Here is a 144,179-nt window from a genome sequence, read left to right as displayed (position 1 = left end):
TTTAAATTTAAAAAAAAGTTGACAAGACCAAGTGCCCATGAGGATACAGAGGAGCAACTAGAACTCACATACATACGAATACAAAATTACGCAGCCACTTCGGGAAAGGATTTGGTCGTTTCTTATAAGGTTAAACACATTCCTAACATATAGCCCAGAAATCACACTCCTAGGTCTTTACCCAAGAGAATGAAAACTGCCCACACAAAGCCTTTTATGCCCCAAACTGGAAACAACCCAAATGTCTATCAACTGGCAAGTGGATAAGCAACTGTGGTGCAATGGAATACTACATGGCAATAAAAAGGACAGGACCAGAGATGCAATGATTCTCAGGAGCATTACATTCAATGAAAGGAGCCAGACACAAAACATTACATACTGTATCATTCCATTTATATGACCTTCAGTTAAAGGCAAAATTATATGGGCAGAGAATCGATTGGTGCTTGTCAGGTACTGGGTTGTTGGCGGAGAAGACTGACTGCAAAGGAGCAGGAGGGAGTTTTTGGAAAGTACGGAAATGGTCTATGTCTGGATTGTGGTTGTGGAACCGTGAGTGTATGCTTCTGTCAAAACCCGTCATGCAGAACTCCTAAAAAGGGTGACTTCTACTGTATGTAATTTACACCTTAATTAAACTTGACTTAAAAAAAGACGAGTGGTGGCTCATGGGTGTGCTTTACGTACAGCATGACATTTCAAAACTCTGAATTCGTTGGTGACATTTGAAAACAAGATTTGAAGTAAAGATCTGGCTTTTCTTGAGAAGTCAGAACTTTGGCACCCTGAGCCTCACTGCAGCTGGGCAGAGACAGCCTCTTTGGACAAGGCAGGTAGGTACTTTCTGTCTTGCCATATCCTCCCTCCTGACCCAGAGGTACCTTACCAACCTGCCACTGAGTGAGGATTTCTTGTCCTGGGCTACAGGCTGCTTGAGGGCAGGGGCCAGGCCTGGCTTCGTCTCCACTATACCTCCAGTATTTAGGAAAGAGTTTGACCTGGCATATGGCAAGTGCTTGATAAATACCATCAAATCAGTGTGACTCACTTGCCACCATCCTATTGGCTACAATAACTGACATTTCCAATACCTGGATTGCCAGCTGCTCCTTTGGTCCTGGAGTCCCCACAGGGAGCCACCATCCAAGGCAGCCATCCCGTGACCTAGAATAATGTGTCCCTCTGTGTGTTTAGAAATCCCCTGTAACGTGTTGTCAAGCAACGAAAATGTTTTAGGGTCATTCCAGCTATTCATTTTTGTCTGGAGAAGAGTGGAGTTGTTGTTTGTTTTAAAAAAAAGAAAAAAGAAAGAAAGAAAACCACAAGAAAGCCTTCAATAAGGGCTTGAAGGTTAATGAAAATGAAAAAGGAAACATGCACATTCATTTTGAATATTCTCAGATCATATTCTAGTAATTCAAGACTTGAGATAAGTAGGCTTCTGAGAGATTCTCTCAGAAGAATTTCAGTATCTCAGTTTCCACAGTGATGTTCGGTTTTAGAGAAGGGTGAGGGGCAGGGAGGGGACATCTGATTTCTGTTTGATGTCTATATTAAAAGCACAGACTCATTAGTCCAAAAATCTTCTTCTTTACTTCGTGTGTGGGATGCGAAGGAAAGGGAGGCAAGTTTGGGACATCTTGCAAGTATCTTTGAAGCACTAATAATTAATATTGAGAGTAAAAAGTCTAAATATATTTTATTGGATTATCTATACCTGGAAAAAAAAAGCCCACCCAATCAAACACTCTTGCTATACATCTTTAATGTTAAAAAATGAGAAAGTACATGGCACAAAAACAGAAATATAGATCAATGGAACAAGATAGAAAGCCCAGAGACAAACCCACACACCTATGGTCAGCTAATCTATGACAAAGGAGGCAAGGATATACAATGGAGAAAAGACAGTCTCTTCAATAAGTGGTGCTGGGAAAACTGGACAGCTACATGTAAAAGAATGAAATTAGAGCACTCCCTAACACCATACACAAAAATAAACTCAAAATGGATTAGAGATCTAAATGTAAGACCGGACACTATAACACTCTTAGAGGAAAACATAGGAAGAACACTCTTTGACATAAATCACAGCAAGCTATTTTTGTATCCACCTCCTAGACTAATGGAAATAAAAACAAAAGTAAACAAATGGGACCTAATGAAACTTAAAAGCTTTTGCACCGCAAAGAAAACCATAAACAAGACAAAAAGACAACCCTCAGAATGGGAGAAAATATTTGCAAACAAATCAACGGACAAAGGATTAATCTCCAAAATATATAAACAGCTCATGCAGCTCAATATTAAAAAAACAAACAACCCAATCCAAAAATGGGCAGAAGACCTAAATAGACATTTCTCCAAAGAAGACACACAGATGGCCAAGAAGCACATGAAAAGCTGCTCAACATCACTAATTATTAGAGAAATGCAAATCAAAACTACAATGAGGTATCACCTCACACAGGTCAGGATGGGCATCATCAGAAAATCTACAAACAACAAACGCAGGAGAGGGTGTGGAGAAAAGGGAACCCTCTTGCACTGTTGGTGGGAATGTAAATTGATACAGCCACTATGGAGAACAGTATCGAGGTTCCTTAAAAAACTACAAATAGAACTACCATATGACCCAGCAATCCCACTACTGGGCATATACCCTGAGAAAACTATAATTCAAAAAGACACATGCACCCCAATGTTCATTGCAGCACTATTTACAATAGCCAGGTCATGGAAGCAACCTAAATGCCCATCGACAGACGAATGGATAAACAAGATGTGGTACATATATACAATGGAATATTAGCCATAAAAAGGAATGAAACTGGGTTATTTGTAGAGACGTGGATGGATCTAGAGACTGTCATATAGAGTGAAGTAAGTCAGAAAGAGAAAAATAAATATCGTATATTAATGCATGTATGTGGAACCTAGAAAAATGGTACAGATGAACTGGTTTGCAGGGCAAAAATTGAGACACAGACGTAGAGAACAAACATATGGACACCAAGGGGGGAAGCAGCGGGGGGTGGGGGTGGGGGTGGGGGGGGTGATGAATTGGGAGATTGGGATTGACATGTATACACTGATGTGGATAAAATGGATGAGTAATAAAAACCTGCTGTATAAAAAAATAAATAAAATAAAATTCAAAAAATAAATAAAATCCTTTTGAAAAAAATAATGAGAAAGTACAAATATAATGTAACTATAACCCATCTGAACCCTCTTTTGACCTATCTCCCCTATGTCTCTGCTTTCCTTTATAAAAAAGACTAAAAGAGTTGTCTTTTTCACTGTCTCCGATTTCTCTTCTTCCTTTCTTTCTTGAACCCATTGCAGCAAGACTTTTGTCCCCTCCACTCTTAGGGCCACCAAACATCTCCACATCTCTAAATACAACATCCATTGCTAGTCCCTATCTAGCCTTCTTCAGTCTCTTTTGCTGGTCCCCCGTCTCCTGAATCCCTAAATGCTGAAGTATCCCAGGTCTCATTGCTGAGATCTCCCCCTTCTCTATACTTTCTTGCTTAGTTGCGTGCTGATGGCTCCCAAATTTATACCTCTGGACCCAATATCAGTCTGGGATTCCACACTACTTTGTTCAGCTGGCTATCTGACACCTCCACTTGGATGTTTAATAAACATTTCAGCCTTAACAAACCCAAAACCAACTCTTTATTTCCTACCCAAATCCTGAGCCTCCTGCAACCTTCCCCATCTCCATGGCAACTTCAACCTCCAGTTGCTTGAGCCAAAAACCTTGGAGCCATATTGGTTCCTCTTTCTCTCCCACCCCACCTCTAATCCATGAGAAAATTCTATTAGCTCCATCTTCAAAAGATGTCCAAAATCTAACCACGTCTCCCCATTGTCTAAGCCATCCTACCTGGTCTCCCCATTTCCACCCTTGACCTTACAGTCTTTTTTTTTTTTTAATTTTTATTTATTTTTGGCTGCATTTGGGTCTTCATTGCTGCATGCGGACTTTTCTCTAGTTGCGGCAACGGGGGGCTACTCTTCGTTGCAGTGCGCAGGCTTCTCATTGTAGTGGCTTCTCTTGCTGTGGAGCACAGGCTCTAGGCGTGTGGGCTTCAGTAGTTGTGGCACATGGGCTCAGTAGTTGTGGCTCTTGGGCCGTAGGGTGCAGGCTCAGTAGTTGTGGCGCACGGGCTTAGTCGCTCCGTTGCATGTGGGTTCTTCCCAGACCAGGGCTCAAACCTGTGTCCCCTGCACTGGCAGGCAGATTCTTAATCACTGTGCCACCAGGGAAGTCCCGACCTTACGGTCTTTTGTCCCCATGATAGCCATGGGCATTTTTCTAAAACTGAAGTCAGATCACGTCACCTCTTGCTTAATCTCATTCAAAGTAAAATACCAAGTTTTCACTTTGTCAAAAAGTCCTATATGATCTGGGCCCAGCTCCCACTTCAACGTCATTTCTTACCACCTTCCCCCTATTCACTCAATTCCACATGGCCTCCCTGCTGTTCCGCAACCATCCCAAATACAGTCTCTCCTCAAGGCCTTTGCAGTCGCTTTCCCCTCTGCCTGAATACCTTTTCCCAGATAACCACTTTTAAGTATCTACTCAAATGTCACCTCGACATGGGGGACATCCCCCATCACTCTAGATAACCAGGCACAATGAGGGTACACATGCACATAGACATCAGCCTCTTGCTATCCTCTTACCCTGATTCATTTTTCTTACCACCATCCAACCTACATTTATTCGTTTATTTTCATTTGCTACTTAAAGTGGGGTCAGCGTCAGCATCACTCTGATGCTTGTTAGAAATGCAGAACCGCAGGCCTTATCCCAGACCTACTGAATCAGAGTCCGCAACGGGATCTTCAAGGCGTTCACATGCACAGTAAAGTCTGGAAAGCACTGGGCTAGCTCCTAACTGCCATGAGAATGGGAGCTTGTTTTCTTTCATTATTGTAACCTCAAAAAGCTGAGGTACTCAAGATACATTGAATGAATGGATGGATGGAGGGATGGATGGATGAATGAATGAATGAACAAATGAACTGTTGCACCTGTTTCGAATGGGACTCCAATCTGATGAGGTATAAAATGTTGGAGAGGGGTAAAAAATGACATCCTAGGTCAAAATTATCCCCCATATATTGTGCTCAATTAGAGATTCTTTCAAAATGCAAATACATTCCCTGAATAAAGCAGTCATTAACAACTTGCTGTGGGTTACTTAGATGAGATAATTATTCTAACATCTAACAGAATCATCCAAGCTAAGGGAACAGGAGTGAAAGAAGGCTGAAACTTTAATGAGGACCTACTCTGTGCTGGGCATTGTAACAGGCAAGAGGGAAACAAAGATAAATCAGGAACTTACAAGTTGGTGAGAGAAGCAGAGGAGGGCCGGGGGGTGGAGTGCCTGTGAGGAGGGCTTGAGAAAGCCCAAGGGCAGTGAGAGAGTCCAGGGTACTCCTCGCTATAGCATCCTGTGCTTCTGGCCACAGAAGTAAAGAACCTTTACTTCTCCTCTGCCTGAAATGCCACCATCAACCCTGCCAACACCTACTCATCCTCCAAAGCTCCCGGTCTTCCAGAATTAACTGTGCCTTCATTTTATTTGCTCTGACCACACAGTATCAGAGTTCAAGGACGTGTATCACCCTATTCATGAGGGGTTTCTATAAACTGCCTGACGCTTATGCATGTCTGTATCCCCTGCCCCAGCACAGCACCTGGACAGAGTAAATGTTCAGTCAATTTTATAAGAAAAGCTAGCATTCACTGAGCATTTACTATGTACCAAGCACTGTTTTAAACACTTCGGATACATTAACTTATTGAATCTTCACAACAGATTGGAGCTATTATTACCCCCATTTTACAGACAACAGAACTGAGGTCCAGAGAGGCCAGGTCACATAAAGGAATGAGCACTGCACCTGCACCTAAAAGACACACAGGACATGTTTACTGACATGAACTGAATGGAAGATCAGTAGTTAAGAAGATCGGGAAGTCAAATTTGAACTTTACCAAATCTGCCCAGAGCCTCAGAGGGCAAAACAGAATGGGGAGATGTCAGCGCTTGCTTCTGTAAAGAACCTTCTTTTCCACACCAGTCTCCCACATGCAAAATAAAAGTCAGGGAGCAAGGGTTTCCTGGAGATGGAAGTTAGGAGAGGAAGTCCAAGAGAGGACATTCAAGACAGCAGCCTTGAGAAGGAACTCCAATTCCTCAGGAATATTAAATAAAAAGAATTTGGGGTGGAGTGGGTGGAGGTGGGCTGGGAACACACTGCAGGGGCTCCAGGACACAAAGGTCCTATAGCACTGTCCAGAAGCCAACCTATTTTTACCTATTTGTCAGCCAAGGCAAATGTCTGCTTAGCCTTGCTTAGAAAACAAGATGCGGCAACCATGCAAATGACATGACTGTAGCAAGCTAGCACGTTCAGGGGGATCTTAGAATCAGCGTTTGGCTTCGCATGCAACCCGGCCTCAGACTCACTCTACAGCGAGTGGCAGCACCAAGCAGCAGCTGTGCCTCAGAAAAAGTTCAAAACCAGGGAGTCTGTTGAAAGTCAAAGGTCTCAGGAAAATGTCATCTGTTCTCCTGCCTCCCTCCTGACACTGCTTCCTCCACAAACCCCTTGGGACTCCCTGCATCAGGTCCAGGACGCACTGACCCCGCAGTAAAGCTGCCTCAGGTAGAAATCAGAGAACAAATGAAAGCAGGCAGGAGGCAAGATAGTGAACCCAACGTTTCACTCTTCCATTGAGAGAGAAACAAGTCATGAAGTTGAATCAGAGGCAAACACACGGGAAAGCGTGGAGCCCGGCAGTAGACTCTGGATCCACAGGTGAGCTGGACCACGGGAAACTGGTCATCAAGAGTGACAGCAGAAAGGACACCCAAAAAGCACAGAGGACGCAACGAGTCACTCCAACGAGAAGGAAGAAGACAGAGGACTACTGATTTTTACCATCATTTAAATCAAAGCATCTTTCCTAGCAATCCCCAGGATCCCCACACTAAGAGAATAAAGGAAAAGGACATCAGGGCTAAAAACAAAAGATACAGAAGTCCCCTAAGTCAGGCTCTGGCAGCCTGAAAGAAGAGCCAAGAAAAGTCACAGAGGTTCCAAAGGGGCAAAGTACAAAGGTCAGAAGAGAGATCAGAAATCAAAGCCGATCAGAGGAAATCATCTGACATATCAGGCCGAATAGGATAAATACATAAGATCTAAATTTCACATATTACAAACGGTTGAACAGATTTTGGTATCTGCACTCAAATGAAGACCTTCCGTAAGTTGGTATCTCATAAATTGTTTACAAAACTATTAAGGATCTGATTCATTTTAAATAAAAACTCCAAGTGTGTTTCTGATCCAGTGAATACGAAGGTAATTACATGTGTCTGACTCAGAACTTACCTTTTAACCATCAAATACACATCACTGAAAACTGCTAGAGGCATAAAAACTGGGGGCTAAAGTTCTTCGGAGGTTTTCTCGGGTCTCGGGCACACATCCAAAGATTACTGAACTTTCTCACCACTATGATCACAATAGACAATTCCTGGAGAGCAACTTGCACACACAGACACCTCATGTCAGTAACCTTTTGAGTGAATCAAAGGAAAATGGGCTTTGAATTAAGCTGTTGAAGACAGGAAATGTTTTTAACCTGAAACCCTCTTATCTAAAACAGTGTGAACTCCTTCATAATTAGGAGATTTAATCTAATTGGGGGGGCGAGGCACACTGGGAAAAAAACAGTCCTCTTTAATCCTTGCTAAAAACCACAGAAGTACAGAAGCATACTGGCTGAAGCAAGGGCTATATTCCTTGATAAATGAAATGTATCAAGAGCCCAGAATTTCACAAATAAAAGCCTGCCCTTTACAAGTGCCATAGTAATCATTCTATTTCAAAGGCAATTGCTGACCGCACAGGAAGTTTCGAAGAACATTAGCCGAATAATCCCCCCTAAATAGTTACAACAGATTTTTAAAAACCGTCCAAGAAATTAAAGAAATCTATTTCCTGAGGATTCTTGGGAGTCAAAAGAGCTAAGCGTGGTTATTTTTAACTAACCTCCTGCAAACAGTGGATTATACACTCGATCCCTTTGCAAGACGCAAGCAATTATTTTAGGTACCTCTATCCCAAAAGAAAAAGGAGTCTCCTGTCAAGACAGTGAGGAAAACGCCGACACGGCAATTGCCTAAAACTCTCTGGGCCACCTCGTGCAGTTAAAACAAAGTGGACAACCGTCAGGGAGCCCAAAACATAGTAGACGTCCCCACTTTGTGTGTCCTACTAAAACACATCCCTTTTCAGGTGTCCTAAACACAGCATATCTTTATCTAAATGAAGCGTGCCTTGGGGACCACCAGGAAGGACCTGCCACTTGCCCAGAAGGAAGATGCGAATGCACCTCTTTTTACTTCCCCGCCCAACGGTGCCTTCCCGGGAGACAGATTTCTGACAGTTCGCCTGCTGTTGCAGCAGCAAAGGGAGGGGAAACTCCTAGCGCCGGTGCCGCAAAGACCTCTCCATCCACCGCCACCCGGTCAGGTGCCGGCCCCGACGGGCAGCCCCGCTCCTCCAGAAACCTCCGCGGGCACAAAGCAGCCGCCAAGTGCTTACCCGGGTCCGCCAGGCAGTGCTCCGGAAGGGCCGCCAGCAGCAGAAGTCCCAGCAGCAGCAGTGGCGGCGGCGGCGGCGGCGGCGGCAGCGGCAGCGCATCCTGGGACCCGGCAGCCCAGGGGCCCCTCACGCCCGGGCAGCGCGCGGCTCCCCCGCCAGCCCGGCCAAGCCCGCACGCCCGGATCCGGCCCCTGCGCCCCCGCACCTCCGGCCCATCTTCCCTCGGGCCCTGGGGTTTCGCCTCCTGCCGAGCCATGGGGTCGCTTCACTCATCCAGGCCACTGCCTAGCTCCGCACCGCTCCGGGGAGCCCAGCCTTCGGCGCCCCGGTCCTCACCGGGCATCTCCGGCCACGGCCCGGACGCCGGAGGGCGGGGGCGCCGGGCGGCGCGACTCGCTGGCTCGTGCTGCCGCGCCAGGAGCGAGCTCCGCGGAGCCGCGGCTTCACTCGCGCAGTGGCCGGGGCCGCATGGAGCCGCGGCGGGAGCGGGCCGGGGTTCCCACGGTGCCCGTCGCCGCGCGCCGGCGCGCCCGGGGCAACAAGGGTGGGACGGGCGCCGCCCGGAGCCCCCACCCCCGGGCGGGCTCCCGCAGACTGAGGGGGCGAGGCTGCGAGCCGCGGGGGCAGGCAGCAGCTGGGCGCGCTCAGGGCCCTCCCTCCCGCCGCCGGCTGCAGCCTCTCCGCCGCGCTCTCCTCGCTCGCTTGCTCGGGCTCGGGTTCCAGCTCCGGCTTCGGCTCCCTGGCCGAGAGTGTTACTGCAGCTCAGAGCGGCGCCTCATTGACAAAGAAAGCACGTAGCCACCCGAGCGGACGAGGGAGGCGAGGCAGGCGCGCGCGCGCATCCTCGCGTGGAGCCGCCGCGCGCCCCCCGTACCCGCGCGCCCCGCCGGGCTCCGGGCTGGGGAGGGGGACCCCTCGCGGCTGTTCGCGCGCCGCGGACATCCGTACAGGGCGTTGGAGGGGTGGGCTTCCCTTCCTCGCGTTCCCCACCAGTCCCTCGGCTAGAGGAGGGGAGATGGACAGGAAAGGTCCTCCGGCCCGGAAAAGCGGGGTAAAGAGTCGTGGTCAACGTGCTGAAGAGGTCAGAAAGACCTTTGGCCTGGGTTTTGGAAAGCCCTTTAGATGGGGGAAGCGCTTTGTGCTGTTTGTTCACTACTTCTCTGAGGGGCCCTCGGACACCCGAATGCCAGTTTTACCCCTGAGGAACCGAAGCGCCTGTGGCCTAGTTGCAATAACATTCTGGGTTAAAACGCGTTATAAATATTTATTGCAGCCACACAATGTGCAAAGCCGTGCACATTGGAAAGACCAGGGGAAAGTCTCTTCATAAAAGTCCCTTCCTGAAAGTAGGACATTTAGTCGCTCTCTGGTGGGACACAAGGGCCCGATATCAGCAGAACTGGCCTCCTTGCTTTTCCCCTTGCGAAGCTGGATGTCCTGAAGCAAGTTACCTAGTTCATCGGAGTTTCACACATCCCCTATTTATTGACTAATATTTATTGAGGGCCCACTGCTTGCCAGCTACTATGCGAGGCATCAGGGATCTAAGTGATGAGCAAAAATGTAGTCCCTGATGTGATGAAGCTCCAGCTCTATTCGTTCAAGTGCCTGTTATGTGTCAGGCACTGTTCTAGACACTGAAGACAACAGCCACCAACAAAATCCCTGCCCTCTTAGAGCTGACATTCTAGTGGAAGTACACTGGCAATAAACAAATAAGTAAGAGATAAAATGTCAGCCGGTGATAAAAGCTATGGAGAAAAATCAGTGTAAAAGAAAAAATCGGGGACGGAGTGTTGCAATGTTAAATAGAGGGAAGGAAGGTGTCACCAAGAAGGTGACATTTAAGCAAAGACCTGAAGGAGATGAGGGAATAAGCCTGGCAGGAAGAGCATGCCAGGAAAAAGGGGCAGCAAGGGTGAAAACCCAGGAGCACAGCTGGCTGGGGCATTCAGGGCACAGCAAGCCAGCCAGTGGGCCTGGAAAAGTGTTAAATCTCACTTACTGTGCATCTGTAGGATAGAAATAACACCATATTTCATCTAAGACACACATTTTTTCACATATTAACTTCTCAGAAGTCAGATGTGTCTTATCATGCACCTAAAATTTGTTGACATATAGTAATACCTTCTTGGGGTTCTTATTATTTAAGTTTGCTGTTCAATTAAATCACTTCTGCTGTTTTTTTAAAAAATTGCAGTCTAACTGCGGCAATAAAACAGCTCAAAAAAATCATTTTGAGCCACTAATGAGAAAGCCATGATTCAGACAACACCATAAGATAGGAGGCATGGTGCTGGCCACAAGGGGTGATCCCAGGGACAGCGGGGTGGAGCGTGATGGTGCCAGCAGTCCAGGCAAAGTTGGACTGAAAGATGCCAAAGTTTGGAGCAGCGGAGGTGTTGAGGAGCAGGGAGCATGGAGGGGAAAGAGGGCAAAGAGAAAAGAGAGCAAAAGTGGGCAGGGAGGTAGAAAAAGGCATGTGTGGAGCCCTGGGGCCCCTTGTTTGAAGCTAAGAACTCTGTTAGGAAGAAGTGGGAGGTGGAGAGGGGAAGGAATATTGGGACCAACTTGTGGAAGTCTTTGGACACATTAGGGCTTTTTCCCAAAGGGAGGGAGAGGAAAAGGGGAAGAAAAGTCAGTCTCAGGAGCACCAGTGATGTGCGGGCTCTGAGTTAGCAGCTGAGGACACACAGGCAGGTGTGATGGAGAGAAATATAAACCCTTGACTAGTCATAGCCTCCCCCGCCCCACCCCACCAAACCCAGTCCTTTTCTGCACATTGCAGTGGGGAGAGAATAGAGAGGGAGGCTAGGACTGAGGAAGCCAGAGGGGCTGACTGAATTCACATGGAAAGGGACAGAACGTTGCTGGCCTAAGAGATAGAAAAGATCCAGAAGGGGAGAGGCTATGAGGCAAGAGAGGCAAAGCCCAACCAAAGCTGGGTTCTCTGTGAGCATGTAGAGAAAGTGGAGAGAGATTTGAGGGACAGAGATTTGGGGCTGAGAGATAGCAAAGTATATCCTCTGCATTGTAAATGGGATTTTCCCTTCAACATTAGTTGCCAGAGTTAGATAAGGTATAAATTACTTGTCAGTGTTTTTGGTGGTTAGACTGATGTTTCATTGAATCTTTCTCTCTGATGAGCTGGCCTCAAGAGCAGACACAATGCTTATCCTCAAGAAGCCCCAGTCTCAAATCTAGTTAGGGGGCAGACACATACGGCATTAGCCTCAGAGAGATGCAGGGAGTATGCGCTAGAGGCATATATGCACATCGCCCATCATCGCGAGAATGTGGGTGAGGACTGGCTATTTCTGCCTGGAGGGAGAGGAGAGGTGAAAGGAGGTAACATTTAAACTTGGAGTTTGCTGGCACCACAAAAGTTAAGGTAGAAAGGTGTGAGAGTTTGCAGCATTTTTCAAGGAAAAGTAAAGTTTCTGGTGAGGGCAGCACGGAGGGGACCTGAGGAGATCCTGCTTCAAGGCCGGAGACCTAAGCTGGAGGCAGATGTAGAGAGGCTGAGTTTGTACCTTATCCTCATCCAGTAGGAACAGCTCCGGAGAGGTTTTCTGCAGGCTCAGGAAGCTTGATGAGATCCTAGTCCTTGACTGATGGGTGAGGGTACAGACTCTGTTACTTGACTACTTAGATTTAAATTCTGCCTCTACCATTTACTAGCTGTATAACTTTGGGCAAATCCCATAATCTTTATAGATCTCATCTATAACATTGGAAATAGTAAAAGCACCTACCTCTTTGAGTTGTGTTAAGGATTGAATTGATACATTTCAAGTGTTTAGAAGTACTCTTGACACACGATAAGCAATCAATCTTATCTGTTATATATAATAAGACGATTGCAGCCCTCTTAAACCATAAACCCTCTTGTTAATTTTAGTCTATTTAAACAGGGCTTTTGGACTTAACCTATGTGTGAATTTTTTGCTAGGTAGCTTTATAAAGTCAGTGTCTTTTGTGCAAAGCATTTAGGAGGAGGGATTGGGGTCGGGGGGTGGAGAGATCAATCCCTGGACAGTGGTTTTAGGCCCTCAACTTGACATTTCCACCATTGCCGTGGAGGGGAATGCCTGGGCCTGTTTCATTCTTTTTGCAATAAGCAGATATTTCTCCTCTAGTTCTAATCTCTGTTACTCACACTCCCTGCTGGTACAAAGCCCAGGTCTACACTGTGAAGTCCTTCTTTCCTGTGCCCAAAACTGTGGTAGGTCCTGGAGGCCCTGCGGTGTGCAAGGCGCTGCCTCCATCCTGGAGTGAAGGAGACAAGTAAACACACAAGTCTGCCTCGCCTGGCAGGTGCTGTGGGCACACACAGAGGGGACCTGAGAGAGGAGCTACCCAGTAGAATGGACTAGAAGAGGCATGAGACTAGGGAGAAGGGGCCACCTGAAATGAGGCTATTGCAGAAGAGTGGATCATCTTGGTTTCCCTTTTCGCTCATCTCTCAACCTATGTTTTTAAGTTTCCAAAGCTCACTCTAAGGCCCAGCACAACAGGCCCAACAAGGTGATGCGAGCACCCACGAGGGCCAAGCCCGACTGCCCAGGTGGGTGATGCTGACCTCAGTCCTGGCCGTGGCCCCTACGGCAGCCTAGAGATTCAGTGTTTGTTGATTTGAACTGGTTTTCCATTCATGACATTTCAACTCCCCGGCTTCTGGCTAATTGCTCTCCAAATCCTCCAGTGGGAGGAGAAAATTGGTTTTTTAACCGTCAAGGGCTAATTTGTCTTGTTAATATTTGTTGCTTTTGGGGCTCGTCCAATCACAGAGCGGGGATATGGTCCAGGCGTTGGCACTCTGAGGCTAGCTCATTTCCACTGCACACTTTGCCTTCATGTTCCAGCTCAGCTACGTGAAGCCCTTTCCTCAGGCCCTGTGGGATGGCAACTAGCATTGGCCATTGAAAATCTCACTGATTCACGACCTGGGTTCCAGTCCTAACTCTATCACCTAATAACTGGTGACCTTGGGGAAATTTTGTAAACTCTCTGTGCCTCAGTATTCCTCTTTAAGAAAATTGGACATGTCAACCCAAGATATCAAGGTATCTGCCCAACATAAATAAAAACAAATGTGCACACAAGTACAAATACTTGTAGCAGCATATTATTGACAACAGCCAAGAAGTGGAAATAACCGAAACAGATAAAATGTGCTCCAGCAGCATACGATTCATCAATAAAAAGGACTGCAGTTCTGAAGCATGCTACAACGTGGATGAACCTTGAAGACGTTATGATAAATCAAAGAAGTCAGTCACAAAAGGCCACACATTACATGATTCCACGTATGTGATGTCCAGAAAAGGCAAAGTCAAAGAGACAGAAAGTAGCACGGTGGTGACCGGGGGCCGAGGAAAGAAAAATGGGGAGTGACTGACTGCAAAGGGCACAAGCTCTCTTTTTAGGGTGACAGAAATGTTCTGAAATTAGGTCGTGGTGATGACGATTAACTCTGTAAATATACCAAAATTCATTGAATTGTATACTTAAAACTAGTGAATTTTGTGTTACATAAGTCATAGCTCAATAAAGCTGTCCAAAAAAAACTAAGCGTGGCACAAAGTGCTCAATAAATCTTTGATGTTATTTTTATATAAAGCCTTTCTCAATGCACATAAAGGAGAGAATATTTACATTTAAAATCTCATTTTAAAGTTCTATCATTTTTTAAAGGTATATAAGAAGCGTAATACAAACAATACGTATCCTAACAAGGATATTAGCCCACTAGCGATAAATGCCAGCTCCTCCAACCAACCAATGCCCCTTTTTGTTTGCCAAAAACACTTCCATTTTATAGAAAATCTGATCAAGTGCATCTTCAGACCAGATGAAACCATCACCCCTTTAGAGGCAACTTGCGGGAATTCCCTGGCGGTCCAGTGGTTAGGACTCCCTGCTTCCACTGCAGGGGGCATGGGCTCAATCCCTGGTCAGGGAACTAAGATCCCGAAGGCCGCACAGCACGTCCAAATAATAAAAAAATAATAATAAAGGCAACATGCACAGTAATAATGTCTTCCATTCTTGAGTACCTGTTAAGTGCCTGAGAGTGGAGACTTTCTCTATGTTAACACAATCCTATCATTCTTCACAATGTCTGATTTAAACCATCGTTTTTTCTTCACGCCTCCATTCATTCAATAAACCTTTACTGATCTCTACTATTAATATGTGCCCAACACTGTGCTCCCTGGGACTATGAAGACGAGCAAGACAAAATCCACCGCCCTCAGGGGGCTCAGGATATAGCAATGGAGAAATTAAATCATAAAACAATTATTTATGCCATAGGTGAAAAATGACATAAGGAAGGAGATATGAAATCTCTTCCTGAGTCAAGGAAGGATGCCAGAGGAGGTGACACTTGAGCTGGGACATGTCAGGCAGACAAAATGGAGACAAGAAAGAGGGGCTCTGAGCCATGCCACAGTATGGAATTGTAAATCAACGGGTACCTTCACACAAGACCAGGATGCTGGTATGGCTGTTTAGTATGGGGAGGAAAGCAATGAGGGATTCTCTTTTTTTTTTTTGCGGTTCGCGGGCCTCTCACTGTTGTGGCCTCTCCCGTTGCGGAGCACAGGCTCCGGACGCGCAGGCCCAGCGGCCATGGCTCACCGGCCCAGGCCGCTCCGCGGCATGTGGGATCCTCCCTGACCGGGGCACGAACCCGTGTCCCCTGCATCGGCAGGCGGACTTTCAACCACTGCGCCACCAGGGAAGCCCGACGGATTCTCTCCGTGAGGCAGACCAAGGACATATCACAGAGAATCTCCCCCTAAGAGATTTGGACATTACCCTAAAAGTGATAGTCACAATTTTAAAGCAGGCTAGCATACAATGGCAACTCCAGGATTTCCGCATGAGGAGCTTGGGGGGAAAATAGTCAAGAACTTGCCTTGAAACTGAATTTGATAGGCAGAACTCTGCTCTCAGAACTTTGTTCCTTTTTATTGATGGATAGTATGCTGTTAGACTGGATATTTACTTGCACTGCCTCCCTTGCCTAAGCATTTTTTTGTCATCTCCACTGCTACTATCTTAATCAGAACTGAATTTTAATAAGACCGCACAGCAAGTAATAAGGAGGTTGGTTGGAGCTGGGAGAGGATGGTGGGCTGGAGGCAAGGAAGTCAGATAAGAGCATTAGCTTAGACAAGTTCCTAGGCCTGAGCCAAGGATGAAGTGGATCTGATAGGGGTAACTCATGATAGGAGGAGGACGGTGGGCTGGGAATTGAGGAAAACATTCAGCCTTTGGACTGGGGTGATTGAGGATGTCATTAACCAAGATCTGAGAATACAGGAAGGGGAGGTTTGGGGGGGAGGAAAACAAGAGCTAGAAAGGGCATCCAGGTAGAGACGTCCATTAGGCCCAAGTTTCATACATTTTAATGTGTACATAAATTTGTAGATCTTGTTAAAAAGAAGATTCTGATTAAGTAGATCTGAGGTCACCAAGAGTCTGCATTTCTAAAACATTCCGAGGTGACGCTAATCCTGATTGGTAGATCACACTTGGAGTAACAAGACATTAGGTCATTGAACACAGGGCTTAATCGCATCCCAACAAATGAATTTTTAGAAATCAAATTCTTGACCTTTGGTAATTTTTGAGAAACTATTCCTGTCTTCTCACGAGTTGAAATAAAAAAAAACAGATTTGCTTCTGTTCTTTACTTCCATGTAAGAAGATTATACTTCCTCACACATTACTGTGTGACTTGTAGTCTTGCTGTCCTGATTTTTCCCTCCCTATTGATATGAGGCTTGGCCATATGACTTTTTTGGATAATGGCATGTGACAGTAGTGAGCGCATGCCAGTTCCATTCATAAGCTTTAGGAACCATTGCAAGGTCCAATTCTGCGTCTTTTCCCTCTTCCATCAGGAGAGCATGTTCAATATTTATTACTCCTTTAGTCCAGATACAAACATGAAGAAAATCCATGGATATACATAGGCTGTAGCTAGGAGCAGAGCTGCCACCAACCTGGGACCTATATATAACAAGAGCAAGAGATAAGGCTGTGTTGCTTTTAGCTACTGAGATGTTGAGGGTCATTTGTTACTGCAGTATAACCTAGTGAAAGTTGAGTAATAATAGTCTCTCTGCTATTAATGAAAGAAACAAGGCTACGAATGAAATAGAAGAACTAAAATAAATGTTTCGTTTTTTAAAGTTATTAACTTTTCTTATATATCCTCTTTACGGATACCAAGAAGACACAGAATGAGGTTGGAGGCTTATAGTAAACCTTGAGATCATTTGAACCCAAGTTATCAGGAGAGTTTAAAGAACAGCAGCCTTGGATATGTCATTCTGCCTATAAACTTGAACAAATAACGGCCCCTCTGCTGTTCACACAAATGAGGAAAGTGGAAGCACTAAATGCTTTATGGGGTTACGTAGTGATGTGCTGGATCTGGCTTGTACCAAAGTCAGCTGAGAAATTTTCAGCTATTTTGTGAACCAGTTGTTAAACACACTCATTATTAAAAATTGAATTTCATAAACTTACAATTAAATGATATTAAAAACAAAAGTAATAAATATAAGCAGCTCTCACTTTATATGGTTCCGATATGCACAAATTTCAGTTACCACAGTTTAGTTAAATAACACCAGTCCATCAACAATGTGGTCCAAATTTTAGTTACCACAGTATATTTACTACGAGTGAAGGCATAAATTACAAACTTTGCTGTTGGCTCTTCAGTCCATAAATCACTAGGTTAATAATGAACGCACTTCATGATCAGTGACCAATCACATCGCCTCTTCCAAAGACTGTTGGTGATTGGTCACTGCGCATCTGTTCAACAGTTCATGCAGACAGCAGAGTATGTAGTTTTGTTACCTTCTTGTCTTCCCGTGATAAACCCACGTGACACTTTACAAAAATGGATAATGGAAAGAGGGAATTGGCCAAAAAAAGATGAACGTGCAGCAGAGAAATGGAAAATGATAATGCTGGAAGTCAAATTTGAATCAAATGTAAATGGAGCCAAAGAAGACAAAGCTGATTGTGAGAAGGCTGACACGCCGCTGTTTGGGAGACTGTACATATACAGCCAGAGGAACTTAGTGAAGGCAAACTCATCAACATAAACTAGCAAAGTGTTGTGACAAAGAGGATGACGATGTCCCAGAGAGGAAGTGATGCCAGCAACGGAATTCACATTAGAGGAGTTACCAGAGATATCTCATGACATTCAAAGCGCAAAGGATAAAATGTTGGAAGATGATCGAAAAGTACAATTCACCAAGATATAGAAAAGATGCATCATAAGTTATACAATGAGAATGCAAGCACTGTTGAAACTCTTGATAAGTATTTTACAAAGAAATAAAACTTTAAAACTCTAATTCTCAATGTTTCTAATGTCTTAAATTATATACTATTATATTAGCCGTACTATTTTTTCATTTTCCTACATACATTTATAACCAGCAGCAGAGAGCTTGTAATGCTTTAACAAAAAATATTCAAGGTGAGGGAACAATTGTAATTATTCCCATTGATTATTAAGATCACTTTGCATGGTTTCAGCTTGCATGGTCATTTTTATGGTCCCACACTACTGTTTTCAAAACGTACCTCTAATTATTTCACTACATTTTGCTATTATCTGTGCTCTTGATGTTATTTATGTCTATTGTAACTATTTAATGGAAGTACTATCTAATGGTGCACATCTCTTCCAAACTTTATGTTCAGTGACATCACGTAGGTAGCTTGAAATGCTATGGCGGGAATATTTATAGCATGGAAATTGGCAAACACTACAAACTCAACTACAAATTAGAGTTTAGTTTATTGTCTTGTTGATTTTCTAGACTTAAGTGATGAAGAAATTGTTAATGCAGTTAAAAGTATATCGTGTGTGTAGCTGTACATTATAAATAGCACCAAAAAATTGAGGGAAAGCAATATTCTCCCAGTGTTTGAAAACTATCATCAGACTGAGCAAGAAGTTCACTCACGTCATTGACCAACAGTGTATATATGATGATAGATGACCAAGGTGTATCTTTGTTGTTTCACTTTGGTCTTAAATGCAAAAGAAAATAACAGTGAACATTCAGGTCAGAACCGCCCTTGTTCACCAATAACGTAAGCAATGCTTTGCTAAATCAGATAGTAATAAAGCATTTATTCATAGCCTGATTTTGTCAAGTTGTGGCTGAATTATAACCATATAAGAGTTTGGCAAGACTCAGTGAAAGCCTTCTGTGAGAATCAATTGACTATATGACATCTATAATAAAAAGTGTTGTATATTTTATCATCATTTGTCAATTGTGTGCCATACATTATTTATATTAATAAAGGTTATAACACACTTATGTACATACATACGCATACAACCCCCAGGCAGTTATTAAATAGTTACCACGCTGGCTTTAGACAATGTAGTGAGGCAAAACATCCAAAAGCTTCAGAGTCAAACAGGGGCTTGTTTTCAGCATTGTTTGTTTCTGTGTTGTTTTATTAATAAATTACTGAGCCTCTCTAAGCCTTTTCCTTCTTCTGCAGAATAAAAAAATAAAGAGGGATTTTGGCACAGGAAAAGGGTTATCATGAGGAAGATAATGTACATAAAAGGCTCTGGTAAAAACTAGGTACTGAGTCACTTTTTCCTGTTACCATTTCCTTCCCCTTCCGGCTGCAAACCCTCTAAGGTTGATTTCCTTTGCTGGAGATGAAATAATCCACACATTTTTTGGACTACATGGCAGGTATACATGGCAGCAGAGGAATGGAGGGAGGAATGGATATCTCCCGTTGATTCCATGATAAACCAACTAGTCTATTAATTCAAGGATTCACTGAGGCTTGGAATCCTTTTTCACTTTTTCAAATTCTATTTACAAAAGTCAGAAATTTCTCACTCTGTATTATTCAGTGTTCATGGGACATAGCCTGCAATTCGCCCCATCTCTACTTTGTTATTTTCTTTAATGTTGTTATCCCACCAAACTGGAAAGAAAAATTATTAGAGTACTCTTTCTCCCCCTGCTGGCCATACTACGATATAGCAATAATGAAATGAACGGAATGATCCAATGTCAAACCTGAAAGGAAACTCAAAGAATAACTATTCCAGCAAACAGACTACCCACAAACCAACTCTGGCCTGCAGATGACTTGTGTCTGGCCTACGCCATATTTATAACAAACATAACTTTTTTTTCAGTTTCATTAGTTGCCAATATTTCACTGACATCCATATTTGTTTTCTCAGAAAACTAGAAGTTGGTAGACATTGAGTGTGCCATGCCACGTGCGTGTCCTGCTCCCTTTGGACTTACCGCCCTGCTTGGCCACAGTCCCCACTCAGTCTGCTTCACTTACTTGTGTAGTCTGCCCAGCCCTTGCTGCTTTTGAGTTTGAAATCCCAATCTCTCTCTCTCAATTTACCAGGGAAGCCCAAACTTGCTCAAAACCGGACCACCTAAATGAGTAGCCAAGCAGGTAACAAAACTGGGCCTCCTAAATTCCATTCAACAGATTTTTGTTGATTTCATTCATTTATTTAACAAATGTTTTAGTGCCTGCTATGGCCAGGTACATAGAGTCAAAGATATGGCACGTACAAGATAAAAACGGCCTTTGCATTCAGAGTTTTAGTTAGTGAAAAAAGCAGTCAAGATAATTATAAGAAATATGATGAAAGTGATGAAATAATATGGGAACTATGACGAAGCAGCAGCACAGCTCCTGTTCTCACTTCATCACCTCCTTCAAGTTAATCACCATCATCATGAATATAACACAACCATTTTCATGATTTACTAAATAAGGTCCTCAAATCCTAGGGTCCACATTTATTCAAAATCCATTGGGCACAAGCGCTAAACAATGGGGAAACAGCAGTAAACATGGCATTTATTAGATGAATTTTCCCATGCATGGGAACACTCATCTTTCTCCCTGATCAACTGCAATCAGTGTGTAAGCCCGAGAGTCACAAGATGGTTAGGGAAGGTAGGCTGTAGTTGCTGGACAAACAACATCTCTCTGCAAAAACGGAGTCAGATATGAGCTTGAGTAATGGGGATACAGGATTAAAGCTAAACTAAGAGAAAAGATCAGGCTTTTCTCTTGGTCAGCGATACCTATGACACCATAATTGGACAGTACTACAAAAGACAAACGAACTACCCCTGTATCATAAACATTACTCAACTGGGTCCTTTGAACCCTTGGCTCTTTGGAGAAATGGCTACTTCCAGATCCAAGGCAGGAAAAATACAAGGTGAGCATAAGGCACCTTATTAGGCCAGAAAATGAGGAAACATTCAGAGACTAATGCAATAATGTCAAAAGGATTCGACAGACCTGAAGATAATGAATAATTTTACCTTATTGAATAAAGCAAAATCCATGAATCCATAGTGGTGAGAGAGACAGAGAAAAACTGAAGGGAGCACAGGGAGAAAGGCAGAAAGCCTTTATTAGAAGAATGATGCCAGGTAAAGAATGTAGAAGGAACGATATAATTGAAAAATCACCATTTTGCAACCCCCAATGTAATAATTGATTCAGACAATACTCATCAATGGACGCTAAAGCCAAGGAGCAAAATGCTATTGATACTGCCACAGTACCAACCCCACAGACGACAATGGAGAGATTTGCTAGTAACCTCTTTATGTTAGTGTCATAGCCGATAACGGACAACCTGACATTATGCGCCCCTTAATGTGAAGCAATAAGGCACAACTACTCCTACAATTCTTGCAAATGAGCAAACACTAAATCTGATCAAACCACTAGACCCAACTTGTACTTCACAGAAATTCATGCTACAATTAGCATGAAGAAACACACACAGATTTTAGACTATTCTAACCTGAACTTTTCAAAAAAATGTCATTAAAAAAAAAAACTGTTCTGAATTTGGTCAGAGACATGTCATAACCAAAGGCAGTGGGTAAATCCTTTTTTTATATACATATATACACTAATATGTATAAAATGGATAACTAATAACCTGCTGTATAAAAAAATTAAATTCAAAAAAAAGGAAAACACTTATTCACATCTTTTTTTTCTCACATCTTTATTGGAGTATAATTGCTTAACACTGTTGTGTTAGTTTCTGCTGTACAACAAAGTGAATCAGCTATACGTATACATATATCCCCATATCTCCTCCCTCTTGCATCTCCCTCCCACCCTCCCTATCCCACCCCTCTAGGTGGTCGCAAAGCACCGAGCTGATCTCCCTGCGCTATGCAGTAGCTTCCCACTAGCCATCCATTTTGCATTTGGTAGTGTATATATGTCAGTGCTACTCTCTCACTTCGTCCCAGCTTACCCTTCCCCCGTGCCCTCAGGTCCGTTCTCTACATCTGCCATCTTTATTCCTGCCTTGCCACTAGGTTCATCAGTACCAGTTTTTTAGATTCCATGTACATGTGTTAGCATACGGTATTTGTTTTTCTGACTTACTTCACTCTGTATGACAGACTCTAGGTCCATCCACCTCACTACGAATAACTCAACCTCGTTTCTTTTTATGGCTAATATTCCATTGTATACAAGTGCCGCATCTTTATCCATTCATCTGTCGCTGGACATTTAGGTTGCTTCCATATCCTGGCTATTGTAAATAGTGCTACAATGAACGTTGCGGTACATGACTCTTTTTGAATTATGGTTTTCTCAGGGTATGTGCCCAGTAGTGGGATTGCTGGGTCATATGGTAGTTCTATTTTTAGTTTTTTAAGGAACCTCCATACTGTTCTCCATAGTGGCTGTATCAATTTACATTCCCACCAGCAGTGCAAGAGGGTTCCCTTTTCTCCACAGCCTCTCCAGCATTTATTGTTTCTAGATTTTTTGATGATGGCTATTTTGACCGGTGTGAGGTGATACCTCATTGTGGTTTTGATTTGCATTTCTCTAAAGGCAATGGGTGAATCTTGATTGGCTCCTAGACACGGGGAATGGGGAGATGGCCATAAAAGACACTCTTGAAACATCTGGGAAATTTTGAATATGGACTGGAAATTAGATGTTATAAAATTGTTCATTTTGCTAGGTGTTACACAGTTTTGTGATCAGCTGAAGAATGTTATTCTTACAAACAGATGCATGCTTGCTTAAGTACTTAGGGGCCAAGTATCATGATTATCCACAAAAGGTTCAACTTAAAAATTACATATAGAGAGATGAAAATGTGGCAAATGTTAACTGGTGAATCTAGGTGTAGGATGTGTGTGTTATACTATTCTTTTTGTTTTTCTAATGAAAAATTGGTTTATAGTAAGTATAAACATTCGATGTGATAAGAAAAAGTGAATTCTTTGGATTCTCCAAGGAAATAAGCAATGTAGAACCAAGCTGATCACCTCTCTAAATTACACATTTGGGCACTCAAAATATTTCTGAAGTTTGTAAAACATGCAAAATGCTCATGTTATAAATTGAAGTAGAAAATATCAGGATCTAAAATTGCTTACATTATTTTAACCACCTCAACACTTACATTTTTGAGTTTTAAAAAATCTGTTTTTCTGCATTTTCCAAGTACAATGTAATCAGGTATTATTTTTATGATTGAAAAATACTAATTATTAACATCTTATTTTCCCACTTCAAATAACCATACTTCCATTTAGGGAAAAGTACAGATTCTCGATAAGATAAAATAATGCCATTAGAACAAAAAGTTGACACAAAAATTAACATGAAATGGACCACAGAGCTAATAAAAGCCAACACCTAAAACTCCTGGCAGAAAACAAAGGAGAAGGCCTTTGCAACTTTGGGACTGGCAAAACCTTCTTAGGACACAAAAAGCATAAACTGTAAAAAAAAATAAAATAAAATAAATAATAAAAAAAGCATAAACTGTAAGAAAATAAATAACTTGGACTTAATCCAAATTCAAAACTTTTGCTCTTCCAAACACCCTGTAAAGAAAATGAGAAGAAAAGCCACAAACTGGGAGAAAGTATTTGTAATACAAACGTCTTGACAAAAGACTAGTATCCACCATCTCTTCTGGACTACTTCAACAACCTCCTCTCTGGTCTTCCAGCTGCTCCTGTGGCCCTGCCACCATTCTCCACGATAGCCAATTCATGGTGTTTACTTCCCATGAACATAACACAGTAAAATCTAGACTCCTTTCTTTGGCAAAAGGCCTGCATCCCCACCCCTCTGGTTCTGTCTTCTAGCTCCTGCTGCCCACTCACACACTTCCTCTCTGACCTCACAAGCCACTTTCCTGGTCTGTCCATATTAAATCTCATCCCTGACTTAGGGCCTTTGTACTTGCTGCTCCCTCTACCAGAAATACTCTTCCCCTGCATGGCTGACTAGCATTCTTCTTGTCACAACTCAAATGTCACCTTCTCATTGAGGCAGATCCTGACACGCTCCTTCTTGGTCACTTAATCGGGCCATTTTCTTCATTCTGCTTACCCTAACTGAACTTATTTACTTTCAATCTTTCCCTCCCACAAAAACATCTGTAGGAGCAGAAGAATATTCTGGCTTTGTCCACTGACATATGCCTAGCATGGAATGCCTGGAACATGGTAGATGCTTCATAAATATTACTGAATGACTCCTGACATACCTGCTGTGACAGGCACTCTGCTAGGTACTGGCTGAATGGTTTACGTGTGTTGGTCAATGACTTTTTAATCTCTTTAGAAAAAAATATTTTAAATTCCTAGATCCATTTAAATAGCTAAATACTTCCTAGTACTCTCAAGAAGCCAATTTACCTTCAAGTAAATTGCAAAATTTGGATTTCACCTATATGTGGCATCAGTACTTTGGGCTAGAATGTTCACATAATTTTGAACAACTCACACCCATGACTAAATGGAAAGAAACAAAAAATACATGTGAGGATGTAAAGTAACTAGAACTCTCATACATTGCGTTGAGTGTAAATTAATTTAACCACTTTGGAATCCTGTTTGCAGTACCTAATAATGTGAAACATCTGTATACCCTATGACCCAGGAATTCCATGCCTACATATATGCCCAAAGGAAATGCATACGTGTTCACCAAAAGATATGAACAAAAAATGTTTGTAGTAGCACGATTCCTAACAGCCAAAAAGTAAAAACAACTCAAATGTCTATCAACAGAACAGATAAACGATGACATATGCACACAGATGAATACTATACAGTAATGGGGTAAATGATCAACAACTACATACAACGTGGACATACCTTAGAAATAAAATGTTGAACAAAAAGAAGCCAGACACCAAGTGCATGTACATCGAGTAAAAGTATACTGAGAGAGACTGAGAATACGTATTCTCACTGGTATGTTCTGGCGGGGCGCTGAGAAACTTTCCTCCTGATATTTCTCTGAAGTTAAATCCTGGAAGTATAAGGCGGTGTCTGAAGGCACAGCCTAAACTGGCCTACTGGAAACCACATGCTTTTGAAGCCTTATGTTTTATATCTTAAAAATACATGTGAAGTCCCTATTCTTCATCCATGCACATTGAACAGAAATATTTACCTCAAAAGCTATTCAAGAAAACAATATTCAAGGGAAGCAGGCCCTGGTTATCCTGTGGTTACAGTACTGTGGCACACTACCTCAGACTTCAGTTTAAAAAAGAACTGCTGGAAAAAAAAAAAAAAAAAGAACTGCTGGAAAGTAGACTGGTTTGGTTAGACAGCCTGGTTCACGTCTCAGATTCACGACTCATTAGTGCTGGGAGTTTGGGCAACTTACCTAGATATTTTGAGCCCATTTCTTCATTTACATAATGAAGATAACATTATATCTCACAGGTGGTTTTGAGAGTTAAATGCGATGATGTTAAGTTAGGTAACTCAATGCTCCTCACCTTTTTCTTCCCTACCCTGTAAGTAGTACTGGGGTGGAAAAAAAAGTCAACAAGCAGTTTGCTGCAATATATATATTTTAATTCAAAGTGAATCGACAGTAATACACCATAAATTCTTATTTTGACACTCACCAAAATAGTCACCTGGAAAACCCGCTTTTTGTGACAAAGTACAGAAGGCTTGGTCACATTTAAATCACTGAGAACTAGAGAGAAATACTATCGCAAACCGTAAGAGACATTTTACATCCGTAAAAATTTTCCCAGTCCTTATTGTAATATTGCACAGTGCAATTGCTACATGGCAAACTAGTGTAGCATAGAAGTAAAAGCAAAAACAAACCGAAGAAAGAAAGCCACAAGTCTAAAACCGTTAAACAGTTAACAGTTCAAACTCAGTAATCAAATCTATATCATTGGGTTCTTTAAAACAAATCTTCCTACACCTTGCAGTGTATGATTTAACTTTTACTTAACACAAATCAACTTTAAAATTAGTAGTAGAGATTTTTAAAATGAAAAAGTTTTGCTACTACAGTAACATATTTAAACACCCTGAAGGAAAAGAAACGAAATATCAAGATATTTGATTAAAAAGTAATTTGTAAATTAAAGTAGTATGCAAATACGCAACTTGGAAGTCATGCAGTGTTTTATTTAAGAAAGCAGTAAAACCAAAGAAAACTGGTAAAAATGGTTTTAAAGAGCGTACAAATTCTTTTGTCGGTATGCTAAATTTAGATTTTAGCAGGATCTTGGATCTTTTTTTATCTTCTTAAACACATAAAAAGCACGTGATTAGAATCAGTTAAGAGCAGTGTACTTAACTTGGGTACGCCTTTATCAAACAGGACTATTATATTATGAAAACATTGAAGTTTATCATTCACCATCAATTTAACAAGACATCTCAGTCTTGGAACAGAAATACAGAAAATACGATGTTTCAGGGTAGTGAACATGGCCCTGAACAGGAAGAAAACTGCGCCAGTTTTGTACCTGGTACAAACATCAATCAATCCTTTGCACTTGGTGTTTCTGAAACATCCATTGCCAGCACTGATTCTTCTCCAACAAGTGAGCAGATACCAGTAAACTGCTGGACCAGATAAATTAAATTAGAAGGCTGTGGAGGGGAGCAAGTTTACTTAAATAGTGACTCCATAAATTTGCCATCTGTAAATAATCTTTTAAATTAATCTTAGGCTATTCCTTTTTATGTGTAATATATATATATATATTTCTATTTATATAAAATGCATAGAATTGATTACTAAAAACACTGAAACTTGTGGGGAAAATTAAGTCCTTCATTTTCAGTGTGACTAAAAATGTACTGCTGGTTTTTATCTTATGATCTAATACTGTAATTTTTAAAATTAATTTCAGGCACATTTATTTCATTGATGATTATTAAATAAAACACTGCTTGTATTCATGGAGTAAAGAAAAGTTTATCCATTATTAGCTTATTGTCAACGCTGTACTAGTGGTATGCAATTCATTTATCAAAGAAATGCTGTAAATCCAAAACAGTTGGAGTTTACACTCAAATGCTTTGTACTGTTTATTCCAGTAAATGCTGTAAGATTATATTCCAGATTTTTAAGGAAAAAAAGTTAAGTCAAGCCTGCAAGATACAGCTTTCTCAAGTGTCTACAATGTCAGTATGAAAATTAAAAATTAAGTTACATTGATACATCCCAGTTTTTTTTATATGCAGTGATGAGCACAAACATTAATAGAGATAAAATACTGATGCAAATAACACACCCCAAAATAACATATGCAATTTTTTTCCATCATTTACAATACAGTAGTTACAATGACACTCCAAACAGAAAAGCAAAGTAAAAAATCAAAACCCCAACTTCTATTTCATGTAATTAGACTTATACAGAAATTAGAAGGCTAAATAACAACTAGTTAATCACCTAATTTCACAGCTATCTGAAGTGGCAATCGTTATATAGCAGCTTATCTATGATACATTCAAGATAAATGATACAATTTATTATTTGCCCATAAGCTAAAACACAGCCTGCTTAATACCTTCCTTTAAATTCCACCTCTACACTACAATATACTTGAGGTCTATGCAAAAAGTAGCTACCTTTTATATAGGAAATGGATGATTAAGTCTTTGGTGCTGTAAAAGCAACTTCATTTAAACATCACCACCACCACCACCAAAAAAAAAAAAAAAAAAAAAAAAAGGAGGGAAAAACCCAAGACGCACTTCCTAGGAAAACAAGCATGTAATTTCTGTCCCTGACGGAATGTATTAAATAAGCAAACACCACCAACAAGCAAAACAAGTACTACAATGTAAAAATACTTAAAAACAAAACAAAACAAACCCTCTCACATGCATAAATGAAAAATTGCACACAAAGAACTCACATCTTTTCAAGCTTCAATGGTAAATATTCTGCTACTATTTATTAAATACTGCATGGTTTGCCCAAGCTAGGATGAAACCACATCATGAATCAATGAGCATTTTCTTTCATTATCTACTCAAAGTCATGCCTACTGTACTGCATCTCTAAACATTTTATTAAATCCAATTATACAGCAAACACTCCCAAAATAAACTTAGATTGTATTGCAGTTTCACTTAACAGTATATAAAATGCTGTGTTGTGACAGGTATCAACTATCCATTAGATACTGAATCACTTTTTCTTAAGCACTACTACCTGCTTGCTTTTCTTGAAGCTAGATCATTCTGAAAAATCAAGACAGCAGAATTCAGCTATAGCAAACATGCTGCCCTCTTAGTAAGGAAAAAACAGCTACAACCTGAAATCATACCACACAAAACCAAAAATGAACATTACTCCATCAAAGGAAACTAAAGAGTAAGTCTGAACTTTTAAGTGCTGCAGTCCTCAACATTTATATATAGTAATAACATTAACAACCTCAAATATTTAAGGCACTATGTGTGGGAACGGTTTACAATGCAGCTGAGATTATTAGAACAACATTTAAGAGCAAAGTCTAGGCAACATTTTGCCCATGCAAAAGACACATGCAAATGTAAAGAACAATAGCTCAATTTCTTAGGTAAGTGACCCAACATTTATACACTAAGACACAGATAATACAATTCACTTGTATGCTGTAATTCTGACATATGTGCATCTGTTGCTCTAAGTCTGTACACAGAATGGCTTCCCAAATATAGACGTGTCTTGCACTAGTTAGAAGGCAATTTTATAAAAAATAGTGGGAGCAAAACTGGACTTCTGCTCCCATAAGTCACCTGCCTAGAGTTACTACATAAGAAGATAACATGACCAAAGACAAGTTATACCAAATGTGCAAAACACATTAAAAGTGAGTTTTTTTTTTAAAGCTCAAAGTTGTTTAAATTGCACCCAAGTCTACATGATTCAAAAATAATTTTCTTGTGCCATGGCTAATATTTATTAAATACCATGTTTTATTTTTAATCAAATGTTTGTATCATTGAGCTTCCTCAATATACTCTTTTGAATTTTCACATATATGGATACTGGCTGAGTTTGGTTGGACTCAGTGGAAATCCAGTATATGCAGGTGATGCTGCAATGTAAGAATGTGGTGGGAAGATTGGTTTGTACTGAGTCTGATGAATGGTTGGGGATGGTAACAGACGGGGATTTATGCCCACTGGGACTTGGTGAACTATGCCACTGGGATGGGAGATATTATAAGTTGGATGCTGTAACATAGGTCTTGAGGTACATGGAGAGGCTAAGAGGTGGGCCACCGGTGCAGCACTGCTGAGGGTAGCTGATGATGGGTATGGAAGTAGAGTAGGCTGTCCTCCGAGGTGCGTATTTCCAGCCAGATGGGCGTGCACAGCTGTGTGATTAGGACTTCCATGAGAAAGAGTGAATGGATTACTAGTAACACTAGTAGGGATATAAGCTTGCTGTCTTCGATGTCCAAAGTTTCCATTCCACTCTTGATGCCCAGATCCAAAGTGCTGAACCTATCCAAAAACAAAACAAAAAGATTAATTACATATTTTATAAGTCAAAAAGAAAGGGAAATTACAAGATACTCTGTGACTGATAACCCACAGAGGATCTCTCAGATCTTAGTATATACACTAAGTATAAACAGAGTGGAGAAAAATAGCGATCAATTTTATATATATATTAGTATTAGCATTTTAATATGTATTACTGCATATTATTATAATATTAACATTGCCACTACCTCCGCTAGTAGTGTCACTATTCCTACCACTACTGATAGCTACCATTTGCAGAGCACCTATTATATGTAAGACTAACACTTTACGTACGAGACTGTATTTAATTCTAATTATAGTTATATAGCTATCATTCCCATTAACTGTGGTCCAGACTTGTTGAAGAGACCTGGCCAAGGTACTATACATAGCACTTGGCAAAACCAGGATGTGAACGCAGGTCTGACTCCAATACCTATGATCTTTTCTTTCCCCCAAGTGAAACACAAGTGCCAAGCACAGTGCTGACCAGATGGCAAGTACTCAATAAGGCATCTCTCACCATCACAACTAACACACAAGAAATGTAACCATCAATGCACTGGTGTGCATTCTGATTTAAAGGGCCTAAAACAACAAACAGACTAAAAAACTTTAAGAGAACCTAAGAACCTAATCTTTCTGAAAAATTCAAGTTCCATGGATAATCGGATAATTATCCTATTATTAAGCCAATTACTTTTTAAGTCACTTGGGATAATGAAAAGGGAAAAATTTATTAAGATTTTATATAGTGTGAGAATCTTTTTCCCCCCAGTTAGAAAACTGCTAAATTTGAATCCCAAAGACTCATAAATTCACAAACATACCTGACTGAAATTCAAATGCTGCTGCTGGAATGCTGATGTCAATTTCTGCTGACGATTACCTACTGCGGAAGGCTGGTTTAATCTTCCAGGAGCAGATCGTCCTTTTATTAATGGCTGGCATACAGAATCTGGCAACAACAAAATACCAGAAAGTAGCTACTTTTTCCTTCTTATGTAAAAATTAGAAAGGTCTTTAGATATTTTACACAATAGTGATTTGAGAACCTTAAAATTAAATACAAAGAAAAGATCTCATGGTTTCCAAGGACTGGGTGATATTAGAAGATATCTCCTTTGTACAATAGATTTCGCAGGGTCAGGCTGGAAATTCAGAGATGACTTTTGGCTCTAATGTTCCTAAATTAAGACCTTTTAAGGGACAATCAGGGAAATAGAGAGGACTCAGTTTACCTGTGTTTGCCATATGCTCATCGGCATTTAATCCATTTTCTAGTCCCATTGGTGGCACCACAACAGTACAAACAGCTGGTTTGGTTTCTGCGTCAGCAGAGGTTACCAGTTCTGTGTTTTGATGCGTATCCGCCACAAAACTGCTCTCTGCAAACGGGCTGTCATGTCCTGAAGAGTCTGATGTTGGAGAGCCATCCACAGTATCACAACTACTTTCCTGTTCTTCATCTGACATACTACAACAAGAAAGTATTTTTATGAACAATGTTTTTCAACATTAAATCTAAAGTTAAATAATTTCCAGACTCCCAGCAAAATGATAAGAATCTTATTCAATTATTTCATACCTAATTACAACTTCTTCCTTATCAAAAAAACATTTTTCATAGATTTTCTAGACTCCCACATTAATTCTTTTTTCAGACTGCTAACCCTAATTCTGTCTATCTAGGAACACACTCTTGGCACTTATTTTTCCCTCCTTTCCCTTCCCACTTGATCCTTAGTCGCAGTTCATAAAATCCCATTTATAAATTACAGAAGATTTCATCAAGACACTACAAAAGAAGTGCTGTTCTGGATAACTGAAACAAAATGTACAAACACATAAGCATGCAACTTGCATATTTCAGATTAAATTCTAATGTTATATATGTACCTTTAGTGATAATTTGGGTCCTTTTAACTAACCAGTTATCTGAAAGGTCTTTCCCACCTCTCTGAAGGTCTAGCCAGTGTCCCATTTCTCTTCTCGCCCTGACCCTTGGGCCCTGCCCACCACCCCCCAACTCCTTGGGATTTCTACAGCATTTATATTGTTTTACTACTCACTTCATACTTAACAATTTGAAGCATCTCTTTTTATATGTATATTTTAATTATATATTTTTATCTTTGTATTTTATTTATATATATACACATCTTACATGTATGTGTGTATTTACATATACATATGTATAATACCAACTTCCAAACCACATTATAAACAAGTTATAAGAAGAAGATGTGTTAATACTTCTTTATGCTTCCACAGAGCTTAGTTATAACCAAACTATTCAAAACCATATTTCCTGATTATGGAAAAAAGAGAAGACGAATAAAATTAAAGCTAAACTTTTTCAAATTTTGTTTCCACTAAAAAAAAGAATTTCTAAAAGCTAAAATCAAATGTATTTCACTGAAATTTTTATGGCTCATCTGTTAATGCGTTAGTACCTCATGCAGGTTAGGAGAAGCTCACTACTTTAGTGGCAAGGCATGTCCCTGGCCAAAAGGAAGGGTAGGAAGGAAATATGCATGAAACCGTGCAAATCAATCACTATGAGAGAAAAAAATCAGCAAATACTCTACTGACAGTGGGTCATTACTTTATTATGCAAAACACTCCTTTTTATTTTGCTGAAGTATATGTTCTTATTCCAAATTTAAATTACAATAGTAGTCTGTGGAGCTGGAGTTGAGAATGTGGCTTTTTCACTCTTTCAAAACAAATGATTCTTTAAAAATCATTTATTAGAACCTCAATTTTTCATTTAGATCTGTTCTGTAATAGTAAAGAAAATTACTACTTAAAACCTGAGTTTATAAAAAGGTGATCTAGTTCAAAAATTATGATCAAGAGAGAAGTCACTGTGGTAAACTGGCAGGTACTTACTAATTTAAACAACAACAAAAGAAATCATAGGCTTTTTAGTAGACTTAATATTTATAATGCACTGCTATTGAAATTCCTTTACCTGTTCGGTCTCTTGCAAGGGGATGGGCTGGACTGCCCTGAGGAGCTGGTGCTCAGAGTACTCTCAGGACTACTTAATGAACAAATCCGATCAATATTCAAGGTGCTCTGGCAAGCTTCACAATCCAGATTACCTTTACATCTAAGTAAAGAGGGAAGGGAAAACTGGGTCAAAAATGAGAACATACTTCCCAAGTAGCCAAAATTTACATTATTTAATTAAGGATATGAAACAGTTAAGAGTGACCTACATGGACAAAAATCTAAAGCTCATAATACAGGAAAAATGCTATAGTAATCATGCTAAATGCTATTCAGGAAGTTTACTCTGAAGGACATGAACAGACAAGTAATAAAGCACAAAGTTTTTTTTCCCCACTGCAGCAGAGGGTGCCATCATCATTATTTAAGGATGCAGGAAAATCGCGGGAAACTGCTTTTGGCACTTACTCTCTGAGCGAATGTCTCTGCGACGTCTCTTCTTCGTCAGTGTCACTGCTAATGGTGATCACACTCACCGCAGGACTCGGGGAGTCAGCGATGATGATGGTTTGCCGCTGTTTATCTGAAACTGATGAATCAGGGTCCTGCCTGATAGAAGTTTCACAACAATTTCTTGCCTCTCCTTCTGAGTTACGATTGTCCTGTGTTTCTATGCAACTTGCTTCCTCAACATCTTTCCCATTTACTATCTTTGGAGAAATAAATGCTGATTGTGGGATATTGGTATTCTGCAATGAATTACTCCTGCAATCAAAGGAACAATGTGTTATTTCTATAATCAAAATATATACATGACATTTTTCTAAGACAGCTTGTTATAATTAACAATGCAAACCTTCACTTGTTAAGATTATAACACACTAACATACAGATGAGTCTGTGATATATAAAATACCTCGAGAAATGTAAGTGTAGATTGCATTTACATATATTCAAATGGTCTTTTTTTTTCTTTGGTAAATGTGATATCTGAGTATCTAAAATGGTCTAAAATTATAGGTAGATAATAAATCAAAAGGGCAATAAAGGCAATCTTACCAACTGAAAGCATTTATTTCCTCTCTTCCTGGCTCCCATTCCATTAGTTTTACCAAAATACCTCTGAGAAATTGAGAAGGGAGCTGGCTTAGTGTTTGTAACAAAGCTATCAAAGAGGTCATTTTGAATACAACAGAGTGACCCTTTGGTGTACATGCAAAATTTATTTTAATGATTAATTTTAAAATGCAGAGGAAAGTTAAAATATCAATACCAACCTGTTCTGGCACAGTTTATTTTTCTTGGTGGTGGCAGGCTGAGGCCACACAACATGTGCGATGCCCACACTAATTGGCTGAGGGGCTGATAAGGTGATCTGATTGGTTAGAAGAGGTTGTGGCATCACTGAGCTGTAATGATTGCTGTGTGAAATCATTTTCCTAGGGAGAAAATTTAGAAAAATTGAATCCCTACTTTACCATATCTAGTTTGCAAACTATTCACAAAGAAGTACCCTTGTTTTTAACTTACCCCCAGTCTCCGAGCCTCTGTGAACCAGCCATACCCTCAGAAGCTAATGTAGTAGCAGGAGCCATGGGTGTTATCTGTTGCCAGGCAGGTACCAGCATCTGCTGTGTTCTACCAGACCATGTCTGTTGCAGCAAAAAACAAAACCAAAAACAAAAGAAAAACTAGTATGATACAAGTTAACTCAAAGTAACAATCTTCTAGACGGGAATAAAGACACAGACCTACTAGAGAATCGACTTGACGATCCGGGGAGGGGGAAGAGTAAACTGGGACAAAGTGAGAGAGTGGCATGGATATACATACACTACCAAACGTAAAATAGATAGCTAGTGGAAGCAGCCACATAGCACAGGGAGATCAGCTCCATGCTTTGTGACCACCTAGAGGGGTGGGATAGGGAGGATGGAAAAGAGGGAGGGAGACGCAAGAAGGAAGAAATATGGGGACATATGTATATGTACAACTGATTCACTTTGTTATAAAGCAGAAACTAACATACCATCGTAAAGCAATTATATTCCAATAAAGATGTAAAAAAATTTTTTTTATTTTTAAAAATAAAAAACTTCAATAATTAAAAAAAAGTAACAATCTTCTAATAATTATAAAAGTTAAAGTCAATAATCTACAAGGATCGAATTCCCATCTAGGTCATTTTCATTGTTTCCAACAGCACAAATGGATTAGTGCCTCTACCTGAGTAAAAGGAGGACAGCACATATGTAAGAATAATGAATTATTACCAACCTGAGAAAGAACTCCTGGTCGGATCTGTAGTGGCTGCATGGCTGGGGCCTGCGTTACAAGGGGTACTGTATTATCTACCCTTATTGAATAACTAGTGGGTTTACCATGTGTTGCAGGAATACCTGTGAAATAGAAAGGAACAGTTCTCAAATAAAAGAAAAAAATTTTCTCTGAGTTACCTTATAAAACTCTTAAATTTATGAATTGCTAAAATTCTTATTAGGATTATAAAAAAATTCCCTGCATAAAATTTTCATAATATTAGAAAGCAATCTATTTGGAAAGTGAGGTACTGTCTATCTACCTTGTGGTACCTCATTCCAAAAATTGTTATAAAGCTACTCTTTCAAAGTTGAATGATTTGTTTTTGAAACTTCCCATTCCTTTTAAAGTTTGCTATCATAGCTTTCCTTTCATTTTAGAAAGTTCTGCCACTGGTAAGACATGGAAAGGTGAATCTGGCTCAACATCCTTATTCTCTAGCAGGTAAACGTTCATCTTTTCATACAAACTTTTAGCTATGCTTGGTATTCTCTTCTTTAAAACTATGATAGGATCTTATACACGTCACCAAAGGAGGAATGTATCACAACTTCAACTTCAATGGCCATGATGGTTTACATGATTCAGTAAAATTCAGGATGGCACACTCATTTCAACCTCTAAAGGAAAAGCAAAAAACAAACTTTTCTGCCTTATATGATACAACTAAGCATTTATCGTTGTGGTTTAATCTACTAGTATTTCTAGTGGAGAGCTACTGGAACTCCAGGACAAACGTTCCATTTTGCTTACCCCCTAGGAAAATTAGAAAGCAGGATTACTACCCACATTAATCCTGTTAATATTAATATGTCTGTGTCATACACTGCAAGAGCACCTTGCAAATATTAAGTCTTATGGCACCAAACTTTAAGAGAGTAAAGTAGTATTACACCAACTAAGAACTTTGACTAACAAGATTTTAGGGATATCTCCTAAGATTAGAAAGCTGAGTTACTAGAATAAATTCACTACTTCATAATTCCAGTCTATTGTATTGTACTTACTTTCAATATGGGGTGGCAGATCATTTAAACATAATCAGTTTTTGGATAAAAGAGACCTTGTGTGATCAGCCATTTAAAAAAATTTTTTTAAAAACAATTCTTTTTTTTTCCTACTGAAAAATAACCTTACACTTTTTATTGCACAAATATTTATAAGTGATAATTCTAAGGAGAATTTTATTGTGTTTATCTTCTTCACAGAGGTGTTTATCCTACTGGCAGGGTGTTCTACCCTCTGAACTCCACCTAAAGAGCTACATGTGAGGGACTTCCCTGGCGGTCCAGTAGTTACGACTCTGTGTTTCCAATGCAGGGGGTGAGGGATCGATCCCTGGTCAGGGAACTAAGATCCCACTTGCTGCAGCACATGGCCAAAAAAAGTTTAAAAAAAGACAAAGAAAAAAAAGAGCTACATGTGAATTAGATCTACAAAGATCTATGAGTTATTTTTTTAAACTGACCTTCTTACCCTTTCCAAAAAGCATGTCTTGATCAGCAAATTCTCCAAGGAATGGAATATGAGCACACCCAGGCTGTGTAGATATATTGCAGCAATAGAGAATCTCATCAGAGAAAAAAGCATCCTGACTTTGATAAGGGTGAAATCACAGAGCAAATTCTTAAATCCCCCCAAAAAAAGATTGCCCTTAAATTCTCCTCGTAATCAATGCCTTAAGACAAGAAGAATTCTCCTATAATCTTTTTTTTAAAAATCAAATTCAAAAGTGGGTTCAGGGCTTCCCTGGTGGCGCAGTGGTTGAGAGTCCACCTGCCGATGCAGCGGACACAGGTTCGTGCCCCGGTCAGGGAGGATACCACATGCCGCGGAGCGGCTGGGCCCGTGAGCCATGGCCACTGAGCCTGCGCGTCTGGAGCCTGTGCTCCGCAATGGGAGAGGCCACAACAGTGAGAGGCCTGCGTACAGCAAAAAAAAAAAAGAAAAGAAAAAAAAAGTGGGTTCAGATCCTAATTTTCTATATGCTTATTAGGTTGGCTAAAATTTTTATCTTCGATTACATTTGCTTGATACCTGGAAAGCATGACACAAAAAGTTTAAAGACTGTTCTAGTACAACAGAGGAGAATTCTGCTGGAATGCATTTGATTCTAAAATAGCAGTTTTCATCCAGAGGGGATGAATAAGTAGCTTTTCAGATTGCCAAATAATGTTAAACGCTTGTTTAGTAAATACAACAACCTACACTCAAATTTGTTAAGTAAAAGCTTGTCTAAGTCTTCTGTACTTTAAACATGGCACAATATTAGGGATGTGGCATCCATATAGCTATACCTACACGTTATATCTATAGTATCTAAAATATATGAAATGCATGATGAACTTAAACAGTGTAGACCCAAGGTAAAAAATTTAAAGTGAAGGGCAAGAGACATAAATTGTATTTTAAAATCCGAAGTATAATGGTACCATAACTGCTACCCAATAATCACTTAAATATGTTTCTTTGAAATGGATTAGCACATTATGAGGTAAAGGGGTAAGAAGGTCAATACTGGGATTTTCTACAGAGATGCCAAAATGGATTAGAGGGAAAGCTTTCATTTCTAAGCAGACACTATACTAAGATAAGAAACAGTGAGACAACATATTACAGAGCCTGCCTGTTATGCTGCTGCAGCTGCACCTGTTAGTTCTTTAAGTGAACAAATATTTTGCTTTCTCTCACTATTAATTCTAAAACTATTGTTCTTCACATTTGATGAGTTAATGAGCTTGAAAGTATCTCCTTTTCTTTCTGTTATCCTTGTTAGGAACCACTTGCAGTTGTTAACATATGTACAGAAAGGTTACTAACCTTTTATTAATTACAAGCTACATAAAAAGATAAAAGATTTGCCTAACCTCATTGAATGTTTTAAGAATGATGCCCAATTGTACTTAGAAATGTGTCCACAAAGCCTTTTGGTACAAACAGAAGGTAGCTCTGAAAAAAAAAAAATTGTTATTCCAAATCTTTTTTTTTTTTTTTTGGCTGTGCCGCACAGCTTGCAGGATCTTAGTTCCCCTAACAAGGATCAAACCCGGGCCCCCAGCAGTGAAAGCCCAGAATCCTAACCACTGGAATGCCAGGGAATTCCCTGCTATTCCAAATCTTGATGAAATATACCACACTGTAGGTAGGTGACCCCCAAACTGATTTTGGTACACGGAAGAGATCATTAGAACCTAAGAATCTATTAGTACAGATTAAAAACTCATCTAAGTGAAAATGTATCTGTCAAGATACCACTTACGTAGTAACTAATTGAAAAACAAAAAAGCATCAGTCTTGCATGCTCAAGAATTTAGAAGTAAAATGTCTATGACTTACTATTAACAGTATGTGTATGTTTAACAGACAGATAGAACAAATACACCATGTTAATACTTGTTGAATCTAGGAGAAAGGACATTATTATTCTTTGAACTTCTCTACAATAAACAGTTGAAGAAAAACAAAGAAACACAACAACATCTTTAAGAGTGCTGACAATATGATATAGGTATTTTTATTACCAAACCAGCCATGGGTCACTGTCACAGATAACAGACCAAAGCTACCCTGGTAGAACCAAAGTGGCTAAAGAGCTGCTATGTTTTCACATCTCTCATTACCAGCCAAGCAAGTCAACAAACATATTTTTGGTGCTTTGTTAGGCACTGCGGGGAAGATTAAAATAAAAACTTTAAAAAGTTGCTCACATCCTTAAATGAAATAAAAATTTCAAATATAACCTTCAGAATCCAGAAATATTACAGCTGGAAACGATCAAGATAGTATCTATTCAGTCTGTTTTCTTTGACAAAGGCTGAAGCAAGTTAACAGACTTGTCTGGGATGGCAGAGCAAACAGCAGAAAGAGAACTAGATCCCAGGCCGACTTAGCACCAAGAGCTCTCACTTACACTACACAGCATTACCACCATGCTTCAAAGAGTCATTTCAGGCCCATTTGGAATCAATCTCTTGATTTTAAGATATAACTAGATGTCACAGCCTAGCAAGGACATAAGAATGTCATGTAAAATGACATCACTCAGTCATCCTCGGTATGCTATTTCCGAAGGACCTAGGAAAGAGGGCTTTATGCTAGCTATTCCAGTCAAAAAGTTCACTGCTATCACCCTTTCACCACTAAGAAGTTCCTCAGTGTGAAAATTTATGGCATCTTCAAAGGTGTTCTGTCACCATCTCACTTGAGGATTTGATTCGATATTTTTATCTAAATAAGGGCAATTTGATCAAAATCAATCTTCAAACAAACAAACAAACAAACTAAGCTATGGGGAAAGAACAAGACTACAATATTTTAGGAAAGAAATCCTCTGACCAAAACTTAAAGAACTGAGCTTTCAATCACTGTAATGTCCAGCGATGACATGCAGATAAGTACTTACTTGAACATCTGGAGCAGTTATACCCAGTATAGGACAATCCATACCTTTCCAAGTTCATTAATTTCCACTAAGGTATGTCATCATGCTAGACTCTACAGGAAATACAACTGTCGTATGGTCCATTTTGTTAATGATGACTACAGTGGAGCTGCACTCAAGAAGTATCACTGGTCTTAAGGCTACTGACCTGCTTAAATTAAATTCAAATGTAGCAGTAAATGTAGCAAAACCCATGCAGTGTATTTGAAGAATAGATGCCTAAACTTATTTTAAAGTAATGCATGCCTAAATTCAAAGTGTAATTTGAATAAAAGAATACCTTGAATAGCTGGTGGACAGATAATCAGTGTCTGCTGAAAAGCATCACCACAACCAAAATGAGCAGTTCCAGCCTGCAGAGGAATCCCATGGTGCACAACTGAATGAGCAGATGTGGTTAATGCCTGAAACGATAGACGTACATGGCATTCATTATACAGAGCAGGCTTCTAATTGCTGTACACATACTTTATAAGCAGAAATCAAATGCATTTCAAAAAATCGTAATTCTATGATAAAAATGGACCCAGAAATTGATCTTACTGAAGTCTACTTTTTGTAGAGTTGAGACACAGAAGGGCAGGTAGATCATACTGAAAGAATAAAAGGTGAAGGAAAAAAATGGATTTGAGTAGATATGCTCCAATTGTTACCCTGAAATATCAGAGATTTAACAGAACAGCCATAGTAAGACTTCATCAGCACTGGAACTTCTAACTGCTGACTTGGAAACTTCTGCATATTTCAAAAGCAAATCAGCAATCATTAAAAAAAAAAAAAAGAGGAGCATAAATTATCAAATACTATAAGTTCTTACCTGACTTCTTAATGTGCCAATTTTAGTAAAATTTGCTGTCAGATTAGCAGTACTGCTTGGAGCAACTGGTCTCAAGAGTGAAGTTTTATTGTGATTATTTGTGTCACATGAATTCGGATGGGACTTACAAATATCCATAATATGAAAACAGGACTTTACACTGCAAAAGAAAAATCGAAAGGTAATTGTAATATTATTTTTTTAATGTTTAGAGTAGTTTAAGATTAAAAATTATTTCCAAAAGGAAAAAAAAGTCTATGGCTTGCACTTAATCTGCATATTTCCAATAGTATTTCTACCAGGAAATCCTGTAAGATCAAATTTCAAAGCAAGCAGAATATACTTATATCTGGAATATTTTCTTGAGACAGCAAAGCAATAGTGAGCACTTTTTGGTTATAATTTTATGACCCCTACTCTAAATAGTTTTTTTCTAAACTTCTAGATCTCCACATCCCTAAATTAATGGCACCATGTATGTGGTTATTACGTTATTTTCAAAGTGCTTATATACAGAAACCATTAGACATTTTTAAGTACTGGGGGTGTGGAGACTAGTTGGGCTTTATAAAAACATCGATTTTAATTGTAATTCACAATAACGAGTATCAGTTTGTTCCTTTACCTCCTTAATTCAATATTTTAAAAATATTAAAAGAAGCTATTTTAAGTCACTTACTTTACTCTCTTCAGCCTATAAAAAAGAGGATTGGGGTTCAAAGAATTCACAAGATTTGCCTAAGGTAACTCTTCTAAGTCCTTCTCAATTTGGGCATATACTCTTCTCTACTAACCCATAAAAAAAAACCTCCTTTCCTTCCACAACACAGAGGGGAAAGAAGGGGGACAAGAAAAGCAAATGCTGTGAAAGGAAATTGAAAATGGAGTTTGCAGGACTCAAAATTGAGGGAGGAACAACCTAACACTTCCTTTAACTATAAATATGCCTGGTTATTAAGGTAAGAATGTCATGTAAAACGACATCACTCAGTCATCCTCGGTATGCTATTTTGGAAAAAGAACATTGGAATGTGATTTAGATTTGCATTCTATTTCTACTCTGCAATTTATTGTCTATGTGAACTTGGCCAAGTTAGCTTAACCTCTTTTTACTCAGTTTCCTTATATTTAATGAAGAAATTGAATCATTTTTCTAACACACTGGTTTACCACAAACAGCATTATCATTTCTCCAGAATCATTTTAAAAGATTTTAGAGTAACATACTGGTTGCTATGCGGGAAATCTAGAAGATGTTTCATATTAACAAAAGCATGGTTCAAAGTCTCTGCTGGAGTAATTCTTAAATCTGCATCAATCAGCAACATTTTTTTCAACAGACTAACAAATTCTCTTCTATCAGCTTTCTCAGCCAAAAGATCACTTCCTTCCAAATCCATCACTGTGTTCACCTGCAAAATCAAAACTTCAAGTCACCGAATAAAAATAAGCCATACAAGGTAGTATATGTTAAAGTCTCACAGTTTACAAAAGAAGCCCACAACACAGGAAAGAACAAAGAACTACAATTATTTTGAAATAAGAAAGAACAATTGAGTTTAACAAATCCTCAAAAATATTCTGAGGTACCAAAGAGCATTCAAAGCAGGAAAAATAATTTTTTTTAACTAAACAAATATCCACTTCTAGAGAGAGGTAAGGAAAAGAAACATGTCTGTTAGAGTTTTCCTTTTTAAAGAAAATGCTTGAATAATACAAATTAAATATGTGATAAAGACAAATGCAATTTAGTCCCTGAAACCTCAGAATCAATTTTGTTTGAAAAGCTTAAAAACAGCAAGCATTCTATGTCATATAGAAAATGATTAACGTGTTTTGGCATTCTTGGCATTCAACTCCACCAACTTAAGCATAAGACTGACAAATGTGTCTGTGGTACTCACATGCACTATATCATCCAGACTGTTGAATATGTACTTTCTGGCTTCTTTAGACTTCATTCCTGTCTCAGCCTCGTGTTCTTCCAGTGTCTTATCGAATATATCAGAGAAGGAAAATATCTTATTTACCCACCATTTGTAAATCCTTTATTTCTTCAATTCTGGCACATTTAGCCTAATATATTGAATATTCTAAGGCAAGTAGTAGTTTCAAAAGAATAACTAACAAAAATGTAATTTTGGGACTTCCCTGGTGGTGCAGCGGTTAAGAATCCACCTGCCAAGGCAGGGGACACGGGTTTGAGCCCTGGTCCGGGAGGATCCCACATGCTGCGGAGGAACTAAGCCTGTGTGCCACAACTACTGAGCCTGCGCTCTAGAGCCTGCGAGCCACAACTACTGAAGTCGATGCGCCTAGAGCCTGTGCTCCGCAACGAGAAGCCACTGCAATGAGAAGCCCATGCACCGCAACAAAGAGTGGACCCAATGCAGCCAAAAATAAATAAATAAAATAATTTTTTTTAATGTAAGTTTTTAGAAGTATACAAAAAATGAGAAGTTCAGGTTCAGATCAAAAAATATTACACATATAGATAAATTCCTTAACAAAATAACTAAAGTGAATCATTAAAGATTTACTAATCTTAGGAATAATTTAGGTACTTGGGTTATGTAGTAAGTGGTTAGATTCAATCCCCGTCCTATAAAGCTTAATAAATGTAGAACTGGGTAGGGAAGATAAACAACACAAAATGATACACATAAAATTTTTTTAAACTATTTAAAATGAGTTAATAATTGTGCTGTCAGGTTAGAGAATGAGCTAAGGTATTCAGAAAGGACTCTCCTTGTTAAAAGTGGGGGGTGGGGATTGTCAAAAATGAAAATGCAATGAAAAAGAAAGAATGCAAAAGAAGAAAAAAATGCAATGAAAGAGGGCTTCCCTGGTGGCGCAGTGGTTGAGAGCCTGCCTGCTGATGCAGGGGACGCAGGTTTGTGCCCCGGTCTGGGAAGATTCCACATGCCGCTGAGTGGCTGGGCCCGTGAGCCATGGCTGCTGAGCCTGCGCGTCCGGAGCCTGTGCTCCACAACGGGAGAGGCCACAACAGTGAGAGGCCCGTGTACAGCCAAAAAAAAAAAAAAAAAAGCAATGAAAGAAAAATAGGCACATCTGTGAACATGAGGCATCTTAGAATATGTTTTTCTAAATTTTTTTTTTAATGTATTACCTTTAATCTCCAACCAGAATGAGAGATATCTGTTTCTCTGCAAAAAAATCTTGTGGATTTTGTACCCACATTTAACAACTGTTCTCCTGGTAAACCTTGAGTCTGAGAAATGTATCGAATCTGAAAAATAATTTACAAAACAGAAGAATTATTCTTTTATTGCATTAAGATATTTATTGAACAACTATATCAGACACTAAGGTAGATGTTAGATCAAGAATTAAATGATGTACAGTGTGTGCCCTAAGAAATCAGTCCAGTGGGGAACATACAAGTAAGCAATTATAATACAGTGTAATATATATTGATATAATACAGGTATAATAAATACATGCCTTATGGAAAAACAAAGAAGAGACACATAAAATAATTGTAGTCATATAAAGTTCCAGATGAGGTGATGCTCAAGTTGGGTCAAAAAGAACAAACAGTTTGTTAGCCCTGAAGGAATGGAAAAAAATCTGAATTATGATGATTTATGCTAAGGTTATAATATGAGTAAATATGGAAAATAAAAAGAATACATCCACACATTCAGAGACTGAAGTTCACTAAGGGAGAAATGGCAAGAGACAAAATTGATCTAGCAGGCAAAGGGCTTTATCAGTAGGTTAAGAAGTTTGGATTTTACTCTGAGAGGCAATACTGGGAAACCACTGGAGAAACTGGAGAAATCTACACAGGCAACTGACAAGTTACTTGACTTAGTGACAAGTTGACGTGGTGAATTAGGGCTATGGGAGCACTGGAGGGGACGCATCTATGTCACTGGCATATGTGTGCTTGAGTCAGTAGAGGAGGACACAGTGTAGATGAGCTCTCTCAGGACACTGAAAAGCTCCAGCCTCAGGGCCTCTGAACTTAACATCCTTCTGTTTGAACACTGTTCCCCCAGACATCTGTATGGCTAGTGTTTCACTTCCTTCAGCTCTCACCTCAGATGTTACCTTATTCATGAGGCCTTTCATGCCCCACTAATAAATAAGAACAAGCTCTCCCCTCTTAGTACCCTTATCTCTACCTATTCTGTTGTATTTTTCTCTACTGTGCTTTTTTATCATCTGATATTCTGGTACATTTACTTTGTATTTTCTTACCCCATTCTGCAGTAGAATGTAAATTTCATGAGGGAAGAACTTTGTTTTGTTTTCTTACACGTACACCCATGACAGTGTCTGGTACATAGGTGGCCCTCAAATATCTGTTCCCCAGATCAACAACTGGGCAGCACAGGGAATAAACAGAGGCTTAACCCCTTGAAACTGTGTTTGAGAACACAGGATTCCTTTTTTAAACCTCAAATACAACTAGTCCATCCTCTCCTGCATCTTCTATTTCTTCCTCTGTATGAGATTTTTGCCCTCGATCTACAAAAATGTTTAATATCTTCCAGCCTAAAAAAAAAAAACAAACCCCAAAAACTCTCTTAACTATTTAAAACACTTTTCTCATTCAGTTAAAAGCATTAAAATAGTGGTCTATATTTTACTTTCCATTCTAACCTCAACACACAATTGGAATTTTACTATTACTCTCACGAAATGATAATGTCCTGTTATTAACTGACACATTTAATTGTCACATATTAATCCTTATCTTACTTCAACACTACTGGCTATTTTCAAGTGAATAACTTGAAAACTCTGTTCCTTTCATTTCCACATCATTCTTTTCTATTTCTCTTCCTACTTCTTGGCACTCTTTAACTGCCTTCCTCCATTTGTTATATGGCATTGCATTCTAGAGTTTTATCTGTCTTCTTTCCCTCCACAAGCCCCACATGCCCATAGTTTTATCTCTAATTCTATGTCTAAATATTTATCTCTAGCTCTGGAGCTGTAGATCCAACTGCTTACTGATACTCTCTATCTGGCAGGCCTTTAGGTACCTCAAAGTGAACATATTCTAAACTGATTTTCCTTAAACCTGTTAATCCTCATGTATTTCCCCCTTTGGAGACTACCACCAACCACCCGAATCAGAAACCTGAAATTTATGCCCAACAAGTACCTCGCCCTCATCACCCAACATCCAAAACCGTAACAATCTTACCTCATTAGTATTTTTCATAACTCTCTCTCCTCTCCATTCCTCTTTCAGGTCTTCTTCAATTCTGAGTTATACAATCTCACAAGTCTCCTAATTACCTGCCTCCCTAATGACTCCATCCACTCACTCCCAATTCATTATTCACATTGCTAAGAACAAGAAATTGCTAACAGCCATTTTGATAAAATGAAAACCTGATTATTACTCCCCTGTATAAAATTACTTTACTGCCTACAGGATGGATTCCAAATCTCTAAACATGGCACACAGGCCCTCCAGCTTTATCTCTTCCGGGCTCTTTACATGCTCCTGTACTCCAGCCCCCTCTAGCACCTGCTAAACCTTGCATGGGTTAGCTTCTCTTTCCTAGATTGCTCTCTAACCCCTACTTATCAACATCCCTGTTCTTCTCCCTCCTTACTCCCCTCCCTGCCACTTCACCAAATCCACGTGGCAAACTTTTACTGTTCCTTCTTCAAGACTCAATTCAAGAAATTCTCCTCTGTAAAGCCATGCCTAACCATCCAAAACAGAGGCAATCACCTTCCTCTGTGCTACCATCACACCTAGAACATAACAATTTTAATGCATTTATAACACTACATTACAATTATCTTTACACGTCAGTTTTCCCTGCTAGACTACGTGCCTCCTAACAAGAGTCTATGTTCATGCTATTTGTATCCCGAATTTTACATGAAATGATAACTAAAATCTCCACCTTACAAATTAGTTTCGTTACATTAAAGTGCAGTACCTCCCCCTCACCCCACATCCCCCAAGTGCCTGAGCTCCTTGTTTTACGGAAACAGAAAATGAAAAGTACTAAGAGCTTAGTATCTTGATGTTGCGCCAGAGTATCGCAGATGGTAAGAAAGGTGCTCAACAATTCAATTTCAACAAACATACACAGGGCATTTATTATGGGTCAGATGCTAAAGCTATGCAGAACAATAAAATATGTTGCCAATCTTCAAAATTTATTCAAAAAATTCAGTAGAATAAATATTTAAGCACATAATCTGCAATTAAACTAGGAAATGTCATTATAAAGAAAAAAACAAAGTGCTAAGAGAATACCATAGAGCAATTAATATACCTAAGAAGTTGAGATGGCACTGAAAAAACAAAACGGCAAATGAACCTGCCAAGCTTATTTTTGGTCGTAATGCCTGCCAGTCATTTGAAAAGAACTTGTTCCATCTGTATGCCCCTCCTGTCTCCAGTGGATGAAGGGTGGGGACCTAACCTAGAAGCAATTAATTCATAAATTTGCCTTGTGAACTCAACTAGAATTAAGCTAAGCAAATCAGATTTACAGTGTCAGAAACGCAAACTAAGAAATTCCAGATACTGTTGGAGGATGAGCTGAAGGGTTATAAGGCAGAGCTAGAGTTTGATGACCATGTTAACATAACCAGAGTTAAGAGTGAGCAGGAATTCTGAGTAGCAAGTTAGAACAGATAAAAGCACTTAAAGAGCAGCTAAGTTATACTTAAGATCGAGCACCAGAGTGAAATTCTACCAAAGCCTATTAATTTCTCTAAGTGTTGCCTTGAACCTAAAAGCACCTTCAACTCCACACTTCACAAAATCCAGTCATATTAAAGCTCATTCTTGGATTTTTGGACAGTCCACACAAAAATAAATGAACTTTTCCTTGAGCCAACTGGAGAAGGTCTCTTTGAAACCTGCTTGACAAAATAGAATTCTTTAAAGATTCCCACCCCCACCCCTGGAATGAGCTCTATTCTTCTTACATAAGATATTTGATATTACCAAGCATAATAAAATTTGAATATAAATTCAGGCTTTCGGCTGCTCTGGATAAGATTCTACCTAAACTCTAAAAAACATTTTTCAAGAACAATCAACATTTACCAAGTAAATACTGTCCATTCATCCATAAAAATATTATTTAACTTCCTAGAATGTTACTGATATTTCCCCAGTAAATATAAGTCAAATTGAGTACCTATAGCACTAATGAGACAGTATACCTACAATTAAGACAGGAAGGGATCCAAGCACAGTACCAATTCACAGGGCAGCCTTCTCTACACATACACAGTAAATACATTTGTATACGAAAAGAAATAAAATGCACATATGACAAAATATATTCTCAACATGGTCAGTGCCCAGTTGTAGAATCCAAAATTCAAAGAAGAAATTGCCTTGGAAAGACTTTAAGAGATGACACAGATGATTAAAGGGCTAGAACACAAAGCCCATAATAAAGAATTTAAATAGTCTGAAAAGTTCTTCCTGGTGACTCAAATTTGGCCTTTAAGTATACTATACGTATACTGTTAAGTCTTTTTCACCTCCTTTGAAAAAAAACAATATTACAAGGTTAAATATAGGTTACACAAAAGACATATCAACAAGGGTTAAGAAAGAGATGTTACAATATATTTCACAGAAAGTCTTTATTTTTGTAAATGTTCCATGTGCACTTAAAATGTATGTATCCTGGGCTTCCCTGGTGGCGCAGTGGTTGAGAGTCTGCCTGCCGATGCAGGGGACACGGGTTCGTGCCCCGGTCCAGGAGGATCCCACGTGCCACGGAGCGGCTGGGCCCATGAGCCATAGCCACTGAGCCTGCGTGTCCGGAGCCTGTGCTCCGCAGCAGGAGAGGCCACAGCAGTGAGAGGCCCGCGTAACAAAAAAAAAAAGTATGTATCCTGCAGTTTTGCGTGTAGTATTGGGTGTAGTGCTCTATGCCTGTATCACTAGGTCAACTTGGTTAATCATGTGTTCAAATCCTCTATATTCTTGCTGATATTTTTCTATCTACTTTCTCTATCAATTACTGAAAGAAATGTGCTTTAAATCTCTAATTATGATTGTGGCTTTGTCTCTTTTTTTGGTTCTATCAATTTTAGATTTATAATATTTTGAAGCTGTTGCTAGAGATATAAAATATAGAATTTCTGTGCTTGTGTTGAACTGAATTTCCAAATTAATTGGCTGGGCTTCCACTCTTTATAAATAATGCTGATATATTTGTAATATACAAACACTCCTGTTGTTAAAAGCAATGTTATTAACAAAAGCAAAACGGAAGAAGAATATCTTGTACAACATATATTCTGAGAGATAAATATTTGTACAAAATGTTATCACGGGGGCTTCCCTGGTGGCACAGTTCGAGCTCCAGTCCGGGAAAATCCCACATGCCGTGTAAAAACTAAGCCCATTTGCCTCAACTACTGAGCCTGTGCTCTAGAGCCCGCGAACCACAACTACTGAAGCCCGCGCGCCTACAGCCCGTGCTCCGAAGCAAGAGAAGCCACTGCAATGAGAGGCCTGCGCACCGCAACAAAGAGTAGACCCCGCTCACTGCAACTAGAGAAAACCCGCACTCAGCAACAAAGACCCAACGCAGTCAAAAATAAATAAAAATTTATTTTTAAAAAAAGTTATCACGGGACAAAACGATAAACTAGCATAGGCTGCTGGTTCCTTCCCTAGAACTCAAATCTGGAGACAGAATACAAATGGAGGTTGATGAATCTGAATAACTAATATACAGACTGTGAAAACCCTCTTCGAGCAATAGCAGATTGACAGTGGTAGGGTAGAGGTGGAGTCTGGAAGAGGGTCAGTGCCAGGGAGCTAGGGCAGACTAGAGCAGGGTTCAGCTGGACTCTTAGTGTCTTGAAAGTATCATTATCCATGAAGTAGTGTAGAGGTGGTCTACTGCTAATAGCATAGCTTCTAGATTCAGACTGCCCGTGTTAGACTATTGGGCAAGCTTATTAAACTTCCCCACACCTCAACTTTCTCATCTATAAAACTTCATAGGGTTGTTGTGAACATTAAATGAGTTAAAGTGTTGACAGTTCCTGGCACCCAAAAGAGCTCGATAAGTATTAATTAGTAATGTTACTACTATTGCCAACCATACTGTCACTGTAAGGCAAAAAATAAGTTAAAAAAATAAAATAGCAACAACACCCCAATTGGGTATCCAAGTATATCATGGCAGCTGATGCCCAGAATAGGAAACAGATAACAGACAGAGGCGTGCCCTTTTACATCCCAATTAAATGATCATAATCCAGGGAGTTGAGGAAATTTTATGAAATTCAACCACATAAATAGACTAAAGTAAAAAACAACCCCAAAAAACCCCACTCATGAATATTTTAATAGATGCACAAAAGCATTTCAGAGTCCAAACCAATTTAGGATTTTAAAAAAAAACAACTTAGGGCTTCCCTGGTGGGGCAGTGGTTGGGGGGTCTGCCTGCCAATGCAGGGTACATGGGTTCAAGCCCTGGTCTGGGGGGATCCCACATGCCGCGGAGCAACTAGCCCCTTGAGCCACAATTACTGAGCCTGCGCGTCTGGAGCCTGTGCTCCGCAGCGGGAGAGGCCGCGATAGTGAGAGGCCCGCGCACCGCGATGAAGAGTGGCCCCCGCTTGCTGCGACTAGAGAAAGCCCTCGCACAGAAACGAAGAGCCAACACAGCCATAAATGAATGAATGAATAAATAAATAAATTTGTTTTAAAAAGGGCAAAATTCCTTAAAAAAAAAAACTTAAAATTAGGAATAAAGGGATAGCCCTTATCTTGAAAACAGACATTTATCAAAACCTCTACAGCAAGCATCATATTTGAAAATGAGTATGAAGTCCAAGATTGGAACCAAAAAACACATCACTCCTATTTGCTTGTATTCATATATTTTGGAAAATACCTTTTAAAACACTGAATTGATAACTGTGTGGCCATTGATGCTGTATGCTATTAACTTTTTTCAATTACTGTACCCATTTGGAATTAAAGTAATATACATTCTGAAAATATTGTGAATCTGGATCAGATAACACCTCCCAGTTTAAAAAAAAAAAAAGAAATCTATTACAGATTTTAGAAAAACTGAGCTTTGGTCAGGACTTTGTGTTAAATTACCATTGTAACTTTTGACAAGTCATTTCATTTTTCCGGGCCTCAGTTTTCTCCTTTATAAAATGTGAAGGGGTAGTAACCAGATAATCTGTAGGGTCCTTTTCAGTATCAACGTTAGTTGTCCAACACTAGAACTGTAAAGTCCAAGTCCAGAGTACAACAGCAAACTGACCTTTATATTGCCACTAGATGGTGTCCTGCTCCAGAGTACTATGCATGTCATAAATTGTGGTCCACAAAGCCAAAGGTATATTTCTACAATTTGACAGGTACCTCATTACTTCAGCAGCTAAGGGATTATGGGACTCTCCAACTAGATCACTAACTCTTTCAAAACTAGTAACAGTTTGGCACCTGCATCAAAGTTAATGATTGGGTAAAAAGATGAAGGAAGCTAGAATGTATGGAAATTTTTATAGAAATGGTATTTTAAGAGGTATGCTCAACATGGAGGGGGAAAGTAGAGAATATTAAAAAAACACCTGGCCTAAAAGAGAAATTTTATGGGTAGAAAGTCATTGGAAGAGGATAAGATTAAAGTTAACGATAACATCTAATTTAATAATTAATATTAAATGACTTTTAGGGTCGTCTCAGCAACATTTAAGTCACTAAATTAACTACCTCTCGTATCCCCTTTTATACAGAAAGCTAAATCTTAGAAATCAGGCATTTTGCTACAAGTTATGTGTGCTTTAAAATGTTCTGTTTTCTATTTTTTTTCATGTTTGAAAGTTAAATAGTATAACATTTAAATAAAAATATAAGCCAGACAAAATATATGTAACCACTGTTAATTCTAACATTTTCTACTAAAATATGAGTTGAGTATATATATATATATCTCTAATAAGGGAGATGCTATGAAACTTTCAAATAATAGTGAAGAAGATAACAATTACCCAAAAAAGAATCTTGATATTAAAAACCAATAGCAAACAACACTGTCTAGTAGCTTAGAGAGACTAATGAACACACCTGAAAACTACCATGAAAAGTGTGTAGTGAGGTGATTTGCTGGATTTTATTGAGAGTCATTTCAATAATGTTAAGCTAGACTTTTAGCACCACCAAAAACAGCTAAAAATACTAAAGAGGGTTAGGGTGACTGAGGTACTTAAGACCAGTAAAGGTTGTTGGTTCGAGACCAGTAGCTATGATGACTTTTATTCCTTGGGAGAGGCTGACATTTCAGCTGTCATCACCCAAGTGATGTCTGTCACCCAAGCAAAGCACTATTATTTAAATGGACACAGTCCAGCCCTTTATATATCTATAATATAAAAATGGTACCAAAAAAATTCTCCCAAAAGGTTTTCAGGCCTGTGGATTATACCCTTGTTTATGAAAACACTTTAAAAATCAAGTTCTGTTTTGAGTCCTGAATTTAAATTCCGTCAGATCCAAGGTTTTGCCAATTTATTCTAAAAGGAGTCTCACATGTATTGTATTATATACCTGGGAAAATGCATTCCTGTAAGTCTATTATTTTTCCTTACATTCTACCAATTCTACTGGGTTATCACGACAGTTCTATTACCTGGTCATACTCCAAGGCTCCTGGGTAGAGAGGCCATCCAAGGAATAATTCTGCAATCACGCATCCCAGTGACCACATGTCTATGGCTTCACAAAATGGCAACCCCAATATAATCTCTGGAGCTCTGAAATTAAAAAAAAAATAATAATAATCAATCAATCAGCAGTTTTCTTTTAAAATTATCCGATTCATCTGATATTCTAAGAGAAGTTTGTAAAATGAGAGCGAAATCATCTACTATTTATAGTAATTCTTCATTTTCCAGAACGTGTAGAAACCTAGCCATAATCCTGAATTAAACTTCAAGGGGTGCTATGAGTACAACATTGCTATGATAAAATATCTATACTTAATCCAAGTTTTACTAACATGACAGTAAAAAAAGGAAAAGCATAGATCTTGTTTTTGAGACTACAGGAGATTAGAAATAACACACTAGAAAGAGAACTGACAGGGCTTCCCTGGTGGCGCAGTGGTTGAGAGTCCGCCTGCCGATGCAGGGGACACGGGTTCGTGCCCCGGTCTGGGAGGATCCCACATGCCGCGGAGCGGCTGGGCCCGTGAGCCATGGCCGCTGGGCCTGCGCGTCCGGAGCCTGTCCTCCGCAACGGGAGAGGCCACAGCAGTGAGAGGCCCGCTTAACGCATAAAAAAAAAAAAAAAAAAAAAAAAAAAAAGAAAGAGAACTGACAAATTAAAAATACATGCACCATGACACCAACAGAACTTAAAGCCAGACACCAGAAGATAAGACCCAAACAAAACAAAACAAAACCCCAAAGGCTAACCATCGATCTAGACGTGGGTATTACTTCAGAAGATAATAATAAAAACTGGGCTATTTGTTATCCAAAACAGATAAGACCAAGTTCAATATATTCGGCCTTAAAAGGCAGAAAAGTACAGGATACATCAAAACAGTTAAAAAAGCATTTTACCACTTGAAGAACTTTGATTATTTGGAAAATTATTTCATGAAAGATACAATTCCCCGATAAATTGTGTTGCTACTTCACATGACTTTTCCATAAGAAAATTAACATTCTAAGAGTTCTCTAAATACAAAGTCATACAATCATAGTTATCCTGCACAGTCTCAAACTTACAGAGAAGTTATAAGAACAGTACAATGAATACTTTTTCCTAACCCACTTGAGAGTAATTTGCCAAATAATGGCATGTTTCGTATTTCCTACAAACAAGAATATTCTCCTACATAATCACAATACAATCATCAAAATCAGGAAACAAATACTGATACATCTCCACCATCTAAGCCTCGGACTGCGAGTTTCGCCAATTACACTGATAACGTCCTTTATGAAAAAGAATCCAATTCCCAATCGTGCACTGCATTTAGCTGTCATATCCCTTTCAGTCTTTTCCAATATCGAATAGTCCCTCAAGTCTTTCCTTGACTGCTATGACCCTGGCATAAGATATTACAGGTCAGTTGTTTGTTGAATGTCCCTCAGTATGGGTCTGTCTGATGTTTTCTTGTAATTAGATGAAGGTTATAGATCTTTGGGAGAAATGTTTAAAAAGTGATGGGGTTTTTTTCTCATTATATGCTATCAGGTGTTACGAAATTTTGATTTGCTCCACTACTGATAATATTCACTCTGACTACTTAACATGGTATCTGCTAGATTTCTCCACTATCAAGTTTCTCCTTTCCCCTCTGTAATGAAGCATTTTGTGGAGTTTCAATTTGAGACTGTACAAATAATCCAATTTCAATTTATTCATGTATTTACCTATGTAAGTATAATGGATTCCTATTTTATTCAATGGGTTATAATCCATTACTATAATTACTTATTTTGATGCTCTAATTTTCCCAGACTTGACCAGTCAGAACTCCCTCAATGAGCTATGGGTCCTCATTACTATTGGGATGGCACTGTTCCCAGGATCTCTCAGTGTATATTTTATACAGTTTTAAAAAATAAGCCTTCTGCTCATTTTTTTTAACTGAGAGTGCTGATTGTCACTATCTCCTAATGTGGTGGTTCTCAATCTTGGCTGCACATTACAATCCCTTTGTCCTGGCCACACCCCATACCAATTAAATCAGAAACTCTGGGGATGGGAGGTAGGCAGCAGTAGTTTTTAAAGCTCCCCAGGTGATTCCAATACATGGCCAAAGTGAAGAACCAAAGCACTAGACTCAATGGGAAAACTATTCCATGTCCTCCCTACAGCTCTTCTGATCAGAGTAAGTTCAAAGGATAATAAACAAATTGTTTTCTACCATAGATTTGGGATCTGTCCAGGGACTCTCTACTCCTAAACACCTCTGCTATAATTAATACTTAAGATTCAGCAGGCTCTTAATGCACAAGTACTTGTGAAAAACAAGTAAGTGTCATGGGGAGATATTATGAGGCATAAAAGAACCTTAAAACATAGTTATAAAAGTTCTTCATTCTTTTGACAAAATACTCAGCAAGTGTGTAGATGTACACACGAGTTATATTCAGCTATAAGCAAATGCTAAACTGTATTGTAAAAAGAGAAAAAAATAGGTTACACTAAATTATCAATCTTATGTATTCACAATATAGAGAGATATTATCCTTTTTTGTTCACTATTTTATACACAGAACATAGCAGAGAATATGCACTCAGTAAACATTTCTCGGATAAGTCATGCCAACACAGGTTGATTCACACAAAGGAAAGAAAGCATCAGTGTGAAATGTGGGTTTGAACTAGGCCTCAAAGAACAGAAGTCTAGGCAGAAAGAGAAATGGACACAAGAGTTTATAAAGGGTATATACTAATCTGTACTTTAAAAGGTTCAAAGCAAAAGGCAGCCTGTTTCAAAAGTATGGAGTAAATGAGATTCACTAGTGATACTTAATCATGTACTACTTTGAATCCTGAAGACTTATTAATAAGACTGAGCTATAGCTGTGTATAAGGGCTTTATGATTATTTTGAAATAATTAATATAAAAAATTCATGGGTCTTGAAACTGGCTACCGTAGAAAACTTCAACATTGCATTTGAATGAAAGAAAATTAACAAAATGATAGTATCTAGGATATTCAACTTAAAGAGACCAAAATTATTTGAAATCTGGTTAACAATTAAGAAGAGTTTCTGTCAACTAGACAAAGAGTGATGAATTCCTTCTGCCATTTGTTACCATTTAATGAATGAGCCAAGTTTCTAGGTGACAGTAACAAGAATATAGAGACTTTTTCAAACTCTTGACTAGGAATTGTATAAAACCACTTCAAATACAAATCTAACATTCAAAAGTTGTATTTATGTAAGCAAACTCAACTTTCTCATTTTAAAAAATGAAAGAGGGGCTTCCCTGGTGGCGCAGTGGTTGAGAGTCCGCCTGCCGATGCAGGGGACACGGGTTCGTGCCCCGGTCTGGGAAGATCCCACATGCCGCGGAGCGGCTGGGCCCATGAGCCATGGCCGCTGAGCCTGCGCGTCCGGAGCCTGTCCTCCGCAACGGGAGAGGCCACAACAGTGAGAGGCCCGCGTAACGCATAAAAAAAAAAAAAAAAAAAAAAAAAAAAAAAAAAAAAAAAAAAAAAAATGAAAGAATTTTAACTGCAAGTTTTATACAAATTCATTATGTATTATTGCATCAGTTTAAGTCCTCTGAGAAGCAGATAAGATGTGCAAGAAATTTCTTCGGAAAAATGTCTCTTAAGGATACACAGGGACAGGAAGAAGGAATAGGTGAAGAGAGCTTCAGACCTTGAGCAGTTCTGACACCTGTGAAAGAAGTGCAAAGGAATAATTGGGTGGAAAGAACCTCCAACAGCAGTGCTGTTAAGAGAAAATCTTGACAGGGTCAATGGGGTGTCCCCAAGGCAAAAATTATCTGCTAGGCTAGTTCCCCATCAAACTAGAACCGTGCAGCTCTAGGACCCCCACTGTGTTTGGTCACTGGCTGAGAGCAGCCCAGCAGCAAAGGGGCCTCTGCTGAGCACTGATGCATTACCTAAAGGCACAACAGCTGGAGGCTGTCAGTTAACTGCTCTTCACAGGAGGTTCTCTTGAAGTGGATCCGAATGGCACAATTCCAAGGCTGCCACAACTATCTTCCCAAAAGCTTTTGTATTTTATTTTATAATACTACATATCATAAAGAAAATGTAATAAATTTCTTCACCAAGTCTGAGTCAAATGTGCCTAAATTCTCTCCAGTTTACCGTGGCATGCCATAAAACATTATATTTTCTATATGTATCATCACATGTAAAAAGGTAGGAAAGCAATACCATTAAGCATTTACAATCTGGATGAAACTGCCAGAGCTGTCAGAGCTCTGCTGGCCAGTCTTACAATAAAATAAACTTTTAAAATCAAATTATGCACTAAAGAATAATATATCCATCTGTCAGTAATGAATAAAGCTTAGTTTTCTGGTTGTATCTTAATTGGCTCTCAAATTATTCCTCTGGGCTAAATATACTTTTGTATATAAATGATCACAGCAGAAATTCTAATTTATGGACCACTCTTAAAATAAATCTTTTGTTCTACACCTAAAGGAAATTCTTCTACTTCTTTTCTCATCTAACTTAACTCCCCTCTGAGCAGCTATAACGTGGTGGTGCTAAGGATATAGCAGGGAACAGATATCATTTGTACTTTTGTAGACAGGCAAGGCTTGTCTCCATTGGACGGAGAGTATAACTAAACCTGTTGTTCACCACTCTATAAATAATAACTCACAATTAGAAGGCAAGTGTCAAATCCACAAACCAACTCAAAAATTTAGGTTATATGGTAACAAAGGCAATCTATATATAAAATGCCATGTTTCCTTTTTTTGCCATGTGCCTTTAATAAAATTTATCAATATTCATTAAGACCAAATCTTTTTTTACTTTTCTAAAACCTTGAAACACTGATATAACATACAGGTAAAGTGAAGAAGCTAAAAAAAATTTTTTTTTAAGTGGGTAAACTGAACTCTGAATGGTTTGTGGGTCTTTTGCTAGAGAACTCAAAAAGAATGTTAGCAGTAGATGGTTCAATTAAGAATAGTGAAATACCATCACTCAGAGAAGAAGATAACTATTAGTGGAGTTACTTTATTTCATTTTTATTTACTTTTTTAAGCTGAAAATTCAATTACTGTCAGAGAAACCTAGTCGTGTTAGGAAAAGGGATGTCTCAGTTCAGGAACTCAATATGTCAAGTTCTAGGAACAATTATATTCTTATAAGAGAAAGATGCCCTGGGTTATCCCTGCAAACGCCATTAAACTATGAACTCATGTGATGATTTCACGGCCATCAAGAAAACAGTGATCATAATATGACTCCTAACTTATTTTTTCATATACAGAGAATGCTTAGGCCAACTTGATTATTTAGTCTGCCTAACGTTTCTCATTAAAGTTAATAAACTAGCATAATGCTGATACATTTCAGTTTCTTGAGAATCTAGTGACAGAACCCAGGTCTGGTCAAGTCTAGGACACTGATCAAATAATTTCTGAAATGACAAAACTAAGGGCCAGATTCTGATGATTCTGTCAGAAATGTCACTCAGTAAAAATGAAAGGTACAGCTATCCAGGCTTCTCTTGATGATACTCCTCTACATACAAGTGTATAGCTACATGCTTCTCTCTACTTTTGACAAGAAGAAGATACCAGAAAGAATGTGTGAGCCCCACGATTGAGATAAGGTTCAAACGTTTGGAAATTGTCTATTACTACAAATCTACAGCATAAATAGGTAGATGGTGAAGTATTTTAAGAATGCAAAGTTTGGTACCAAGAAAGAAAGCAACCCCACTTCAGTGGATCAGTACTTGGACATATGTAAGCACTACCGAGTGGGTGTGTGTCTTTCAAAACCAGGAAATGTTGCCCTGAGTCAGAATGGGTCAATTTTCCTTTCATACACTCCCTGTTGATCAGTGAGGGACTTTCTATTTTTATGAAGTTGTAAACATAATTACAAACCCTAGGGTCAATCAGGAACTAAGTCTGAATGGTCAGTAGAAAAGTAGAACACAAGTGATGGGAGTTACCTGTTACATTACTGTTCAAATAGGTATGCACGCACAGGTCAAGGATGAGCGGCCACGAGAATAAACACAACAAAGTTGAAACCTGTGTGCGCACGCGTGTGTGTGTGTGTGTTACTCATAGGTGGATGTTATCCATGGATGTGCACTATGGCACTGCAGGATCTGTGGTTACTGAGTCCCTAGAGGTGGAAGCGCAGATATAGGGCCCTGACTGTGAAGTTATCCATGGATTTTCACAGTGCGTGGGGTCACTGTTTGCAGATGACATGATACTATACATAGAGAATCCCAAAGATGCTACCAGAAAACTACTAGAACTAATCAATGAATTTGGTAAAGTAGCAGGATACAAAATTAATGCACAGAAATCTCTGGCATTCCTGTACACTAATGATGAAAAATCTGAAAGTGAAATTAAGAAAACACTCCCACTTACCACTGCAACAAAAAGAATAAAATATCTAGGAATAAACCTACCTAAGGAGACAAAAGACCTGTATGCAGAAAATTATAAGACACTGATGAAAGAAATTAAAGATGATACAAATAGATGGAGAGATATACCATGTTCTTGGATTGGAAGAATCAATACTGTGAAAATGACTCTACTACCCAAAGCAATCTACAGATTCAATGCAATCCCTATCAAACTACCACTGGCATTTTTCACAGAACTAGAACAAAAAATTTCACAATTTGTACGGAAACACAAAAGACCCCGAATAGCCAAAGCAATCTTGAGAACAAAAAATGGAGCTGGAGGAATCAGGGTCCCTGACTTCAGACTATACTACAAAGCTTCAGTAACCAAGACAGTATGGTACTGGCACAAAAACAGAGATATAGATCAATGGAACAGGATAGAAAGCCCAGAGATAAACCCACGCACATATGGTCACCTTATCTTTGATAAAGGAGGCAAGAATATACAGTGGAGAAAAGACAGCCTCTTCAATAAGTGGTGCTGGGAAAACTGGACAGGTACATATAAAAGTATGAGATTACAACACTCCCTAACACCATACACAAAAATAAGCTCAAAATGGATTAAAGGGGCTTCCCTGGTGGCGCAGTGGTTGAGAGTCTGCCTGCCGATGCAGGGGACACGGGTTCGTGCCCTGGTCCGGGAAGATCCCACATGCCGCAGAGCGGCTGGGCCCGTGAGCCATGGCCACTGAGCCTGCACGTCTGGAGCCTGTGCTCCGCAACGGGAGAGGTCACGACAGTGAGAGGCCTGCGTACCGCAAAAAAAAAAAAAAAAGGATTAAAGACCTAAATGTAAGCCCAGAAACTATCAAACTCTTAGAGGAAAACATAGGCAGAACACTCTAGGATATAAATCACAGCAAGATCCTTTTTGACCCACTTCCTAAAGAAATGGAAATAAAAACAAAAATAAACTAATGGGACCTAATGAAACTTAAAAGCTTTTGCACAGCAAAGGAAACCATAAACAAGACGAAAAGACAACCCTCAGAATGGGAGAAAATGTTTGCAAATGAAGCAACTGACAAAGGATTAATCTCCAATATTTACAAACAGCTCATGCAGTTCAATAACAAAAAAAAAACAACCCCATCCAAAAATGGGCAGAAGACCTAAATAGACATTTCTCCAAAGAAGATATACAGATTGCCAGCACAACACATGAAAGAATGCTCAACATCATTAATCATTAGAGAAATGCAAATCAAAACTACAATGAAGTATCATCTCACACTGGTCAGAATGGCCATCATCAAAAAATCTAGAAACAATATATGCTGGAGAGGGTGTGGAGAAAAGGGAACACTCTTGCACTGCTGGTGGGAATGTAAATTGATACAGCCACTATGGAGAACAGTATGGAGGTTCCTTAAAATACTACAAATAGAACTACCATACGACCCAGCAATCCCACTACTGGGCATATACCCTGAGAAAACCATAATTCAAAAAGAGTCATGTACCATAATGTTCATTGCAGCTCTATTTACAATAGCCAGGAGATGGAAGCAACCTAAGTGTCCATCATCAGATGAATGGATAAAGAAGATGTGGCACATATATATACAATGGAATATTACTCAGCCATAAAAAGAATCGAAATTGAGTTATTTGTAGTGAGGTGGATGGACCTAGAGTCTGTCATACAGAGTGAAGTAAGTCAGAAAGAGAAAAATACCGTATGCTAACACATATATATGGAATCTAAGAAAAAAAAAAGGTCATGAAGAACCTAGGGGTAAGACGGGAATAAAGACACAGACCTACTAGAGAATGGACTTGAGGATATGGAGAGGGGGAAGTGTAAGCTGTGACAAAGTGAGAGAGTGGCATGGACATATATACGCTACCAAACGTAAAACAGATAGCTAGTGGGAAGCAGCCGCATAGCACAGGGAGATCAGCTCGGTGCTTTGTGACCACTTAGAGGGGTGGGATAGGGAGGGTGGGAGGGAGGGAGATGCAAGAGGGAAGAGATATGGGAACATATGTATATGTATAACTGATTCACTTTGTTATAAAGCAGAAACTAACACACCATTGTAAAGCAATTATACTCCAATAAAGATGTTTTAAAAAAAAGAAGATACCAGAGAAATGCAGCACAAACTTGGAAAAGGTAAATAAATGGTAAACTCAATAAAGATAAAAATAATAAAATCAGAACAGTCTTCTCTTGAGGTAGGTGATGCAGAAGGCATTTCTTATAATAACAGTTTTATTAAGACATAATTCACATACCATACAATTCACCCATTCAAATGGTACAATCAATGGTTTTTAGTATATTCACAGAATTATGCAACCATTAACGCAATCCATTTTAGAACATTTTCATCACCATCAAAAGGAACCCTATATCCATTACCAGTCACTCCCCATTTCTCCCAAACTCCTCCATCCCTAGGCCACCACAAATCTACTTTGTCGTTTTAGTTCTGTCTCTCTTTTTTTTGTCTCTTTTTCGTCTTTTTTTTTGTTTGTTTTTTGTCTCTTTAGATCTGCCTGTTCTGGACATGTCATACAAATGGAATGGCACAACATGTGATCTCTCACTTGGGGGTCAACCACAGGTCATGGGTAAATTCTGGGGTAAAAACATTCATAAGAATGTTTTGCTATAGTGGTACTTAAAAATCTCTGCAGAATGTTCTGGGAAGACAAATCTTGGGAGTCTGGTAAGGAAGCACTGACTTCAAATAATGCAAATCATCTAAATAGAGCTAGATTTTAAACACTCAACAGACCAATCACTCTAATAGCAAGTAATTTACCTGAGCCTTAGTATTTTCTTTTTTTTTTTTTTGCATTACGCGGGCCTCTCACTGCTGTGGCCTCTCCCGTTGCGGAGCACAGGTTCTGGACGCGCAGGCTCAGCGGCCATGGCTCACGGGCCCAGCCGCTCCGCGGCATATGGGATCTTCCCGGACCGGGGCACGAACCTGCGTCCCCTGCATCGGCAGGCGGACTCTCAACCACTGCACCACCGGGGAAGGCCCAGTATTTTCATTTTTAAAATGGGGTTTTACTGATGTAGCATGCTCTGAAAATTATCCAAAGGACTAAGTAAAAGAATCTATGTAAAATGTAAAACAGTATATACATTCTCTTAATTTATTCATACTCCCACTGTCCTAATTCACACCTCCTCTCTTCTCAAACCATCACCTCCTCCCTCATCCTCACTCCTGACTCTTGTCCTTGCATCCAACTTTACTGGGGGCAGGGGGGGATTTGAAAGAAACTTCCACATTCTCGCCACCACATCTACTAGCCCACTTGCATCTGTCAGTGCTTCTATCTAAGGCACCCATGCTCACTTACTGAAGTACATCACTCGACCAATTTCCCACTCTTTCTCATCACCAACCTCTCTTTCCCTCTCCCTCCTTCTCTCTACATATATATATAACTATCCCATATCTCCCATTTTGAAAAAAAAAAGAAAAAGAAAACACTTTCTTGTTTATATACTCTCCTTCAGCCATCACCCATTTCTCTATTCCCCCTTACACCAGTCCTTCTTGAAAGCACTGTTAAGAAAAGCTGCCTCCAATTCTGCCCCTTTCTTGAACTCACTCTAATCAGGCTTTCATTACCCCATCATTCCACCAAAATAGCTCTTGTCAAAGTCACCATCAGCCACTGCATTGCCACATCCTTGATTTATTTGACTTGCAGCATTTGACACAGTTGATTGTGTTCTCCTGCTTTAAACAGTATGCAACTGACTGCCAGGGCACCACTCTACTCTCCTCTTTACCTCACCTGCAGTCCCTTCTCAGATTCCTTTCCAGTTCCATCGCATTTCCACAACCTTTAAATTCTGGGGTGCCCCAAGGCTCAGTCTTTGGATGCCTATCTTCTCTAACTACATTCACTTCCCTTAGGTGATCTCATCCAATCACACAGTTTTAAATACCACCTCTATTCTTAAAACCCAAATGTGTATCTCCAACCCAGACCTCTCTCCCCAACTCCAGACTTACGTATCCAACTGTCTACTCAACATCTCTTACTGAGTGTCAACTAGATATCTCAAACCGAACATGTTCAAAACATGTTCATAATTCCCTCCAACCCACTCCTCCTCCAGCCTTCCCCATCTCAGGAATGACAACTCTATCCTCCTAGTTTCTCAGGCCCATAATTTGTGTGAGAATCAAATTTGACTCTCCTCTTTCTCTCACTTCCCACACATTTATCGGCAAATCCCATTGACTTTATCTGCAAAAGAGATCCAGAATTTGACCATTTTGCTTTACCTTTACTGCTACAACCCCAGTCCAAGCCACCAGCATCTCTCGTTGCATGCTCCCCAACTGTTCTTGCTTCTGCCCCGTCCTCTACTATCTACTCTCAACTTAGCAACCAGAGTGATCCATTTAGTACACAAGTCAGACCGCATCACTCTTCTGCTCAAAACCTCCCAAGAGCTTCTTCCCATCTCACAGTAAAGTCAGATTCCTCACAATGGCCTCCAAGGTCATACGTGATTCAGCCCGCAGGCGTATCTAGTATTTCCCACCATCATCCCATTTGTTTGCTCTCATCCACCTACACTGGCCTCTTTACTGTCTCTAACCATAGTTGCCACCTCAAAACCTTTACATTTATCTAGAAGAAGGTTCCAGGCAGAGGGAACAGCAGGACTTGATCCCCTCACTCTTACTTTGTGTTTCTGCCCAAACATCTTATTAGAAAGGCATTCCCTGACCACCTTATACAGAAGGGTAAACCCCCACCAGCACATATACTTACCTCTCCTCCTTTATCCTGCTTTAGTGTTCTCTATAGCACTTGCCACCAACTGATATATATGTTTGCTTATTATCTGTTTTCCCCTCCCCCGTTAAATATAAAACCCGTGAGGGAAAGAGCTTTAATTCTTTCAATGCTATATTCCCAGCACTGAGAACACTGTCTGGCATATAGTAGGCATTCACTCATTAATTTGTTCACTGAATTGATCAACCAGTGGAAGCTGTTAGCGTTCTGCTGTGAATAGCTTTGTTAACTCAAACACATAAGCCAAACAAGTATCAACCAAGACCTGTTTTATATGCTAGCCACTTTACATTTGGGACAGTTGAATTATCTTGACTATTAAATAAAAATCAACACCATTTCCTGAGTTTTAACAATGGCCAGGCATCACAGAAATAACTTTTAACACATCAGCTCATTTAAATAAAATGTTCTAAAAACAGATTTCAGCACTGTTGTTCTGTTCCGAGATCAAAAATGCTGGTAAACAAAATGTTCCACGTAAAACAGAAGAACCCCTCAATTGAGTACAGTCAGTCCACAAAATCATGAGAAATAATAAATCGTTTTTGAAGCAACTAAGTTTTGGAGTTGTCACACAACAACAGATAACTAATACACTACCCAAAGTTAGCCAGAGAGGGATGGAAATGAGATTTCAAATGCCTTATTCCAAAAGCCTTTCTCTACACCATACCATCTCAATTATAAAATCGTGTAACTGAAAGAAACACAGAAAGCCAAACTAACAGAAAACCTAGAAACTGACACCGAAGGTATTTTTTAACAATTCAATTAAAGTTATGTTCTAGTTTTATTTTCCACAGAATAAGAAAATACTAACTGACCTAATAGTTCTATGCCTTTTTTGAGGTCAACTGGTCTTTAGCTCTCTAGGACAATCAAATGAAAAAAATATTTCACTGCCATTTTTTAAACCTATTTTTCATTCTGTATAAATCTTTTAAAATAAATATAATAACAGCAGTAACAACAAGCAGTTACCCAGCACTATGAACCAGGCAATGCTCTAAGCACTTTATAAATATTAACCCATTTGATATTCATACCAATCCTTTTAATAGATAAAGAAACAGACACAAGGATAAGCAACTTGCCTAAGGGTCATACAGCTAGTGTGATGAGCAGCTGGGATTTAAAGCCAGGTTTTATGGCTTCAGGATCAATGCTTTAACTACTACGTGTTAAAATAAATAATTCCTAGGATTACTAAAACTATCAGACTTTTATCTTACTAGAAGTCCTCCCACTGAGATGCTATACTTATCATTAATGTGTTCTTTTCTCTTTCAACATATCACCTTTGATTTTTAGACTAACCAGGAAATGTGAGATATACACTTATGTTAAAAGAACTATAGTTGACATTTTACTAAGTCCTTTCCTGATCTTTAAGCATTTACTCATCTTAACCATAAATAATCTTCCATGTTAAATACACAGACATCTGCTGGATACTTCTCAGTTAAAATATGGCTCTTATTTTGGCAGATACTGTGTTCCAAAAGATGACTACAACAACCTTTTACAAAAGCAATTAGGAAATAAGTTCAATAGTGGATGTGATCATCCAGTAGGTGTGATTACTAATAAATATAACGTCAGGCACTCAATAAATTCTTACAAGGCAAAGCCCTTTACTTAGCAAAAGACAGCAAAGACCTAAAGTGGTTATAAAATGCAGGCCCTAATAAACATGTGTTTATACAAGCACAGCAAATCTAGCAAAGGATACACACCCAAGTTTTATCAGCAATTATCTCTGAGGAATCAACCTGGAAAGGAGAGAGAAGTATACATTTCCATAATATTTGTTACTAAAACAAGCATCTTATACAATACAATAAAAGACTAATGTTTAAAATTTTTCAGTCACCTAAATTTTATAGGAATTTCGTGTTTTCTTCTAATACTATTACTATTAAACTACATAATCAGTGTTAACTCAATTTTTAAATTTCCTTTTATTACCAGGAACAATTGCCTACTGAGAATCTCTGATGCTGGGAGGGAAGGAATACTGGAAGTATTCCTGAGAGGCTCTACACTGTCTGCAGGGGCTATCACGAGGGAGACTCCTCTAAGTACAACAGGGGAACTGGAATACCTCCAAGAATCTTCCAAATCATAATGCAACTAAAATCTATGAAAATATGAAAGAACATTTGTACAACTGGAACTTTAAAGAAGGATGACTGTTAAAATATACTAGGGAGTTTACTTCCAGCTTAATCAGCACTTGTTTAAATATCCTGCAGAATGGTGCTTTTTAAAAAAGCAATTCAACACTCTCAGAAAGGCAAATAAATTTCAAAAGAGCCAATCAATCACTTCTAGAAATATTTTCTTTTTGAAGTCACGAGTGTTTACCATGATAAGAAACTTGTTGCTGTAGGCAATAACAACGCTACAGAATACTGGATATTCTCACAGATTGCTTTTATGACTGTAACTGCAACTATTCAATAACGTGTTCAAATGTAATCAAAGTACAGGCTCTTAGAATAGACACTCATTCAAATGTAGCTTGAGCCATAGGCTAAAAATACCACAATTAAAAATATCGTAATTGCAAGGCCACTTAATCTTTTAAGTATGCTGCACAACGATCCAGATCAAAGCGCCTCCAGATCAAAGCGCCAAGTACAAAGAACTGCAGTAATAATAAATATCTTCAAAATCTATTAAATGTAAAGCCTGAGAGGTAGAGGATAGGTGATAGCAAAGATTTAATGGTCATTACCAGTATGCTAAATGTATCGCTTAGAGCCCAACGTCCAAAAAGATGTATATATCAATAATTTGCACATCTATGGGTGATCAATAGCTAATATTTTGTAAAGGTAGGAGTCAGAAATTTATTTTATTTACAGAAAGCCCTATTTATTTTATGTTTTATCTACCAAGAACAGTTGCAAGATCTCAAAATTCCATCTTATGGAAGAGAAAACTGAGGAAATTGTTATTAACATATCAAGAGAGAGAAGCTTGGTAGGGGAATATGAAAAGTATCTGTGGACAATAAAGGAAAAACATGTCAGCAACTGAGGTTGAAAGTGTCTGTTTTTTATATATTGGTTTATATGCTACTGGATGTAGAAAAGTCAATGTCTATCACAGATCATATAAATGGACTATATTTTTAATATTTTACATTGCATTTGTATTTTACAACCCTTTCAAATATTTTGTTCTATGAGGTAATAAGATAAATGCTGTAATCTTTATTCTACAGGTGATTAGGAGGGAAGTACAAAACAATACGGGGGGCTTCCCTGGTGACGCAGTGGTTGAGAGTCTGCCTGCCGATGCAGGGGACGCAGGTTCGTGCCCCAGTCCGGGAAGATCCCACATGCCGCGGAGCAGCTGGGCCCGTGAGCCATGGCCGCTGAGCCTGCACGTCCGGAGCCTGTGCTCCGCAACGGGAGAGGCCACAACAGTGAAAGGCCCGCATACCACAAAAAAAAAAAAAAAAAAAAAACAGGATTTCTCAAATTTATTTGACTATGAGATATATTTAAAACCATAATGTATCATCAGTAGATGCCAAAACAAGTTCATAATCTATACAGTGTGTTTAAACTAAATCAGACAAAAAATTATTTAATTGAAATAAATGACTCAATTCTGCAAAATTATTGAAAATAACAGAAATGTTTATTGAGTTCTAATGCGGAATCAGATTCTGTGCTAAGTGTTTTATATTCATTATCTCATTAAACTCTAACAAAATCCTCTGAGGTGGGTACTGTATTATCCCACTGTAGCCATGAGGAAACTAAAGCACAGAAGTAACTTTCCAAGTTCTCTCAGCAAGTGGGAAGGCTTATAAACAAACCTACATAGTCTCAGTGAAAATCCAAGCTCCTCAACACCATTTAGATAGATCATTTTATTTTATGAACTATTGCAAATGCATTATTTAATCATAAGACCACATACCTATGCATTAACAAACAGGTAGAAGATTAGATCACTCACCAAGTGAGTGATCTCTTACACAACCTGGTGGCATTCTAGAGCATGCCATTTCTTAAAGGTGAAATTCTTAAATTTCACTTAACTAAGCAAATATATAACTATTTTTCTCATACTTTGTTCCTTATAACATTTTTTTTTTTTTTTTGTGGTATGCGGGCCTCTCACTGCTGTGGCCTCTCCCGTTGCAGAGCACAGGCTCCGGACACGCAGGCTCAGCGGCCATGGCTCACGGGCCCAGATGCTCCGCAGCATGTGGGATCTTCCCGGACCAGGGCACGAACCCGTGTCCCCTGCATCAGCAGGCGGACTCTCAACCACTGTGCCACCAGGGAAGCCCCTCCTTATAACATTTTATGTTGACATACTTGTAGATTTATAGAAAAGTTACAAAACTAAACTAAGAATTCTTATACACCCTTAACCAGATTTCCCAAATGTTAACATTTTACCACATTTGTATTATCCTCTTTTATATACACACACAAATATGATTTTTATGAATCATTTGACAGTTAAGATGCAGACGCTGTATCCCTTTACCCTGAAATACTTCATTCAGTGTTTACTTCCTAAAAACAAGGGGAGCCTCTTACATAGTTACATAGCGTATTTGTCAAAACCAGGAAATCAATATTAATGTGATACTACTATTCAGATTTTGCCAATTGTCTCAATAATGCCATCTTTTACAATAAACAATTCTTAAAAATAAGTAACTCCCAGACCCATGTCTCTTTAGTTCCCCTTATCTGGAAGAGCTCCACAACATTTTTTTCCCCCAAAATAAAATTTATTCTTCACGTGGTTGCATACTCAATTACATTTTATTCTCAAATCAGCCAATTTTCCATTTTAGACAAGAATGCAATGCCTTAAAGGCGAAAGATACTCTCGGATATGATACCTATCCTCTCCTTTTATATCAATTCAGCATCCATAGAATCCTAACTTAATCATCAAAATAAATGCCAAAAGCAAATTTTACTCAATTACAGTGAAACTTCCTCATACTTATTTCTCAGAGTAGACAACAATATAAGGAGAAAATACTGAATGCGCTCCTCAGCATTTTGATGGTTCTCATGATACTGTCATTTTTGAAGAATACAAACCAGTTATTTTGTAGAATTTCCCTCAATTTGTGTTTAGTTAATGTTTCCTCACGAGAAGGTTCAGGTTATCTATTCAGCAGGAATACCACAGGAGTGAAGCTATCTAGCACTTAATACCCAAGGTCCAGTGCTAAAGAAACAAACAAGCAAACAAACAAAAAGATACCAGGCAACAGGAACTATAATCAAATGCAAAGAAACAAAAGGAGGAAAAATCAATAGAGGCAGCCTCACAGTTACCTAGTTATTGAAATAATAACAGGGACTTTAAAATAATGATAAAAAAAAGTTCAAGAGAATGAATGAAATGATAGAAAGTTTCGGCAAAAAGACCTGGAATCTGCTTGTTAAAAAAACAAATTCTTGATTTCTTAAATACCATTCCCATACTAAAAGGAACTAAGGCCCCTTGGAGAAATGGCTGATTCCAGAACTGAGTGGGGAAAAGTATAAGGTAGGCCTGGAAATCTTGTGCCAGAAAAATTACTCATCAGTAAGAAGAAATGATCTACTGAAACAAGCAAAAATACCAATAAATCACAAAATCCTCATGTTGAGAGATATAAATCTTAGACAAAAGGTATGTTCCACTGACATGAAGTTCTAGAACAGAAAAACTAATTTGTCATGAAAAAACTTAGATCAGTAGATACGAATGAAAGGGCCGAGATGGAGGGACAGATATGAGGGAACTTTCTAGGGTGATGGTAATGTTCTATATCTCGATAGGAATTTGGGTTACACAGGTGTATGCATTTGTGAAAACTCACTGGAATAGTGCTTAAGATTTGTGCATTTTACTGTATATAGCATGTACTTCCAAACAAAGAATCATAAATAAATACTGAGCTATTTTATGAGAGGCATGCCTAAGTGCTTAATGGTACAGTGCGCTGATGTCTGTAACTTACTTTGAATTGCCTCATGACATAAAGATGGAATGACAAATGGATAGAGGGATATCTGTGATAAAGCCAATATAGCAAAATCTTAATTGTAGAATCCAGGTGGTGAGTATATGCATGTTCACTGTATATCCTTTCAAATTATTTCTAAGTTTGAAAAGTTTCACAGTAAAATACGGGGGAGGGAGGGGATTTAAATAAGGCCAAGCAGAATTTCACTCACACAAACACATACACACACACCATAGTCAACTGCTTAAACCAAAGAAAAAACCTTAAATGTACCCAGAAGGGAAAGAAGAACATACCATCATCAAAGCAGCCAATTTTCTATAGAAATAATGGACATCAGACTATAACATCTTTTAAAGTGCTGAAGGAAAATAACTCCCCAAGCATTCCCAGGGGTAAATATATATATATATATATATATATATATATATATATACACTTCAAAAATAAAAGTATTTTTTGTAGAACTGACACATTCTAGAATTCATCTAGAAATCCAATCCAGATCCAATCCAATCCAGAAACAATCCTTTGAAGAATAAGCAAAAGGACTCATACTATGGATCATGGTAATGACACTGTGATACTGGTATAAGAATAGACAAATGAATAGAACAGAACAAAGAATCCAAAAACAGATCCACACATATAAGGTCACCTGGTTTGTGACAAAATTGTCCCTTCCATGTAGTGGAATAATAAGCGGTGCTCAGGTAAGGGATATCCATGTGGAGAAAAACGTACATTAATCCCTAGCTCATACTATACACAAAACTCAACCCCCCCAAAACGGCAGAGCTAAATGTGAAAAGTAAAACAATAAAAGTTTTAAAAGAAAACAAGCAGAAAAAAATCTTAGTGAACTTAGAATACATGAAGATCTCTTAAATAGGACACAAACGGTGTTAATTATAAAGGAAATTTTTGAGAAATAAAACTATTTTAAAATAAGATTATTATGTATTAAAAGAGTCCACATACTCACCCAAGGCAGCCTTAAGAGAGTGAAAAGCAAACCACAGAATGGAAGAAGTTATTTTTCTCCTAAAAGTTTCATATAAAGAATATATACTTTACAAACCACAAATGAACAATAAGAAAGCCAAGCAAATAGAAAATTAGGCAAGGGCTTCCCTGGTGGCACAGTGGTTAAGAATCCGCCTGCCAATGCAGGAGACATGGGTTCCAGCCCTGGTCCAGGAAGATCCCACATGCTGCGGAGCAACTAAGCCCGTGCGCTACAACTACTAAGCCTGCGCTCTAGAACCCGCAAGCTACAACTACTGAGCCCACATGCCACAACTACTGAAGCCCACACACCTAGAGCATGTGCTCTGCAACAAGAGAAGCCACCGCAATGAGAAGTCCGCGCACTGCAACGAAGAGTAGCCCCCGCTCGCCACAACTAGAGAAAAGACTGTGCGCAGCAACGAAGACCCAACACAGCCAAAAGTAAATAAACAAATAAATTTATAAAAAAAAGAAAATTAGGCAAAAGAAACTTCACAAACTAGAACAGCCAAACAGTCAATAAACTTGACTTGGGTAGTGGCTATATGGGTCAGTTCACACTGGTAATTTATTAAGCTGTAAACTTAAAATTTGTGTACTGTATCTTATACGTCAGCGTAAGTTCACCCCTCCTCCCGAAATGTCTGTATTAACCAATATTAACACAAATTCAATTACTTTTTCTTTTTTTTTAACTACTTTTTCTAAGATTTCACAGTTTCTACTTCAAAGAATAAAGCAGAATATATACCTAATGTAGGCCACCAGATAATAATTATGGGAGACTCCTTATCATCTTGCTACCATTATTAATTTCCTTTAAACCATACCACTTCTTTTTTTAAAGTAGCTTCTACTTATAAAATGTCCCAGGACTGTATTGTTTTACATGCATTATGGAGTTTAACCTTCATAAGGACCTTTGAAGTAGCTAATATTATTTTACATATGAGTAAACTGAGGTTCAGAAAGGTTAAACAACTTGCTTTAAGGGACACAATAAGTGGCAGAGCTGAAATTATGAACCTGTGAATAAATAACGTGGCATTATTTAGCACCAGACATAAGTATGTTTCATTTGTTTTTTTACTTAAATTCTATCCTTCTTTGAACAGTTTGTATTTAATGTCTCATATGAACCACTAAAAAGGATAAAGTTTTCTTATAAGCCCTAAAAAAAGGAATATCATCATATCCAAAATACTATGTCGTGTTTAGAATCTTGTCACTAATTCAATGACATATTAGTCTCTCTGAAGGACTTACATATTAATGAAAAGCAATTCAGAGTAAATAAAATCTTTAAAAGATTCAAATACATTTCTGTCATGTTATGTAGCTTTACCATCATATTACTCAAATGAGTTTATTCAATGAGTTTATTCCTTCTAAATACTTCTAAAAGTATTTTGTTTGAAAATGATATCCTGTTTCCAGATGACTTTTGCAGTCACTGATTGTCAGTTTCTTCCATTATGTTTTCCCACTTACAGAGAAGCTATATCCTTAGATTCAAAGAATAATTTATTATTACTTTGTTACTACTCAAAATCTATAAATATACCCCTATTACATACATATAAAAGAGTTATTTATAAATGTTGATATGCCAAATCTCACTTAGGTATATTGCATTTCACTAGTCTCTTCTATAAAGTAAGTTGGACTAAATGTTTATGTAGCTGTTTCCACCTCTAACTATTTCCTTGTACATCCAACATCCTTAATACAAATATTTTTATCTTTAGGAGCTGTTGATGATTAACTTAGCCTTACAGGAAGGAAAGGGAAAAATCCACATTTGTTTTATAATGCCAGGGAGCATTTTGCTACAATATGAAACAGCTCCTTACCACAGAGAGACTCCTGACATAACAGATACACAGGGTTCGTGTTATCAGGCGGTATATGATAAAAACTATTGAAAGTTACCAAATGCTTCCTAAGTACAACATTTTACCCACACATTTTTAAGTATTCTAATCCCTTTTCTTGATTACTTTATCAGCCTTTTCCAATTGTATACAACTATTTCAAGGACAAAGGCATGCTATAATCTTGATGCCACCACAATTAGGTTTCCAAAAGGTCATTAGTTTGTGACATTTGCTGATCAGAACTGAAGGGGTAAAAAAGAGCAAAGTAGTTAAAAAAAAAAAAAAAAGTCTTCTAATATATCTGTGTGTGCACACATCTGTGATCTCTCAAACCAATCCATAACACACCTCTAACAATGCAGGATAAGGAGAGTAAGAGGCAGACACTATAGGTTAAAAAATCAATTACTAATCTAGTACAGAAGGCCAGACCAGAACAAGGCGGTGAGAAGAGCATGGCAAAATTTACATATGAGGATATTTCAGAGGTAAAATCAATAGGATCTGGTCATACAATGATTAGATATATAGCACAGAAACAGCCAACACTAAATAACAAAGGAAATGATTCCTTTAATAATTTTGATATGTAATATGGGAGGATGAGAAAACTTTGGGAGAAAGATGAATCATTTGAACATGAGTTAGTAACATCCAGAGACTGCCCAAGGAGATAACTGGCAACAAACTAGGTGTTCAAAGGGAGAGCAGGGCTACAAGAAGGTATTTGAAAATTTACCATATTAAGCAAACAAACTGAAGTCATGGGAGACAGTAAGATCTCCAAGAGGGAACTACATTGAATGAGAAAGGGGCCGAAACTGAACCCTGAAGAATGTACTCATCTAAGAGGTGAAAAAAAGAACAAGAAAGTTTGTCAGAGAAGTGAAAGAAGGATCTAAGGGTATAGTGTTTAGGAAACCAGTACAGAACATTTCAATAAAATAAAGCACTAACAGCAGTGAAAGACAGAGGTCCAGCCAGATGTGGACTTCAAAAAAAAAAAAATCTACCAAATTTGGTGATTAACAAACCAGTCATCGGTGTCCTTCAGCAGAAGAGTTTCAGGAAGATGAGGGGAAATCTCTGAAGAAGGAGCATGGTAAAATGGATAGACTGAACTGAGCTCAAATCACAGCTCTGCAATTAGCTGTGTACCACTGGGCAAGTTGCTTAACGTAGCTGAATCTCAAATTCCCCATTTGTCAAAAAAAGACAGTACTACCACTTATCATGGTTGCTGTAAGGGTAAAGGGTAATTATGAAAAGTTTCTGGCACAGTGGCTGGTACTAAGCAGTCAATAAATGCTGCTTTTATATGAACTCTGTTTACTTTTACATTCTCATTCCCCACATAAAAGAGTATCTACCAGTTCAACGTATGACAGAGAAGACAGATGTAAAACTTTTTAAAATGTAGTGAAGAGTGAAGATAAAATTTAAATGATTTTGCTTTTTGCCTATTTACAGCCATCAATTTGAAAAAACAAATACCCTTGGTGATGACAAGAATGTGAGGAAAAGGACACGTTCACACGTTATTGGTAAGACTGTGCACTGGAATGGTACAACATTTCTGAAAGGAAATTGGCAGTGCCCAGCAGCACAACGTACATATCCTTTGACCCAACAATCCTCCTTCTAGAAATGTTGTGGAAATGTACCTTCATGTGTCCAAGGACTTCCAGAAGGTTCCCAGTAGCATTACCAGAAAACAAATGAAATGTACATCATAGAGAACTGTTTAAAGAATAAAACATATTATAAAAATTATAAAGCAGAGTCACAATAAAGGGGAAAACTGTTTCTGTTTTGCTTCTTAGCCTTCTGTATTATTGAATTTTTTTCTGACAGTGAGCATCCATAACTATTATAATTCTAAAAACATTAAATCAAATAAATTTTAATTAGTACACTGGTTTTAGATAAATATATTCAAAACTTTTTGTAATTCACTGTTCTATCAAACACACACACACACACACACACACACACACACACACACATTTGTTCTTTTTAATGTCAAAGTTTAGCACATATTAAATTCTCTCCTAAGTAATACAATCTTGCCACACCAACTGATGACTAAATTATTCACTGGCCACTGAACTGGCACTCTTCCGTGGCAGCAGGCACTCTGTTAATAACATCCAGGGTGCTGAATTCCATTCATGGGAAAATGCTGAAGACTCAGAAACAAACAGGCACATGCATTCTGAGGTGTGTGGGGTCAGGACTGACATCTAATCCATGACATCATTACATTCTATTACAGTACATTCATGACACTATATACACCTTTGAAACAAAGCTATATATAGCACAAGGGAAAAAACTGATAACCTTAGAAATTAAAGGCTTTTATTCAACTTAATTTTAAAAACCATCACGAAAGTTTTCTTTTTAACCTGTTATACTGTTAGTTATTTCTATTTCTATATAACTACTATATTCAATTCTAGAATACAGTCATTCCAATCTGACATAAAATTACTGATTAGCCATTCATATGGCATTACATTTATTACGTATTTTACATCTAAAATCAACAGAATTAACAAACTCACTTTGTGACCAAGCTTTTAAAAAATGATTTTGTCCTACGCCATACTAGTATTACTTAGCATTTATGTACTGTTGTCTTATAACTTAACATCACACCTATACAGCAAGAGGATCATAATACAGCTTTAAACCATTAATGGGCAAATATATAAAGTTAAGTAGCCTCCTCACAAGTCACATATACTAAGTAAATCAGTACTAGAATTAGGATTAAAATTCAGAATTCCCAGTCTGCTAGTTCTACCCAAATCCTATGATATTTTTCACATTGGTTCTTTTTCGTTATTACTGAAATCATTTGTGAAATCATAAGCACTGACTTGTCATTATATAAAAGAATTAAGTAAGGGATTATCTTAGAAGAGTTTATTAGGGAGAATAAAGTATGGACTCTTCAAAATACAGGAAATGATTATATGGGAAATGCCATATTATTTTTCATTTCAGGAAGGATGAAGGGAAGTAAGAAGAAAATTGGGAAGAAATGAAATTAGAAGTTACAAGTGCCTAGGCACATAGAACTGAAGGGGGTCTTAAATAACCTTTACAGTATTTAATACTTAGAATATCTAGACTAATTCCAAAGCTGTTTCCAAATGGACAGAATTTAGTACAAGTCAAAGTAGTTGTATTCTCTTTTCTCTCTTAAAGTAGTTTAGTTAGGTACTTAACCTTAGGTACTTAAACCTTATCGAAACTATAGTCCCTTGGCACAGACAGCCCAAGGACAGTCCTCTAAGCAAGATACTAAAATACTTTGTTCTAAATTGGGTCTTCGTTGCTACACAGGGGCTTTCTCTGGTTGTGGCGAGCAGGGGCTACTCTTTGTTGCAGTGCACGGGCTTCTCATTGCGGTGGCTTCTCTTGTTGCAGAGCACAGGCTCTAGGTGCGTGGGCTTCAGTAGTTCAGTAGTTGTGGCATGCGGGTTCAGGAGTTGTGGCTCACAGGCTCTAGAGCGCAGGCTCAGTAGTTGTGGCGCACAGGCCCAGCTGCTCTGCAGCGTGTGGGATCTTCCCGGACCAGGGCTCAAACCCGTGTCCCCTGCACTGGCAAGTGGATTCTCTTTTTTTTTTTTTTTTAATAAATTTATTTACTTATTTATTTCTGGCTATGTTGGGTCTCCCTTGCTGCACACAGGCTTTCCCTAGTTGTGGCGAGTGGGGGCTACTCTCCGCTGCAGTGCGCAGGCTTCTCACTGTAGTGGCTTCTCTTGTTGTGGAGCACGGGCTCTAGGTGCACGGGCTTCAGTAGTTGTGGTACACAGGCTCAGTAGTCATGGCGTACGGGCTTAGTTGCTCTGTGGCATGTTGGATCTTCCCAGACCAGGGCTCAAACCCATGTCCCATGCATTGGCAGATGGATTCTTAACCACTGCACCACCAGGGAAGCCTTAGTTCAGGATTTTAAACTGAGATGTATTTATGTTCCTCAGATAAAATACATGTATCTAATCCACTTGTTAACCAAGTTTCTTATGGTTAGCAGAATCAGTTACTTTATGTAACTGGGGGTGAGGCTACGTTAGAATTCTAGTTACCAAAGGGGAAATTTTTTTAACAATGAAAGATGCCTGAAAACAAAGAGACCTACTTCATGTAATTCCCAAAAAAAATTTCCCTCAATATAAACTTAAAAGACTACATAGAGAAGGGCTTCCCTGGTGGCACAGTGGTTGAGAGTCCGCCTGCCGATGCAGGGGACACGGGTTCGTGTCCCGGTCCGGGAAGATCCCACATGCTGCGGAGCGGCTGGGCCCGTGAGCCATGGCCGCTGGGCCTGCGCATCCGGAGCCTGTGCTCCGCAATGGGAGAGGCCACAGCAGTGAGAGGCCCGCGTACGGCAAAAAAAAAAAAAAAAAAAAAAAAAAAGACTACATAGAGAAGAATAAACTCACGGCCTCAGAACAGTCTAGACATCTAAAAGAGGTCTATGAACTTCTGTATCTGTTTCTATAATATACCTATAATTACCCAAAAAAAGTATTTATTTCTTAAAATTTAAGACCACAAAAAAGTGACATCACAAAAAGATCTATTATATTTATCCCACTATATGAAATACTCCCACACACCTTAAGTACCCATGGGTATAAGCAGGACCTAGTTTTAAAAGGGAAGTCTCCTGTGATTACTGAAAAGAGTTCAGGGTGAGGTTGGACAAATAAATGTGTTAGGATACTATTAAAAGTTATGCATGTATGGGTAGGGGATTGTATAAGAAGATATCAAAAGTCTCTTCCAACTTTAAAATTTTGAGTCTATGTTCCAGTAATTCACAATAAGAGTAAGTATTTCCTAATTGAGGCTCAGTGAGTGCCTATTCCACATATAAATACCCTACTATGCTAAATATAGCTCAGAAGGAATGACTACAGGGTAGTTCAGGAAAAGACCATCCAGGAGGTAACATCTAAGTTAAGCCTTGAAGGATGAATACAATTTTCTTAGGAAGAACAGAGAAGGATATTCAGGCCTAGACAAAGGAATAGGAGTGAAAAGTACACAGCATGTTCAGAAAGTATTACTAGGCAAGGGATGCTCTGAGGGTAAATTGCACTATAAAGCTGAAAAGGAAAGATGAATCAAAATGTTAACATAGACAAAATGCATTATGTATTGACTATACCCACTGGTCAATCTACATTCTTAAATTCTGACATATATTAAAGGTAGTTTTAACATTGAGATTCTCAATATGTATTTTTATAACTATGTATGGGGACAGATGTTAACTAGACTTATTGTGGTGATCATTTCACAATATATACAAATATTGAACCATTATGTTGTACACCTGGAACTAATATAATATGTGTCAATTATACATCAATAAAAAAATTCTCAATGCGACCTCAAATTTGGGGGAAAATGATGATATAAATAAAAACAGTTCAAGGGACCCCAAATATTCATCTCTGAAAAAGAACAAAGTTGGAGGGTTCACACTTCCTGATTTCAAAACTTATTACAAAAGCTATGGTAATCAGATCACGCGGTATTGGTATAAACACAGAAAAATAGGCCAATGGAATAGAATATAGAGCCCAGAAATAAACCCTCAAGCATATGATCAAATGATCTTCTATAAGGGTACCAAGACCACTCAATGGGGAAAGGACAGTCTCTTCAACAAACGATGTTGAAAAACTTGATATCCAAATGCAAAAAAAAATGAAATTGGATCCTTATACTCACTATATACCAAAATTAACTCAAAATGGATTAAGGAGCTAAACCCTAAGACCTGAAACTACAGAGCTCTTAGAAGAAATCAAGGAGGAAAACTTCAGGACACTGGGTTTAGCAATGATTTTTTTGCTATGACACCAAAAGCACAAGCAACAAAATCAAAAACAGACAAATAGCACTACATCAGACTTAAAAATTTTGTACATCAAAGGACACAGAGTGGAAAGTCAACCTACAGAATGGGAGAAAATATTTGCAAATAATATATCTGATAAAGGGTTAATAACCAGAATATATAAAGAATTCCTACAATTCAACAACAAATAACAAGTTTGTTTGTTTTTGCAGTACGCGGGCCTCTCACTGTTACGACCTCTCCTGTTGCGGAGCACAAGCTCCAGATGCGCAGGCTCAGCGGCCACGGCTCACGGGCCCAGCCACTCCGCTGCATGTGGGATCTTCCCGGACCGGGGCACGAACCGGTGTCCCCTGCATCGGCAGGCAGACTCTCAACCACTGCGCCACCAGGGAAGCCCAACAAGGAAGTTTTTAAATGGACAAAAGAATAGACATTTCTCCAAAGATGATATCAAATGGCCAATATGCACATGAAAAAGTGTTCAACATCACTAGTTAAAGAAATGCAAATCAAAACCACCATGGGATATCACCTCATACCCATTAGGATGGCAAAAACGAAAGGAGGAGGCAAAAGGGGAGGAGGGTAAATGGAAGTAACCCAAATGTCCACAGATGGAAGAAATGGATAAACAAAATATGGTATATGCATACAATAAAATATATTCAGCCTTAAAAAGGAAGGAAATCCTGTCACACGCTACAACATGGATGAAACTTGAGGACATTATGCTAGGTGAAATACACCAGTCACAAAAAGACAAGGACTGTATGATTCTGCTTACATGAGATATTTCAAATAGTCAAACTCATAGAAACAGAAAGTAGAAAAAGTAGAATGATAGTTACCGGGGCTGGGGAGAGGGAGAAAAGGGGTGGTGTTGTTTAATGAGTACAGAGTTTCAGATACGCAAGATGAAAAAGTTCTAGAAATCCATTTCACGCCAACTTGAACATACTTATTAACACCACTGAACTACATGCTTAAAAGTGGTTAAGACAGTAAATACTATGTGTTTTTTCACAATAAAAAATGAAAAATAATTTCCATATTAAAAATAATTTTGGCCACCAAATTGTTAGCTCAAGATGATATAGCACAGATATCAGTTTGTTTTTCTAATATGTAGGTAGCAGTATGGACAAAATTTTTCAGAGTGAAATACATAAAGAAAGGGGTTAGCTAAGTACAAAAGTGGTCTAATATTATGTAGCAATTTTTAGAATAATTATGTTTAACTTTCCTTCCTAAATATTAATGTATCTCAAATTATAATTCAGTAAATAATTCTAAAACAAACTGTAAAAGGTTTTTTTAATTCCCATCAATAATCAAGATTTCTATTTTTCACCTATTAGAAATTGAAAATTGTCTAAATCTAAGTAAAAAGAAAAAAGAGGAGTTAACTAAAATTCAGAAAGTGTCTTAGCTAGTCACGTTGATCTGAAAGTATTTAAAGTGACTTAAATCACTCAATCGTGAAACTAAAGGAACTTAGTCACAGTTGCAACTAAAATATTATCATCAAAAAGCTTCATGAAAGTTTAGCAAGGTGGGCTTCCCTAGTGGTGCAGTGGTTAGGAATCCACCTGCTAATGCAGGGAACACGGGTTTGAGCCCTGGTCCGGGAGGATTCCCCATGCCACGGAGCAGCTGGGCCCGTGTGCCACAACTGCTGAGCCTGTGCGCTCTGGAGCCCGCGAGCCACAACTACTGAGGCCCATGCACCTAGACCCTGTGCTCCACAACAAGAGAAGCCACCGCAATGAGAAGCCCACTCACCACAACAAAGAGTAGTCCCCGCTCACCGCAACTAGAGAAAGCCAGTGTACAGCAACAAAGACCTGATGCAGCCACCAAAAAAAAGTTTAGCAAGGTAAAGACATAAAAGATCAAATTTCAATTCTATTTAATCAAACATTTTGAATCTTACACTTTGAAGTTTATATCCCTCCCCCACACCCAAAACTCTGCTTTTGATTATAGCCACACTCTAGGGCTTCCCTGGTGGCGCAGTGGTTGAGAGTCCGCCTGCCAATGCAGGGGACACGGGTTCATGCCCCGGTCGGGGAAGATCCCACATGCCGCAGAGCGGCTAGGCCCGTGAGCCATGGCCGCTGAGCCTGTTCGTCCGGAGCCTGTGCTGTGCTCCGCAACGGGAGAGGCCACAACAGTGAGAGGCCCGCGTACCGCAAAAGAAAAAAAAAAAAATCCACTCTCTAGGAAACTACCAGTATATTCCATGGATATTAAGAACTATGATAACTATTTTTGGCATTTAATTTGAAAGTGTTTAAGACCTAATTGCATTTATTTACTTTTTATTATAGAAAATTTCAAATACGTACAGTTGAACCACCATCTACCAATCACCCAGCTTCAAAAATTACCAGTGCATCAACAAAAAGACTCTAAAATTATAATGGCTACCCACTAGGTGGTAGTTGGAAAATCCCAGGTATATTACATTTATAAATACTTCAACAGGGGACTTCCCTGGCAGTCCAGTGGTTAAGACTCCGAGCTCCCAATTCAGGTCCCTGAATCGGGGACCATTCGGGTTCGGTCCCTGGTTGGGGAACTAGGAACCCACATGCTGCATGGGGCAGGGAAAAAATAAATTTTTAAAAAATTAACTTTTTCAGGGGGGCAGGAGGGCTGTGTTGGGTATTAGCTGTAACATGCAGGAATCTTTGTTGCGTTGCACGGGCTTCTCTCTAGTTGTGGCATGCTGGGCTTTTGTTTGTTTGTTTGTTCTCTCTAGTTGTGGCACACAGGCTCCAGAGCGCGTGGGCTCTGTAGTTTGCAGCACGTGGGCTCTCTCGTTGAGGCGCAAGGGCTCGGTAGTTGTGGCACGCAGCCTTAGGTGCCCTGCAGCATGTGGGATCTTAGTTCCCCGACCAGGGATCAAACCTGCGTCCCCTGCATTGGAAGATGGATTCTTTATCACTGGACCATGGGGGAAGTCCCAGAAAATTTTTTAAAACAATACCTCAAAGGTACTTTAATAACCACAATTCTCACATTAAAAAATTCAGTAATTCCTTAATATCGTCTGACATCCCATTTTTCTCTACTGCCTTATAATTGTCTCTTTACAGTTGATGTGTTCAATTAGTATTTAAATGGAGGTCACATATGAAATTTCTATTTAAATAGTTTCATAGAGTAAGATTACTCTACAGAAACTTATATTGAAAAAAAAAAGTCCAAAGATATACAGTTAACCAAAAGCAAATTGCAAAACAATGTATTCTGTGACACTGTTTTTGTTTAAATATTTTTCTTAATATATGATAAGAAAAAGTAGTCATTTCTAGGGGATAAACAATAACCACTGATTTGGGGGAATTATAAAAACAGCCTAAAGTAACTTAAATTTAAAAGCAAAATGTCATGATTTAGCTTAAAAATTTTTTAAGGCTATTATTTCACTTCCTCTGATTCAGGCAGTCATGTCTAGTAGAGCTTTCCAGGTTAAGTGTATATATATAGAAATATACTCTGAATCATAATGACATTCTTATTTGACAAATGAGAAAGCTGAGGCCATGGAAGTCAGGTGTTTGTCTAAACTCACACACAATTTAAGTCAACAAATATCAACCATAACAAAGCATCTATCTCCTCAAGGGAAAAAAATTAATTCTAGTAAAAAACAAAATAGACACATTAATACTAAAACGTATCTCAAATCTATCGATTTCTTTCCACTGGCACCACCTCTTCTCTGTGGATTGATTACTTTAATGCCTCCTTCCTAATGGTTTTTATACTCCTACTTTCATTCTTGTCCCCTTCCCCCTTGAAAGAGCAGCCAGAGAGATAAAGACATAAACCATACTGTGGCTACCCTCCAACCTCAAGTCACACCTCTACTACTATACCCACTCCAACAGGCCGAAGTCTCATTGGCAGGCTTTCAGATTCTTTACCTAACCAAGCTCTTTCTAATCTCAGAGCCTTCACATGTGCTCTTTCCTCTGTCTAGGTCTCTCATTCCAACCACCGTGGATGGCAGGCTCCCATCAGATCTTAGTTTAATATATCATGTCCTTAGAGCTTTTTCCCTGTCCACTCAATCTAAAGTAGGTCCCTACAACTGATTAGCTATTTGGAAAAAGAACATTAGATCCACACCTCACACCAATTACAAGAATAAACCCGAAATGGATTAGAGATCTAAATGCTAAAAAACTATCTCAATAAGTACTAGAAGAAAAGAGGACAAATGCCTCTTTAAACTTGGTGTACGAAAAAGGCTTTCTAACTATGATTTAAAATCCAGAAGCAATAAAAGATTGATGAAATTGACCACACACACACACACAAAATTTTCACAAGGCAAAAAACATAAAAAATGAAAACAAAATTTTTAAAAAGGGCAACATATATCATACATAAAGAGCTAATATCCCTCATATATAAAGAAATCTTAAAATCTGAGGGACAAAGGACCAAATGCTTGATAGAAAAATGGGCAAAAGATATGAATAGGCAACTCACAAACATACACACACATACACACACACACCCTATAATTTTAAAATGATCCTTAAACATGAGATATTTAACTTCACTCATAAGACACATGCAAATTAATATCACAAATATACCACGCTTGGCAAAATTTTAAAAGAATGACAACATATTCTGTTGGCAAGGCAATATAGAAGCAGGCACTATCATACATTGTTGATTAGAATGCAAATTTATACAGTCCTTACTGAAAAGAATTTGGCAATATTTAACAAAACTACACATGTATTTACCTTTTGACTAATTCCACTTCTGGAAATTTACCTTGAAGATGCAACTCCAACAAGACAAAAATACATATGTACAGAGTTATTCTTTGCAATTGTTTGTAATTGGGATACACAATAGTTAGAAAAATGGTTAGGAATTCCCTGGAAGTCCAGTGGTTAGGACTCTGTGCTCTCACTGCTGAGGGCCCAGGTTCAATCCCTGATTGGGGAACTAGGATCCCACAAGTCGTGTGGTGCAGCCAAAAAAAAAAAAAAGAAAAAAGAAAAATGGCTAAATAAACTATGGTAATACACACCATAAAGTGCTATTAAGCAGCAAAACAGAATGAGAAAGATCTCTGTGAACTGACATGAAGCGATTTCCAGGAAACACTGTTAAGGGAAAATAGCCAAGCACAAACAGGTATCTACAGTAAGTTATCTTTCTTATAAAAGGGGAACTGAGACATTTATCTGCTTACTTGCACCCACTGCCAAACACACACACACACACACACACACACACACACACAGAGAATAAAGTAAAAAACCAATGATTATGATTACCAAAAGGAGTTGGGTAGGAATGAGGTAGAAAGAATGAGGGGGAGTCACGGAAGAGGGGGCATGACACTTCTGAGATAACATTTTAATACTGCTCTGATTTTCAGAACTATGTTAATGTTTCAAATAGTCAAATAAACAAGGATATAAAGGACCCAAAATGGAATACAATGAAATGAACTTAATTATATTTCAAATAAATAACAATCACATTGAAGATGGGGGAAAGGGGAGTTGAGGAAGAACTAACCTAAGTAACTTTGGAACCCAGTACTTTGAATACATCCTCCAAGTCTAAGGCTAAAGAATAAAACAACTATAAATAAATACATACTCCGGCTAGTAAATTAGCAGTGGTATGGGTTAGCAATTCCAAAACTACTTGAAGTGTATTCTAGAATTGAGCAAAGAAATAACATTGTGGATAATGAGAGCCAAGTTTCTTCATGTCAGAGAAGAGATCATAAATAAAGGAAGAGGACAGAATGCACTCTGAGGTGTCAGAACTAAACATATCAGTATGAAATCATCGTTTTAATATATAAACAGATAGATACAGAATTACATACACACACACACACACACACACACACACACACACACACACACACACATATATATCTTCTAGCTTTGCCACTCAAAGGACCTAAAAGCAGTAACACCCTAGTACCAATGAGCACATCTGGGACTAGCATCCAGATCTTGTTTCCTAAATACCATTATCTCCAATAACAGGAACCAATGGTCCTTAGAAAAATGGCCAATACCAAGCATTGAGCAGGAAAAGTACAAAGTAAGCCTGGAACATCTTGTGCTGTCAGCAAGTAAGCTCTCAAGGAAGGACAGGGCCATGTTGAAGGGATACAGGAGCAAGCTTAAAAAGGCTCTTCTTACTAGACAGTGTAGGACAATTGTGCAGTAAAACAAATGACAAGGAATAGATTATAACCCACTGAATATGAATCTATAAGTCTATACAACAACAAACAGAGTGAAGGAAAGCTCTTCCTTACAGGAGAATTCCTTACACAGAGGAATGATAATGATAAAGTTAGAAAATCATCATTTTGCAACCCCACACTTAATAACTGTTAAAGGCCATATTCATCAATGGATGCTAAAATTGGTCTATGAAAATAAGATGAGAAACAGTATATATGAATAGTCTCAAAGTACCTCTCCACAAGATACTTATTAATCACAAAGAAAAAAACCTTATAGTAGAAAAATCTGGCAGTCACCACCTCAGTCAAGTGATCAAAGTTAACATTACTAGTAATGGGACGAATTGACAACATGTGCCTCCTGATATGTGAGAACAAAACATCACTTCTGTAAGGTAAAACACGTAACATGAAAACATCAGACAAACCCAAACTAAGGAAGTTCTACAAAATAACTGGCCAGTACTCTTGAAAAGTGTCAGGATCATGAAAGGCAAAGAAAATAAGGAGCTAATCCAGATAAGAGGACACTAGAGAGATATATGTGGCAAATAATGCAATGTGTGATTTTTTTTCTACATTGAGATATAGTTGATATACAATAGTATGTACAGGTGTATAACATAGTGATTCACAATTTTTAAAGGTTACATTCAATTTATACTTATTATAAACTACTGGCTATATTCCCTGTGTTCTACAATATATTGCTGTATCTTTATTTTATACATAACAGTTTGTTCCTCTTAACCCCCTACCCTTATCTTGCCCCTCCCCCAACCCATCTCCCCAATGGTAATGACCAGTTTGTTCTCTATATCTGTTTCCTTTTTGTTATATTCACTAATTTTTTAGATTTCACATATAAATAAGTGTTATCATACAGTATTGTCTTTCTCTGTCTGACTTATTTCACTTAGCATTATACCCTCTAAGTACATCCGTGTTGTTGCAATAGCAAAGTTTCAGTCTTTTTTATGGCTGAGTAGTACACCACTGTATATATATATATATTGCAATGTGTAAACTTGAATTCTGGGCAAGAAAAAAGTCAACAGTAAGACAACTGGCAAAATCTGAATTGAGTCTATAAATAAGTTACTAGTACTAAAGTGATTTTCATTTCCTCAAATCAAATAGTACTGAGCAGTTCAAACAGTTCATCAAATCAATAATACTGATGTTAGCCAATGATGATTCTGATTATTGCACTGGGGTTATGCAAGAGAATGTCCTTAAGTTTAAGAATACTGTGTATTCCTAAACATAAGGACATTCTCTTACATATAATTATTTAGAGGTAAAGGGGCTTTACATCTAAAACTTGCTCTCAACCACTGTAACAACAGAAAAAATATACCTATGTATCTGTATGTGCACACACACAGAAAAAGAATGAGTAATACGGGTTTCCCTGGTGGCACAGTGGTTAAGAATCCACCTGCCAATGCAGGGGACACGGGTTTGAGCCCTGGTCCGGGAAGATCCCACATGCTGCGGAGCAACTAAGCCTGTGTGCCACCATTACTGAACCTGCACTCTAGAGCCTGTAAGTCACAACTACTGAGCCTGCGTGCCACAACTACTGAAGCCTGCATGCCTAGAGCCCGTGCTCCACAACAAGAGAAGCCACCGCAATGAGAAGCCCATGCACCACAATGAAGAGTAGCCCCCGCTTGCCACTGCAACTAGAGGAAGCCCTCGCACAGCAATGAAGAAGGGAGGGAGGGAGGGAGGGAGGGAGGGAGGGAGGGAGGGAGGGAGGGAGGAAGGGAGGGAGGAGGGAAGGGAGGGAGGGAGGAGGGAAGGAAGGGAGGGAGGAAGGGAGGGAGGAGGAGAGGGAGGGAGGAAGGGATGGAGGGAGGGAGGGAGAGGGGAGGGAGGGAGGGGGAGGGAGGGAGGGGAGGGGGAGGGAGGGGGAGACGGAGGGGAGGAAGGGAGGGGGAGGGGGAGGGGAGGAAGGGAGGGGGAGGGGAGGAAGGGAGGGAAGGAAGGGAAAGAAAAGAAGAATGAGTGATAAAACTAGGGTGGTAAAATGCTTATACTTGGAGAATCTGCATACAATTCTTTGCACTATTTTTGTACCTTTCTTATGTCTAAAATTATTACAAAGTAAAAAGTTAAAAAACAAGATAAAACAAAAAAAAGTAAGTATCCTGTTAGTCTCTCTCCCTGTCCTTTTCCCATTACTTTTTGGTTATCTACATATTAGATTGTAAACATCATAATGGTGGGGTCTATATTTTTGCTCCTCAATGTGTAACCAGCACCCAGCACAATATTTTACACTTTATAGGCACTAAATATTCTGAATGACAGACTTAATCATGGGGCTATATTACAGTTTTCTATTCACATATCTTTTCACTGAGGTCTCCATCAACTGATGAATGGATAGATAAAATGTGGTATATCTATACAATGGAATTATTTGGCAACAACAACAAAAAATGTGAAGTGTTGATACATGCTACAACATAGATGAATTTTGAAAACATTACACTAAGTGGAAAAAAGCCAGTTAAAAAAGACAATGTACTGTATGATTACATTCATGAGATGTTTGTAAAATGCAAATCTGTAGAGACAGAAAGTAGATTTTTTGTTGCCTAGGGCTAGAGATGGGAAGATTGTGGAAAGATGGCTAAAGAGTGTTGGGGAGCAGGGATCGGGGTTCTTGAGGGGTAAGGAAAATATTCTAAAATTGTGGTGATGATGCACAACTATGAATACACTAAAAGACAATGAATTGTACACTTTAAATGGGTAAAATTCATAGCATGTGATTTATAGCTCAATAAAGGTGTTTTCAAAAAAAAAAAAAACTTTAAGAGCTCTGTCAAAATTTTTATTTGAAGGCCTGATATAGTAGTAAAGTAATCTATGTCTGTGACCACAATATATGACACTGAAAACCACTTCATTATAGACTTTTGGAATCTTCTGTTAAAACTTCTGTTAAGGGCTTCCCGGGTGGCGCAGTGGTTGAGAGTCCGCCTGCCGATGCAGGGGACACGGGTTCGTGCCCCAGTCCGGGAAGATCCTACATGCCGCAGAGCGGCTGGGCCCGTGAGCCATGGCCGCTGAGCCTGTGCGTCCGGAGCCTGTGCTCCGTAACAGGAGAGGCCACAACAGTGAGAGGCCCGCGTACCGCAAAAAAACCCAAAAACAAACAAAAAAGACTTCTGTTAAAACTAAACCCAGTTGACAACTTTTTATTTGTCTAATTAAAGATTCCTAAGCAAAAACAACTTTTATGATACAGAGAAGAAGCTGCCAGCAATTTCAGCCAATACTGAGCTCTAAGGTAAGGGTGAGTTTGTGAGAGAACACTCCTTAAGACTAGCCAATCCTGGGAATTCCCTGGAGGTCCAGTGGTTAGGACTTGGCGCTTTCACGGGGGCCGTGGCCCGGGTTTAATCCCGCAAGCCAAAAACAAACCAAAAAAAGTCTAGTCAATACTAACTCCTTCTCTACTTTCAAGTCTCATTCAAGTCAAGGGTCAACATTCCCCCAGACACCCACTCTGAACCCTCACATTAGGCTAAGGGCTCTCCTCTGGGTTCCCACAGCACCCTGCACACACTTCTACCCTAGAACTTCTTGACACAAACTATTTTTCTCCTCCATTAAATGATGAAACCATGTTTTATCTGTATCCCTAGCACCTAGCACAATGCCAGCACACAAAAAGGGCTCAACAAAAATTGTGTTAATCTTGCATTGTAAACTTGGACCTGTGCGAACTGTATAAGCCTCAGTTTTCTATTTCTTAAATAGGAATTCCACCAAGCATCTATCTAAGAACACAGAGATTGAGACATGAGGAACAAACTAGGAATTATATGTAGAAGCACCTGAAAAAAGGATGCAGTATACATACACAATCTTCTGTTATTATAAAGTACCCTATATAAAATACTAGTTATTTTTTTATGGGTCATTCTGTGTGCCTTAACTTTGTTACAGGAACTTTGTCTTTGATACTTCAGGGTCTAAAAAGGCATGAGGGGTTGGGAATGCCCTAAACCAAAACTGATAAGCTTGAATTGTTTTTTACCATTACATATCTCTTTGTCAACTGTCACATGGAAAAGAGCAGCATTTACTTCAACAACAACTAACGCTAAAAATAAGTAGCAAAGAATACAACCGCTATACAGGTTACTTTCCAGCCCACTTTCCTGTCTCTATGCTCTGAAATGACTCAGAACCACAGGCTAAAATTCTATATTTAAAAAAGAAGAAAAAGATATTTATGACCTGAATGTTGCCACCACACCTCATAAATACAGCACCTTCTGCTGCTAAAACCTTTTATGCATTCAAGAGCCCTACGTGTTCTTGACAGAAACCATACTCAAGCAGCTGAATTTAGAACATGCTGACCTTGAGCAAATCAATGCCCTTAGCATGTACTTCTGGCTTATATCACTACAAGAGCTAGACAGCCTCACCATCTATAGTAGTCAACAATTTCTGGCCACAATCCGCTGTCTATTTTAAGATATCCCTACTATGCTTCTGTGTTGCACAGTTCAAAAAAATAGAATAACACATGAATCTGTGTTTAAATGCAAATCGTTTACTTTGGAACCTGGGCTATGTGTATTCCCACTGTGATTAGCTCAAAAATATTTAATTTGGTAAGTTTCACTTCCTGCTTTCTTTTTTTTTTTTTTTTTAGCAATTTGAAAAAAATTTTTTTTCTTTTTTTATTTTATTTATTTTTTAGCTGTGTTGGGTCTTCGTTGCTCCACACGGGCTTTCTCTAGTTGCAGCGAGCGGGGGCTACTCTTCATTGCGGTACACGGGCTTCTCATTGAGGTGGCTTCTCTTGTTGCGGAGCACAGGCCCTAGAGCGCACTGGCTTCGGTAGCTGTGGCACATGGACTCAGTAGCTGTGGCTCTCAGGCTCTAGAGCGCAAACTCAGTAGTTGTGGCACACGGGCTTAGTTGCTCCGCAGCATGTGGGATCTTCCTGGACCAGGGCTCGAACCCGTGTCCCCTGCATTGGCAGGCAGATTCTTAACCACTGCACTACCAGGGAAGTCCCTCATTTTTTAAATACAATCTATTTTAAACAAAGAGTTTAAAAAAAATCAAGTATGAGACACCTCTGCTTATTGCCTAATCAGGTTTATAACAAAAACTAAGGCAGAGGGACTTCCCTGGTGGTCCAGTGGTTGAGAATCTGCTTTCCAATGCACGGGACTGGGTTCAATCCCTGGTCACGGAACTAAGATCCCACATGCCATGGGGCAACTAAGCCCGCGTGGGGCAACTAAGCCTGTGCTGCAACTACTGAGCCCCTGCACCACAACTACAGAGCCCACACGCCCTGGAGCCTGCATGCCACAACTAGAAAGCCCATGCACCACAAATACTGAGCCTGCACACTCTGGAGCCTGCACGCTGCAACTACTGAGCCCACGCACCACAACTAGAGAGAAGCCCATGCACTGCAACGAAAGATCCCACATGCCGCAACTAAGACCCAATGCAGTGTGATGAATTGGGAGATTGGGATTGACAATATATACACTAATATGTATAAAATGGATAACTAATAAGAACCTGCTGTATTAAAAAATTAAATAAAATTCAAAAAAAGGACCCAATGCAGCCTTAAATAGATAAACAAATAAATATTTTTAAAAAAAACTAAGGCAGAATTGACAAAGCTCCAAATAAAAAGTACAAATACTGAAAAATAATGATTACCTGCTATTTTTATGCAAAATTATACTAGACATTAAAACACTAGCTGACGACTTCCCTGGTGGCGCAGTGGTTAAGAATCCTCCTGCCAATGCAGGGGACACGGGTTCAAGCCCTGGTCCGGGAAGATCCCACATGCCGTGGAGCAACTAAGCCTGTGTGCCACAACTACTGAGCCTGCGCTCTAGAGCCCACGAGCCACAACTACTGAGCCCACGTGCCACAACTACTGAAGCCCGTGTGCCTAGAGCCCATGCTCCACAACAAGAGAAGCCACTGCAATGAGAAGCCTACACACCGCAACGAAGAGTAGCCCCCGCTCGCCACAACTAGAGAAAGTCCGTGCACAGCAACAAAGACCCAATGCAGCCAAAAATAAATGAAATAAAATAATTTTTTTAAAAAACACTAGCTGATTTAGGGCTACATTACATTTTCACCAATCTACCATAATATTTATAAACTCTTCGAACTCTTCATCCAACTGACATAAACTCCATTTTTAAATTTTTTTATCCAAGAAACACCAAGTACTGTTTTTACAAATAAGAGCCTCATTTTTTTTTTATCTAAACACAGAACCTGTAATTTAGCAACTGTATAGCTTCTGAAATTCAGGTAAATTATTTACTTGAAATGTATGTATAAAAACAAATTAGAAACTACTAGTTGTACTTAGCAGTTATTCATAGCTTATTTTTCTATTCCCAAAAGAGGCTAATATTTGTGCAAAGACCTAATGCTAAAAACCAATATCATAAAATATTTAGTGTCTTAGACTGCTTTTTAAAGGATTTCCTTTACTCTCTTGAAACATTTAACAAACAGATCATCTCAAGTATAAAAAATAAAGCTCTTTTTTACTCTCATCCAAAAGATTTCAAATAAAGAAAAGGAGTCTAGGTATCACACATAACTAAATCTGATATGCCAAATAATGCAGGACCCAAATATAATGAAGTCATTTACTAACAAGTGAACTAAAAATAGAGCCCAAGCAGCTGGAGCCTGGGGGTTTATATAATATGCTAGCTGACTTCTAAAAGCTCCTAAGACAGAATCCACAGAATACAAAGGCAAGAGGGAAACAACACCATTCCTCTCATGCTGTTAAATCAGATATTAAAATAACTTTTCCAGAAAAATATTAAGTAAAAGCTAATCTTGTGTTACATTAAATTGAAAAAAAATTGTCAAGAGCACAGAGGATCAAATAAATCTAATTAAATCTAATTAATCTAATTGTCAATTAAGACTCACTACAGTGCCACACTACAATACCTTTTAAACCATCTAAAAGGTTTTAAGGGACTTCCCTGGTGGCACAGTGGTTAACAATCCGCCTGCCAATGCAGGGAACACGGGTTCAATCCCTGGTCCGGGAAGACCCCACATGCTGCGAGCAACTAAGCCCATGTGGCACAACTACTGAGCCTGCACTCTAGAGCCCAAGAGCCACAACTACTGAGCCCGCACGGCACAACTACTGAAACCCACGCACTCTAGGGCACGCATACGCAACTACTGAGCCCACATGCTGCCAACTACTAAAGCCCACGTGCCTAGAGTCCACGCTCCGCAACAAGAGAAGCCACCTCAACAAGAAGCCCACACACCGCAGCGAAGAGCAGCCCCCGCTCGCCTCAACTAGAGAAAAGCCTGCACACAGCAACAAAGACCCAACACAGCCAAAAAATAAAAATAAATTAAAAACAAATATTTTAATAAAATTTTTTAAATAAAAAAAAGGTTTTAAGAACAGTATCTAGCACTCTAATACTAAAAATTATAACATCAGGAATATAAAGGGTAAATTAGGCTATATTCCTAATTTCTAACATATATTTTAGTAAACTTAATTATCACCAAGTGACATAAATTTGGGTTTCCTTCTGATAAACTATTAATGGTAGAACATATGTTTGGAGCTGATTTTTGTAGTAGCTAATTTCTGCTTTATCTTGTCCTGGGTACTAAGGCATATATTTGCAAGAAGCTAATCAGGGTGACAGGTATAGTACAAAGGCAGATGCAATACCAGAAAATAACTACCCCGTGTTGGGCCTAAATATATAATCCTCATGTTCTAACAATTTCCAACAATAAACTTCATGTGTTCATCTATTTACTAACTTATTAATAATGGCCAATATTGGCAGATCCTGTACCTGCCCACTGTGCTGGGGCTCGTGGGGCTCCAGAATACACCAAGATCATAAACTCATTTAGGCTGAAATGAAAAGAATTTCCCAAAATTATAAGACTATGAATTCAGGGACCTCCCTGGTGGTGCAGTGGTTAAGAATCCACCTGCCAATGCAGGGGACACAGGTTCCAGCCCTGGTCCGGGAAGATCCCACATGCCGCCGAGCAACTAAGCCCGTGTGCCACAACTACTGAGACTGCACTCTAGAGCCCGTGAGCCACAACTGCTGAGCGCGCAGGCCTAGAGCCCGTGCTCCGCCAACGAGAGAAGCCACCGCAATGGGAAGCTCATGCACTGCAATGAAGAGTAGCCCCCACTCATCGCAACTAGAGAAAGCCTGCGCACAGCAACGAAGACCCAACGCAGCCAAAAATAAATTTAAAAAAAAATACTATGAATTCAAAAACATTTACAAACTAAAGACAATATTTTGAATCATAGTAATCATTAGCTACCTTCAAGACCATCTATTGTACTCCAGGCTGTAGTACACAGAAATTATTTTCTTCTTCAAATTCCACCCATAGCACCAACACCAAAACAACATTTACCTAAAGCATATATGGAAAGACCATACTAAAACTTGTTATGAAAAAGTGGCCTGAACATTTGTGGCAGCCGCGGAAGTGTGTTTAAATCTTAAAATCACTAATCTGAATTTTTATAACTTTTCTAAATGTTCAGTTACATCAGATGTGTCATTAAAAAGCTAGCTCTCTTAAGTGCTGAAAAGTGCCCAAAGATATGTACAAAAATTACTATAAACCCTTTCTCAATATTTAGACTTCTGTTTAATTATCACTGATCACCTATTATTCCTTCAGGTCCTCTATTAACAATAAAAATAACCAATGTCTTTAGCACAGAACTTTGCAGTAGCAATTTCTATTCTGCTTGAGCAGATTTTATGCCTAAATTTTTTTCTTTTTAGTATGAGTTCACTTGTTCCCTCTGTCCTTTGTTTCTTTTCCTGCCTTCTCTTGTGTTTTGGGGGGTTTTCTTTACATCGTTTTTGGAGTATAATTGCTTCATAATGTTGTGTTAGTTTTTACTGTACAACAAAGTGAATCAGCTATACATACACATATATCCCCATATCCCCTCCCTCTTGCGTCTCCCTCCCACCCTCCCTATCCCACCCCTCTAGGTGGTCACGAGCTGATCTCCCTGTGCTATGCGGCTGCTTCCCACTAGCTATCTATTTTACATCTGGTAGTGAAAAATGTCCATGCCACTCTCTCACTTCATCCCAGCTCCCCTTTCCCCACCTGTGTCTTCAAGTCCATTCTCTACGTCTGTGTCTTTATTCCTGTCCTGCCCCTAGGTTCTTCAGAACCTTCTGGTTTTTTTAGATTCCATATATATGTGTTAGCATACGGTATTTGTTTTTCTCTTTCTGACTTACTTTACTCTGTATGATGGTCTCTAGGTCCATCCACCTCACCACAAATAACTCAATTTCGTTCCTTTTTATGTATGCCTAGATTTTTAAAACCTCAAGCCTAAACTGAACTTATCTTGATCTCTATTTATCCGAAGCAGTCTTTTTCACCACATACACACACAAAATTGTTTCATTCAGCAAAAATTCAACATTTAACAAATAACCAAAAAATAGTTGTCACCTACCTGTAGTACCGAGATTGCAGATATGTTGAACAAACAGTCTTTGATACGTGACTGGCAGACCCAAAGTCTATTACTTTAACCCTATATGGCTGTCGAACAGGATCCACCAACATAATATTCTCTGGTTTGAGGTCTGCGTGAATTAAACCAAGACTTTTCAATTTTTTCAGTGCAGTGGCCACTTGCTGAAGAATGGGTCGAATTACTTTTAGTGGCAGAGGACTGAACTTATTTTGTTTCAGAAAGTCATACAAGTTTTGTTCCAGCATCTCAAAGACTAAACAAGTATGGTTACGGTGCTGAAAGCATTCATAAGCTCGTACAAAGTTATATTCATCAGCATTTTCAGTACTGAGCCTTGCTAATATGCTCACTTCTATCTGACCTTGACGTGCATAAGAAGGGTGGTTCTTCAAAATTTTGATTGCTACAATTTCATTTGTCCCTCTTTTCCAGCATTTGACTACCTGGCCAAAAGTGCCTCGACCAAGAAAATCAAGGACTTCATAAGTATTTTTCATGGAGCATAAGACTTCATGCTGTACTAACTGATAGTCACCTTCTCCAGTGGTACAATTCTGTTTTGTTCCTGTGGTAGCTGTCACAACTGTCACTGGATTTCCCATGTTGGTTTGCAACATTGCAGGAAGTATGGACAACTCATCCACAATCTGCATTGCGCTATGATTATCCAACTCCTCACTCTTGCGCTTCAATCCACATCGCTGGGGGCCTTCTAGGAAATTCAACCTGTGTCGCCACGCCCCAATCTGAGGTGCCTCCACTTGAGTTTGCTGCGCCTGAGCTGCTATAACCTTTGTAGCACCCGCAGTGCTTTTTAAAACAACAGCACTTGTCTGCAATGAAAGGTTGTGTCCTCGAGGTCTGTTAAATGGTATCTTTGTCTGAAAAGCACTACCCTTCGTGGGAGGATGAGAATTTCCAACGTTTCTACCATTCACATAGGTCCGTGGATAGTTTCTTTCCTGGAATACACAACTGCTTGGCTCTACTTTGAGTTTCTTCACACTACAAAAGGCACTTGACTGAGTTTGATAAATATACGGTGGGTAGACCAAGACTTGTGAGGCCATACCTGCAAAAGAAAAAAACGGCCATGTTAGCTACAAAAATTTCATTTTTTAAATCTCATGAAGAAAACATTTAAGGATCAAGTCCATAATTTATAAAAACAGTTAAATTCCATTAAGATTTTTTCCCCTTGGAGGAGAAAAACATTTTCAATGCTCCATTTTAGTTACTTAGTACTTCAGATATTTTGTGTATTGCATGAAAGGTCGGGACTAAACAGCTGAGTGCATTCATTTAATCAATAAATACTTACTGCTAAGCTACAATGGCCAAGATATGCCCTAAGAACTGTACCAACCAATTTCCCTCCAAAAGAAAAGGTACAGATCCTTAAACTGTACACATTTGGCAAAAGTAAAACATTCTATTACCAATATATCATTTATGAACCAATGACCAAAAACGAAAATATATATTACATAAATGTAGTTACATTCCATAAACCTAAAGCTCCAGAACTGCCTCAGGGAGAAAAAAAAATCAATTGTAAAAATAAGTATGTAAGCCAGATAGAGTTCGTTTTCACAATGTCCTCTTTACTTAACGTCATTTTCCACATCCACCCTTGTAGCAAACTCCTTTACATTCAAATCAAAGTGATACATTTTTTTTCTTTTTCTGGCTTGTGGGATCTTAGTCCTCCAACCAGGGATTGAACCCAGGCCCTCAGCAGTGAAAGCACTGAATCCTAACCACTGGACCGCCAGGGAATTCCTGAGACAATACCTTTTTTTTTTTTTTTTTTTTTTTTTAGACTTTCTATTTTATATTGGAGTATAGTTGATTAACAATGTTGTGTTAGTTTCAGGTTTACAGCAAAGTGATTCAGTTATACATGTATCTACTCTTTTTCAAATTCTTTTCCTATTTATGCTGTTACATAATATTGAGCAGTGTTCCCTGTGCTATACAGTAGGTCCTTGTTGGTTATCCATTTTAAATATAGCAGTTTATACATGTCAATCCCAAACTCCCTAACTACCCATTCCCCCCTGGTAATCATAAGTTCATTCTCTAAGTCTGTGAGTCTGTTTCTGTTTTGTAAATAAGTTCATCTTTTTTTTTTTTTTAAGATTCCACATGTAAGCGATATCTTATGATATTTCTCTTTCTGACTTACTTCACTCAGTATGACAATTTTCAGGTCCATCTATGTTGCTGCAAATGGCATTATTTCATTCTTTTTAATGGCTGAGTAATATTCCATTGGACAACACCTTCTTGATGAAGCCTTGCCTGGAACACCCACACTCACCCTCCAGGCAGAATTGGGCATTCAGTGCTCTCATAGAAGCTTACATATTCCTCTAATTAGCATTCATGATATGACATGCCTGACATTACACTGTAACTGTCAGCACATACAACAGTCTTTCACACTAGATCTGAAACAAAGTACTCATAATATAGAGTTGGTTTTCAATAAATGTTGGTTGGTTGAATTAACTTCAAAATATTTCCGTTCTCCACAATTTAAAAATCTGTATCATATTCTGGGCAGTCTCCTACCATTTTAACAAATCAAACATCAATTCTTTAACTCAAAAACAACAGATTGCCATCACTATATGTAATATATATAATATTTAAAATAATAAGAGCTACCACCTACTATGCAACAGTTTAACAAATGCTTTATTTGCAGTATTTTACTTAGTACCAATTTGCTGTTAAGGAAACTAAAGCTCAGAGGGACTAGGTAATTGGTTCAAAGTCACACAGCTAGGGTGTAGTAAAAGGAGCAGGAAAATACAATGCCCCTTCAGGTAAAAGGCATAAATTTATGCCTCCTTCAACTTCATAAACAATTCTTGTTACAACCTACCACTTTCCTAAGTTGACCTGGCTTTGGCAAGAAATCAGCTACAAAACCTTATTACACAAATTAAGATTTGTTGTTCAATGTGTAAGAGAAAATCATAAATTGAAATCCTGGAGTTCCAAACCTTTTCATCCATTTTCTTAAAATCTTGTTGGCATCTATTCTATACTTTTACTCAGGGGAAGTTTCAAAATTCCACCAATTATCATCTTTTTAATGAGGCCAAGCCACATCGAAAACTCATTCAAAACATATCAAGCTCACTCTCTAACTCACTTAACACTGTGAAGCTCCCCAACCTCATCTTCAACAACTTAACATTATCATGATTCTCCTTATTTCAAAGCACTTCTGTGACCCACACCCATAGAAACAGACACAATGACAGATGATGAAACTCACAAACAAGAGTTTCTAAAACAGCTCTTATAAATATACTGATGGATTTAAAGAAGAACATGAACATAAACAGGAGACACATGAAAATCATTTTTAAAATGGAACTGGTGAGCCTGGAGAACCCTACATACCATACATAGATGGTGGGAAAGAAATTTGGCAATGCCTAACAAAATTGCAAATGGATATGTTCTCTGATCAAGAATCAGATAACTCAGATACAGTACAAGACAGTCATGCAGCACTGTTTGTAAAGAAACACAACACTGGAAAAAACCTAAGCATCCATCCAAAAGGCATCAGTTAGATACACTCTGATACACAGACCAACCAGAGTCTTAAAAAAAAACAATGAAAACAATCTTTTTACCCTGCTATAACCTGATTCCCAAGATAATATTGTTACATGAAAAAGGCAAAATTCAGAAAAATGTGTACTTTACAACAGATATTACCACGTGTGTTTAATAAGGGGAATTATCAATATTTTTGCACATACATTAATTTGTGTACATACATAAAGAAGCTGTAGGTTTCTCCGCCTTAGAGAAAAATAACAAGAATACTGGGGGCAATAAGAAAGATTGACTTTACACTGTATGTCCTTTTTACCACCTTATTTTTTACTATGTACCTGTGTTACCTGTTCAAAAAAGTTTTTTAATCATCTGGGAAATCTATTAAAACATACAGATGAAACAATTTCAAGATGAAATAATATATCTGGGATATGCTTCAAAATAACAGATAAAGTGGATGGGGATATAGATAAAATGAAGTTAGCCATAAATTATTCATCATAGGAGCTTGATAGTGAATAAAAAGGGGTTCATTATACTATCCTATCTACTTTTGAATATGTATACATTTTTCCTTAATAAAAAGTTAAGTAAGGGACTTCCCTGCCAGTGGGTAAGACTCCACACTCCCAATGCAGGGGCCCGGGTTCAATCCCCGGTTAGGGAACTAGATCCCACACATATGGCGCAACTAAGAGTTCGCATGCTGCAACTAAGAGTCCACATGCCGCAACTAAGAAGTATGTATGCCGTACTCAAGATCCCACATACCGCAACTAAACATGCTACAACAAAGGTCCTGCGTGCCACACTAAGACCCTGCACAGACAAAATAAATAAATAAATAATTTTTAAAAAATGTTTAAAAACAAAAACTTAAGTAAACATATATTTAAAACTCCAGAAAAATTCTGATTCAGTAAATCTGTGGTGAGGTTCAGGTATCTGTATGTATACAAGTTCTCAAGGCCATTTATTGACAGATTCACACTAACTATTCACACTACTGAGAACCAATGATCTCATCTGTACAAAACCCTAGGCAAATTCAAGTCCTACCACTTCAGGGCCCTCAAGTCTGAAAAATCAGGATGAAGTCCTAGGGAATAAAATGCATACCACACTAGGCCAATCCATGCCACGTTAAATAAAGGTGTTATATGAACAACAGCTGAGATCCAAGTAACTGACCTAGAGATTTAAAAAAAAAAAAAAAATACTGCATTTCTTGGGGCTTCCCTGGTGGCGCAGTGGTTCAGAATCTGCCTGCCAATGCAGGGCACACAGGTTCGAGCCCTGGTCTGGGAAGATCCCACATGCCGCGTAGCAACTGGGCCCGTGAGCCACAAATACTGAGCCTGCGCATCTGGCGTCTGTGCTCTGCAACAACAGAGGCCGCAATAGTGACAGGCCTGCGCACCGCAATGAAGAGTGGCCCCCGCTTGCCACAACTAGAGAAAGCCCATGCACAGAAACGAAGACCCAACACAGACATAAATAAATAATAAATAAATACATTAAAAAAACAAAACAAAACTACTGCAATTTCTGAATCCAGCTGTCCCCACCTTTTCTTTTCCAACATGCCAAGCTGGAAGGCGAACAGCCCAAAGGTTCCAACCAGGGCCAACTAAAGGAAGCTTAGAAAAAGTAATTACCCCTCACCAACCACTGTACTCTGTGGGACCAACTTCAAAGAAAACTTTAGAAAATAAACACGGGGTAGGAATGTCACATAATTTACATAGCACATAAGAAGAAGTGGGTGAGGGGGTAATGCTGGAGATAGTTGTTATAACAGACCACAAGAAAAGAACTCTAAATTACTAATTAACTTGACTACTGTGACTCCCTACCACAGATATTAAGTCTTTCCCTTCTCCCACCCTCCATCAGATTAACTCCTGACCTGAGTATCTTATATTTGGTGTTTATGGAATTTACAGAGTATAGTTAGTACTCTGAGAAGCTGCTAAGTCCAGAGTCCAAAACACTGAATCAGTACAATACTACATATTTCCTATTATTTTTCATTGCAATATATACTGTTATACCTCTGCAGTTATATTTCATGACTTTATCATTTGTTCTTACCAACTGACTAAGAAATGAAGTTTTGAAATACCACCCTTTTGTGAGCTGGAACTGCCTATAAAATCACTCCAAGGACAGTCAAGACTCCTGTTAGGGACTTCTCTGGTGGCACAGTGGTTAAGAATCTGCCTGCCAATTCAGGGGACAAGGGTTCGAGCCCTGGTCCGGGAAGATCCCACATGCTGTGGAACAACTAAGCCCGTGATGAGCCACAACTACTCAGCCCATGTGCTGCAATTACAGAAGCCCAGGCTCACAGTGCCCACGCTCCGCAACAAAGAAGCCACCGCAATAAGAAGCCTGCGCACCGCAACGAAGAGTAATCCCCGCTCATCTCAACTGGAGAAAGCCCATGCACAGCAATGAAGACCCAATGCAGCCAAAAATAAATAAATAAAATAAATTTATTAAAAAAAAAAAAAGACTCCTGTCAGAGTAACCGTTAAGTTTCCATTCCTCAGGCTTAATAATCTCAGGTACTTTAACAGGCCTTATTTTTCCAAGCCTCTAAAAAAACTTTAAGACTCATCTGAATTCTATTCAAATTCTTCACATCCTGTTACAATTACCAAAACAGCAATGTAACCAATGTTGATAACTAAACCACCACTAACCATAAAGATACGGTTTCTTCTTTTTTTTTTTTTCTTATTACACACAATATCAGGCCTTCTGAAAACAGAGGGAGGTAGCAGAGATAGAAATACTTAGACTATCTTATATTCAATTTATTAGCCAATATCAAAGTTCTGGATCATCTTCTGCCAAACTTATACATAGCCCTATATATAATCAGGTTCTTCTTTAAAATATCCTGTGATATCACAAATACATTTAATTAAAGGTAAATAATGCCTTGCATTCTCCTCACTCAACTTTCTTCTTCTACTTGTTCAAATCTCAATTTTTTAACTTTTTTTCCTTAAAAAACTGTGGTAAAATATACATACATAACATAAAATTTATCATTTTTAAGTGCACAGCTCAGTGGCATTAAGGTCATTCACACTGTTGTGCAACCATCACCATTTTCCACCTCCAGAACTTTCCCCCCCACTCTGAAAACTAAAACAACTGTCCATTGTCCCCTCCCACTAGCCCCTGGCAACCACCTTTCTACACTCTGTATCTACAAATTTGACTACTCTAGGTACCCCCTATAAGTTTAATTATACAATATTTGTCCTTTTATAACTGGCTTATTCCACTCAGCATGTCTTCAAGGTTCATCCATGTTGCAGCATGTGTCAGAATCTCCTTCCTTTTTAACGCTAAGTAATTTCCCATTGCATGTTTATGCCATATTTTGTTTATCCATTCAGTCATCAAAAAGTATTTGGGTTGCTTCTACCATTCAACTATTGTGACTAATGCAGCTGTGAACATGGATGTACAAACATCTCTGCAAGACCTTGTTTGCAATTCTTTTGTATATATAGCCAGAAGAGGAATTGCTGGATTATAAGGTAATTCCTTTGTTTTTTGCTTTGTTTTGTTTTAGGCAGCACCACACGGGTTACAGGATCTTAGTTCCCCAACCAGGGATCGAACCCGTGAGCTTGGCAGTGAAAGTGCAGAGTCCTAACCACTGGTCCACCAGGGAATTACCACGGTAATTCCTTTTTTTTTTTTTTGCGGTACGCGGGCCTCTCACTGTTGTGGCCTCTCCTGTTGCAGAGCACAGGCTCCGGACGTGCAGGCTCAGTGGCCATGGCTCATGGGCCTAGCGGCTCCGCGGCATGTGGGATCTTCCCAGACCAGGGCACGAACCCGTGTCCCCTGCATCGGCAGGTGGACTCTCAACCACTGTGCCACCAGGGAAGCCCGGTAATTCCATTTTTAATTTGAGGAATCACTAGACTGTTTTCCATAGCAGCTGCACCATTTTACACTCCAACCCGTAGTGCACAAGGGTTCCAATTTCTCCATATCTCTGCCAATGCTTGTTATTTTCTTCTTTCTTCTTTTTTAACAATAGCCATCCTAATGGGTATGAAGGGGTATCTTACTGTGGTTTTCAAATCTCCATTTTTTTTAATCTAATTCTTCATCAATATTGGCTGCACTAACACCTAGAGCTTGATGTCATCAGTAGCTATAACACGTAAACTTTGTATTTTTTCATTTGAGTTATCGATGAATATTAAACATTACACTTAAGACTGAGCTCTACAGAAACCCATTCCCAAGTGATTACTGAACAAACCCCCTTCTTTCAGACCATCACTGAAAAGTATAGAAATTCTTAAATTACTAAAAACATCAAGTTTTAGGGACTTCCCTGGTGGCGCAGTGGCTAAGAATCCACCTGCCAATGCAGGGGACACGGGTTCAAGCCCTGGTCCGGAGGATCCCACATGCGGCAGAGCAACTAAGTCCGTGCACCACAACTACTGAGCCTGTACTCTGGAGCCCACACGCCACAACTACTGAGCCCACGTGCCACAACTACTGAAGCCCACGTGCCTAGAGCCCACGCTCCGCAACAAAAGCAGCCACCGCAATGAGAAGTCCGTGCACCGCAACGAAGAGTAGTCCTCTCTCGCCACAACTAGAGAAAGCCCACGGGCAGCAATGAAGACCCAATGCAGCCAAAAATAAATAGATAAATAATTTTTTTAAATCAAGTTTTAAATTAAGATACAAATATGGAAATGTGATCAGTATTGAAGATTTCTAAAGATCTACAAGAAGAAATAAATCAAAACAAAACAAAACCCTTCTAAAAACACAGGAAAAAGGTTTCCTTTAACTAAAGAGAGGCTCAGGGCACTAAAAGATTATCTCATAATAAACAGGGATAAAAGACCAAAACATTAAATACACAGCCAGTACTACACAATTAAAAAAAAAAAAAAGACTTGTCAATACAACAAACAAAAAAATCAGCTCAATGAACATTACCTTAGGGAATATTTTCATTCAACTGGCAATCAGCAAACAGCTACACTAGATCAAGGTAAACGACTGATTCTGTTACATAAAACCCTGCATTAAGATTTCTTTTCTGAACACACCCATCAACTCTGTTTCCAGGCTATACTAAAATAAGTAGACACAAGTACAGTTCACTTTCAAAAGTGAACTTATTACCACTCTTTAAAGGGAGATAGAATGGAACAGGAAACAAAAATAAAGTTGAGACCCCTTTATCAGGTAAAATGTACAAATTCACCTTTAATCTACCAGCTTCAAAGCTAAGAGCTAAAGAATCATCCTGTGTGAAAACAGTAATGGTATCATTTCTACACAGCTAGAGTAGTACTAAATTCACTAATGGAATAATGTGTTTTTAGTCAAATCACACATTAATTGCCTTTCAGCAATGATTACAACTGCCTTTCGGCATGCTATAATTAGCATAAGACAACAAGACTGAAATGTACCTTGTAAAAACTCAGTGAGCATGCTAAAAACCAAATAAAACAATAACACCACCACCCCACACACACAAGCCAGTGCTTCTTGACCTACTACCAAGTCCTCATCATCCTATTCTGGTCTTTATTGGATCCAGTCACCTCTCATAATCCTCTTTCCTTCCCTCAGCTCAATTAAACCCCAAGATCTGACCTGCCCGTATCAACACAGTACTTCACATTCTGTCCTCAAAATATTATCTCTTCCTTTGATCTACCATCTCTTTCTGATTATCTCCCACCACACAAACTCCCAATATTCCTTGCTAAATTCTAGTTCCTCTCCTTCTAGTAAAATAGATTCAAAATTAACACTTCTCTTATGTAACACACAAAAATATTTTTAAAGATGCTTAAGAGCAAAAGAACCCAAAATTCTAAATCTGAATACAGTAGCTCTCAATCTTTTTCCTGAAACATTTCAGGTATGATGAACTTTGAAGAAGTGAAGCACTTTAGGGGAGGTAGTATTAAAGGGCAAAACTTTTTCAGTAAAAGTACTTTGGGGAAGGTGGTCTTCACAAAAGCATTTTTATTAACACATGCAAATGAAGTAATTTAGCCATTCTAAGAAAGGAGGTTTGCACATCATTAGAATGACTTTCAAAACTGCAGAAAATCTTGGGCTTCCCTGGTGGCGCAGTGGTTAAGAATCTGCCTGCCAATGTAAGGGACACGGGTTCGAGCCCTGGTCCGGGAAGATCCCACATGCTGCGGAACAACTAAGCCCGTGCGCCACAACTACTGAGCCTGAGCTCTAGAGCCTGCGAGCCACAACTACTGAGCCCACGTGCCACAACTACTGAAACCTGTGCGCCTAGAGCCCGTGTTCCACAACAAGAAGCCATGACAATGAGAAGCCCGCGCACCGCAAGGAGGAGTAGCCCCCGCTCACTGCAACTAGAGAAAGTCCGCGCACAGCAACGAAGACCCAACACAGCCAAAAATTAATTAATTAATTAATTTTTTTTTTTTTTTTTTTAACTGCAGAAAATCTTTTGCAAAACAGCAGGGTCAACCTACTTCATCTAGGTAGTGGGCCAAAGAGAAATGATGCCGTTCTTACACTACTTCTGCATTCCTCACAAAGTCTAGCACAGAGTTAAATGAATAATGAAAGCCTCAAGCTATTATAGTCTCAAATCTTTTCACTTATTTTTTATAGGATATTGAAAACACCAGTTTTATCACAACTCTATTTTCCGTACAAATGACTATGTCTTGGATTCATAAGGTCTGACAAGCAAAGAGATCAAAGGAGATAGAAGGAAATCTTCAAGGTAACAATACTGTCCATAATCTAGTTTCATGTAAATAATAGATTGTTCCAGCTTGGTTTATCCATATACTTAAAGATTTTGCTTTCATGAATATACTTAGAAAAAGCTTCATTTTTTCCATTTTTAAAATATTTTCAGGCATATGAATATTTTCAAAGGATATTAAGACATTACAATAAAGTTTCATTCAGAATCATTTTTTTGATACTTGTAACTGGACACAATGCAAACAATATCAGAATTCCATTTCTGTTTCAACTGAAAATTTGTCATCATTTTATTGAGGGATAAAAGGACATTTTTCTTAAGAGCTTTAAAACTGAAAGGCATCAAATATAGAGAAGAATGTTAAACACAAATATCACACTTTTACTTAGAGTGACTGAACGAAGCTATAAATTGCACAACTATTTGTTACTGTAATGCCCCTTTAACCATTTTATCTTGGATTAGTTCATAAGTATAACTTTAAATTAATGTTAGTTTGTTGTATATATTTCCCCAAAAAATCAGCTCCTGAAATAATTATGGTGATAGCACAAATGAAAACCTTTAACCAAAAGCTGTATTATTTGGGTTGAAGTTTAAATTCCTACTAACTGACCTAATTTTCAACGTATTGTTCAAATGATAAATGAGTTAATAATCTATGAAAGTTACATCAAATTCACTTTTTTAATGTCTCATAGCTACATCCACTGTGATTATCAAATAATGTTTTCAGATATTTTAATTCTACCTTTACCATACTTATCCCTGACAACAGATGGTTGGCCTCGTTCTCAGGTTGCAAGTTTGAAGTTTAAAGATTCAATTACTTGAGGGAAAAGAAAAGTCTAGATACCTTCATTAGTACCCAAACTTTAATTTATGATAACAAAATACATATGAACCTACCAATGTTTTTTCTGACAATATCAAAGAAACGGATCATATTTTGTGGAAGAAATGGAAGAATTGTTAATTAAATCCAATGGAAAACTCTTTCATAAATTTTCACTTGTACGTTCAAATTCTGGGATACTATTTTTTAAATAATCAAGTTAGTTTATCCAAAATTTAGTCACTCCTTATTTGTTTTTTAACATGTACAGCCTACAAAGGTAAAGCCATGTATAACTCCTTTACATCTTGCATGGACTGAACAGATAACCATCTGCTTCACTTTGGTATGTTTACCCACTTCACCCTACCCCATCCAAAAAGAGAGTCTTCACTAATTAAAAAAAAAATACACACACAAGACACAAAACTGTCTCCAGTTAGTGATTTCCCAAATTTTTATCCTATAATGACCACCTGTGAATTTATCATGAGAAGTTTATAATGCTATATTTGTCCCTCGTTACATTTAAACAATTTCACACCCACAGGCTCTAATTATTCTCCAACTGAGGTGCTAGAATTTCCTTCTAGAAGATAAATATAAAAGGGAGGAGGGGAGGAATCTTTCCCTTTCAGTTTAAAATTTATGTTACATTTTTAACAAACCACAAACCTCTGATAGAAAGGAAGGAAGGTTTTCTTTAAACAAGATACAAAAAGCACAGACTATAAGAGGAAGAGATTGGAAAATGTGACTTGATTAAAACATAAAACTTTTATTTATCAAATGATACAGTAAAGATAAGCCACAGATATGGAGAAGACACTGGCAACATACATAACTGACAAGATCTAAACAAGTCATAGTGTGTTTAGCAAAACACAGTAAAAAATGGGTAGAAGGTATGAGCTGGCAATTCACAGGTAAGGAAATAGAAGCCAAAAGGCTTTTTAAAAAAATTTTTCAACCTCATTAGTAATAAGAAAAATACTAATTAAAACTACAGGAAGATGCCATTTTAAACCCATCAGGCTGACAAAAGGTAGGACAACACCCAATGCTGAAGAGGAGCAGGGCAGCAGAGACTCTTATAGACTAGGTAGGGTAAGAAGTACAACCACTTTAGAAAGCAAGGCTGAAAATGGATGTGGTCTATAATCTAGCAAGTCTTCTCCCAGGTACATATCCTACCTGGAGAAGCTCTCACACGTAAGTACAACAAAACAGGTAAAATAATGTTCACTGCAGCACAATGATAAAATTTTGAAATAACCTGTCAGAAAAGGGATGGATATAGTAGCGTGGCTTTTTCATACAACATATACAATGACTGTGGCTTATAGCACAGTCACCATACAGTTATGTACCACAAAAAAAGAAAAAATACCAATTATAAAAGTAAGACACTGATTAAGATGTATCATAATTTCAAAAATGTTAAACATGGGAAAAATTGTGCATGTTAGAATTAAAGACATGCAGCAAAATGAATTAACTGAAATTATATATATATCAACATGGATAAATCTCAAAACAACAATGTAGAACAAGAAACAAGTTGCAAAACAGCGTGTATCATTTATTTTAAAGTCAGCAGCACACAAAACGATATTGCAGTTTTAGGTATAGTTAAGTATGTGGTAAAAGTATAAAATCATGCATAGAAATGATAAACATGCCAGGAAGAAAAGGAAAAGGAGGGACTTCAACTGCAGGAACTATTTTGCACCCACGGTGGCAGCTGCATAGGAATTGGTTCTACTACTACTCTCTGTACTTTCATAGCCTAAATTTACGTTAATTTTTAAATAAAGAAGGAGAAAAAATCTACCAGAGAATAGAATAACCTCTTTAATTAGTTGTGTTTTTAAAAGTTAGAAAAATATAACCATTTTAGATATATTTTATTAGCGTATTCAATCAGCCATATACTATTTCATCCCATTTTTCTTTCAATTTTTAAATTTTTCTTTCAATTCAAATCAAGTAAAGACATTTAGGAGCAGGAAGATTTAGCAATGAAGTATGTTTTTCATCAATGAGCTCCTTCTAGCAAGAGGCAAACACATGTATACACATAACTACATCACTAATGAGGGCAGTAACATAAGGATGTGTGAAGCACACAGGCAGCAAAGTAAAGGGGATGATTAACATATGGCTTGAAGGAGCACTGAAGTATTCAGTAAGAAGTTAATCTGAGCTAAATTTTGAAGGATGATGGGAAGAAGCCTGCTATTTAGGAGGGATAGTCCAATAGCACAAACCAACAGCACATATAAGAGCAGAGACTAATGAAAAATATGACATTAGCTTTATTTGGCTAGAAGAGGGGCCCACAAATTACGGTTAGTCAAATCCAACCCAGACTATTTTTGTATGGCCCACGAGCTAAGAATGGTTTTTATATTTTTAAAGGTTTAAAAAAAAGCATGCAACAGGGATCATATGCCACTTGCAAAGCCTAAAATATTTCCCATCTAGCCATTTAAGAAAATATGCCAAGCTCTGCTCTAGAACGTAACTTGCAGCCAGTGGAGAGGGCAGCTGGAGCAAAAAGATGATCCTTGAGAAGAAGAAAGACAACCTTAAAAAGAAAGATCATGAAGAACTTTGTCTTCCATAGTAAGGAGCTATGAGGTGCCTCTGAAGGGTTTTAAATAGAAAAATCAATATAATCATATTTGTATTTTAGAAAGATTACTCAGGCAAATTTGTGACAGACAAACTGGATAGAAACAATAATGGAGGACTTCCCTGGTGGTCCAGTGGTCAAGACTCTGCGCTTCCACTGCAGGGGACAAGAGTTCAATCCGTGGTCGGGGAACTAAGATCCCAAATGCCGCCCAGCATGGCCAAAAAAAATGGAAACAACAGTTGAAAGACTAGGGTGATAATCCAAACAATAGTTGATTAGAGCCCAAGCAAAAGCAGTAGTAATAGAATTAAGAGAGTACTGATTACCAATAGTTAGCTATAGGTAGCTAGGAGATAGAACCACAGAACTTGGTGACGAGTGAAGGAAGGAAGGAATTAATAAAAACATGTTTCTGGCTTGAAAAACTGATAGCCAAATGTTAACAAAAAAAATTTTTTTTTTAAGGAGAAATGAGAGAGGAAAAATTAACTCAATGTTAGACATGCTGAGTTTGAGGTACCTTGTGACTTAGCCCAAGTTCTCTTAAATGTAGACCCTTATAAAAAGGCCTGCATTCAGGTAGTTTACTTGGGAAGTTATCCTAGAGGGCATGAGTAAGGGACATGGAGAATAAGTCAGGAAAGAGGGAAAAGCAATTAATAAACAAAAAGGAATGATGGAATTAAAAATTAACTATTTGGCAACAATCATAATAATTGATTCAAACAAGAATTATCAATGGATGCAAAAACTAGCAGGTGAGAAAAAGAATGAATATATGTATATGTATAACCGAATCACTCTGCTGTACACCTGAAACTAACACAACATTGTAAATCAACTATACTTCAGTAAAATTTAAGGAAAAAAAAAAACAACAAAACCTAGTGGGTGAAAGTTTCAAGAATAACAGCATATTATTGTTGGGAGACAATTCACCATGGATCTCTCATGTTTCTCCATGTCTTGCAAGCAGGGACACTGAATGCCTTTGTTCTGCAGTCTCCTTTCAAGGATATTTGTATATTGAACAGCCTTGAAGGTAGAGATAGCGTCTTTCTCCTGAGCAAAGGGCAGGTTGTTTCATGTCCAGGATAACAAAAGATAATGACTCCTTCTTGGGCGCATGTCAGGCGGGCTCACGGCCCCTTATAAACGTTTCCTAAACCTGGGGTTCCCCTCCTGGAGCGCAACTCCTCTTGTGCAGGAGTCACCGGGCCCTGTTTGCAGCACCCTGTGGGAACTGAACTGGGGAAACAGGAAATACTGACACACTGACTACCACTATCGCTGAGTACAAAAGTCCTTTAGCTCTGACCTCAGGGTCTATCTTCTGCCAGCAGCCATGGCTAATTTGTTAGCTTGCAAGACCCTTCATGGCCATACATTTCAAAGTACATTCCCACAAGATACATACGAATCAAAAGGAAGAAACTGGCAGATGCCACCTTAACCAAGTGATCAATGTTAAAATCACTTGTAATGGGATATATCAACATCATGTGCCTCCTGGTATGATGTACTGAGAGGAATACACGACACGGTGATACTTCCAAGAACAAGAAAACAAACATCCAAATTGAGAGCCATTCCACAGAATAACTGGCAGTATTCTTCAAAATGTCAATATCAGGAAACAACACAAAGACTGAGAAACTTTTCAGATTACAGAAAACATAGACATAAAACAAAACAGTCTTTGCTTTTAGGAAAAAAATCAGGTGTATACGGAGGTCAAGTCTGCAACTTACAAAAAGTTGAAGGAAAAAATACAGATGTAGAGAGAAAAGGTAAATGCAAATGGTGTAAAATGTTAACATTTGAAGAATCTAGGTGAAAAATATATAGAGGAATTCTTTGTACTATTCTTGTAAATTTTCTGTAGGTTAGAATTTTTGTCAAGTCACAAATTAAACAGAAAAAAAAGAGTATATGAGTAACAGGCATAAAATAATGTTTTTCTTGCACAAGGCTGCTCTTCAAGGGTTACTCATTTGGGAATGAACTGCTGAATATCTTAGGCATGGCCCAGACCACCTAAAATCCAGAATTCTCAGGCACAGAGCAAGTCCATGGGATCATGTGCCAGCACTAATTTTTTTTAAAAAGTTTTCATAAACAGTGAGAGGAAATCTTTTCATTTAAAAGTATTACTTTGGGACTTCCCTGGTGGCGCAGTGGTTAAGAATCCGCCTGCCAGTGCAGGGGACACGGGTTCGAGCCTTGTCCAGGAAAATCCCACACACCACGGAGCAACGAAGCCAGTGAGCCACAACTACTGAGCCTGAGCTCTAGAGCCCGCGAGCCACAACTACTGAAGCTCGCGCACCTAAAGCCTGTGCTCCGCAACAAGAGAAGCCACTGCAATGAGAAGTCTGCACACAGCAACGAAGAGTAGTCCCCGCTCGCCGCAACTAGTGAAAGCCCGCTCGCATCAACGAAGACTCAACGCAGCCAAAAATTAAAAAAAAAAAAAAAAAAAGTATTACTTAATTCACATTGGTTTTTGGAGCTTTGGGTCATTATGCAATTTCTTCAATCAACAGAGACTAAAATTAGTATTTCACTATGTGGTCCAATAAATTCAACTAAAAAGGTCTTCTCATTCTTGAAAGACAGAGAACCTTAGTACTAGTCTATACAAGGCTCTATAATAGGAATTAGAAAATGGAACTATATGACTAGCAATATTCAGGCAATAAAAAGCAGTATCTAGTTACACTTCCATTTTTCACTTACTTTGTTTAAAGTGCATATTTATAAAAGACAAAACAGCATGTCTTCTTAGAAATAAAAGACAGGGTGCACTAGAAAATAAGTTTTTAGTGTGAATAGTAAGTTTAACTCTTCATTGGACATTTTAATACCTATATCATTAAACAGGTCATTTTACCAGTATTATATCCAGGAAATTACTGACACTAAAACATCTCATGTAAGAAACCTTTTCATATAAATGAACCACCACAAATTGTAAAGCTTCAAAAAATAAACCTGCTGTCTCAGGTACTCACAAAACATTTATTTGAAAACACTAAAATCTTGGGTATTTTCCAGCAGTATTGTGAGCAAAGCATCTAGGGAATGTGTTGACTATAACACAAATCAGCATGTTAAATAACAAGCTTCATCTGACTTAGCAAAACATTCTAACTTTTGGAACAGAAAGTGATCTGTTGGACATTTCAAAGCTGCTAGAATTCACCCTGTTAATACAAGTTTTTACTTTAGAAAGGCTAGAAAAGAGTTAATTAAAAACAGTACTTAAGGGCTTCCCTGGTGGCGCAGTGGTTGAGAGTCCGCCTGCCGATGCAGGGGACGCGGGTTCGTGCCCCAGTCCGGGAAGATCCCACATGCCGCGGAGCGGCTGGGCCCGTGACCCATGGCCGCTGGGCCTGCGCGTCCGGAGCCTGTGCTCTGCAACGGGAGAGGCCGCAACAGTGAGAGGCCCGCGTACCACAAAAAAAAAAAAAAAAAAAAAACAGTACTTAAGAACTACGCTTACTAAAGCATATAATTCTCTAGATTTTTTTTAAAGCTATATAAAAATCAAAACTCAGAAATGGAAATATCGACAGAAAAGTTGAATAAAAATGAAAAGTTCACCTGAAGCACTCTTTATTGAAGTAAACTTTAAGATTAATAATTCACATCTGGTTTATAAAACACGTACAAAAGTAAACTTTATTTAAATTTGTCACACAATATCAATACCAATACCTACCAATGGATTGCTAGAAAAATTAAACAGCTTTACATCTTTAGGTTATGAACAATTCCCTAACTAGAAAGCCAAATGAATTATTTTCTACTTTGTAGGAAATCTGTCCCAAAAGAACCACCACAAAACTTTTATTTCTTATAAAAATCCTTTAAAGTTTGAATTATTAAAGATTAAGAAGGCAAAGATCAAATGATCCCTACCAGAAGAATATCTCCTAACCTAAAACACCTCTGAAACAATTCAGAGGAAGCTGATCGTAGATTAATAATTTGATCAAATGTCCACTGTTGATAAAGCAATATAAAGGAAAAGATTATGCTGACAAATAAGATTTTTGTAAGAGATAATAGTTCAAAGTTCTAAATGAACATTTACAGAATTAAAGGTCAAGTTCTATAAAACTTTTCTAAATTATGGGCTATGCTAAATAAACAACTTTTACATTCTCCTTTTGTACAGCATTCTACATTCAGTACTACTGAAGGAGTACTATCACTCCAGAGTAATGTATGCTACAAGAACTGGAAGTCTAAAAACCAGTGTGAAGTGGTAACAGTAGCTGCCCCACAGGCACACACTAACAACAGTTTTACATTTCTAAGAGCTGAAAAGACAAAAAGTTACAGCTGTATAAGCCTGATTTTACTACTTTTAGTTTTAAAAAATCTTTATGAAAGACATTTTAGGGCTTGAAAAAATAAACTGGAACAAAAAAATTCAACTACTTGTTCTTTCCAAATTATGTTAAGAACCTACATGGTCATGATGTGACCTACACTGCTAAATCCAAAGCTGTTTTTTTCTTCCCTACAATTATGTTTTCTCTATTCATATTTGGTTGTCAGATATGCCGCTTTATATAAATGCCCTTTTTCAGGAACTCAGTGAAGTACCTTCAAAAACCTTTCTAAATGCAGAAACCTTCGAGTTTCAAAATTTAAATGTCATATATACCTTATGAACTGAGGATGATCTTTCACAATGGCATCAGGAAATCCTGTGCTTCAGGAAACTCTATGGTATCAAGTGAGAAACAACAGAAGGAACAGAAATGAGACTATGTTAAGAAAAATAAAGATCTCATTCTTATTCTCATGACAAAAATTTGAGGAAGAGGACAGGGCAGAGATTCACAAAAGGTATCCTTAAGAAAGCCAGAAAAAACTAGAACAATGTAATTCATAAAGCCTTAAAGAGTAAAGAAAACCATCGGCTTCTCAAAAGTACTCCCAAAGATGGGACTTCCCTGTTGGCGCAGTGGTTAAGAATCCGCGTGCCAAAGCAGGGGACACAGGTTCGAGCGCTGGTCCGGGAGGATCCCAAATGCCATGGAGCAAATGCGCCACAGCTACTGAGCCTGCTCTCCACAACAAAAGAAGCCACAGCAATGAGAAGCCCGGGGACCACAAAGAAGAGTAGCCCCCCTCAACCCCCCCCCATGCAACTAGAGAAAGCCGTTGCATAGCAACAAAGACCCGATGCATCCAAAAATAAATAAATTTTTAAAAAATACACTTTTAAAAAACAAAGTACTCTCAAAGAAAGGACCCTGAATTCTTAGAAATTATCAGAACTGCTTCTGTTTGGCTCTGACTACCTCTAATCATTAACTTCTTAAAGTGACACATTGTTGGGTTGGATATAATAAGCTGTGAACTAAAACTGCAGATTTATATGCATTTAGCAAGGGTCACATAAATATTTCTTCTACAACAAGCTCCACAGAAACACACTGAAAACAAATTTTTATACTGGTGTAAAAAGCCACACTGTCATATAGGATACTATACAATTTTATGTATCAGAATTATAATGATAAAAACTTATTCAGATTTATCTGGCTTAAGAGGTTTTTTAATGCCATAAACATATAAAAAGATAAAAAGATGATTAAGAAAGTTTAATTCAAAAAAAAAAAAGAAAGTTTAATTCACAGAAACAGACTCACAGATATAACAGACTTGTGGTTGCCAAGGGGGAAGGGGGGATGGATTGGGGAGTTGGTATTAGCAGATGCAAACTATTGTATATAGAATCAATAAACAACAAGGTCCTATTATATAGCACAGGGAATTATATTCAGTATCCTATAATAAACCATAATGGAAAGGAATATGAAAAACACTATATATATATGTATAGTGGAATCACTTTGCTGTACAGTAGAAATTAACACATTGTAAATCAACTATATTTCAATAAAATAATTTTTTTAAAAGAGAAAGCTTAGTTCAGATTGAAGTTGCCTAAGTAATATCTAACACATTTTAAGTTCAAAATTAAGGCTAGCTATTGATCCCATGGCATAAAATAAACAGAAACATGCTATATCACTTGAAAATGGCCAAAAAGTAGTTAGTTTACTGATGAGAAATTCATTCTCAGATAATAACTAAAAATTTCTTATTGGCCAAAACTGACCTCATGCCATTTTTCAGGCAACCGCATAAGAGGCTAGATAAAATCTCAGCTATAAAAGTAATGATTACATATTAATTATACATGATGAATATGCCAAAATGGTTATTTTATAACAATGTTATCACTTAAAATATTATTTATTCATAGAAACCTTGAAAATTCAAAGAGTAAAAATTATCACTAAGCCATTATCATTACCTGAAATCAGACTTCACTAGAGTGGCATGGACAGAGAGCTACACTGCCAAGAGCTAAGAAGTGAATAGAAATTCAAGTAGAGGCTAGAGTACACATTACGAAGTGTGGAAGAAACAGAGTAGGGAAGATAGGTCCACAGACCTGGGGAGGCACAATTAAAAGATGGCTGCTTAAGGATGCCAGATACCTGACCATTTCAAAAGGCTGAAGAAAAAGGGCCAAGAAAAAGGGGGAAATTGAAGTTATCAGACAGGTTCAAGATGCTGAAAAACACAATTCAGAATGAAACCCATAAGAGAGAATAGGGAGTAATCTTGGAGGGAAGGAGATGTTTCTTTTCTTGAGTGTAGTGAAAACACAAAGTGTGTAGCGGTAGAAGTTATGCTCAGAGGTAGAGGGCTGGAAATTTGGAGTAATTCATGCCTGTTAACCTCTACATAAGAAACAGACTCATCTGTTAGAATTAAGGAGTGAGGGGAAGAGGAGAGTTCTGAGAAGTCAAATGTGTCTATGACACATTCACAACTGCTTGGTGAGGTACCTGTCAAGCTACTCAATAAAGACGCTATCCTTTGATTAAAGGATATGAGTATAGAATGCCTGTATTTGATTACTTTTATAATAATTATATATGATTCCCCAATGTCAACTAGGCACTTTAGGAGATATTAAAAAAAAACCTTTAAGACATGGTCTCTGACCTCAAGGAACAGTTCAGATACTATTTTATACTTTTTAGTGTAACCCTTCCCCAAAAAGTAAGGTATTAGTTACCTTTTAATAGGTTATAAATTGAGGTATTTCATTTTCTTCCAGTCAGATTAATATGAAACAATTTCCAGCTAGATATACCTTCAGATATGAGATACTTTAAAGAGATTTTACAAGTTACAAAGTAGCCACTAGAAATACATTCAGCAAAGCCACACTAGGCTTAGGGCAACTCACAAAGCAAGCATTCCAACTATTTTCTACGCAAAAGCTACTGGCAGCAACTATACTCTAATTAAAAAGAAAAAAAAAGCTATTGGCAAACCAATTATGCTATACTCCCTAACACCCTAAGTAGGTTTCCAAGCAGAATTCAATTTTCGGGAATTCCCTGGCATGGCGCTTTCACTGCTGGGGACTGAGTTCAATCCCTGGTTGGGGAACTAAGATCCCACAAGCCGCGGGGTGTGCAGCCAAAAACAAAACAAACAAACAAACAAACAAAATTCAATTTTAAATAAATATAAAATATCAAAATGTTACCAAATTGTCAAAGCTCGTAAAGAATACATCATACAAGACTTCCCTGGTGGCGCAGCGGTTAAGAATCCGCCTGCCAATGCAGGGGACATGGGTTCAAGCCCTGCTCCAGGAAGATCCCACATGCCACAGAGCAACTAAGCCCACGAGCCACAACTACTGAGCCTGAGCTCTAGACCCCAGGAGCCACAACTACTGAGCCTGAGCGCCACAACTACTGAAGTCCACGTGCCTAGAGCTGGTTCTCCACAACAAGAGAAGCCACCACAATGAGAAGTCCACGCACCGCAACAATTTTATGAAAAAGAATATATCATACACAACTATAATAGGAGCAACACAATACAATACTTGCCCTTTGCACGACTGTTTTTAAGGAGCCCAAGTTAAACAGACTTTTGATTTACACAAATTAACTACACAAATAATATCCCTTCTGAACAGTGGTTTCAAAATAAGTTAAAGCTAGCAATTTCAATAGTTTTTAAAGTACAGTAAAATGGAATTCTATCTATATGCTGTTTTCACCTATTTTCTTTCCACAGGTGGCATAAGAGAGGTTTGGAGATCTCTGTACTCCAAACTGAGAAGGTAATAATATAGTTAGAAAAGGCAAACCTTAACAACTTTCTCAGGCAATGCAAGAATTAAGCATGTCCAGATGGAAAAACCCTGAGAGAGCAAGAGAACTAGATTAATCATATTTGAGAAATGACCAACTCCTTCATTTAAATTAACATACAGCACGTCTCTATAAGGCAATTATACTACTAAACTGGTAAAAATAACTGGTAAAAATAAAATTTACTTCCTCAAAGCAGGGATCATCATGTCTTACTCTCTTCATTCACAGCACAGTACACCTTGCACTTAATGGGCACTCAAACTAGATAAAATAGTTTTCAAACACTTATTTTATCATTGTTTTACCTGCCATAATAAAATTAATTTATTTGCGGTCAGAGTCTGTGATCCAGCTACAAAAAAATATTTAAAGCATACTAACCAGATTAAAAAGCTAATACTTTTGGGCTTCCCTGGTGGCACAGTGTTTGTGAGTCCGCCTGCTGATGCAGGGGACGCGGGTTCGTGCCCCGGTCCGGGAAGATCCCACATGCCGCGGAGCGGCTGGGCCCATGAACCATGGCCGCTGAACCTGCGCGTCCGGAGCCTGCGCGTCCACAACGGGAGAGGCCACAACAGTGAGAGGCCCGCATACGGCAAAAAAAAAAAAAAAAAAAAAAAAAAGCTAATACTTTTGAACACAATACTATTCTTATCTAACTTAAAATACAAAACTACAACTAATACTATAAAGATACTTGTACTGTCTCCGATGAAACTGATTACAAGTTGGCTCAAAACGTGTTTGTTTTCTTTTGTTTTGAGAATGTAGTGAAGCGTAGCATCATAGCAATAGGCTATCTAGCATATAACCTGTAGTTTTCATTGTGATTTTAAGTCACTGTACCCTATTTAATCTCAATAGAAGTTGTAATAAATTACAGATTTAAAGCCCTCAGAAGTATTAAATTTTACTCTAAAAAAATGTCTGTAGAAAGTCAGGTTCAATTTTCAATATGTTATCAGTCCATCTGACTTATTAACTATTTAAGACTGTAGCATTATTTATCTAAAGTAGTATAGTTTACCAAACCTACAAGACTCTTATTGTATTATTAAACAGATAACACACAGTCAAAATAGACACAAATGAAATTTTTACGCCTTTAAAATAATTGCTTTATAGGGGAGAAAACATTTTCTAAGCAAGTTACTTTCTGCAAAGTTTACTATTCTGTTTTTAAAAAACTGCAACAGATTTTGTTTAATTTATGAATAATATACAACCAAGTAGGAAGAAGTTGAATTTAAAACTAATATTAATGTTTTTGGTAAATCAAATACTTTTTTTTTAATTTCTAAAAGGGAATTACTGGCTAGTCAAATGCAGCCAAGTTTTATATTTTCTATCAAATTCTAAAGACAATTTTCAAAGCCATATATAATCAAATATAGTTTATAATAGGGCTTCCCTGGTGGCACAGTGGTTGAGAGTCCGCCTGCAGATGCAGGGGACACGGGTTCGTGCCCCGGTCCAGGAAGATCCCACATGCCGCAGAGCAGCTGGATCCGTGAGCCGTGGCCGCTGAGCCTGCGCATCTACAGCCTGTGCTCCGCAGTGGGAGAGGCCACAACAGTGAGAGGCCCACGTACCACAAACAAACAAACAAGCAAATATATATATATATAGTTTATAATGAAGGACTACAAAACTTTAAAGGTGGGGAGACAGTGACTCATATTTTGTTGATTTATTTCAATATCAATCAAGCCTAAACAATTTTTTTTCCAATTAGGAAAGATGCTCCAGCATTAATAATTATATAAAATAAAGAATTTATCTGACCACCTCTGGCAATCCTTTATTTTCAATGTGACCAAGAGTTATACTAAATAATCAGTCTTTCACAATTTAGATCCTTACCTAAAGGAAAAAGTAGAGCTCAAGGGAGCAAAGTATTATACTTCTCTTTATGCTTCTCTAAATCTCCACTTCTTTTAGGTGTAACCTTTTTGGTTAAGGAGACAAAAAAAAGACAAAGCGGCAAAGAAAATGCAGCATGAAAAAGTATCTGGAAATCTAATCTTCAAAAGAAGAGATGGCGCTTCCTTGGTGATACAGTGGTTAAGAATCTGCCTGCCAATGCAGGGGACATGGGTTCGAGCCCTGGTCTGGGAAGATCCCACATGCTGCAGAGCAACTAAGCCCGTGTGCCACAACTACGGAGCCTGCGCTCTAGAACCCACAAGCCACAACTACTGAGCCCACGTGCCACAACTACTGAAGCCCTTGCGCCCAGAGCCCATGCTCCACACAAGAGAAGCCACTGCAATGAGAAGCCCACGCCGTGCAACAAAGATTAGCCCCCACTAATAGCTACCACAATATTTCACTGACCTTATAACTAAGAGAACCCTGGTTTCTAGCAACTTGAACATTTAAATCAAAACAGATTTCTAAGTCTCCCAAATCCAATTAAGTCACCCCCACTACAGCCCAGCTTCTTCTACCTCATCTGTCCCCCTACCTTCCCTCCCATTCAGTCTCCCTTAGCAGTGAAAAATTCTCAGAAAATTAGAGAAATTATTTGGGTCAAAATAAAATACATTTAAGGTAAAAAATATTATTCTTGGTTTGTTTCATTTCAAAGACTTATCTGTTAGAATAAGACAGCTTTCTAAAGTATTGACTTGGCATTAACTACTAAATATAAAACACAAAGTAAATCAGTTTAATGACTTAGCTGTCCCCAAACTACAAATGCCACCCTAAAAATATGGTATTTCCAATACTCATCCAGTTCTTTTAATTTCCACACAAGTAGTAAGAGCAGAGGCTCTAACACCCTAGCATACAGTGGTATGCTTCAGAATCTAGGCAATATGTTGCCTTTGTGTAGTGACACATGGCCCAAGTATCAACTGAGGAGAACAGCATGATCTGCTAAATCAGTCAAGGTCTAATTCAACAAACATTTAGGTAAAATGTATAACAAACATCCTCTAAATATCTGTTCTAGCTTGGTCCTAACTGATTAAGTCCAAAACAACAGCTGTGACAAAGCTACAGAAGCAGCACAGTAACATTAAGTTGTTCTTCCCCAAACCACTCTTTTTTTAAAACAATTTTATTGATTGATTGATTGATTGGCTGTGTTAGGTCTTCGTTGCGGTGTGTGGGCTTCTCATTGTGGTGGCTTCCCTTGTTGCGGAGCACGGGCGCTAGAGCACGCAGGCTTCAGTAGATGCCGCGCATGGGCTCAGTAGTTGTGGCTCGTGGGCTCTAGAGCGCAGGCTCAGTAGTTGTGGCACATGGTCTTAGTTGCTCCGCAGCATGTGGGATCTTCCCGGACTAGGGCTCGAACCCGTGTCCCCTGCATTGGCAGGCGGATTCTTAACCACTGCACCACCAGGGAAGCCCCCAAATCACTCTTAATTATACCAATCCAACCAAAAGAAGTGCACTGTGTTTCCTCAAGTCGGTCACATAAGTGCTTTGGCTATCCTAAAATCCTCCACTGATTCAAAACTTCTACTCCAAATCTATATCCCTATATTCAACTTATGTTAAATGCTTAAAGGTACTAGACAAAATGTATTTTAAGCAGTTGAATCCAGAACCAGTAAGGACATTTCAAATAATTTATTTAGACTTACATATGTATCATACAGAAAGGGTTTCCCATGACACAGCTTTCAGCAAGTGGGGGTGGGGGGAGCGGGAGGGAACACCCTTTCAAAAGTAATAAAATACACTGACAGGTTCCTTGATTTTAACAAAGTTCTAGGAATTCGTCATCAACAGTAACTTCCAATTTAAACATACCACACTGGGAGTTTCAACTTCAGATATTAGGAAATTAGGACAGCTGCAAACCCAGAAATTATACATGAAGATTTCTTTTGGCAGCAACAATATAATCATGTAGCAAGTTACTTTATGTCCTTTAATAGTTTAGAAGCAAGAATAATTCTGGAGGAATATTTTTAAATGTGGAAAATTTCACAGTTCCTTGGAATACCTTTAAATCTAAATACTGTCATGACATTTTCATCTCCAAATTCAAACGTATGTAAAGTTGCAATGGAAACTATTTTTAAAACCTCTGAATTAACCACCAATAATGCAATTCTAATGTACCATATCATCACCCTCAGTGGTGAACTGCTACAATCAGAAAAGCATATTAAGAAAGTTAACTTCAAAAGTTACCAGAATAAGTCATTCCAATATTCAAATGGAAAATAACATGCAAACAAATATTCCATTCAATGGATGTGAAACAGGCTTGGGAAACAGCATTTTAGCACTCTGAAATTTACATTTTCCTCTTCCACCCTTACATATAGATGTCCTCAATGCTGATGTATCAAATATTTAAAACGAAGCTCAATCAAAAAGTTCACTTGACAGCTGTTGCTATTTTAAGTTGCAAGAAAAAAAAGGGGAGGGCGGGGCTTTCAATAACCTGCATTCAACAAATACTTAGGTGCCCTGCCATACTAGCTACAGCAATCTACCTCTGTAATTTGCACCATTTTATGATACCCCATGACAGAAGATCCAAAAAAATAAAATAGTATGATCTGAAACTTCTTTTCAAGCACGTTTACAAGAAGAATTACCTCATAAAAACCATCCACTTTTATGTGACTCTAAAACTCCATGCCCAGAAGCCAATGACTGGTTTATAAGCAATATAATGACAAATTCAATGGAAAAGATATTATGACAATAGACTAAGGCTGGCTCACAATGTTATGATCTGCTTGCCTAATATGCATGTTTAGCTACTGTAGTCAGCAATGTCCAAATATAAATCTGAAATATTTAATGGCTGGTTCTGTTCTAGATTTCAAGCTCATTTTATCTTTCTAAAACATAGTTTTAATCTAAGGCTCTCCACAAAAAAATTTTAAAAACAGTCCCTAAAGTATAAAAAATTAAGGGACAAATTATTCAATTTTCCCATAAATGAAGGAAAAAAACTGCACAGTGAAATGTCCAAAGTATCAAATATATCAGCCCACCTTTACATTAACACAAATTAAAAACAAGTTTCAAAAATAAAAGAAAAATAAACCTCAATCAGGTTGAGCATTATATTTCATAAATAAGAGTTCCCTGTACTTTAGGAATGCACCCATAAATATACCAAGAAATACCTTGTTGATTTAAAAGTAAGGAACTTTATTTGGTTGGTTACATTTCAATTACTCTTAAGTGGCATATAAAGACATAAGGTAACTAACAAAACTATAAAAACTATCTTTCAAAAAAAGGTCAGTCTTATTTTGTTTACTTAAATACTAAGTTTAATCATGACCTATCAAAATCTTATCATGGCTCACTGTATAAAATTAGCACCGCACTTGCAAGCATAAGCAGAATCTAGACTTATCAAACATATGGTGAGGCATGCCTAGCTTCTGAAAAATCAAATGAGAATGCAGGATTAAAATGTCTTTGGTTGGGTTACAAACAAAACACGATCCTGTTTAAAAGTTTGCATCAAAAATTTGATCAAGAGAACCTCTCAAAATTTTAAAGCACCCAGCAATTAAATCTTAGAAATAAACTGAAATGGTTTAAATATAACTCCTTCCACTTCAGAAGCTACACCTAACAAGCAAATACCTAAAATAGAAAAAAAAAAAAAATTCACCCCCATCTCCAAACTACTAGAAGGTATGCATAACACAGGCACAGGCTGGTTTACCAGCTAACTTTTCTGGCCCTAGACCAAAGAGACATCAAAGCTAACAACAGAACCAACCATGAGCTTTCCCTGTAAACGGGACGATAATCTGAAAAACTTCACTGTTGCTAAAAGAAGCTCCTTTAATGAGAAGCAGCGAACGGCAGGTGAAAAAATAAATTCTAACAGGGCAGCAAGAGGTTGTGAAAACACGGTTCAAGGACTGAACGTGTTATGACTGCTCTGTAACAGGTCCAAGGTAATTTACGCACACACCCTTCAAGCGCAATTCCTCAAGCAGAGATAAGATTGGGAAACAACAGGCTTCGGCCAAGAGCCACATACCATTTTAAAACAGCCGTCTCCCTCCCGACAGGAAAACAGACATTCTCGCTCATCCGAAGTCTTTCCGCGAGTTCTCCCAGCGCCGCGAAGGGAAGAGGGCGGCCGCCACCCTAACGAGAGACGCCGGCAGCAGACCCGCCGCGCGGCCGCCACGCCTTCCTCCGGCCGCGGCGGGGGACGCGGAGCGGCGGATCACATTTCTCCTCCCCAACAATCACACGCACTCACGTCCCCAGAGTTGACACCCTCCAAACCCGCCGCTCGGCGACGCTGGGGACTGGGCCACAAAGCCAGGGACGCAGCCATCGGCCGCGGCGCTCAAGTTGCGTGCGTGCGTGTGTTTGTGTTTGTTCCCCTTTAATGAAAGACAAGAGGTCTCCGTAGTGACGGCCCAGGCTGCGGTGAGGGAAGAGGCCCCATGTGGGACTAAACAAAACTTCGGTTGCTGGGAAGAGCCGTTGCGCAACCCTGGCAGGAGGCGGCTGGGGCCGCCCGGCCTGGCCCAGCCCAAGCGCGGCTTCCCCGAGGCTGCGCCACAGTCCGCAGGAACCACGCGCGGCCCCCGCATCCGGGGGCCTCGGGCCCGGGGCGCCCCGGCCTCAAGGGGAGACGCCTGGCCCCGCCACCCCGTCGGGTCCGGGACGGAAACGCGGGGCATGAGCGCAGGGGATGCGGATGGGGGTGCAGGACGCGCAACGGGTGCGGGCCGCTCCGGGGGACGTCGGGCCCGCGAGGGTCCAGGGGAGGGGCCCTTTGCCCCCCCCCCCGAACGCAGGCGCGGCCGGTGGAGCCGGTCCCCCGCCCCGGGGTGGGTACGCCCCTCGCCCTATTCACTTACCTTCCTAGAGGCCTGCGCTCTCCCCTCTTCGGGCGGCCGCAGCCCTGAGCATGTCCGGGGTGGGTGCGGGGCCGTGTCGGGGACAGGGAGCCAGGCGCTTCAGCAGGCGGCACCACCCAGCCCGGGCTCAGCCCCTCTCCGCGGCCGCTGCCATCTTGTCCTGGCGGCTGAGAGGAAACGGCGAAACACCCTCCCCCGACCGCTGCTGCTGCTGCTCTGGCTGCTGAGCGCCGGACCCGTGTCCCTCATCTTCCTTCCCGGGGATTTGGGGTGGGGACGGCTTGGCTAGGGCGAAGGGGTGGTAAGAGGTCGGGCGGCCGGCCTCCCACTGCTGGGGCCTACGGGCGGCGCGCGGTGCGGGGCCCGCGGCGGTTGGGGCCCATTCCTGACGCCCCCGCCGAGAGAGGAGAAGGAAGACAAACAGGGACCGGCGGCGGCGGCGGCGGGGCCCGCGGATCGGTCTCCTCAGATCACCGCGCTGCCGGCAGTCGTCACGGAGGCGGCTGCCGCCGGCCGCCCCACTCTCGGGCCCCTCCTCCGCGCCCGCCGGCCTCGGTCGCCGCCTCCGCAGCGCCACCGCTCGCCCGGCCGCTCTGCGCGCCGAGCCCGGGCGGCCCCGCTCGGCTCGGCCCGCGGCGCCTCTGTGAAGCCCCTCCCCGGGGCCCGCCCGCAGCCGCGCCCTTGTGTTGAGAGCTTCGAGCCAGCCTTGCGGCCGGCGGGAGTCTGACCCGGAGCTCCCTCACGCCAGCGCCCCCTTTACTGTTCCGAACCTCAGTCTTCGGCCCACTCCGCCAAAAATATATATTGTAAAAAGATCCTAACACCAAAGAAAGGCTGAAAATGGGGAAGCGGATTTTACAGGCCTTTCGAGATCCCGTAGTCACAGTTTCCCCTGCCACCCCTTTGGGATCTGTTTCTTGGCTTTTTTTTTTTTCTATCTTTCTTTCTTTTTTTAAGGTCTAATAATAAGGGGAAATGCTGAAAGTGAACAATCCCAGTCTAAGATAGGTCCTTCCCGCTCCCTCATCCCAAAGGGTCAAGGGAATTGTAAAATCAGGTTAAAGAACGAGGAAAAAGGCCCGCGTGGAAATTTTCCAAGAGCATCTCTATGGTCCAAACCCCCGTAAATATGAAGTTCACCCACCTCTGCGTTGATAATTCTCCATCAAGGTACTCAGTTCCACTCCCAGAGACTAGTTACCTCCCTCATGGAGACTAGGAAATCAACAGAATGGCCCATCTCAAACAACGGAATCACAGAACCATAGAATTTTAGAGATGAAAGAACCTTAGAGATCCTTGGTCCAAACTCTTTAAGTAGGGCAGGGGTTCAAAGAAGTTTAGGTTACCTACCCAAGGTTATACAGCCAAGCCCTGGTCTGCACTCCCTCCCACCTTCTCTTCCCTATCAAACAAATGACCTAAGTATCATTCAGAGTTAATCTTTTTAAATATTAGTTTCTTTTTGTCCTGAATTAGTGTTTAACCTTTTGGGAACACCTTTCTCTGAGGAGTGGAAGTGCCCTCTCTTTGTTCCCTTCATAATCTTCACTAGGAGGATTGAATCTACCCCACAAGTATTTATCCCCAGACATTTTCTATTGCAGTAACTGAGGCAGGGCCTAAAGGGAGTGGCAAATTGCTGCATATTTAATTCCACACTTTGACTCCCTGCTGCTTTTCAAACTGGGAGAAGAATATTCTGAAGAATACCTTTAAAAGAGAAAAGGATAGTATGCCCTGAGGCAGTAGGAAATAATATTTTCAAATAACAGTTTTCTTCAAGTTAGGGAGGATAACCAGTTGCAAAGGTTTCCAAAATAGAAAAACAAAACACTGACTCTCTCTCAGCAGCATATTAGCCATTCCTTTTTACTTAGTATTTAGTTACTTTTGATTTTTTTTAAAAAAGTAATAGTTAAAAGAACCAAAAAAGGATAAAAACATGACTCAAAGGAGAAAGTTACAATAATAGAAAAATCTATCAGTGAAACAAGGAAGATATTCCACTAGAACTTCAAACTTTCAGAATTTTTGCAAAACATTTCTCTGGGTCACCCCTAATGGAAGGCTTCCATTCTCCTTATTACAGCATTGCTACATGTATGAAGGAAGCTAAAAGGGTAAGGATTTTTTTTTTTCCTTTCTAGCCCCGTCATTGATACACAGTAAGTTCCAGGAAGGGATCCTGTCATCTTTTTTTTTTAAGATTGTATTGTGAATGCCTAATACACTAGCTGATTTATAATAAGTCCCTAGTAAATATAGCTGAATAAGTAAATGAACACTATTAGTTCAGGTCTTCCTCTATTTTATACCTATTGTCTCCTAACTTAATCTCTTTACCTCCAATCTCTCCCTCTCCAATCCATTCAGAATACCAACCTCCAGATAACTCTTCAAGGCCCCTAATTTAGCCAGTTTATGAAATTTGTTTTAAAAAATTGAAAATTTCTCAGTGTTAAGTTTTTTTAAAAATGCAGATTACTGCTTCCCTGGTGGCGCAGTGGTTAAGAATCCGCCTGTCAATGCAGCGGACACAGGTTCGAGCCCTGGTCCAGGAAGATCCCACATGCCGAGGAGCAACTAAGCCTGTGCACCACAACTACGGAAGCCTGCGCACCTAGAGCCTGTGTTCCACGACGACACTGCAACTAGAGAAAGCTCATGTACAGCAACGAAGACCCAACGCAGCCAAAATAAAAGTTTTTAAAAAACAACAATGTTGTGATGATAGTTTAAAAAAATAATAAAATAAAATGCAGATTACTAAATTGTACATGAAAAAAAGTTTATGAATAAAAAGATGATAGCCAAAAAATTTCATAATCTTTTCATTCAAAAATATTGCTTAAATACTATGTGCTGTGCTATGATCTGAGAATACAGTGGTGAAAAGTGAGACACGCTGTGAGCTTATATTCTCTCTAGAATGTTGGCTATCATACAAATAATTAGTAATAATAACAGGCATTATAAAAAAGAAGTACAGGGTGGAAAGAGGGGACAGAACAGGAGAATCTAATAAAATGGGGATGCGGGGTGGGGGGGACGCGGGCCGGGGGAGCCATGGAAAGACTGGTTCATCTCTCATCCTGCAGGACTCACTCAACGCTCACTTCCTCAGGGAAGAATCTCCTGACTTCTCTGACTAAGCCAAATTTCCATATATCTTTCCTCTGTAGCATTTTTCTCAGTTGCCATTTTATGTTTATATTCTGGTTGTTTGATTAATGTCTACCTCTTCCACCAATATGAAAAGTAGAGAGCACATCTTTTTTGTACTCCATTGTATCCTCAGCACTGAGGCAGTGGTGCATAGTAAATGATCAACAGGACCAGTTACATACATACAGGTACAGGGCCCAGTACAAAGTGAAAAAGTGGTTCCCCTTGTTCAAAATTATTAAGAATTTCAAGTTGGTGACAGAGGAGTGAAACCAATCATGGGGACTTTCTAAGCACAGGACTCTGTGCAAGTACACAGGTTGAATTAAAGTTGAGATCTAAAGGATATAGGAATTAGCCCAAAGAAAGAGAGAACACTTGCGGGCAGAAGATAAGATTTATGCAAAAGTCATGAAGAAAAAAAAATGCGATAAAGAGTACAAATTTGAGAAACGGATAGTTTTTAGTCAGAGTGAGAGGATAAGTCACAAGCAGATGAGGGTAGAGGGAGAAGCAAGGTCCAGATTGGGATCTAGGACTTCATTCTACTGGCAAAGGAAGCTATTGAAGGATTTAAGGAGAGACACAGCATGGTCAAAGAAGCTATAGGCTTTGGTGTGAAAACCATCTCTTTTACTGCTTTCCACTTTTCTGTATTTTTCAAATTTTCCTTTCAATCTCAGAGTAAAAGCTAAAAAAAAGTACGACGGACCTAAAATGGTCTATAAGGCCCACAAGGAGCTCACCTCCCACTTTCTGTCTCCTCACTCCACCCACAATTCCTCAAAGACGCCAGTCACTCTCCCTTCTCAGGTACCTGGATCATTCAGGTACCTCAGGTGCCTGAAACATTCCCTAAGTATCCACGCACCTCCTTTTCAGGTCCTTAGTCAAATTTGCCTTCTCCATGCAGCCTTCCTCAGCAATAATCACCTATCTATACACATAAACTCCCCATTTTTTATCCTTATCTTTATCCTTAAGTTTTAGCACGATCTAAGATACTATTTTATAGGTTTTCTTTCTCTTCTACCTACTCCTCACCCTGATCCAGACAGTAAGCTTACAAAAGTAACTTAATATAATATTTGTAAAATGAACAAATGAATTTTCTCTGTAAACAGTATGAAACACTCCATAAACTCAGAATGCAAACAGTCACAGTTGTTTGAGATCACCCAAATTGAAATCCAAGACCTCTCTCCCTCCCCCTCCCTCTCTCTCTCTCTCTCTCTCTCTCTCTCAGGTCTTTCCTAACCCCCACACCCCAAAATTAGTCCAAAGAAGGACAGTACTCCTCCGACTTACCTTGTGTTCATCACTGCCCTTGTTCCTCATTTAGCACCTATAGGTTCCAATATGCAGAAATGGCCCTCCCCAGCCTTAGGGGATGAGGCTGATACTTCTCCAAAAGAACCTTGGAATTTGTCACAGAGCCTGAGTCATCAACCCACATTCCCGTAGTTCCTCAGATAAACTGGGGATTTGTTGCTGTAGTTGCTGTCTCCCTCCAGACCCTAGGTGTCCTTTCCTGCCTTGGTGGGGAGTGGGGAGAGGAGGACTTAGTCAACGAGAAAGAGCTCCCAACTACAAATCTCTAAGGGGAGAGGTTCAGCAGGGAGCCTCTGTCTCCTCCCTCCTCAGAGCTCCTGGCCACTTTATGCAAATAATCAACTTTCTCCCTAGATATCAGCTTTGTGTACCTGGGCCTCAGGGATGGGCAGGTGGGATCAGAAGAAAAGTTCCTTCTGGATTGTCTCACTGGTGCCTACATTTGCATGACAGAAAGGCCCACTCAAGTAACTCTTCGTAACCTGTAGATGTTTCCTTTCTTAAAAAAAAAAAAAAAAGGTTCCCATTAAATACAGATAAAAATAACCTCATCTTAATCTGGAAATTCACAAATCTCATCTTAATTTGGGAGTTCGGTACTATAGTCAACACAAAAATCTCAAATAGCAAAATTCAACCTTGATTTGTGAATTTCCAAGGTATAGTAACCATCGTTTTGTGCATATAACCCTACACAATAATATGTACATATTAATGATCTGCTATTTGTAGGTAGTCATAGGGTAAACGTTTCATGTGCTTCACCTCTTAGAGCGCTTAAGAAAATTTATGAAGATAATACATTTTCAGCTTTTCCAGTTTCATCATCTTCTTAAGATGGAGTCTAGCAATCACTCTCTTTGTTACAGTTTTTCTGTTAAATTTTAAATTTCTTCCTCCAGGATGGGGAAGACACTAACGCACCCACTCACCTGACACCCAAATGATGTCTCCTTTGTTGAAGAATCCTTAAAATCCTTGGCACATTATTTCTATAGATAGGTTCATTTGTGTCATATTTTAGCTTCCACATATAAGTGATATCATATGGTATTTGTCTTTCTCTTTCTGACTGACTTCACTTAGTATGATAATCTCTAGTTGCATTCTCCTTCAAGTTTGATTGAATCCATTGCATCAGCTTCTGGAGAAGAAAGGCCTGCCAGCACCCACACTGTTCACATTTTCCATCCTCTCCAGAGCTTCTGGAGTTTAATTCTCAGAAGTTAAATGTACTAATGATACAATTTAATGGAGTAGCATAGTTTTTATATTGGGAAAAAAAATGTTTAAACTAAGGAAATGCAAAACAGACAAATAAAATAAACCATCCATCTTGTTCTCATCTTGACATTTCCCTGCTCATAAACCTTCAGACTGCTTCACCTATTAAAAATGTGTGTATTTCTTAATTTGGCTGTTGAGGGACATTGCAGTTGGATTTGTCATCAGTGTTCCCCTACCATCATTGATCATCAGTGTTGCCCTCCCATCATTGAAATCCCAACCACCCTTCAAAGTCAAAATTAAATGTTCACTCCTCCAAAAAGCTTTGATTGAACATACTATTCGTAAGTGATATAAGTTCACCTCACAAATATTTTTAAGTCCTACCATTTGCCAGATGCTGTTTTGAATGCTTTTAATTACTCAAGGATAACTATTACTATCCTCATTTTATAGACGAGGGAATTGAATCACAGAGAGATGAAGAATCTTGTCCCAAGTTTGCACAGTAAATAATGGAGCTGGATTTGTAATTAAGCTGTCTGGCCTTAAGCATCTAGCCCAAATCACAGATTTCTTACTAAATGCGTTCTTTTTTTTCCTTTAATTTATTTTATTTATTTATTTATTTTTGGCTGCTTTGGGTCTTCGTTGCTGCGTGCAGGCTTTCTCTAGTTGCGGCGAGCAGGGTCTACTCTTCAATGCGGTGCGTGAGCGTCTCTTGCAGTGGCTTCTCTTGTTGTGGAGCACGGGCTCTAGGCGCACAGACTTCAGTAGTCGTGGTGAACGGGCTTAGTTGCTCTGCAGCATGTGGGATCTCCCTGGAACAAGGATCAAACCCATGTCCCCTGCATTGGCAGGTGGATTCTTAACCACTGCACCACCAGGGAAGTCCCTCTTTTGTTCTTTTTTATGGCTAATATTCCATTGTGTGTGTGTGTGTGTGTGTGTGTGTGTGTGTGTGTGTGTATACCACAACTTCTTTATCCATTCCTCTGTTGATGGACGTTTACGTTGCTTCTATGTCCTGGCTATTGTTAATAGTGCTGCAATGAACGCTGGGGTCCTGTATCTTTTTGAATTATGGTTTTCTCTGGGTATATGTCAAGGAGTGGGATTGCTGCTTCGCTTCTTCTTTCTTTGACCAAAATATCCATTCCTCCAAGTAAATTCAAGTTTAATCTTAAGGAAAGCATGCTATTTAAACCATCCTTTAAATTTTTATGTTTCAAAATAGTCAAACCAGCCAATAGCGCAAATAAAGCCTTTGTTGGAATTAGAAAAGGCACTTCTCATGATGTTTTGCTTCCATCTGTCAGAAAATTGTCTTACTGTATCAATTTTGTTGAGGCAGCACACTTTTCTGCCATATGTCTGAAAGGCATCACAATAAACATACAGATTTGTGATGTTTGCAGTGTGACTCATGCCCTCCACCCCAACCCCTCACCCCCAGCAGCCCTGCTGATACAGCCTCCCTTTCTTGTCCTCTGACCCTCCCAGGAAGTGGCAAAAGGAGACTGGGCAAGGAGGAAACAGGAGACTACTAAGTTAACTGTGTGACTCTGGGTGCATTTCACACCTTTCCAGGTCTTTTTCCTCATCTTTAAATTTGATATAATAGTGCTTATCTTGCAGAGAAGTTTAGGATTAAATGAGATAGATTATGCAAACCCAGTATATGGTGGGCTCAACGTGAAGGTTAGGTGACCACCTTGGATGAAAATCATCAAAATATACAAACTTCCAGTTATAAGACAAATAAGTATTAGGGATGTAATGTACAACATGATGAATATAATAACACTGCTGTATGTTATACATGAAAGTTGTTAAGAGAGTCAGTCCTAAGAGTTCTCACCACTAGGAAAAAAATTTTTTTCTTTTATTTTGTACCTATATGAGATGATGGATGTTTAGTAAACTTTCTGTGATAATCAGTTCATGAGGTATATAAGTCAAATCATTATGCTATACACCATAAACTTATACAGTGCTGTATGTCAATTATAGGTCAATAAAGCTGGAAGAAAAAATGTTAGGTGAATATAAATGTTTAAGAATGTCTAATTAGTAAAATTTCAGGCTACTTGGAGAACATATTTAGTGTTACATTGCTCAGTCTATGTCCCTTTTGAGATCAGCCCCAGAAGTCGGGGAGAAAAGGGGAAGGGTTGAGCTACAAAAGGAAATGTTTGCCTTTCCTCAAGATTCCCTTTCTCTGCCTCCCTTCCTCCTTTTCTACTGCAAGAATGATTGGTCCTCCCAAGCTCAAACCTCTCTATTTCCCTTTACTGCATTCAGTGTTATGTCTGGACCATCCTTTTCAGTTTTGTTCCACTTTGAGAGGGGCAATTTTCCCTGAGAGAAGAGAATTGTCTTGCCCTAAATGCCAAATTCTGAAGTCCATCCTGGGGGTATGCCCCAACCAGAAAGTTTAGAGTCCTAATTGTCTGGATTACTCTCAGTTAACAATCAAATAGCAACTGAAATTTCTGCTCAGACTAAGTTCACATTTACCTTATCCCCAACTGACCCCCAAAATGTCTGCTTTGCCTTCAATACATATAAGTATAGTTATTTATGTCACTTGCTCACTACTCATATGTCTAAATTACTATGTAGTTAAATTAATTAAAAACAATTCATCTTGTTTTTTTCTTGAAACATTGAACCCTGTTCAAGTATTTTCAGGGCTTCATAGTTTTTTGGGTTTTTTAAAAATTTGTTTTTTATTTATGTATTTTTGACTGCGTTGGGTCTTCAATGCTGTGCGCGGGCTTTCTTTAGTTGCAGCCAGCAGGGGCTACTCTTCGTTGCAGTTCACGGGCTTCTCATTGTGATGGCTTCTCTTGTTGCGGAGCACGGGCTCTAGGCTCGCTGGCTCTAGAGCGCAGGCTCAGTAGTTGTGGCACACGGGCTTAGTTGCTCCACGGCACGTGGGATCTTCCCGGACCAGGGCTCAAACCCATGACCCCTGCATTAGCAGGCGGATTCTTAACCACTGCGCCAACAGAGAAGCCCCCACAGTTTGTTTTTTATATAGCACAAGCTCACAACTTTGCAATAATGCAGGAAACATTATTCCTAAAATTGCTATTGGGGTTAATGCAGTAATACTTTTTTCCTTTTCTAGTAGGGAGAAAAAAACATATTTGCAGAAAAAAAAGAATGGAAAGAAAGAAAGGAGGGGAAATTATTAGAGGGCCTATGAGATTATGGGGAAAGCAATCAAATGTGAAGCAAAAAATAAAAATGATATGTTTTCCCATGTAGAGTTCAATTAGTTCACATTGCAGTAAAATTAAATGAAATGTGCAACAAAACCTAAACAAACATTATTTTTTAATCAGTATACTGAGAATTACTGTGTAAAGATCATATCTGATCTGCAAACAGACTACAGAATTTCATTTAAAATGAAGAAGACAATTCATTCATTCTTTGCATGACAAGGAGCAGAATATTTTGAAACCATGTAAAGGAAAATCTACTTTGTTTATATATAGTTTGTTTTATTTAAAATATAAATGAACTAAAATAATGGTATATTAGTGTCATTTTTATGTAATTGATATGATAGGAAATCATGTATCACACATATCTAGATTCAGAAAAAAAATTCAGGTGATTTATAATTATATAATAAGCTCTGAGGCTGAAGATACACTTATTCAAATGTCTGAAAACCCAAAAACACTTGCCTTATAAAATCTGCAGGGGCTTCCCTGCTGGCGCAGTCGTTAAGAATCTGCATGCCAAGGCAGGGGACATGGGTTCGAGCCCTGGTCCAGGAAGATCCCACATGCCGCGGAGCAACTAAGCCTGTGAGCCACAACTACTGAGCTTGTGCTCTAGAGTCCACGAGCCACAACTACTGAGCCCTCGTGCCACAACTACTGAAGCCCACGCACCTACAGCCGGTGCTCCACAACAAGAGAAGTCACCGCAACGAGAAGCCTGTGCACCGCAACAAAGAGTGGCCCCCGCTTGCCTTAAGAAAGCTCACGCGCAGCAACGAAGACCCAATGCAGCCATAAATAAATAAATAAATTTATATTAAAAAATACTTAAAGGCTTTTAAAAAATAAAATAAAATCTGCAAAAGGGTAAATACACCCATGACTCTCCTGTGTTTATAAATTTGTTATTTCTTTTTTTTTTAAAGATTACACTTTTTTTTTGTTAATTTATTTTATTTATTTTTATTTTTGGCTGCGTTGGGTCTTCGTTGCGGTGTGCGGGCTTCTCACTGCAGTGGCTTCTCTTATTGCGGAGCACGGCGCGCGGGCTTCAGTAGTTGTGGCACACAGGCTTAGTTGCTCTGCGGCATGTGGGATCTGCCCAGGCCAGGGCTCGAACCCATGTCCCCTGCACTGGCAGGCAGATTCTTAACCACTGCGCCACCAGGGAATCCCCACGAATTTGTTATTTCTTTTCCCCAAAACATTTAAAATAAAATTTAAAATACCATGGTTTTATCCTCATCATAACAACCTACTTCTATTATTTAAGAAAAACGAGATAAATCATGGGCTACTTTAATATCATTGGAAGAAACTTAGAATCTATGGTACACATTTATAATTATTATTTTTTATGTCTGTGGTATTGTCTTCAAACAATTTAGAGATTCCTGTAATGCCTTGTGCTCAGGGTTTTTATGAGTTGGGATCACAAATTAGAGAACACAGAGGTATTTGAAATCTTCCCAGTCAGAGCTGGTGTAACAATAGCATCAGATCTTCTTCCATCTACACTACTGTTCCTTATATCTTTGTGCCTCGGTTTCCCCATCTATAAAATGGAGACAATAGAATGATACACACCTCATAAGAGTGTTCTGAGGATTAAATGCATTAATAGCTGCAAAGTGTTTCGACAAGTCCTGGGACAAAAAAAGAATTCATAAACATTGGCTGCCATCTTTGTCATCAATCTCATTGCTTCTGTTCTTGCCCCACTAAAGTCCATTCTCTACACAGCAGTCAGAGTGATTGGTTAAAGGTATAACCCAACTTATACATCCCTGCATTCAATAAATAATAATTGATCAGTGCATCAGTTTAAAAAATATGTCCGTAAATTCTTTGATACTCTTCTCTTCAAGAAGTGAATCCTAGGGCTTCCCTGGTGGTGCAGTAGTTAAGAATCCGCCTGCCAATGTAGGGGACACAGGTTTGAGCCCTGGTCTGGGAAGATCCCACACGCCGCAGAGCAACTATGCCCATGCACCACAACTACTGAGGCTGCGTTCTAGAGTCCATGAGCCACAACTACTAAGCCCATGCACCACAACTACTGAAGCCCATGTGCTCTAGGGCCTGCATGCTGCAGCTACTGAAGCCCATGTGCCTAGAGCCCATGCTCTGAAACAAGAGAAGCCCCCGCACCCCACAACTAGAGAAAGCCCACGTGCCACAACGAAGACCCAGCACAGCCAAAAAAAAAAAAAAAAAATAGAATGAAGCAGAAATAATGGTGTGCAACTTTGGACACTAGATCACAGAAAGATATTACGGCTTTCACCTGCTATGTTGAGAGCAGCTCTTTGGAGAAACCAAGGAACTGAGGCCTCTAGCCAACAAACATACGAAAGAGTTTGGAAGGTAGACTTTCCAGCCTCAGTCAAGCCTTCAGATAACTTTAGCCCCTAAAAGATCCTGAGCCACAACAACACAGTTTAGCCCCTCCTGAATCCCTGATCCACAGAAACTGTGAGATAATAAATGTTTGCTCTTTTAAGCCACTGAGTTTTAGGGTAATATGTTCCATGGCAATAGATAACTAATAAAATTACCCGCTATGTCCTAGACAATCTTCTAGGCACTGGGTATGAAGCAGTGATGTACAGAGCAGACAAACTCTGTGTCCATGTGTGGCATTTACATTGTAGTGGAGCTGACAGAATATAAACAAGAAATAAATAATGTCAGGTAGCAATAAATGCTCTGAAGAAAAATAAAGCAAGAGAAAGACATAGAGAGAGCCTGGAGATTGGAGTGGAGACATGATGGTAGGGGTGGGGGGGAAGCATTTTTAAACAGGATGTCCAAGGAGATGGCTTTAAGCAGAGACTCAAATAATAATATGAAGGAGGGAGCCACATCATTATGTGGAGGAATAGTGGTTTTGATTTTTGTTTTTTTCTTCTGGGTTGATCAAATAAGAAATGTAAAGACCCAAAGGCAAGAAAGAGCTTGACATATTTCAGGAAGAGCCAGGACAGTGTGGCCAGGGAGAAGAGATCAGGGAAAGAGTGGTGTGAGGTAAGATCTGTGGGTAATCAGGAAGACCATGGAGCTTCGTTCCTGAAAGCTTCCTAAGCCAACCAATGAAATGAGAATGACACAAATGCTCCTTCCCAAGGGCCACAGACCTACCTCTCTGACCTCATCCCCTCCCGGATACCCCTCAATCACTGCATTCTGGTCACACTGGCTTTCCGCTAGCATTTATCACCCTCTAAAAATATCATGTTCATTTGCTTACATACATGTTTCTTTTGTCTCCTTTCACTGGAATGTAAGCTCCACCAGAACAGTAGATTCTCATAAAACCTTGTCAGATGAATGAAAGGAATATATTCCTTTAAGACAATGCAACAACATTACAGCCTGACATACTCTACTACAAGGGCTTGCAGTAAGTCACCTCTCCAAAGAAGAGAAAATCAACTCCCACAGGAGGGTGGGCAAGCCCCGAGCCATAGATAACTGGAACTATGAGTTAGACATCCACAGGCTTATGGGATTCCAAAAGTTATGTATTTGACTCCAGTAGATACATTTCTCCCCTCTTAGTCCAAAATAAAGATAGTAATGCATGTATCCATCAAATTATGATTGCAGAATTCTTTTTCATAAAAGGATATGTAATTTACTACAATATAACATATCAGCATAATATATTAAAAGTTATTAAAACTTTCAGAGAGAGCAAAATTCAAATCCTGTCATTTGTTTCCTATGTGACTTTGGGCAAGCTACTTAATCTCTTAAAGCCTCAATTTCTTCATCTGTAACTGAGGAGATAATAAAGCCTACCTCTTAGAATTGTTGTAAGAATTCAATTAGATGCCAAGAAGGAAAGAAGTGCTCAACAAAAACAAAAAACCCATATTGATGAGGGATATGTCAAAGAGACACAGGAGCCAACTGAAAAAGCTCTCAATGGGCAATCTGGAACATTTTAAGCAACAAAATATATAAAATCATATTGGACTATTAGAGAGTATAAAATAAATATCTGTGAGTCTATGCTGATGTAAATAAATGATTAAATAAATAAACAGTGGGAGAGAAGAGACAAATTTCCCATGCAGAAGAATCAAAAAATGTATGTAGATATTCCATCGACGAGAAGATGGACCATAACTTCCCACTCCTTAAGTGTGGGCTGCACATAGTAACTTCCTTTCAAGAGGACAGTATCCAAAGGTGTGAGGGTGGGGATGAGTAACTTTATAGTGGAGAAACCTAACAAACACTATCTCACCCAAGTGAACAAAGTCAACATCAACAATGATAAATTGCATGGCTACTGTGTATCCTTGATATAATATGATGAAAATGGCACTTTATCTCCGTGGTTTTCTTCCCCCAAAATCCATAACACCAGTCTAATCATGAGAAAAACATCAGACAAGTTCCAGTGGTTGTGCAGCCCACAAAATAATTGACAAAACTTTCAAGGTCATCAAAAACAAAGAAAGTCTGAGAAACTATCATAGCCAAGAAAAGCCAAAGAAGACATAATAAATAAGTGTACTATGGTACCCTGGATGGGACCTTGGGACAGAAAGGCATTAAAAGCTAAAGGAATCTGAATAAGCCATGGACTTTAGTTAATAATAATATATTAATACTGATTCATTAATCGTAGCAAATGTACCATACCAGTGTAAAATATTAATAATAAGAGAAACTGGGTATGAAATATATGAGAACTTTCTGTACTATGTTTTCAATTTTCTGTAAATCTAAAGCTGTTCTAAAAAACAAAGTCTATTCTTAAAAATTCAGTCAGAAAAAAGTATGTAGAAAATTTATATAAAGTCTTCAGCACAGAACATCCTAGTCATTGTAGATACCGTGGTTCATCTAATCTTAGCCATGGTTGATAGTAAAAAACAATCATTAGTATTTTATGGGCCAGTAAGAAAGAAAAATTGTTGTCAATTAAACTATGACACAATGCCTTAAGAATGGTCCTGTGAGATGTATGAATTGGTCATGCCAGCCTCCCATTACTCTGAAGTATATTTCATCAGTTTTCAGTAATTTGGCATGTTCTCCAGCTCTCACTTGCATTGCTTGGCCAGATAGGCAATATTTTTGCATACATCTTCATAATAAATTGAAACATATCTTCATTATTTATGAGTAGCTTACTTTCTTCCATCTCATAAAGAATTTGTTCCTTTGCAAAAAAAAATGGAATTACAGTTATTTCCTGAATGACAAATATTTACCAAATATCAAATTTATGCCCTGCTGCTCTGTGTCTGTGACTTTCTGTCAATAAATTTTTGTTTCCATGAAAAATACTAGTGCCATCTTTTCCCATTTTAAGCAGCAATTAAACTCAACACCTATAGCACCAACAATGCACGTAACTGAATTAAAGAGATGGCAGTTTGAACAATTATAACTAAACTCACAAAAGCAACTAGGCAAAGACAGCCAGGTCACAAATGCTGCCTAGTGGATAGTAATTCTAAAACATCATGGATTATAAAATATAAGCAGCATCCTGATTTCCGAAATGTTAAAATGTGGAAAAGAAATGTATGTCTTAGAGAGTTTGGATAACTAACTGTGTTACAGCCATACAATGGAAACATCGCAGCATTAAAAAAGAAAAAAATCTACTTTTATTTACAGAGAAAGATATCTAAGATACATTGGTGTTAAATGTTGTTACATATGATTTATTTCTGTAAAATAAAAAATAATATATTAACATTTATATGTATTCAAATATATGTATTTTACATAAATGTAATTGTTAATAGTAATTATTACTGAGAAGTGGGATTATAGTGCACTTTAACTTTCTGTTTTGTTTGGGTTTATAAAAATAAACATATTTTACTCACATAATCAGTAAAACATATAAACAATCAGGAAAAGAAGAACCTTATGGTAAATCTTTGAATAAAGTTAATGATTATCCACTGGTAAAATGTCTTCATTTTAAAAATGCTTTTAGCAAAAAAATTAATTGTACGAGAAACAGTACGAGGTGCTTTCCCACGCATTCTCTTAACTAAGAGAAAAACAAAAAGCAGACTATTTATCATAGAAATTATAAGGGAAATTCCAATATAGAATAGAATTTTGGGCTAGATCAATAGTCTAATTTTTTAGGACAATTATAACATAAATGATGACTATTAGCAACTATTAAGTATCTAAAAGACTGAACTTATATGTAGCTAATTTTAAAACACCATTTTCGGAAATAACATGCTCCCATGAAAAATATTCTTATTAATAAATCCTAACTCAAGGAGTTAAAGAATCGAAAATGCTACCACTTTTCCAGTTAGGGGAAATAGGTTAATCAATAACTAAAAGAGAGGAAATGTGCTTAGTAGAACCGGGTATGTTCACTTTAGTTCAGTCTCTCTGTCGCAATATTTAAAGAATGAATTGACTTTCATACTGGTTCTCTAAAATCCTGTATCAGATTAACTATATACACTCATACCACAGACACACGCAGGCATCTACGTGTATGCACACACGTATAACATGATCACTCCTATTGTTACAACAACAATACTTACCTTCAGTTGATATAATTCCAAATTAGGCGGGCACCCATCTAAGCAAATTAGGAAGTGTTGCTTTTCCTGTATTTGCAAAACAAACCCAACATTTTAAAAACACAGTCTAACACTGTTTTAAGTTTTGAAATGAGGAAACAGATGACAGGCATAAGGGAACCCTAGACTAGATATTTATAAGATGCAAAGATATCACATTTGTTGTGCTTCTCTTAAAACAAGCCTTTTCTAAAGGAGAATTATGACTAATTAAGTGTGAGTAAATGAGCATATGCAGGAAACTTGATAAAAATCCAACAAATTAGGGAATAGTCCAGAAAATCTCTTGTGGGTTGTGTTCCGTACAAGTAGATAAGCATCTTTATACAGGTCCGTGTTCTTTAAAGAGTTCTCCAAAACTGGCATAATAGGAACATGGCACCACTTAATACATGGCAATTTTGTCATTCTTTTCTTGTCAAAATGAAAAAAATTCTGAAAAGTAAAGGAAATTAATTTGTAAACACTGGAAATAGAATGGTTTCATTTTTTTTAAATCTTGAGTCAAAACTAAACTAACTCCTTAGATATTATTTAACTTGCTACATCGGAAGTTTGCTTTAAGATTTTGCAGATCACAACTGCTGTAATGCCAACAAAAGCATCTGTAGTTCAGTAGGGTTTAACTCATCAAATATTACAGAATAGTTCTCTCTGCTCCTGAAATACTGGGTTGTATTACAGCTTTGCATCTGTCTGTGGGAATTATGTTACAAAAGGCCCAACTTTACTTATGTTTCTATGTTTTCAAGTTCTTAATGTAACATGCTGTTAAGGCTGGCATTCAGGAAAGAGACAAATTACTGAAAATGACAAAATATCAAATAGAAAAGAAGTTTGCACAGGTAGTAGACAAATATTAAAAGTTTTATTTTATTTCATAGGGCCATCACTGTAAAAATTTTATATATACTTTAGATAATAATATACTGTACTATAAAGGAAATATTTTAAACAAGGAAACTTCAACAGATAATCCTCACTGGAGATCTACACAATTCCCTCTTTCCCTTATACTATGTACATTCATAGTAAGAAAATGAAAAGTCAATATAGAAAGATTTCAACCCACTTTTTTTTTTTTTGGCCACGCCAGGCGGCTTGTGGAAACTTAGTTCCCTGACCAGGGATCAAATCCCACCCCAGCAGTGAAAGCACCAAGTCCTAACCACTGGATCGCCAGGGAATTCCCTCAACCCACTTTTAACATGAACTTTGAAAAATTAGGGACTTATACATAGAAGGCTAGCTTCCTTTATATGAATATACAGCTCCTACAAATCATTATAAAAAAGACAAACTTGGGACTTCCCTGGTGGTCCAGTGGGTAAGACTCTGTGCTCACAAAGCAGGGGGCCCGGGTTCGATCCCTGGTCAGGGAACTAGATCTTACATGCATGCCACAACTAAGGAGCCCCCATGCTGCAACTAAGGAACCCGCCTGCTGCAAGTAGGACCCAGTGCAACCAAATAAATAAATAAATAAATAAATAAATAAATAAATAAATAAGAGTTTGCATGCCACAACTAAGACGTCTGCATTCCACAACTAAAAGAGCCTGCACGCTGCAACGAAGATCCCCACGTGCCACAACTAAGACTCCATGCAGACTAAATTAATTAATTAATTAAAATAAAGAAAAAGAACAACTTGATACAAGAAAAAGAAAAAAAGAGAGAAAGGTGTTTATCCTACAGATTTACTCATACATTCATGAAATAATGCATGTATAAGTATACTCTTTGCACTGTTGTTTATAATACCAAAAGATTAGAAACAACCCAAATGTCCATCAATAGGAATCCCGTTAGATAAATTATGGCATATACATACAATGGAATACTGTGCAGCTATTGAAATAAAAATGAAGCAGATTTCTAGGTACTAATCTGGAACAATCACCAAGCTATACTGTGAAAAAAGCAAGGTCTAGAACAAGGTGAATAACATGCGCTTAATAGTGTGGAAGATAAAGATTTATGGGTATATGTATATATTCAAATATATAGAATATCTCTGAAAGAATAAACAAGAAACTAAAATTTTCTAAATGAATTTTTTTTTGTAGTTACTGTATATGTACCAAGAAAGCTAATAACTTAGGGCTTGGTTGTGTTGTTGTTTTTTGTTTTTTGTTTGGGTTTGGGTTTTGTTTCGTACTCTCTCCAGGAAATTACCTGGGTAAGTAGGGGCCAGAAGAAGAGAGACTTACTTTTCACTGTATAGTCCTTTCCATTTTTTGAAGCAATTGCTAAGAAGGATATGCCTTTGATTTCACAAAAAATTGACAGCATTGATTTGAGGATTGAAGAGGAGACTGCCTGCTACAATTCCCACTCACATGAGAATCCCGCTAAGTTAAAGATGGGATGTGGCAGCAACTGATGGCTTGGAGAGAACCAGGCAAGTCTTTAAGAAACTGGTCAATTTCCAATTCACCTTGTGGAGCTCTCCTTTTTTATTTTTCAGTATATTTTATTTCCTGTAAAAGCTCCTATTCTCTATTCCACCCCAAGAAATGCATCCCTTTAATCTACAGTGTAAAAGAGGTGTTCTCCAAATTTTAAAATCGTTAAATCAATTTTATGTCAATATTTCATGCAGAATAAATTTAATTTTTGACATACATTTATTTTATAAGCTCATTTGCATTTATATTTACTTTTATCAAGTCAGTTAAAAGGAGCAATGAAGCCATTTTGATGAATGTGTAAAACAGAAATCAAAAGTTATATATAATCTTTTGCCTTATATCTGCCTTTTCCTCCAATTAATTTTTATACTTTGTTTTGATTGTATAGTATCACAATATTCCTTATCACAGAAATATATGGTTACAGGGAGTAATAGGTTGTTTATGTTTTGTTTTTTTAAATAGTGTGCCTTGGAACTTTGAGTTGCTCTTTGATTAAACTCATTCAGAAATGCAAAGATTTAGGCTGTTTGTTTCAAAATTGCATCCCTAATAACAATTTTTATATTATAAAAGTCAGATAAATACTCTAAACTTACATAATCCAATAATCATGGAATCTACCTATAATAAGATATTATCATGAGATGACAAATGACGCTTTGCATTACAAATTAATTTTTATCCAAAGAGGATGAAAAATCAGAACCAGAGTTGGAAAGCATGAAGCAAGTCATCTGAATCAAAGAATAGCATGTTGGCTTATAAGCCACACATCTTGGCAAAGAAAAAAGTGCAAATTTAACAAAATAGTATTGATGTCTGATTAGTCAACAGGGAAAACTTGACTCAGATGGATTTCTATTTTCTTCCTCATGTTTGATATAATGCATACTGTGTTGCCCATATAGTTGCACTGCGCAGGGATCCTTTCAAGAAAGAACTTGCTGAAGAGTGCCATCAGCTAAGAGTCTTCAGCTACAGCACCTTTGGGATCTGTCATGGCATCCAAACCCAGGGCACACTCTCCCCAGACAGTTTGCAGCTAACGACTGAGCAGAGCTTGGGGTCTGGAGCCTGGCCATTTCTGTCCAATGTGAAACTGAACAGGACCCTGCTCGGCCTTCCCAGGGACAGACCCCAAAGTCCCCCACCTCTTGTTTGTAGAAAAGCTCCTAGCCTCCTAGGCCTTCCCCAGGTTCCAAATATCAAATTTAATCAGAGAAGTGAGAAAATGCAGAAACAAAAGAAAACAGTCATGCAAGACAAAATAATAATAGTTTAACCATAAAACAAAGTCAAGGACCTTTAGTTCCTCCTCAAGGGCTAGAAATAATATCAGGAGCCATAACCTTGATTTGTTTTGCAGATACCAAAAACCCTACCAGGTGGAGAAAGTTAACCACCTGCTGACCACCAGCATGTAGACCCCACACCAGTTGGAACCAGAAGGTTGATGATTGAGATTCCCAAAACATCATCCTGTTACCTCATCATCAACAAATCAGGGAATTGAGCATGAGCTGATTATACACCCTTTAAGCCTCTCCCTCACACTGTCTTTTTTTTTTATTATTGTTTATTTTGGCTGCACCAGGTCTTAGTTGCAGCATATGGGATCTTTAGTTGTGTCATGTGAACTCGTCATTGCGGCATGCATGTGGGATCTAATTCCCTGACCAGGGGTTGAACCCAGGCCCCCTGCATTGGGAGCATGGAGTCTTACCCACCGGACCACCAGGGAAGTCCCCCACACTGTCTTTAAAAAGCCTCCCTGAAAGCCACCAGGAAGTTCCGGTCTTTTGAGCATGAGCTACCCTGTCTCCTTACTTGGCTCCATGTAGGGCGCCTTGCAGTAAACTCTGTGCTTTCCTTCACGACAACCCAACACCAGTAGATTGGCTTTGCAGCGCATCAGGTGAACAGACCTAAGTTTGGTTCAGTAACAGAAACAGAACTCCTCGGTTGGCAATCTTTGTATTGTAGCTCTCCATTGGAAGGGCCAAGACTCTCAGAGCTGCGACATAGTCCAAAGTTCTTCCTATTCATTTCTCAGTTCTTCCCTCCCTCTTCTCACAGGTGTCAGACCTTCATCACAAGCTGACTTCTGTTCTCTCTCCTTTATCTTTCACAGGCCTTATCCCTAATAAATCTCTTGCACTTCTAATTCTCACTTGATGTGTTACCCAGGGACAGGAGATGAGATATGCATATTAAAAGTATATTCACTATCTTTATAATACATTTTAATTCACTGACATCAAACACATAATAGTCACTCATCTCTTTTTTATTTTCTTGTTTGGACCTTGAAAATTATGCAACTTATTCAGCCACAGTGATATGTATGTTCCTTTTTTGCCACTTAATTTATTAAAAGGATGTTACCTGTAAGCATTTGTATCTTGAAGAATCATTTCCCAAACAGTCCATTCCATCTTAGTATTAATCTGTAGTTATTTTCTTGGCAAAAGATACCTAAAACACTATACCATTTTTCATCATAAAAGTGATACAAAAAAAAAAAAAAGTGATACAGCCAAGACATCCAATTATCAGAAAGCTTCTTCCCATTGAGACAACAGCCCAATTTATTGAAATAAGTGATTACTATAAATTCAAAATGCTTATTACTGTTTTTTAAAATGTTGGAGAAATTTGCAAAGATGGCTTCTTTATTTGTTGGTTGTGAATTCCACATTATAAAATTGTCAAATATTTAGGATTCAACTCAAAAGCAGAATGTGAAAATCAGCAGTAATTAAATCAATTTAGTAAACATTTATCAGGGCTGCTTACCAAGCCGCCACTTAAAATAGAAATTTCCGGCTCTTATCAGAAACTGCAAATTTTCAGACATTGAGACATCCCTGTGATACTTATCTGCCTGTCCATGTTCATTGTAACTAAAGGAACACATCTCCCAGGAAATGGCCTCATAGAACTTTAAAAGCACAAGAAAGGAAAAGTGACATCATTCTTTCAGTGGTACCCTACCAAAAACTCTGAGGTAAGTTTTATTTGAGTTTGTTTTTCTGACTGTTGAAAATAGGCTGGTTGCAACAGAGGTGTCAGATTGCTTCTCTCTCTGTCAACTTCAAGTTCAAATTTAGGAAGTCATTCTGCCTCAGAACATGTTGTGCAAATTAACAATAGATTTCTAAGCTGAAAATACATTTCAACAGATCTAAATTTTGCCTAGGTGGTTCTCTTCCCCATCGCATTTTGGTGCTTTATAAAAGTGATTGTTCCTCCCATGATTCACTAGGGGTAAAATAATTTATCCAAGTCAACATTTAGAAGAGAAATTTCTAAGAATGACATAGCATTCTTTGCTTTCAATGTTCTGAATACTCCTAGCAATAGACTTTCCAGTAAAATACTGAAGGGAAGCAACTGTTGATTTCCTATTACAATTATTTTATTAAATTAGGTAACTTGTGCAGCAAGACCCTACAGGAATAAGACAAAGAACAGATAAGTTTTGATGAGCAGAAAGTGTGAAGCACAGAGCACTACTTGGAGAGGAAAGGAGTCACAAGAGTGAGTAGTACCCACAGTGATAGAAAAGCTTGGGAGTGTGGGATGGTTCTGGAAGCTGTATAAACTTACTGCGGAACGTAAATAGGGCAAGGTGTGTTCTTAAAAAGCTGGAGCTTTTTGACAGAGGTTGTGGCAATATCCTTTCCCA

At 38.8% G+C, this 144,179-nt stretch overlaps 1 protein-coding gene across 4 annotated transcripts; it reads right to left on the bottom strand.

Moving 5' to 3' along the window:
* Nucleotides 1-25,582: 25,582 nt before the first annotated feature.
* HIPK3 (homeodomain interacting protein kinase 3) lies at nucleotides 25,583-123,076 on the bottom strand. Of its 4 annotated transcripts, none has more exons than XM_032638918.1 (17): nucleotides 122,516-123,076; nucleotides 93,607-94,702; nucleotides 51,710-51,833; nucleotides 43,200-43,319; nucleotides 41,974-42,060; nucleotides 41,297-41,481; nucleotides 40,070-40,229; nucleotides 39,533-39,656; nucleotides 34,770-34,891; nucleotides 34,023-34,144; nucleotides 33,770-33,931; nucleotides 33,552-33,614; nucleotides 32,961-33,257; nucleotides 32,512-32,652; nucleotides 30,776-31,011; nucleotides 30,365-30,492; nucleotides 25,583-29,510 (listed from the first exon to the last, which is right to left on the bottom strand). In XM_032638918.1, the coding sequence occupies exons 2-17, from the start codon at nucleotides 94,698-94,700 to the stop codon at nucleotides 29,034-29,036; spliced, it is 3,642 nt and encodes a 1,213-aa protein (XP_032494809.1). In that variant the 5' UTR covers nucleotides 94,701-94,702; nucleotides 122,516-123,076; the 3' UTR covers nucleotides 25,583-29,033. The 4 variants fall into 4 exon arrangements, with proteins under 4 accessions (XP_032494809.1, XP_032494810.1, XP_032494812.1 ...); XM_032638919.1 differs by lacking the exon at nucleotides 122,516-123,076 and adding an exon at nucleotides 121,678-121,884; XM_032638921.1 differs by lacking the exon at nucleotides 33,552-33,614 and having other exon boundaries at nucleotides 122,516-123,074.
* Nucleotides 123,077-144,179: the final 21,103 nt, after the last annotated feature.

The sequence above is a fragment of the Phocoena sinus genome, chromosome 8, assembly GCF_008692025.1.
Source record: "Phocoena sinus isolate mPhoSin1 chromosome 8, mPhoSin1.pri, whole genome shotgun sequence".
Classification (NCBI taxonomy): Eukaryota; Metazoa; Chordata; class Mammalia; order Artiodactyla; family Phocoenidae; genus Phocoena; species Phocoena sinus.
Note: the sequence above shows the minus strand (reverse complement) of the source record. Positions and strands in the feature narration are given on the sequence as shown.

What these genes read in the sequence shown, in the direction of transcription:
- HIPK3 (XM_032638918.1), bottom strand. Translation starts at nt 94,700, where the DNA reads ATGGCCTCACAAGTCTTGGTCTACCCACCGTATATTTATCAAACTCAG. An exon ending in CTGCAATCTCGGTACTACAG is followed by an intron (nt 51,834 to 93,606) that starts GTAGGTGACAAC and finishes TTTTAATTTCAG; the next exon opens with AGCTCCAGAGATTATATTGG. An exon ending in CAGAGACATTCGCTCAGAGA is followed by an intron (nt 32,653 to 32,960) that starts GTAAGTGCCAAA and finishes CTCTTTACTTAG; the next exon opens with ATGTAAAGGTAATCTGGATT.